This window comes from Malania oleifera, chromosome 2 (genome assembly GCF_029873635.1).
Source record: "Malania oleifera isolate guangnan ecotype guangnan chromosome 2, ASM2987363v1, whole genome shotgun sequence".
Classification (NCBI taxonomy): Eukaryota; Viridiplantae; Streptophyta; class Magnoliopsida; order Santalales; family Ximeniaceae; genus Malania; species Malania oleifera.
In genome coordinates, this window is record NC_080418.1 from 49,661,739 (window position 1) to 49,805,917 (window position 144,179).

At 35.9% G+C, this 144,179-nt stretch overlaps 4 protein-coding genes across 9 annotated transcripts in view; 3 read left to right on the top strand and 1 right to left on the bottom strand.

Annotated features, from left to right (window-relative positions):
- Nucleotides 1–36,125: 36,125 nt before the first annotated feature.
- On the top strand, nucleotides 36,126–38,366 carry LOC131149580 (uncharacterized). Its single transcript, XM_058100160.1, has 2 exons — nucleotides 36,126–37,548; nucleotides 37,770–38,366. Exons 1-2 carry the CDS (start codon nucleotides 36,931–36,933, stop codon nucleotides 38,025–38,027), a joined length of 876 nt encoding a protein of 291 aa, XP_057956143.1. The 5' UTR covers nucleotides 36,126–36,930; the 3' UTR covers nucleotides 38,028–38,366.
- Nucleotides 38,367–50,804: 12,438 nt separating this feature from the next.
- On the bottom strand, nucleotides 50,805–79,071 carry LOC131149474 (frataxin, mitochondrial). 2 transcript variants are annotated; one of them, XM_058099930.1, is made up of 5 exons: nucleotides 78,582–79,071; nucleotides 77,821–77,893; nucleotides 77,214–77,261; nucleotides 77,033–77,127; nucleotides 50,805–51,135 (listed from the first exon to the last, which is right to left on the bottom strand). In XM_058099930.1, exons 1-5 carry the CDS (start codon nucleotides 78,848–78,850, stop codon nucleotides 51,006–51,008), a joined length of 615 nt encoding a protein of 204 aa, XP_057955913.1. In that variant the 5' UTR covers nucleotides 78,851–79,071; the 3' UTR covers nucleotides 50,805–51,005. The 2 variants fall into 2 exon arrangements, with proteins under 2 accessions (XP_057955913.1, XP_057955912.1); XM_058099929.1 differs by having other exon boundaries at nucleotides 50,805–51,554; nucleotides 78,582–79,057.
- Nucleotides 79,072–115,716: 36,645 nt separating this feature from the next.
- On the top strand, nucleotides 115,717–122,112 carry LOC131148873 (uncharacterized). Of its 4 annotated transcripts, none has more exons than XM_058098822.1 (7): nucleotides 115,815–115,977; nucleotides 117,790–117,854; nucleotides 118,187–118,487; nucleotides 118,617–119,065; nucleotides 119,167–120,439; nucleotides 120,587–120,733; nucleotides 121,352–122,112. In XM_058098822.1, exons 4-7 carry the CDS (start codon nucleotides 119,015–119,017, stop codon nucleotides 121,969–121,971), a joined length of 2,091 nt encoding a protein of 696 aa, XP_057954805.1. In that variant the 5' UTR covers nucleotides 115,815–115,977; nucleotides 117,790–117,854; nucleotides 118,187–118,487; nucleotides 118,617–119,014; the 3' UTR covers nucleotides 121,972–122,112. The 4 variants fall into 4 exon arrangements, with proteins under 4 accessions (XP_057954807.1, XP_057954805.1, XP_057954806.1 ...); XM_058098823.1 differs by having other exon boundaries at nucleotides 118,401–118,487; XM_058098821.1 differs by lacking the exon at nucleotides 117,790–117,854 and having other exon boundaries at nucleotides 118,401–118,487.
- A 13,253-nt stretch (nucleotides 122,113–135,365) lies between these two features.
- The window catches only part of LOC131148737 (uncharacterized), a 10,604-nt gene continuing 1,790 nt past the window's right edge, over nucleotides 135,366–144,179 (top strand). The window contains exons 1-2 of one of the 2 annotated variants that reach the window (XM_058098642.1): nucleotides 135,366–135,860; nucleotides 136,830–137,038. In XM_058098642.1, coding sequence (XP_057954625.1) covers nucleotides 135,569–135,860; nucleotides 136,830–137,038 — 501 coding nt within the window. In that variant the 5' untranslated portion in view covers nucleotides 135,366–135,568. Of the gene's footprint in view, nucleotides 135,861–136,811; nucleotides 137,039–144,179 lie in introns of both variants that reach the window. The other variant, XM_058098641.1, reaches the window with a different exon arrangement.

Genomic DNA, 144,179 nt, shown 5'->3' on the forward strand with positions numbered 1-144,179 from the left:
CATGTAGTGTATTATTAATATTATTTTAAACCATTTTAATCCAATTAACTCTGTTTTATTATTTTAACCGCGGTAAAAATATTTGGGCAACTCAAGAGCACCGGTCGACCGAAGAAAATTCGATTGATGGAGTTTGTGCAAGTTCGGTCGACCAGGTAAGAAATGAACTAGAAGTTTAGTCGACCCGTCAAATAGGTTCTAGGGCGATTATCCTTTTTAGCGCAGTTCGGTCGACCGGGAACCTTTTGAACTAACTACTTCGGTCAACCAGAGTGTTGAGTTCTCACATATGGGAACTCGGTCGATAGGGCATTGGCATGCAATTTGGGCACGGTCGACCATAAGGTCAATTTGTTGACTCTTGGGGAGTTCGGTTGACAGGGTGGAATATACTGAGCCGGGCTCAGTTGATCAAGCAGTGGTCAAAGTGTTGACCCGGTCCCAATTCGGTCGACCAAGTGAGAATAAACTGGCAAGTTCGATCGACCAGGCAATGGTCAAACTGTTGACCCAGCACCGGTTTGGTCGACCGGGTGATATTGTACTTGAGTAGTGCGGTTAACCGAACATGCAACTTAAGTGCATTTCGGTTCAATTTAATTATCCAATCACTCTTTCAATTTGACCATATATATATATGTGCACGTATGAGTGTCCTAGGGTCATTCTAGGCCTTTTTGAAGACACTGAAAAAATCTGGCTTCGGTCAACTGAACCCTAAGGTCATGATTTTGTGTAGGGACCTAGAGTCATTCTATGGTCTTTGAACTTGTAGTTCCTACATGCATGATATGCATTAAGTATTATAGACCTTTCCTACTTAAATATTACAGACCCGAATTAAATAATAATAAAATGCAATAAAAATGATCTTCAGGGTCTTCAAGCTTTACTTCATGTGTAATTAGTGTATCTGCTAATATAAACCTAAACATGAACTAGATAGCCATTAAATACTTGAGTATTTTTCATTATCAAAATCAAGATATGACCCGTAGGGTCAACAGCTGCTATGCTAGTTGGACCCCCACACCCGAGAAGCCCATTCCTCCTCCTGCTGGTCACTCCTCCACCTGCTGAAGCCACAACCACGGCCAGCATCTCTCAACTTTCTCTCCCTTCTTTCTCTTTCTTTTTTTCTTTCTTTTTTTCTTTCTCTTTCTTTTTTTTAATTGTTTCTTTTTATTATTATTGTTTTTAAAGAATTGAGTTATTGTTATTTACTTTTTTTTTTTTGGCAAAGTCTTTATTTTAAAGTTTTGATTTTTGAAGCTTGTTGGGTGTTATTATTAAGTTATTTAAATTATGTCTTCTCTTAATTAATACTAGTATTAGATTAAAGTGTTGCTTGAGTTATTCTTCTTTGTTGCTTAAAGTTCAATTTGGCTTCTTGAAGAAAAAAAATAAAAGAAATAAAATACAAAAAGAAAAAAAAATTCTTTGTTAGGATTTAAATTGTTGACGTCCGTTTAGTTTAACTTTGGTTTAATTAGAGCTGGAATTTTTTGTGTGTTTAGCATATTGCCTAGTTGTTAAAATCGTAATTTTGATCCGAGTTCTTGATTGCAAATTGTAATTTTGGTTTTTCATGGTTGAGTTTGTGTTCGATTTAGTTCTTAATTGCATGTTTAAGTTGTGCGTGAAGTCATTGTCTTTAGTTTTCATTCCGAAGTTCAACACGTATTTCAATTCTTGCCTGATTAGATGTAGGATTTCCATTTCTTGTTATTTAATTTAGCGCATGTTAGGAATTAGGGCTTAATTTGCATGTTCATTTAATTTGTCAAAAGCAATCTCAAACAATCCTAAAAATCCTAAATCTGAACTGAGTTCAGTGACTTTTTATTTTCGATTAGAAATACATAAAATTTGAGATTAAATCACATTCCCTAAGGAGACGATCTGGCCTTTGGGCTAAATATTACACGATAGAACTCCTATACTTGGGATAGCTTTCGAGCTACTTATTTTTTGAGTGAGTCAAGTTTTTGGCGCTGTTGTCGGGTAATGTCGGTCTTAATCTCAAATTAGTGTTTTTCCAGTCATTTTAATTAGTCTCACGAAAAAGAAAAAGAAAAAAAAAAGAAGAAAAAAAAAGAATTAAGCTTTGAAAAAATTATAGCTACAACTGCACCACACATGCTTATGGATTTTTTGCAGCTTCAATACACCACTACACCATTTTACACTACTTTACCTAATAACGAGCTTAATTTCATGATGCAACACTAGAGGAAGTCGTTGTTAGCTCAGTTCTACGGGACAAAATCTGAGTGCCCTTATTAGCACCTAACGGAGTTCGAGTTGACTTACAATATTTTTTTTTCTCGTGCTAGAACTGATGAATCTATTAGACTACGTTTATTTCTTGTCTCTTTGAAGGATAGGGCGCAAATGTGGTTTAATTCTTTAAGACCTCACTCTATCTCTAATTAGGCTAATATGGAGTGTGAATTTCTGCATAGGTTTTGTCCCTCACAGAGAACTCAATTTTTGTAAAAACAGATCTTTTAGTTTTTGTAACAGGGTGACGAGACTTTTCAGGCTTGCTGGGAGAGATTCAAGGATCTGCTAAGTACTTGTCCACATTACGAGTTTGAATCATGGAGGTTAGTTAATTGTTTCTATACAACTCTTACTCCTAATTGCAAGTACTTTGTCCAAACCATGTGCAATGGAGAACTCTTCAGCAAGGAACCAGATCAGGCACTACCATTCTTTGATTACCTAACTAAAAGTGTCCCACAATGGAATACACGATACAATCAGGCACCCATGATAGTACACCCTATCAGCACAATCAGTGGTGGTGTAAAATATGAGCCAACATATTACTTAGACACTCTTCCGCCTCAGTATCAACTACAACAGATTCCTTAGAGTTGTGCACCGTCAAGATTTCAATCTAATGCAGCACTTGCGTCACAAGAGAAGTCTCTTAAGGATGCTTTCCAGTAGTCCATGCAGATTCAAATCACAACTAACAATCAGTATACTCAGACCATAAATGAATTGCGGGACGCCGCTAATGCGATAAGCATGCAATTGGACATCTTAGAAAAAAGGGAAATTTCCCATGGAACCTCAACCTAGTCCTCAAGAATACCAACAATAACAACAAATACATAATGTTTCTCTTGAGACAGCGGAGGCTGCCATTACTTTGAGAAGCAGGAAAGAAGTTTCCCAACCTGAGATACTCATTGCCAGACAAACAGTTGTCCTGGCACCTGAAGTTACAGCCGAGATAGATGAAGTCAAAGAAAAACCGAAGGAAGCAAACCTAGAAGTGAAGCAGTTAGTTAATGAGGAGGCTGATACTAATAAAGAGTACCAACCTATGGTACCTTATCCTTAGAGCTTGGCAGTCGTGGAACCATCACTCTCGACTGAAATAACTGTCAAGGAGTCCAATACTGAAGCAAATCCCTACAGTGGTAAGATGATTGGTACACCTTATAAAGAGGGTGAACAGAATGGTGAATGCTTAACTTTCAAGGAATCAAGCAAAAGTTTTAATGCTAATGCTTTTGGAGAACTAAAGGTAACTGTTCCAAAAATTTTTCCTCAAACACCGGTTCGTAAAGAAGTAAATTTCTAAGAAAATATGCTGAGTAAAGATCCCCCCTTGTTAAAACAAGAAAGTCAATTTGCACACGTAATGTCTAATATTTCGAAGAGTATTAATTCATTTGACACTGACTTTCGTGCAGGTATGAAGACTAATTCATTGTGGTGGCTTAAATTTGGAGACCCACTAGTTCAATTTATAGACCTGCACCCATCAGACAAAATTCCTCCGGAGCCTCCGCCAGACAACTGTGATGTTTTTCTTTCCCTTCTTTTCATTTTTTTTACCTTATTTTATTTTTAGTTAATTTTTAGGTCATTTTCTTGTAGTTCAGTTTTTCTTTTCCATCACTTCTCCACCCAAGTACGCCCTACTTCTCTCATGCACAGTTTTTCTATTTCCCCTATGCTTTCACGTTGAGGACAATGTTCCACTTTAGTTAGGGGGTGAGCATTTGCATGTGACACTGTGCATGTATACTTTCTGGATTTTATAAAAATAAAATAAAATAAATAATTAAATAATTAAAATTTTAAAAAAAATCAAAAAACATAAAAAAAAAAAATTGAAAATTTTGAAAAAACTGATCATGCTTGTTTGCTGCTGAGTTAGTGAATAAACGATTATGTCATGATTAACACTGACTTATACCCTTCATATACTTGCATATAACCTAAGAATAACACACTTAAGTCATTTATATATAGTTTCTCTTTATATGACTTTGTAACTCCATGAAGAATTGATTGGTAGTAAACTCGTGTTAATTTGGCTATATAATCTCTTGTATTTACATGACATCTTGTAATGACCTGCTACTTTGATTACATTTTTTTCTTCATCTATATACATATAACATAAATACCATCTGTATGAAATACTACTGATAATCTTTAAACTCAAAGGAGCACTAAGGGAACTCTGTACATCACACAATCCTAAGCAATGGTATACAAGAAACTGTAAACTGTCATAAACATGATACCAAAAAACTATAATATTCTGAAGTATATTTACAACACAAAACACCTAGTGACAACATCAAAACCTGGGATCCACCCCAAATCACTAGCACCAAATATACTTCTACCCTACCAGTAAGGGCAACTTAAGACAACCTCTACCCGCGAGCCTGATCTGCTCACCTAGCTAGATCTCCTGAAAAATAGTAAGTCACTGGGATGAGAAAATGCTTAGTAAGAGGAAATATGTTATCACTAGTGTGTGGTGACTAAGTTACACACTTAATGTACTGATATAATACTGATACTGTAAAATGAGTAAACTGATATACTATATGTAACACACATGTAATGTAATTTAAAACACAACTGTGTATCTGAGTTTGCTATCTATACATACTGCTAATAAGATAATAAAAACTGTTGTTGTATGGTATATCTGTACATAGGAACTTCTACTATACCCTGGGATCTGTATATCATGATATAACCCCTCATGATAGGGTTGTGCGGCCCGTAGGCTAGACTTACTCTAGTTGGCCTACTAGGAAAGTCAATCTATATCTATAACATCCATCAATCTTGCCCACGGCAATCTCTTCGAGCAATCTCCATCTCTGTCTTGTCTAACCAGCCACCTCAACCCAGCTAGCTGGGGAGACTAGTATCTCTCCTGACTCGGTTAGACGGAATCCACATACTATCTGAGTTATGTGGTTGCACCCTATCTGAAATAGCAATGGTACCATGCTCTACTGTATATATCTGTCTATAATTTCCACAGAGATCTGATACCGTGTAATACCATATATATAAATATATATTTATCTTGCTATTTTAACATGATTTCAAAACAATTATAACACTATAAATTTGAGCTGTAATATCTGAAATATGTGTCTGTAATATCTGTAATATCTATCTGTTATATCTGTCTATAATATCTATAATATCTATCTAAAATATTTGTAATATTTTTCTGTAATATCTGTAATATATGTCTGTAATATCTATAATATCTATATGAAATATCTATAATATCGGTCTGTAATCTCTATAATATCTATCTGAGTGTTATGGTTTAGAAAGCATGTTATTATGAGAAATGCTATAAATTTTACTTTCTGCTATTAAACTGTATAACTGGATATCTGTAAGATTTCATAATCAGCATATTAAGCTATAATAAACTCGGGCCACACAACTTTGTAATTAAAATCTCATGCTTCATTTCTGTAATTTCCCTAATATAATAATTCTCATGATATTCTAGAAAAATAAACTGATCAACATGCTTGTATATATACATACATAATCTTTTGTTATACATTCTAAAACTCCTTAATATAGCATATTTCTCTTACCTAATTTCTGAAAAGCCCCTACTATTTTCTGGCCTTGCACCCACAGGGTTCCCCACTCAACACCCTGAAAATAACATCTCATAGAACAAAATATTAGTATTTCTTCGTATAAAACATTTCTTATAACTGTGGGAAAAGCAAATACTGAATAAAATGTCTTACACTGAGATTAGGATGAAATTCAAACCAGCCCTACCAATGATTTGCTTCGACAAACTTGAAGAAAACTTTCCTAGGAGCGTCGTGTTAGCCTTGGATCGTCGAACCGGCGAGAATTCGGCTCGAAAACTTAGAGAGAAGGGGAAGGGAACAAAGGAGAGAGAGAGAGAGAGAGAGAGAGAGAGAGAGAGAGAGAGAGAGAGAGAGAGAGAGAGAGAGGGAGGGAGGGTTTTGAGTGTGATTTACAACTGAAATTTCAAGTTTAGGCTATTTATACACTGGCCTTCGTCAACAAGCCACGTCACTTCGTCGACGATGTCGACGACATCAAGAAGGAAGTTCATCGACGAATGCCCTTTCCTCGTCGACAAAATTCAGAACTTGAAAAACAACCTCTTAGTATCTTCTCATTGATGAGATCCTCATGTGTGCTCATCGACGAATCCCCTGTGTTCGTCGACGAGACCCTATTTTTATTTTCTTCTTTTCTCTCCTTCTCCTGTTAATTAAATTATGAAATTATCCGGGTCTCTACATTCTCCCCGCCTAATAAAATTTCGTCCTCGAAATTTACTATATGTGTTGAACACCATCCACTATTCTCTAAAGAAAATTGTTTACTTATTTTATTACTTACCCTCACTTATGGCGGAGGAATACCGTGGTTACATTCTAAGTTCTAGGACATTACACATATAAAACTAAAAGACTACTTACTAACTAAGTTAATACATGTACCTGCAAAAGAAACATTACCTAACTATTTACATTTTACCTAGTTATAACTAATCCTTTTGGAATAATTGCGGGTATTTCTACTTAATTTCTTTTTCAAGCTCCCATGAGGCTTATTCCATAGCATGGTTTCTCCACAAAACTTTTACTAGCTGAATTTATTTGGTACGTAATTCTTGTGTCTTTCCGTTCAAGATCTGTGCTAGTGCTTATGAAATGAATCTTTAAGTTCCATTTCTACATAGCTGATTATGTGGGATGGATCTAGGATGTAATTCCTCAGCATAGCTATATGAAATATTGTTAGCTTTACAAGGCTTAACATCCTATTTTGATACTAACAAACAAGTGGACCTTAACATATTTAATTGAGTGATGATATTTCACATCTCACATATGTGAAAGCAAGGTCAAGTACTCACAAGGATCAATTGAAGCTTATATTTCAAAGGAACATGATCATATGAAGCTTAAAGAATACTTAAAGGAATGGATGATATATTAAATCTTGACAACTATTAGAGGATGAACTTGATATGAAGGCTTGAAGAAATGATGGACTCAAAGAATGGACATGCATGAAGACTTTAAGAGATGAAGGATTTAGAATCTTAAGGAAATTTCATGTAAGTACTTCAAGTAAATTCAATATGGATGCATGAAACTCTTAGGATTAATTACTTTGACCTAAATACCTTGTAACATACTTGGAAAATATTTTTATAAGGTCAGAAGTTGTTTCAAAAAGGTTAAATTTTTTTTGGAATGAAAAGCACTAAAATGGGATTTTTCCAAATTCTGTTAATTTTTCAACATCCGTATTGATGAGCATTTTTCTCTATCAAAAACTCATTAATTTAAAAAGTGTTCAACATAAAAGTTTTATGATTTTCTCTTATATTTTTTTTTGCACCAAGAACATTAAATTTGGAGCTATATAAAAAAATCTATGGCCAAAATACAAAAGGGGGTCAAAGTTGTCAGCAACACAGTAAAGTTGTCTGGTCAATCAACTGACCAGAATGAACTGAGTTCAATCAATCGACTGACCAGTTAACAGGACTGATTTTTGGGAGATAGAAAGCACCCAGTCTCCTGTCCAGTTGGCTGACCCTATATAAACAACCTCCCAATCACCTGGTCAGCCAATTGACCCTATGAAAATTTAAATTTTGACCTCGAACGGGAAAATTCTAAAATTTAGTTTTTTAAATCTAAATGTTATGAAAACTTGGGGAATACTCCAAGTCACTTGGGGATCAAGTAACATACTTTTTCAAGTCTATAAATAAGCCTCAAAGATCATTGAATGAACTAAGAACCAAGAACAAAATCAGCACTCAATTGTTCTCATCATTCAAAGGCTCTCAAGCTCACATATTGTGCACGAATTCAACTGAGTTTTTGTTGATCTTCTTCCACCGAAATTGTGCTACAAATTCTAAATCTTTCAATCATGGAAAGAATTAATTGGTGATATACTCCCTTAAGCTTCAAGTTAAAATTTCATATTGTTATTTACCTTGAAGTATACTAGTTTGTAAATTGTACTAATCAGCTATTTATGTGAGCACTGTTTGTACACATCTATTGGCTGTATCTTTTGTAGTTCTTGGATGGTTCGAGGTGTTCAGATCATTGGCTAAGCAAGGGGATATTGCGTAGAGAGGCGGGCTCTAGCTAATTAAGGAGTGACCGAACGAGGGGACATCGTTTGGAGAGGCGGGCTCTAGCCTACTGAAGGAGTGTGTAAAGGTTTTGGTCCGCCTGGTAAAGGAACTACGATAGTGGAAACCTTTGGTGGTTTTCCAAGGGTGAGGACGTAGGCTGTGTTGAAGCCGAACCTCGTAAAATCTTGTGTTCCTCTCTCTTTCCCTTACTCTTTACTTTCAGTTCATATACAATTGTGTGGATGGTTTAATTGATAAACATACAAACTACGTAATTTGGAAGTTAAATAAACTTAAGGTTCAATTTTGATTTGGGATTGCGGAAACCGAAAGGGAGTACGTTGGTTAAACCTTACTTTGCAGAAACCATATGGGAGTTCATTACTTGGTTAAACACCCAAAGATAAATTTACCAAGAGTTTATTTGAATTCTAAATATTTGGAAAGAGTGATTGGATTTTATATTGAACATCATATTGAAGAAGCAAATTCATTAATACAGGGTTTGATTCAAATTCACTACAGGGCTGCAAACCAAACAAAAACTGAAAGTTAAATTGTTTAAAGTTTGATATTGATTGGAGTGTGTTTATATTCCAAGAGTACTGAATCTTGAATTCTTTCATCAATCTAAATAGTGATGCAATTATCTTAATCTTGACTTGGTTGTTTTGCTTTCCAATTGTGTTTGATTGGTTTGGATAGTGTGGTTGAAGATTGGATATTTAATTAGTTGTGTTGTTGATTGTATAAAAGAAACCTGGTTATTTTGTGTTTGACAAATTAAACAAACAAGTCAAAGAATTGGTTAAACAATAAAAGAAGTTAAGTATTCTTAAAAGGAATTAAAAGAAAATTTTTAAAATCCCAATTCACCCCCCTCTTAGGAAGCTATTCTAATTTCAAATACGTCATGTATTCTAGATAAAGTTGGTGGCAAAGCTAGCTTGTAGGCAACTGAACCCATTCTCTTTAGTATCTCAAAAGGACCAATATAATTAAGGCTCAACTTGCCCTTCTTCCCAAACCTCATAACCCCTCTCAGAGGAGCTACCTTCAGAAATACCCGATCTCCTACATCAAACTCTAATTCTCGGTGACGAGTATCTGCGTAGCTTTTCTGCTGACTCTGAGCGGTAGTAATTCTTTCTTTAATTAGTCGGACCTTGTCATATGCCTACTGTATTATCTTTGGACCCAAAACTCGTCTCTCACCTACTTCATCTTAGAAAAGAGGAGAACAGTGTCTCATAAGGTATCATACCGATACTAGCCTGATAGCTGTTATTATAAGAAAATTCAACTAGCGGCATAAATTGAGTCCAGCTACCCTCGAAATCTAGCACGCATGCACAAAGCATATCTTCTAATGTCTGGATCGTCCTCTCAGTCGGACCATGTGTCTGGGGATGGAAAACAGTGCTGAATGCTATATAGCCTCCTGAATGCTTTTCTAAAATCGTGAGGTAAACCGAGGATCTCGGTCTAAAACTATGGATACCGGTATACCATGGACGTGAACTATTTCTTGAACGTATATTTCTGCAATTTTGTCCATGGAATAGACGACTTTAATAGGGATGAAATGGGCATTCTTCATCAAACGACTAATAATCACTCAAATTGCGTTTAATCCCTGTCGCACGGATGGTAACCCAGTAACAAAATCCATAGAGACGTGATCCCACTTCCACTCTGGAATAAAGAGTGGATGCAACTGTCCTGCTGGTCTCTGGTGCTCAGCCTTAACCTGCTGGCACATCAAACACTACTGTACAAATTCGGCAATTTCTCTTTTCATCCCACTCCACCATAAATACTCTTACAGATCCCTATACATTTTAGTATTACCAGGATGGACTATGTATAGTGATCTGTGAGCCTCTTCCAAAATCATCCTTCTAATATAATCATCTGCCGGCACACACAACTTGGTGCGAAACCTCATAGCTCCGTCATCAGAGATACTAAACTCCTCTCCTTAACCATCCCGTACTCTGGCTATCACCTCCACTAATTCTGTATCATCACCCTGAGCAGCCTTAATCTTCTCATATAGGGTAGGTTGTACAATCAAGCTAGCAACAAATGTCTGAGGACTATCCTCTACTAACTCTTTACCAAGTCTCTCCAAATCCATCAGGATCGGGTGCTGAATCTCTATAGCTATCAGTACTGGACCCGCTAACTTCCTGCTCAAAGCACTGCCACCATATTCACTTTCCCTGGACGGTAACTAATAAAACAATCATAATATTTTATAAGCTCTAGTCACCTTCTTTGCCTCATATTCAGCTCTTTCTAGGTAAAGAAATATTTTAAATTTTTATGATCTGTGAAAATTTCGCACTTCCCACCATACAGATAATGTCTCCAGATCTTAAGAGTGTACACTATTGCAGCTAACTCCAAATCATGCACATGATAGTTTTTTTCATATTCTTTAAGCTGTCTAAAAACATAAAAATATAAATAAAATAAAATAAGAAATAAATAAAAATATAAAAATGAAATTCTAAATTAAAACCAAGATTACTTTGTATCGATATTGGCAAAAATAAGAAAAACTCAATCCTCGGTAATGGCGCCAAAAATTTGACCGGTGCAAACTGCAAGTGCACAGTATCGTAATTTTATAATATAATGATGTGTAAACTATCGTCCTCAATGATTGATATCTTAATTTTACCAAGTACCGAATTTATAATAACCTTGATTTTATTTAGAAAAATTAATAATTTTAGACTGCAAAACTTAAATAAAGCTACTTTAAATAAACTGTTCAAGAGAATTTAAAACTGAATGTCGCGTATCAAATTACTGACGGTGAAAACTTTTAGGAAACCGATTTCACCTAATTTCTCACTATGTTTTACTCATTTAGCTAATTTGACTTCGTTTTCTCTATTTGTTAGCAAATCGCCAATTTTTTTAAAAACTTCTTTTGATAGTCAATCAGAACCTATTCTTATTTATTATTTAACATAAGAGTATGCAAATTAATAACGCAGAATGCAATAAGACCCTCGTTTTTTTAATGTTACGTAGGTTGATACAAGTCTTTCGATCTCTATAGTTACCTACGCTAAATTATCCAAAATTTATCCTATAATCCCCCCTTCCGGTAGCAAATCATAAGACTAATATCATTTAATTAATGGTCAGTTAATTAAAAGCATTAAGTGCAGAATAACTCAAATAAACATAAATGAAAACTACTTCAGATTAGCATCAAAGAACAAGCATAATTCGAGACTGATTACATCGTTTTCCTAGAATACAAAAATTTAATTCATTCCAAAAATTAAATTCAACATAACAGATTTCACCGTATTTTCTTCTATTTTGAGCGTATGAGAAAAGTCAACACTTGCAGCACTGCCGTTGCTCGCTGCGAACACCCCGAGCACCGCTGTTGTTCGCCGCCTTTCGATTCCGAAAAGATTTTATTTTTCTATGCCGCCTGCCCTCCTTTTACCGCTGTTCGTGTTGTTTTTCAATGCAGCGCAGCACCTCTAAACGACTCCAAGAAAGAAGATCTACCAGGACGGATGCCTCCACGGCCTCCCCCAGCTAAGAAAAATTCGTCCTCCAAAGACGTCTTCTTGCGCACGGCCTCCCCCCAATGTGCCTCACGCCTCCAGCGTTTTTTTCTTTAAAAACCTTGGTGCTGCCCTCTTTTCCAACCTTCTGCCCTAGCCTCCTTCAGCGCCTCACACACACTCTCACTTTGCAAGGCCGAGACCCTCAAGACACAGCCCACTCTCCATTTCATTTACTTTCCGGTTTTTATTTCTTATTTTTTTAATAAATGGCAGCCCATTCTCATCCCTCTCACACACGGCCACAACCCAAGAAGCCCAGCTGCCTCCTTTTTTTTTTTAACTTTTCCAAATTCTTCCTTTCTTTCCTTTCTTTTCTCTTTTCTTTCTTTTTCTTTGTCTCACCCAAAAAATAAGAATGCAGCCCTCTCTGCCCCTTTAATTCAACTCAGCGCACACCAAGAGGAAGCTCAGTTGACCCGGCTGCATGGCCGGGTCACATCATCCTTAATATATACTTTTTCTTTTCTTTTCTTTCTCTTTTTTCAAAAGCATACGGTTGTCCTCTACTTCAAGCCCACTTTCTACCCTCGTACAGCTCGTAACTCTCAAAGATCAAAAGAGGAAGGTTGTAGATCTTTTTCTCAGATTTTCCCAGAATTTTGAATCGTCTCGATCGGAACTCAGATGAGAAAGTTATACCCGGATTACGGAAAATTGTCGAAATAGTCCACAAAACAGCGTATGGTAACTTCATGTCTGATTTCGACCTTGATCCAGTCATTATTTCGTAAAACTCAAAACATAAAAATTGTAAAGCGTTTTCTTATCTTTCTATGGCATCCTGAATCATTTGAATCGGAAGTCGGATGATGGAGTTACACACTGATTAAAAAGTATCATTGGTTTTTAGCTTCCCATAGTTGCCCTGTAATAAAAAATACCAAAATTTCATAAATTATTCAATAAAACTCAAATATTATAAATAGAACACAATGTTAGAATATTGAAAGTAATTAGGCATTTAAAAAATAAAAAAATATAATTCGTAATGCATGAATTAAAGCACCTAATTACGCAATTTAAGCGTGTAATCACATACGCGATAACTCTGTCGTGCTGCATCAATACGCACCAAAGTCCCTTCAATGACGCATCACTGTATACTACAAAATCGTCCTCTCCTAATGGAATAACCAATACTAGAGTAGTAACCAACCTCTGTTTCAACTCTTGGAAGCTCTGCTCACAGTCATCGGTCCAATCAAATTTCAAATTTTTCCTCGTGAATCACGTCAGCGGACCAAATAAACTAGAGAAACCGTCAACAAAGCGCCGATAATAGCCTGCCAAACCCAGAAAACTTCCAACCTCTTGAACATTTCCTGGACTTAGCCAATTCACTATTACATCTATCTTACTCAAGTCAACAAATACACCTGCCTCAGAGATCACATGGTTAAGAAAAGAAACCTGTCTCAGCCAGAATTCACATTTCTTGAACTTCGCGTATAGCTTTCTCTCTCTCAATATTTGCAATACCAACCTCAAATGATGCTCGTACTTCTCAAAACTCCTCGAGTAGACCAATATATCATCAATGAATACTGTAAGAACCCGAACCGTGATAAATGGGTTTAAATAAATAAGAGAGGGGCAAATTGGGAATTTGGCATATTTCATCGACGAAGCTTTTGTTCTTCTCGTCAACGAAATTCAAAGACTCATCAATGAGGAGAAGCTGAGGAGTTTCAGAAATCAGGAATATCAGGGCTTGTCGACGAGGCCATCGATTCGTCGACAAAGTCAGTGAAAGATTCGTTGACGAGAACACCATTTCGTCGACGAAATTGCTCGAGTCAAATGACTATAAATAAAAATTCCTTTACTTTCTCACTAAGAAAACTTAAATATATATATATCTCTCTCTCTCTCTCTCTAAAACTCTCCCTACTCTCTTTCTCTCTCTCTCTCTAGATTTCTTCGTAGATTGTTACTGGAATTGTAAATCTGAAGTTACCACAAGGATCGTGGAAGAATTCTTTACAAGTTCTATGGATCGGAATCTCGTTTCGGAGATTTTCTGGTTTTGACGAAAAATCGAGGTAAGGCTCGGTTTTCAATTTTGATCCGGTAGTTTTATAGGTAACTATCTTGTGAGCATATTATGTACTGTGATTTTTAGGTTTTGGAACTTGGTTCACTGTTTAGGGACCTTGGAGTTTGGGATTGGCTATTTGAGAAAAAGGTAAGGGGAACTATGTTTATATTGGTTATTTTTGAAATCGGACTTGATGGAACAGTGGTTTATGGTCCTGTGTGTGCTTTGACTACTCATTTGGGGGGGATCTAATGGGAAAAACTATGGGTTTTTCATTATTACAATTTTGGGAAAAAGGGGCGACGGGCTGCATCCCTAGTTTTGTTGAAAACCGAGGGTATATGTTGATTTATATTGTGTTATTGGGATGGTCGTGCCTTGACTTATTTAAACTATATTTTTTTGGAAAACCATGATTTAGATTACCAAATGGGTGTGATTTGTTTGGTTATATGAGCATGCATGTGTGTGTGATATGTTGAAATGCTAGTAGGAACGCGGCTCCGAAATTGTTCCAGGTACTGAGAGTATCCAGGTCTATATCCAAGGGCGTGTTTTTATCGCCTGCCGCGTAGGCAAGAGTGTCTGGCTCTATATCCAAGGGCGTGAGCCTATTTCGGCAGATCAGGCCAAAGGGTGTGGATCCACCCGTTAGCGCCGATACGATGTCATGGGAGTCAGGGACTAGCCATGTGCTAGTGGCGCCATGTTTGCAAGTTGGATCTGGGCCAACGCCGTATGTCACGGGCCGGCTTCGGGCCGACGGGTGTGACAACACCGAGATTGCTGATCATGTGTATGTGTGCGTGTATGCACTGTGTAAACTAGTATTAGATTGCATTTAACTGTGTGTATGTTGCATCATGATAACACTTAAATGCCACACACCAATATAACCTGTGTTCTTCCTTACTGAGAGGTGTCTAACCCTTGCTGTACATACATTTTTACAGATCCTTCAAGTAACCAGAACTAGCGTCCTAGTGTAGGAAGCGCTTGGGTAAGTGCAAGGACTATATTTTTGTGGGTTGCCATTTTGGGATGTATTTGGGCACCCATTTGTACATTTTGATAGAGTCATGTTCTGCTCTTGTATAGACTCTGGTATGGTACTGTATATGTTGTTATAGAATGACCTTTTTCCGCTGCGTATATGTTTGTGATTGGATGTGTTTAGGGTGCCTAGGAACCCCACAAGGTCAGACCCTCATCCAGTGTACTATATATTTGGATGTTTGATCTGATACAGGGACAGGTCAGATTATATTCTCACCCCCGGGTCCCATTTCCGGGTTTGGGGCATGATAGCTTAGTATCAGAGCTAACCAGGTTACTAGATCTTGTAGACTTGGTTAGGCTTAGTTATAAGTACATACCAGAGTATAGGATGTGGATATGGGTAGAGTTGGTTGAGGGTTGTTCGGTTGCTAGACCGGGATTTGTCTATTTTATTCCGTGTTTTTCCTAGGATGACGATTCGAGTAAAAGTAGGGCAAATCGTTGATGACTTTCGTGCTGGTATGATTGGACAGACCTAGACTAGGTAGGAAATAATTAACACGATTAGTGTAGATCATTGTGTTAACTGTACATGTCGTAGGGAATACTGATAGATTCTTATTGTGCTGCAGAATGGAGTCCAAGGATAATGACCTGAGAAATGGCTCTAAGGAGACTGCGAGTAATGAGTCTCCTTCTGTGCCTCGAGGTTTGACAAGGTAGGTATTACAAAAGATCAGGCGGAGTGTGAGGAGATGCGAGCACTCTCCTACTACTTCGGGGTGCACCATTGAGAGGTTCACACGCATGCATCCTCCGATGTTCTCTGGGAGACCTGACCCAACGATAGTGGAGGATTGGATGGAGAAGACTGAGAGGATCTTGAAGGTCCTGTACTGCATGGATAGGCAGTGAGTTTTTTATGCCACCTTCCAACTGTCTGGGGAGGCAGGTCGATGGTGGACTGCGATGAGTCTGCTAGAGAAGCAGAGAGCCGGTCCTGAGAAGATGATAAAGATGTTCATAACTCTGCGGTGAGTTGATTTTATGTCATACTAAAGATGCCAAATTTTCATCACTGTGCTAGCTAAGATAATAATGGTAGTGAACATCCAGAAAATTCTTCATAACTTCACTTCTTGAAGAATTCAACCTTACTTGTGCTGCTCACAAATGGAGGAAATTATCATCAAATGGCAGGCTAATTTTCTCAAAGTTTCTCACAAGAATTATGAATCGATATCTCGAGCTTACACTATGGTATTTGAAAAGGCCATTACGATAAATTTGATGTGCAGAACAAGGTTCCAATGGCTTAAAGAATATGTATTTAAATAAGGCTCAAGTAGAGGAGAAGCATCTAATGAACCATCACTAATGACTGCAATGAACCTCATCGAGCTTGAAATGAACAAATAAATAAATCTCATAGTTACACATATTCTTTCACACAACAATCATTTTGATTAAAATTACATATGCTAGTAGGGCTTGAGGATATATACCTTATAGTAAGTAGCTCCATTCAGTCTGATCGCCATCTTGATAAGAAAGAGGATTGTCACTACAAAATGCAAGCTTTGCTATAGATACATATAAGATTCCCATGACTGGACCTGCTGATGTTGACAAGTAACATGCTTATGACTTCTGAAGTAGCTCCTCCGAAACAATCTCAAAAGTTTGAAGAAAGATCTTCTCATAACTGCCTTCAGCTAAAACCTTAGTTCCTTGTGCAATTCTTCCCATGGCAGCATCAGCAAAACTAGGGCCCCTTTTCACTAATTTAAAAAACAAAATCAAGTCAATATAGCAATTTCATGTATCACAAATGACCTGATGTTGAAAAATCTGTCATAGTATATGACCATCAAAATTCAATTTGGGTTTGGAAATTGTGAAAATAAATTAGGTCCAAATATGATATACTTAATGATTTTTAAATATACAGAGGAATGGAAAGAATGAAAGGTAGATTGAAAATGTGCACGACACTAGTGAATCTCTTAGAATTTTTTCCCAGTAAAATCTCTGGACAAAAATAAAATAAAATCTTAGATTTTGAATGACAACATGTGGGAATTAACGCAAATTGAATCTCATGGTTAGAAAAGCAGAAAAACTTTCTCATTTTTTCGGGGGGCAGAAACCAAAAAACAAAACTAGGACTGAAATCGAAGTCCTCTGTTTCAATCAAGTTTTTCCAACCACAAAATTGAAATGATCCAAGCAAAGGGATATTAGGAACTGCGAAACTCAACAAGGATAAAAAAGATAAAATGAATATAAAATGATTCAAATAGAAACCAGCGAAACAAAAACTAATATGAGCAGAGCACTGAGAAACCATCAAAGACGAAATCGAAGAGATCCAACTCCAAATCCAAAACCCAGAAACGATCTTCACTGTAAGAGAGTGGGTTATTATTGCATGGATGAAACGATCGATCCTCTTAAAGAGTGAGTAGAAAACTTAATAAGTTTAGTTTAAAACTTAATATAGCAGTTAGATGATTACGCGTCAAAACTGCATAATTTGGCACTTTAACCCAGTCTTTACAGCTTGTATTTTTAATTAAATGTCCAAATTTGTCCAATATTTTAATAAAGTATCATATTGATCATTCTTGAATTTTATTGTACCATTTATGAATTTTTGGTAATTTTTTATCGCAGGAAAATTCCCAAGAACCAAAATCAACACCTATTCGTATTTCATGCATAACTTTTTCGTCTGAGTTCCGATCAAAAAGATTCAAATTTCTAGAGAAAGAGGAAAGGATTAGCTACAATGTTTGTGTTTTTAGTCTCACGAGAAACAGGCTCCAAGAAGGTCAAAAGTGGCAGTGATCACAGAGAGCAAAAATAAAGGAAAAAAAAATTTTAATTTTAGCTTTGATGTGACCCGGCCATGTAGCCGGGTCGGGTCAAGCAGGTCGGGTTAACTCTCGTGGGTATAGGGCAAGCCTCTTCCTCTTATTTAAATCATTCTTTTCTTCCCCTGCTTCTTGTGCCCCGCACCACTCTTCTTCCCTTTTCCTTTACTCTCTTTCACTCTCCTTCTCTTCTCCTTCCCTAAACTCCTCTCTACTCTATCCCCTATTCCTTCCCGCTCTTCTCCCTTCTCATCATCTATTCTCTCATCTCCTTTTTCTTCCCCTCCCTGCTCTTCTCTTTCAGCCTCTGTTCTACTAGCCCTCCACTTCCTCCTTCAGTCCTGCAACTCAGCCACACAGCCAAGCTTCTCCGCAGCAATCCACACACCAGTTGGAACCCAAGCAGCAACCAGTGTGCCAAGCCACGAACCATCCGAGCCAGTGCCTTCATTTGCTCACCACCAGTAGCCACCGCCACACCAGGTTGCAGCAAAGCAGGACCCGAGCACCAGCAACTCCAGAGCTCTTCCTCTCTACCAGTAGACCCTGCAGCAGAAGCATCTGATCAGCAGTTCCATGCCAACCACCAGCAGCCCAGGCCTCACTGCTGCTGTTCCAGCACTCTCTCTCTCTCTCTCTCTCTCTCTCTCTCTCTCTCTCTCTGTCCTCTCTCTCTCTCTCTCTCTCTCTCTCCTCTCTCTCTCTCTCTCTCTCTCTCTCTCTCTCTCTCTCTTTATTGCTATTGAATAATGTTTTTTTTATTTATTTATTTATTCATTACAGTTTATTGAAAATTTAGAGTTTGAATACTTGTTAAGTGATTTTAATTTTTTTAAGTTTAATTCTTATTTACTTATCTTGTATTTAATTCAAGTTATTATTAGATTTAATTTAGTAGTTTTTATTTATCGTTCTTTTAATTTAAATCCCGTTTTAATTTAGTTGATCTTTTCAAATTTAAATTTCTTGTCAAAACTTGATTTAGTTTAGGGTTAGTCTTACTAAAGTTTTCATTTTTATTGTGTTCCGTTACTATTTGTGTATCTTAAATTGTTATGTTGGTTCGTAATTTTTGGTCCATGTTAAAGATTTGGTTTTTATTGCATTTGGTTGAGTTTCCATTACATATTTTTAATTCCAGGTTCAAAGTTGTCATTTTTAATTAGTGCGTGTTTTGATGTTCCTTAGGTAGATTAGAGTTTCCATTCTTACTCTTTAATTCGAAGCATGTTAGTTTTAGGACTTTAATTTATGTTTTTGTTAAGTCTCCACAATTCTGAAACACTCTGAATCTGAACCGAGTTCAGTATCTTTTGTTTTCGATTGGAATGACGTAAAATTTGAGATTAAAATGCATTCCCTGAGGAGACGATCTAACCCTTGGGCTTAATATTACGCGACGTAACTCCTATACTTTGGATAGCTTCTGAGCTGCTCATTTTTCGAGTGAGTCAAGTTTTTGACGCCATTGTCGAGGATTGCCAGTTTTAATTTCAAATTTTGTGTTTTCCCAATTATTTTCTGATTTTTTTCTTCAATTAAATAGAAAAACAAAAAAAAATGAAAATTGAAAATTGAAAAAAAAAAAAAATTCAGTTGCAGTGTTAGTGGATTTCTGCTGCCTACCTTGATGTTTAATGCCTTGGGTTCAAGATAATTCGAATCGACTGTGTAGACTGTCACCTAGCACTAGTTGACATACACAAAGCATGGAATCTGACTGTTCACCTGTTAGTTTTAAGAGTGATTCTAAATTTGATTTGAATAATCTGTTTGACCAATATTTCAAGGAAGCTATGGCTGCACATGCACCACATACATTTGAGGATTTTCTATAGCCCACACGCACATCTACACCTTCATGCATTGTGTTGCCACAAGATGCACCGAATTTTAATCTTAAGCATGGCATGTTATCTATGATAGCCCAGTTTCACGGGATGGACTCTGAGAGTCCATACCAACACTTGACAGATTTTGAGATGGTTTGCACCACTTTCATTAATAGGGCTGGGATTGATGAATACATTAAACTGCGTTTGTTTCCCTTTTCTCTGAAAGACAAGGCAAAAATCTGGTTTAATTATTTGTGCCCTAACTCTATTACTAGCTAGGTTGAAATGCAGCATGAGTTCTTACATAAGTTCTTTTCTTTTCAGAGAACTTAGTACCTGCAGGAGCAGATTAGTTAATTCATGCAAAAAGATGGCAAGACATTCCAAGTATGTTGGCAGAGATTCAAGGATCTGATGAACATATCTTCGCATCACTGATTCGAATCTTGGAGGTTAGTGAACTATTTTTTTACTGCTTTAACCCCTGTGTGCAAACAATTTGTCCAGACTATGTGCAATGGGATGTTCTTCTGTAAGAAACCAGATGAGGGCTTATCATTTTTAGACTATCTAGCTGAGAGTGCCCAGCAATGGAACACGCGTCCTGAATGGGCACCGATAGCAGCACAACCTCTTCGAGCGATCAGTGGTGGAGGCCGATATGAGCTCAAGGAGGAGACTAGCTTACAAGCTCTGGTTGCTGCATTGTCTAAGAAACTGAAAGTTATGGAATCAGAGAAAGAAAAATCTAAGGTTTGCACTATCTATGAGACTTCAAACCACAAGCCTCGGGACTGTCAATTCCTACCAATATGGCATGAGAGTAGACCTGTTCGGGTACCATCGGCAAATTGGGTTAACACAACGTAGAATCAGCCGCTCTCGAACACTTATAACCCAGGATGGAGGAATTATCTAAACCTCCCATGGAAAAATGATCAGCCAGGTCCATCATCCTCGCAGTATCAGCAAGTTCCTCAATCGTATGCACCGCCTCTGCAACAGACATATCAACCAGTTGCCGCTCCTCCACATTATCAGTCGCAACATATTTCTCAAAGTTACGCACCACCGGGATCTCAACCAACTCTGTTTCCTATCCCAGTGAAGAAGTCTCTTGATGATAGCATGGCGCAAATGGCAAACATGTTTCAGCAATTCATGCAGATTCACGTCACAACCAGCAATCAGAGTAGTAAATCATTCAATGAATTGAAAGATGCCATGAATAAGATAAGTACACAGTTGAACACCATGGAAAAATGGAAATTCCCTGCACAGCCTCAGCCAAATCCCCAGGTATACAGACAGCAACAGCAACCGGTGCACCATGTTTCAGGGGATACGTTTGAGTCAGTAAGGGTAGTTATTACCTTGCGAAGCGAAAAAGAAGTTGCCTGTCCTGAAATGCCCACTGACCAACAAACAGCCGCGCCGGCACCTGAGGTGACAGATGAGACAAATAAAGGAAAAGAAAAATCAGATGAGGCCAACTCAAGTTTAACAAAGTCAGATAATAAAGAGGATGAGCCAGTTAAGGAATATCAACTTGTGATACCGTACCCTCAGCGGTTGACATCTGATCAAAAGAATAAGTATCATACGGAGATCCAGGAGATATTCAAACAGGTGAAGATCAATATTCCACTTCTAGAGGTCATGCAGCAAATCCCTGCATATGCAAAATTTTTGAAAGACCTATGCATAGTAAAAAGGAAATTAAACGTGAAGAAAAATTCTACTACCCAGAGGATTCTATTGTTCTGAAAATGCAGCAGCCTGTGTCCACCATCTATCAGGCCCATCTTATCCTTGGCCCGACCATTCCTTACAACTTCTAACGCTTTAATCAACTGGAGAAGTGGAGTATTCAAGCTTACGTTCGGGAACATAACACAGGAAATGAACGTGTTTAATAAAATGCCAACTGGGCATGAGGAATCAGAGGTACACGCAGTAGACATGGTGGATGACTTGGATGCATTGGAGTTGTTTTCAGCAATTGGTCTAGATGGTACATGTGAAAATGAAGTTCCTGGACAACTTAAGGTAATTGATGAGCTGTCCACAGGGGACAGATGAAATAACGATCCGTGATGAGCAATGGAGACCGCCGAAATGACTATGTTAAACATCACCTATGCAATCACCGACATGTCATACGGCCCTCGAGTTGATGATATTGTGAACCACTTTGCTACCAATCGAACATTACTACAGGACAAGCAACAGTTCTTTTTAGAAGTTAAGATTATATTTTAGAAGATAGGTTGTCCTAAACGCAAAGCATGGCTCGAGGAATTGGATGATGCGCGCTGGGCTTACAGAGCTGCAATCAAGAGAATTTCAAGAATGACTCCATACAGGTCGATTTACGGTAAGGCATGTGATGTACCTGTTAAAATTCAGCATTATATATTTTGGATCATAAAACAGATTAACTTTTTACTTGATAATGCCATAGGGTTGAGAAAATTGCAGGTGCATGCGTCCACAAAATCTAAAAGGAAAGCCTATGACAAGGACCATTTAGAGAAGAGGCAGATGAAGGTGCTACATAAACTCAAGGAAAAACAACCCTTCCCAAGTCAGCAAGACTCTCTCTGCAACTCTAAATACCATCTCTTTTCGTGGAAGCTGAGACCCCACTGTGGTTCGTATATCATTGAACATGCTCATTCCCACAGCACAGTAGAACTGGTGGGTCCAATGAATGATAATAATGTCAAGGTCAAGGAGCAGCAGCCCAAGCCTCCCACAATTCCATTCGATCCAACAAGAAGGTCTTACTTCTGCAAGACCCTAGGGGAGTCCTCTGACCTTCCTATGTTACTACTTTCTTTTTCATTTTTTTTATTTTCATTTTATTTGTTTTATTTTTGTTTGTATCTTTCTTTTTCTTCTATCGCATTAGTTGGTAGTAATTTCCCTTTAGCTATTCACCATGCACAATTTTTAATTCCCCTATGCTTTCACATTGAGGACAATATTCCACTTTAGTTTTGGGGGGGGGGAGGATGAGCATTCGCTTATGAAACTATGCACGTATACGTACTGGGTCTTATTAAAAAAATTAAAAAAACAAAAAAAATCAAAAAGAAAGAGAAAGAAGGGAAGAGCACTGAGGAACTATACTACATTATGCCATGCTTAACACTGCATATATCCTTCACATACTTGCATATAACTTAAGAATGACACACTTGAGTCAATCATGCATAGTTTCTCTTTATATGATCTTATGACTCCATGAAGAATTGATTGGTAGTACATTCGTGTTAATATGGTTATATAATTTCCTGTATTTACACGGAACCTCACGAGGCTGAATAAACACTTTCATGTGATTCATTGTACTTAGGGTTTCCTGTGAGCACTGAGAGAACACCCGTGATGACTATGACACCTTGTGAGGTATTGTTGAACCAATTATCGTTCTTTTGAGTTTTTGATGTCATTTTAGAGTTCATGAAACTCAACTTTCCTTCTTTTTTTTTTTCTAGATATCCTTTGTACACTAGTCTATGTTTTGATTTGCTAGCCTAGAGGTGACACCTAGTGGGGAGATAGAAACTTAGGTCTTGTAACCTACTCAAGATGTGAAGGCTGAGCCACCCCTAGAGATAGACTTAGTTCATGGACCACTATTCGAGCTCAATTCCCATTGATTATTTAAAGATTACAAAAGAAGTGTTAAGATTGTCCTAACTGATCAAGAAAAAACAAAAAATGAAGAATGAGTAGAAGAAAGAACAAGAAATACATATGCACATGAGATGAAATGCCAATGCTTGATCCACATACATATCACAAAGAATCAAGGACACGACACATGTTTTCCACGTATGAAGATTCTTCAACCGGTTAATGCCTCAGATGTATTCACGACAAGTTTGTGAATAAGTTGATCTAGGGTGGTCTCAGTGAATATGGCGAATAGGTGAGAAGATGCTAGGGTAAAGGACCCGACACCTCACAGATAGGTTAGATCCTTTCCAAACTAGTCCACTCCATATACTTAGCATTTGTTCCTTTCAATATATGGGATGTTTGATCGCGACACTCCTCCACACATATGATGAGTGAACCCATCTTCTTTGAGTGTTTTTGAGGGTATACCAGTTAGGCCGAGTCTAAGCGACCGTTCTGTAGGTGTCCATTGGTATCCTAGGTGTACTGAGTCACACACATCATACAAACCTCGAGAGTTTACCTGTTTATACTCGGACTTATATAACTGCATTAACTTTGAATGTGCCACTGATCATGTGAGTATACTGCTCTTAAATGATATATAAATTATGAAACTTGAATGAGTGACGTGTTTCCAAGTTGTGTGCATTGAATATGAACGAGCCTGTGTGAAATTCAGTGGTATTCTTGTATGTGAAATGGTATACTTGTGTCACATGTGCATTGATTTCATGATCACTAGAGTTTGTAGTTGTAGATACCGCCCTGAGATTCATTCACATCATTTACTAGAGACTAGCATAACGTTATTTGGGAGGTGTGATTACGCGTCAAAACTGCGTAATTTGGCACTTTAACCCGGTCTTTACGGCTTATATTTTTTATTAAATGTCCAAATTTGTCCAATATTTTAATAATGTGTCATATTTATCATTCTTGAACTTTATTGCACCATTTATGAATTTTTGGTAATTTTTTATCGCAAGAAAATTCCCGGGAACCAAAACCAATACCTGTTCGTATTTCATGCATAACTTTTCCGGCCAAGCTCCGATCAAGACAATTCAAATTTTTGGAGAAAGAGGAAAGGATTATCTACAATGTTTGAGTTTTGAGTCTCACGAGAAACAGGCTCCAAGAAGGTAAAAAGTGGCAGTGATCACAGAGAGCAAAAATAAAGAAAAAAAAATTTTAATTTTAGCTTTGATGTGACCCGGCCATGCAGCTGGGTCGGGTTAACTCTCGTGGGTCTAGGGCAAGCCTCTTCCTCTTATTTAAATCATTATTTTCTTCCCCTGCTTCTTGTCCCTCGCACCACTCTTCTTCCCTTTTCCTTTACTCTCTTTCACTCTCCTTCTCTTCTCCTTACCTAGACTCCTCTCTACTCTATCCCCTGTTCCTTCCCTCTCTTCTCCCTTCTCATTATTTATTCTCTCATCTCCTTTTTCTTCCTCTCCCTGCTCTTCTCTTTCAGCCTCTGTTCTGCTAGCCCTCTGCTTCCTCCTTCAGTCCTGCAACTCAGCCACACAGCCAAGCTTCCCCGCAGCAATCCACACACCAGCTGGAACCTGAGCAGCAACCAGTGTGCCAAGCCATGAACCATCCAAGCCAACGCCTCCATCTACTCACCCCCGGCAGCCACTGCCACACCAGGTTGCAGCAAAGCAAAGCCCGAGCACCAACAACTCCAAAGCTCCTCCTCTCTGCCAGTAGACCCTGCAGTAGAAGCATCCGATCAGCAATTCCATGCCAACCACCAACAGCCCAGGCCTCACTGCTGCTGTTCCAGCACTCTCTCTCTCTCTCTCTCACTCTCTCTCTCTCTCTCTCTCTCTCTCTCTCTCTCTCTCTCTCTCTCTCTCTCTCTCTCTCTCTCTCTCTCTCTCTCTCTCTCTCTCTCTCTATTGCCATTGAATAATGTTTTTTTTTTATTTATTCATTATAGTTTATTGAAAATTTAGAGTTTGAATACTTGTTAAGTGATTTTAATTTTTTTACGTTTAATTCTTATTTACTTATCTTGTATTTAATTCAAGTTATTATTAGATTTAATTTAGTAGTTTTTATTTATCGTTCTTTTAATTTAAATCCCATTTTAATTTAGTTGATCTTTTCAAATTTAAATTTCTTGTCAAAACTTGATTTAGTTTAGGGTTAGTCTTACTAAAGTTTTCATTTTTATTGTGTTCCGTTACTGTTTGCGTATCTTAAATTATGACGTTGGTTCGTAATTTTTGGTCTATGTTAAACATTTGGTTTTTATTGCATGCGTGTGTGTTTGGTTGAGTTTCCATTACGTAATTTTAATTCTGAGTTCAAAGTTGTCATTTTTAATTAGTGCGTGTTTTGATGTTCCTTAGGTAGATTAGAGTTTCCATTCTTACTCTTTAATTCGAAGCATGTTAGTTTTAGGACTTTAATTTATGTTTTTGTTAAGTCTCCACAATTCTGAAACACTCCAAATTTGAACCGAGTTCAGTATCTTTTGTTTTCGATTGGAAGGACGTAAAATTTGAGATTAAAATGCATTCCCTGAGGAGACGATCTAGCCCTTGGGCTTAATATTACACAACGTAACTTCTATATTTGAGATAGCTTCCGAGCTGCTCATTTTTCGAGTAAGTCATTAGACACACCGTTTTTTTCGCCGCCGCTGCTGTACGGGTCGTAGGATCTTCCAAAGGCCAAGATTCCGACTTCGATTTCATCGACTATGGGTCGTGACTCGGAGACGGCTCCGACTCCAATTTCTTGGTGCTAGGCTGGTCATCAACAAGTTGTTCCATCACTGGTGGCGGCATTTCGGATCCTGCGGAGAATCAAAAGTTGCGATTGGAAGTGAAAAATCTAATAATGCTTGTTGAAATTAGCAAGGGGAATGGGTGAGGAAGACACAGGCAGGAAGGATCACGACCTACGAAGCTATGGCGATTGGCAAGAACAAAGATGTTGATGTCTTTGACCGGCACCGATTGGCACCTCTGTAAAACATTTCTCCCTCCCTCTCTCTCTCTCTCTCTCTACTTTCTACGTGGTGGAGACTCTGATGTTTTAGGAGACAAGATTCATGGAGACAACGAAGGTAAGAAGGCTAGGGTTTGGTCATTAGGGTCATTTCTGGGGTTTTAGGAGGAGAGCTTGAGGAACGGGCTGGGTATGGACGAGTGGCTACTTCTGAATAAGGCTGGAGAGGACCCGCACAGGCCAGAAGGAGGGAGGAGGGAAAGGAGGGAGATCGAGGTAATCGCACGCGGAGACGAATTTAGTTTAGGTTGAAGTATTAGTGACGGTTTTTAACCGTTACTAATTACTTATTATTAGTGACGAATTTGTCAAATGGTCATTAATACTCTAAATTAATTTTTTTATAAATATATATATATATATATATATATATTAGTGACGTTTCTCAAATCTGTCATTAATAAGGGACTAATAGTGGCGAATTTGTAATTCGTTACTAATACTTTGAAGTCAAATTTTTTTTATTTTTTTAAAAAGAAGTGAAGTATTAGTGACGGTTCTCAAATCCGTCACTAATAAGAGATCAATAGTGACGAATTTATAAATTCGTCACTAATACTCTGAATTTCAATTTTTTTATTTTTCTTAAAAAAGGAAAGTATTAGTGACGGTTTTCAAATCTGTCACTAATAAGGAAACAATAGTGACGAATTTGTAAATTCGTCACTAATACTCTGAATTTAAAGTTTTTTATTTTTTATTTTTAAAAATAGAAGTATTAATAACGGTTCTCAAATTCGTCACTAATATGGAACCAATATTGACAAATTTGTAAATTCATCACTAATGCTCTAAACTTAAAATTTTTATTTTTTTTTTTTTTAAAAAGGAAAGTATTAGTGACGGTTCTCAAATCCGTCACTAATAAGGGAACAATAGTGACAAATTTGTAAATTCGTCACTAATACTCTCAATTTAAAGTTTTTTATTTTAAAAAAAAAAAAGAAGTATTAGTGACGGTTCTCAAATCTGTCACTAATAAGGGATTAATAGTGACGAATTTACAAATTCATCATTAATACTCTGAACTAAAATTTTTTATTTATTTAAAAAAAGGAAAGTATTAGTGACGGTTCTCAAATTTGTCACTATTATCACTAATAAGGGACCAATAGTGGTGAATTTGTAAATTCGTCACTAATACTCTAAACTTAAAGTTTTTTATTTTTTTAAAAAAAATAAAAATATTAGTGACGGTTCTCATATCCGTTACTAATAAGGGACTAATAGTGACGAATTTGTAAATTCGTTACTAATACTCTGAACTAAATTTTTTTTATTTTTTTAAAATAATAGTAGTGATGGATATTTAATCGTCACTAATGTTTATCTTTTAGTGACGGATTTAATTCGTCACTAGACCTAGCAAAGCGGATCGGGTCGATTTATCCGTGACGGATAAGGCGGACTATCGGGTGAAAAAATTATAATTCATATTCGACTCGTTTAAGTGGCAGATTAGGCGGTTTCGGGTCGGATAATTCATAGCGGATGGGCGGATAATCCGCCATTCTCAAATATAATTTTATTAATAATTTATTTTTGTCATAATAATTTAAATTGTATATCAGTATATGATAACTTGCAATTAGTTTGTGTATTAACTTTTTTAGTAATTATATCAATCATTCAATCATTTATACTAATTAACAACTCCTAATTCATGCAAGTAAAACTATAAGCAATAAAACATAATAAATTAATCTTAATCCAACTCAAAATAAAAACTCAAACTGTGTGACTCGTGTGAGTCTAAAATTTAAACATTATAATTGTTCTTACAGCATGTGAGTTTCTTTAATACAACTATTTTCAAATCGTGTGAATCTCCCAAAATAAAACAATCAACAAACTAAAAAAAAATCTCAATCCATCCTTCAAATAACTTCAAAATCATTTGAATGCCTTGAATTAATTGAAATGCTTTCATTTGTGACATCAAAGTTTTCATCTTCTTCTCCTCGTGTGCCTATCATGAAAGAATTCAAAATATAATTTAAGTTATGAATCGAATAACATAAATTGAACTCATTAATTAGCATCTCAAAAGTTACAAGTTATCAAACTGGGAAAAAAATTTACAAATAATTTATTCAACACTACAAGTTAAAACAACAAACAAACAATAATTTATTGACTACATAATTTTCAAAGATAAATAGAAGCACTAGCTGCACAGCCTATGCTAGTGTAGTAATATTCAAATAAAGTCAAACAGAGTAAGATGATACACTAGGTGAGGTACGACCTACTCTTTCAGCTTGAGCAATATCTTCAGCAAGTTCTTCCTTATCTACAAAATCTTCAACTGCATTCAAAATTCAAAATATAAATAAATAAATAAATATTGCATAATACATAGTAATTATAATATAATTAAATAAGCATACCTCCTCAACTATACAGCCAATCACGAGTTAAAATGATAGTTTCAGCATTATCAGGCGTAAGAGAACTACGTGACATATTTATCACTTTTCCTCCAATACTAAATGTTGATTCTGATGCAACAGTTGATATTGGAATTGATAAGATATCTCTTGCCATTTGAGAAAGAATTGGATACCTATATTCATGACTCCTCCAAAAGTCCAAAATATCCAATTCTTTATCACAATCTACCATCCTCTCTCTAAAAAACATTTCTAGTTTTGACATTGGAGCTTCTTCATCTTCTTTAGCAAAAGCTTTAAAACCCTAAAAACAAGTATATAACAATAGAAATATAAAAATTCTATAGATGTATAATAAAAGTAAAATAAAATTTGTACTAAAAAAAAATCTTACTTTTAGTGTCATATCAACTGATGTTGCAATAGGTGTCATATGACCACGATCATGACTAATAGTTGCTTCAAATGAAGGCATTTTCTTAGAAGTTGAAGGGGAGTGGTGCTTCACATACTCATCAAAAAGTGAATACATCTCACACTGGATGCCGTTTACTTGATCTTTCCAAGACATTGGTTGCACTTCTTTTAAACAAAAAGATACAAATTGTATCTTGAAACGAGGATCCAAAATAACAGTCGTTGCCAAAATTTTACTATAATCTGACCAGTATTTGTCAAATTTCCCTTGCATTTGAGTAGCCACATTCCTTAAAAAGACATTATCACCCAATGCCGCATTAAGTAAAGTTACTTGTACCTTCCATACTCCTTGAAAGTATAAATTTATAGTTGGATAAGATGTCCCAGAAAAAAGATTTGTCAAGTCATAAAAAACCTCAAGAAACTAGCAATTTTCTCAATTTCCTTCCATTCATCATCGTTTGGGCAAAACTTGAAATTCTCCTCACTAAACCTGAATTGGCAAATAGCATCTCTATAGTATAAAGCACTTTCAAGCATCATATAAGTAGAATTCCACCTAGTAGGACAATCTTGGCGAAATCCTCTCACACGTGGCACTCTCACCTTTTCACAACATTCATGAAATCTAAACTTTCGATGTCGTGAATGCTTCATATATTTGACATAATCTCGTATTTTGTCCACAGCGAAATGAGATAATTTTAGGCCATCTTGGACAATGAGATTCAATATGTGAGTGCAACAGCGAACATGAAAAAATTTTCCTTCCCTTACCAAAGCATTTTTCAAGTTCAGATTAGACTTCAAATACTCTACAGAACAATCATTGGATGTAGCATTGTCCAATGTTATGGAAAATAGCTTCTTGTCTATACCCCAATTCACCAATAAGTCCATGACTTTGTTACTAAGTGCTAGACCAGTGTGTGGAAGAGGCATGCTTGAAAACCTCAATACTTTCTTCTGAAGCTTCCAATTTTTATCCACAAAATGTGCAGTTAAACATAAATAGCCATCAGTATTTAACGAAGTCCATAAGTCCGAAGTAAGAGAAATTCTACTAGAATTATTCAATAAAAGCTCATGAATGTGCTCTTTTTCCTTGAAAAAAACCCTCATAACATCAACTTTTGCAGTATTTCGTATCACAAATTTTGTCTCTAGATTTAATTCTAAAGCCCATTCATGAATTCCTTCATACTCAACAAAAGAAAATGGAAAATTGTGTCTCACATTTGCCATTGCCAACTTCCTACGTTGTACAACTTGATCAAGTTTTCGTGTATGCAGAGACAACTTTCCATCACCATGACTCATTAGCATTTGTTTCAGATCATTATTTTTCTTTCCCATGCATTTTTTTGTATAACAATGTAAGTTTGATGTCCCAGAGTTCTTACTATGGTAGAAATATTTCTTAGGACAATACTTACCTTGGGCATATTGTTTATCTCCACTTTCAATCAACTCAAAATCTGTCCAAATACTAGATGTTTTTTTCCTAGTTCTTTTTACCTATGGAGTTGTTTCTTTTGTAGGTTCTGTGTTTGATGAATCTGGCAACTGAACTTCTTCTTCACTCATTTCATCATTTTGATCAATTGAATTCGCTATTGACTGAGACATTTTTTTCCCGAATCCTTATAATGCACTGCAAAAAATTATGAAATGGGATTAAATGTTTTCATTGCCCAGCGAAGGATTAAATTCATGATTCATCTTGAAGTAGAAAATTATAAAATTAATTAATTTTTTTAATTTATTTTATATTTTTGCACTACAAGAAATTATTTTTATGTGTAAATTTGTTATTCTAATATTGTATTTTTTATTGTTTAAAAAATATTTATAGAAGAGTGTTTTAATAAATAAAAACTATTTGATGTTTTACGTATTACATTATAACTAACTAGCCATGGACAGTGTTCTTAGTAATACTACACTGGTTAACTCAATACTGCAGATCCATTGGTTATGGAAAATCCAGAGGCAAAGGAAATCATCAAATTTAAATTTCAAACAATGAAAAAAATGAAAAATTGTACATATGCAATATTAAGAACCTGCAAGCCGCAAAGGGGATGACTGGGCGAGGCCTGCAAGTGCAAAGGAAGACTGGGCGAGGGGCAGGGCCGAGGCTGAGTGGCTGGCGAGAGACGAAGATGACTGGGTGAAACTGCAAGCCGCAAAGGAAGACTAGGCGTCGGTGAGGCCGCAAGGGAATGGTGGCTCGTGAGTCGTGGTCGTGGCTGTGGGTGGCAGTCAACAACGGCAATGGGAATCACCCTCGACTCGACGTCGTGGGATCACCGATCACTGGGATGTGGCTGCGTAGCTGGAAAGGATGAAAATGAAACCCTAATCAGGTGAGGATTTGAGAGGGGGGCAGGGGCTGCTTGTGGCTGTGTGGTGTGGGCTTCTGCCGCTTCTCCGTGCATGTCAATATGTGGTGAGCGTGGGCCGTGTGGGCTGGGCAGTGGGCAGTGGGCACTACTTTTATGGGCTGCAGGGCTTGAGGCCTTAAGCTTTTATGGGTTAATTAGTTATGAAATTTTAAACAGTTTGGCGAATATCCGCAGGATAAAACCGACCCGACCCGCTAAGGCGGATATGAAAATTAAAAACTATATTCGACTCATTTAGCAAGCGATTGATGATAAGTCGGTTAAAACGGATCGGATGCGGGTCGGATTAACAGATTTTTATCCATTTTGCCAAATCTATTCGTCACTAATACCACAAAAATCGTCGCTAATATTTTTCCGGGATAATTTATGCGTGAAAAATATTTTCACACGATATTTTTCAATTTTTAGTAACGAAACTATTAGTGATGAATTCAATTTCGTCACTAATAGTGTCGTATTAGTAACGATTACTAAAATCGTCACTAATACCGTACTATTAGTAACGAATTTGAATCCTTTATTAATAATTTCCTCACTAAAAACCAGTTTTTTTGTATTGTTAGGATTTAAATTATGTTGACGTCCGTTTACCTTAACTTTGGTTTAATTAGAGCTAGAAATTTTAGCATGTTTAGCTTATTGTCTAGTTGTTAAAATTGTAATTTTGATCTAAGTTCTTGATTGCAAATCGTAATTTTGGTTTTTCTTGGTTGAGTTTGTGTTCGATTTAGTTCTTAATTGCTTGTTTAAGTTGTGCGTTAAGTCATCATCTTTAGTTTTCATTCCAAAGTTCAATGCATATTTCAATTCCTGTCTGATTAGACATAGGATTTCCGTTTCTTGTTATTTAATTCAGCACATCTTAGGAATTAGGGTTTAATTTGCATGTTCGTTTAATTTGTCAAAACAATCTTAAACAATCCTGAAAGCCCTGAATCTAAATTGAGTTAAGTGACTTTTTATTTTCAATTGAAAATACATAAAATTTGATATTAAACCGCATTCCTTGATGAGACGATCTGGCCTTTGGGTTGAATATTATAGGACAGAACTCCTATACTTGGGATAGCTTCTGAGCTGCTTATTTTTTGAGTGAGTTAGTTAGTCCTGACACATCCGTCACATTGACTTGGATGTGTTGGAGCTAACAGTGCCCAAAAACTTTTCCCCGGGAGCCTTTTGCGCAAGCAAAGTTCGAATACAAACTTAGCATACTTAGTGGATTTTAGCACTCAGGTGTTCAAGTCGAGAATACGAAGTCCAAACCGAGTGAGGTTAGTCTCACATGTCCATGACGTTGACCCAGATGTGCTGAAGCTGACGATGCCCAAAAATTCCTCCCTGGGAACCTTTTGCGCAATTAGAAGCAACGTTTGGATACAAACTTAGCAAACTTAGTGGATTTTAGCACTCAAGTGTCTAAGTTAGGCATACGAGGTCCAAACTGGGTTGGGTTAGTCTCGATATATCCGTGACATTAAGCTTGATGTGCCGGAGCTGACATGCCCAAAAATTCCTCACCAATTGAAAATTATGTGTTTATAGGCAAACTTAGTAAACTTAATTTATTTTAAGCACTTAGGTGTCCAATTCAAGCATACGAGGTCTAAACTTAGTGGGGTCAGTCCTTACACGTCCTTCACATCGACCTGTACGTGTTGAAGCTGACAATTCCCAAAAATTCCTCCCCAGGAACATTTTGTGCACTTATAAGCAAAATTAGAATATAAATAAACTTAGCAAACTTAGTGGATTTTAGTACTCAGGTATCCAAGTCAGGCATACAAGGTCCAAACCGAGTAGGGTTAGTCCCAACACGTCTGTGACATTGAGCTTGACGTGTCGAAGTTGACGGTCCCTGAAAATTCCTCCCCAATTGAAAATTATGCACTTATATGCGAACTTAGTAACTTAATTAATTTTAAACATTCAGGTGTCCAATTCAGGCATGCGAGGTCCAAACTAAGTGGGGTCAGTCTCGACACATCTGTCACATTGACCTAGATGTGCGAAGCTGACAGTGCCCAAAAAGGCCTCCCTGGGAGCTTGTTGCGCACTTAGAAGTAAAGTTAGAATACAAACAAACGTAGCATACTTAGTGGATTTTAGCACTCAAGTGTCCAATTCAGGCATACAAGGTCCAAATCGAGTGGGGTCAGTCATGACACGTCCATGACATTGAGCTTTATGTGTTGGAGCTGATGATGCCTAAAAATTCCTCGTCGATTGAAAATTATGCGCTTAGAGGTCAACTTAGTAAACTTAGTTCATTTTAAGCACTTGGGTATCCAATTCGAGCATATGAGGTCCAAACTGAATGAGGTCAATCTCGACACGACCATCACATTGACTTGGATGTGTTGGAACTAACGGTGCCCAAAAGCTCCTCCCTGGGAGCGTTTTTCTCAAATAGAAGTAAAGTTAGAATACAAACAAACTTAACAACTTTAGTGTACTTTTTGCACTCAAGTGTCCAAGTTGAACATACGAGGTCCAAAGAGAGTGAGGTCAATCCCACACATCCGTGACATTGAGCTTGAAGTGCCAGTGCTGACGATGCCCAAAATTACCTCCCTAATTGAAAATTATGCACTTAGAGGTGAACTTAATAAACTTAGTTGATTTTAAACACGCAGGTATCCAATTTGGGCATACAAGGTCCAAACTGAATGGGGTTAGTCCCAACATATCTGTCAAATTGAACTGGATGTGATAGACCTGACGGTGCCCAATGACTTCTCCCCGAGAGCTTTTTACCCACTTAGAATTAAAGTTAGAATACACACTGACTTAGCAAACTTAGTGGATTTTCGCAATTAGGTGTCCAAGTTAGGAATATGAGGTCCAAACCGAATGGGGTGAATTCTGACTGATCAAACTTAATTATTTAAAATTATATCATTTTTTTTTAACTATGTTTGAATGTCCGATCATTTTTCTATCAAATCATTTTTACTTATAGTACGTATACATATATGTTCAAAAATTGTATACTATTTTTTTTGTATAAATATTATTACTTTGTATGATTTACAGCTGTCACAACATCAAGGCGATGTCAGACACTACATTCGGATGCAACTTTTGACCTTTTCTGTATTTTTTTGTTATTTGAACAGAATGAATTTTTGTATTTTAATTTGAAATACAAATTGAATTAACATGAACTTGAAATATTCTCATAAAATTCTAAAAAGAGACTAAAAGTTCTCAATTAAATACCATTGACTCGCGTTTTTGACCAATTAATAATAGCCCAATTAACTCATACTTGTCCAAAAACATTTCCACAAAAAAAATGCCAAAAGACCCCTATAATTAGGGATATTTTTAGTAATTTTACCACTCAAAGATCAAAAGGCCTTGTACTTGCAAAACTTGTACCTAAAACCCATGATTAGAAAAACAAAGGATGGGACTCCATGGGTAAGTCATGTCAAAATGGCTATGGACATACCATTTGAAATAGCCAAATGATTAGCTATGTGCAAAACAAATATCACAAACAAAGAAATTCTTAGCAAAACATCAAGGTGGCAAACAAAACTCAAGAATACAATAGTAAGGGAAAAGAAATTAATGAATGAAACCAATAATACTTTATAGTTTCTACATCCAAGGAACCTCTTCCTAAGGTTAGTATCAATCCAGATGTTCTAACTGAAACTATATCACCACCACAAATTATTATGACTCCATATGAAAAGGTGCTCCCATAGTTTGAACTAGGCATTTCTTCTTGAGTTAGGGTTTCACTCTCAAAGTTCGAATATTGTTATGGTTAAAAAATTTATTCCTTCACTTGTTAAATTAGTGTCCGAACATAATTAAAGTTCTAATAGCATGGTTCTTTAAAATGAAGTTCACAGTTTAAATCAAGTAAACAAAAAAGTAAATTTCTTGTCAAATGTGAGTGGGTTGCTTACTAAAATGTTTGATGCTATAGTAGTAGGGTTTCTCTAAAATAAAGTTCAAAGTTTAAGTCAAACAAAGAGAATAGTGAGTTTCTTGTCAAATGTGAATTGATTGTTTACTAGGATGATATCAAACTTTAACTTTTTAATAAGATTGAATCAATGACATAATTAAAATACATGAATAGAAACGTATAAATTAATGAACTAACATTGTTGCCACTATAAGAATTATATTTTTAAAATTCACAATAATATAAGTAGTACATATATGTTTTGAGTTATCATTATATATCTTTCATTGTTATAACAAATAAAGGCGTAAGTGTGATGATAAATATTCATTAAAACATTATTAAACATGTATTAGATTATTTCACAACTTAAATAATTTATTTACAAAAAAATATATAATTTTTTGCACTTAATAACTTTCATTAAACGACACCATTTCTCCAGAAATAAAATTATTTTGTTACTGAATTTTTTATCCATTGAAAATAAAATAAAATAAAAACCGTAAATCTCGTGTAGGCGCGGATCAGAACAGAACGATCTGAGATCTCAGACCATGACTCGCCTTGCCGACGTGGTCGCTATCTAACAATTTCTATTCACATTGGGGTTCGCCCTTTTATTTCCCTCGAAGCACGCGGGGCTGCATTTGATGTGTCCCTGCCAAACGCCACGGCGATTTATTAAAGGCGCCGAAATTAAGAGGACCAAATTCCACGTCATACGATCCAAAGCAGGCGCTCATCACGTGGCCCAGCCCACCAAAGTGGACCAGGTTGTCCCACGTAAGCAAATTCGAATCCCTTCATCCCACCCATTCCGCTCGGACGACACGTCACCATCAAACAATATTTAAAAAACAAATTCTGCAGGGACCCAGGGAAGCTCGGAGGGTACATATGCACCACAGAAGCTGCTGCTCCCTCACCTCCCAACACCTGGCAGTACGGCCTACCACACCCTATGATAACCCAACCGGACCCTCTGCGCCTCTGCGGCTCCACCCCTCTGGAAAATTCCCATTCTGTTTCTCAAATGACTCTTCTGTCCCTCGCCCCTTCCACTGGCCACGGCAATTTCGTGGTTTAAAGGAAAATCCAGGGGCGTTTTCGCACCAGAATGCAAGTTGCCCCTTCGGCTTCTTCTTCTTCTTCCGTTCTGCTATCTTCGCCCTTCCCATATGATCTTAGTTTGCAGAGAGAGAAAATAGGGTGAGAGAGAGAGAGAGAGAGACAGAGATAGAGAGATGAAAGGGTGTGAACTGTGTGGTTTTATGGCGAGGGCGTACTGCGAGTCGGATCAGGCGAGCTTGTGTTGGAACTGCGACGCGAAGGTCCACGGCGCGAACTTTCTGGTGGCCAGGCACTCGAGGACTCTTCTTTGCCAGGTCTGCCAGTCACTGACGGCCTGGAGCGCGTCCGGTCCGAAGCTCGGATCAGCGGTTTCGATGTGCGAGCGTTGCGTTGGTTGCTGCGGTGGAGCGAAGCATAGGGCTGGAGAGGAGAATGGAGGAGGTAATGATGATGAAATTAATACAGAAGACGAGTGCGGTCAAGACGGTGATGATGAGGAAGAAGAAGTGGATAGCGATGACGGGGATGATGAGCTTGATGTCGATGTCGATGTCGATGTTGATGGTGATGATGGTGATGAAGCGGATAATCAGGTGGTCCCGTGGACCTGCACGCCGCCTCCGCCCGTTGCGAGCTCTTCGGGCAGTGAAGAGTCCTCAAGTAGGTTCTTCAGTTGCGATAGAAAGGTGTTCGAACCAGCTACAGAATTTTCTCTGGAACGAATCCGTGAAAATGCTTCAAATCTCTCTTTTCAACGGATCCGTGAAAATGCTTCAAATCCTTCTCTTCAGGTACGCACTGCTTCTCCATTGATGTTTACTGATCCGACTAGCTAATATCTTAAACTTTTGTATTAGATTTGTGAATTGTCATCATACTTCTCTAAATCAATTAAGCATAATTGCTTTATCTTTTATTCCATTTTTTCTGTTCTTCGCATTCGAGCTAGACAGAACCACTGTTTTTTTATTCATAACAAATTCATGATCTAGATTACATTTCATCATCGCAGGATGACCTAGAATGTGCGCCGTGTCGGCGGAACCATTCGGCGGGCTCGCCGGCGGAGGTAGAACCAGAAGCCGATGCGGTTGACTCGTCGAGGCCTTCGAGAGACCGTCGAAGTAGACCAGACCGGCCGGTTAGAGTTCAGTCCGGTTCAAGATCCGTGACGGTCTTCGACTCGCTGAAGAAGTCCCATGATCAAGAATTCAAAAGGTTGAAGACGTCGATGGCGTCCGGTGAAAGAGTGTCAAAAGCGGACGGTTGACGTTCAAAGAAAAGGCCCAGTAATGAATGTGCAACCGTCGATATTGATTTCTGGGAGCATCCCATCCGTCCGATGTGAGTTGGGTCCATTTCTAGTTAACCCTAACCAACCACAGGCCCCCATTTGATATCGTTTAACATTAGGTAATCTGTATGCATTATATGATATCCAGGTAATTAGGGCATGGATTGTTTATTCTAATTCATTCAAAGCTGAAAATATGGGCATTACCTATTACTTAGTTTTGGTAATTTCAAATTTCCTTTTTCCTATTTTGTATTTTGTGGGTTTATATTTGGTAATTCTTCTAAGGCGGTTTATATTGAAGTTTTTTGGATTGAAGAATATAGCCTACATGCTCTAAATGGTAATTGAGCTAAGAATCCGTTGCTGTTGTAAAATAGTCATGTGCTAACAAAGGCATGGTCAATTTTGAGGCACGACTCTGTAATTCAAAGGCTTTTGGCCACCAAGCCTCCATGTGTGGATCTGATCTTATTAGCTCAGTCATGATAGGACAAAAAAAAAAAAAAAAAAAAACTATATGTAAAGATAGAGGAGACATTTTTTTAATTATTTATTATTATTATTTTATTATAATAATAATAATAATAATTGAAGTTTTCAGATGGTGAGGATGGAGAAAATAAATTATTCTTTGTGCGTCTGAAGACACACCTGAGCCTCAAATTCTGGAAGACCATTGAAAAAAGAAGAGAGAAAGAAGAAAAAATATAATGGCTTTACCCATGTTTGCGTAGAATGGGAGAATTGAGGTATGGATTTGGACAGCGTTTTCAAGGGACGATGATGTGTTTGTCCAGCCAATAGAAAAAAGAGAAACTGGTGGAGTGGGGTGCTTTTATATTTCTCCCATTTCTTTAGTCGGTTGGTCTATGGGCAGGGGCATGGGTTTGGGTTTGGGTTTGGGTTTGGGTTTGGGAGAGATATTTGTAGTAGCTAGTTTATGGGGTTTATTGCATTCATTCGATCACCCACCTCTTATTATAATAATAAAAAAAAAATTAGCATCTTCTCGGTTAGCCTTTTTTTTTTTAATTAATATTATATTACATTCCTCATTGAGGAGATTGTGGTTGAGAGAATTGAAAGAGAAGAATCCCCCCGATACCATACACATAATATAGCAAATTGGGATGGGGTGAGTTGAGGGAGGATAAGATATTATATAAGCGGAGGAGTCCTCTAATGGTTTTGTGGATTCTGCTGACAGTGATCTCAGCATTCTATGACAGTGGCCCCCCCTCTTCTACATTTCCATGATAAAATTTTGGTTAAAAATTTGACCTTTCTCAGATTTGAAATTTATTTATTTTTATTTTATTTTGAACTTCAAATTTTTCTTATTCTCTCAATTAAATTTTAGTTTTGGAGCACTCATTTGTCAAATCATTGCCCAGTAGTTAAAATAGTTTTTTTTCAATAAAAAAATTTAACTATACCTCTTGCACTAATTTAATTTTGGGGAGTTGACCCAACAAGCTAACATCCAAATTAAAATTTATTTTTTAACACTTTAACTTTTGTGTTGCATTTAAGTACATCGCTTTTAAACCTTTAAATTTGAATTTGGGTGAATTTATAATCTTTGAAAGTAATATCAAACTATCTCTTAAGTTTTCCATGGACACGTGCTAGTACAATACTATCACATAAAACTCTTGTATCGTGGTTCTTCAATGTTGTGAAAAACGAATCCACATCGGAATAAATTAATCTTACAACACAACACTCAACGATGAAATATACAAAACAACAATCACGCAGATTATAATGAAAACAATAACAATGGCACAAGGAATTACATGGTTCTACAATACCTACATTCACACTAACAATCAACAATATTTTCCTTACTATCTTGTGTCCTAAAACATGAACATCTTAGATACAACATATGCAATGTATATATAGAATTTCTGGAGGTTTTCCCTCCAAAACCCAACTAATCTAATGTTCCAATTCAAAATTTAAAAATTTTTGCTGGGTTATCGAGCAAAATCATTGACGGTTTCAAAAATATCGTCAACAATTTCAGACATACTGCCAACGATTTAATACCGAGAACAAACAGTCGCAATAACGGACTCAGAACGGTCGACTATTTCATTGTTCTTGCACCAAACCATTGACGGTTACAAGGAAACCGTCAACAGTTTCAAACATACCATTGACAGTCTAATATCGAGAGCAAACAGTCGCAAAAATAGAATCAGAACAGTTGACTATTTCACTACTCCTAGGTCAAACCGTCGACCGTTTCCTCATGCAAACCAGCATTCTAATTTCCACCATATTTTCTCTTTGTACATGTGTTCTACTCATTATATGAGCCACATACATATCACAACGATCTCCATCTTGGCGAATATACGTCCCTTAGGAGAAAACTAAAAACATAAACCTGCTGCTCCACCTTGGGACATAGGTTGAGACTGTCTCCCATCTAGTAACTGGAGACAAAAACCAAGTCCAACCAATGCTTGAAGTTGTCTGTGGCAGCTTCAAATTCTGCCATAAACCCGAACTCAGTTGTAGATGTTACAACCAGAGATTGCACCTTGGACTTCCAACAAGGGCTTCCCAAAATAGTAAACACATATCTCGTTGTAGACCTCCTGTCATCAAAGCCCCTTACATAATCTGCATAAAAAAAAAATCCCACAACTGACAAATCACTATATTACCTGCTGAAACACCCTATTGCACCAGCATAGGGGACCTTTGACATATCCTAAACACCACCGTTCGTCCTTGGGTACTGAACGGTAGACAATTTACATTGATTCTCCACAAAACCACCCTGAGATGACAAACAAAATCTCCTTGAAGTTCTGTCCACAAAGCAACCCTCAGATAACTCCAATCTCCCTGTAGCTTTGTCTTTGAAAATCTCCAAACCAAGATTCTCCTTGATCGTACCCAAAATATCATGTCAAATTTTTTTCTCAATAGAGTTCTCAACTGATTAGCCTTAGTCAAATCGTTCCCAACTGTTGTATAAAACCCTCAAATATGCACAACGGAAATATATATTTTGTGTAAAGAATCAAATACACACTACAACAATCTAATGGTGAATATACAAAACAATACACAACCACAGCAAGTAAGTTAAAGCAATAACAATCACAAAGACACAGAGAATTACGTGGTTCGACAATGTCTACATCCACGGGAGCAAATGACAAGGATTCATCTTTTTGTGTAAATTACAAGAGTAATACAAGAATCCTCTCAATTCTCTCTACAACCACCAACCAACACACTTGGCTTACTATGTACAACGTATTCTACGTATATATAAGCCTCCTCAGAGGTTCCCCCCCCCCCCCAAACCCAACTGTATTAACGTCCATTTATTCAAAATTTGAAATCTGCGTTAGGCATCATAAGCCAAATCGTCGACTGATTGAGCCAAACCATTGACTATTTCAAAAAGAGTGTAAATTGTCTGAATTATGGAGCCAAATAGTTGACTATTTCAGCCAAATAGTTGACTGTTTCCCTATTGATCCTCAGCACATGTAATTTTCCACTATGTCTTCTTCTTTGTTTATGCAATCCATCAAGTATATGAGCCACAAAAACACAATAATCTCTGCCTTGGCGAGTATAAGCCCCTTAGGAGAAATCGAAAACATGAACTCGCTGCTCCAACTTGAACTTGGGATGTTAGGTTGGGACTGTCTCCCGTTTAGAAACTAGAGAGAAACACCAAATCCAAGCAACATCGCTTGAATTTGCCGATGGCAGCTTTAGCTTCTACCATCAACCTCGATGTAGTTATAGATGCAATACCCTGAGATTGCACCCTAGGCTTCCAACAAGGTCTTCTCACAATAGTAAACAAAAACACTGCTACAGGCCTTCTATTACCAAAATCCTCTGCATAGTCTTCAATAAATTTCACAACTAACGGTCCACTCTGTTGCTTGTCGAAACACTCAATCACACCATCATAAGGGACCTTTGACATATCCCGTACATCACAGCCCGTCCTTGGGTACCGAGTGTAGACATTCAATATTGATTCTCCAAAGAAACCCCCTAAGATGTCCTTGGGTACCGAGCGGTAGACATTCAATATTTGATTATACTCTTAGAAATCTTTGAAACCTCATTTAATTTTGGTTGATATATTTATATATATTGTTTCAAAGAATCTTTGCTAACTCACTCTCACACTTTTATTGCACATTGACATTATATTGAGAGTAGTTTCATATATCTTCATCAAGCTTATATTTCCCATCATATTGAAGTGCATTGGTTATTACTTGTGCGTATCGATACAAATCTACTTGTGTTAGAAGCATTTTATTTGTATGCAAAAATTTATATTGATCTATTGTACTGCAGGCATGGCCTGAGGGGGTTTTGATCTAACTCATAAGGATCAAGTTGTAAAGGTTGAAGTCAACCCTGGTAATTTGACCTCAGGTTGTAACCGGTGCCGCTCCACCCGTTAAGTGAGCATTAATGGAATCCTTGGACTTGCTAGCTGAGGTGGGGACGTAGGCAATATTGGCCGAACCCTGATAACATATCATCTGTCTACTTTAATTTCCAACACTTTATATTCCTACACATGTATGTTATATTTAATATATTGTGAATGTTGCGCATGATTTAATTTCCGCATATCATTATCTGCGCAATGGATTTATGATTATATAGAAATACCCTAGGCTTGTGTGATACTGTTTTTGGAATTTGAATTGACCTAGGAGAAAAGTTTTAAATACCCAATTCATCCTCCCCCTCTTGGGAATACACCAATTCCAACATGTAGCACAAGCTCCATGAGCTCAATTGGAAAATAACATGATGATTAAATAAATTGTAGCATTAATGTAAGAACCCAACTCTTGATAATGGTTTTTAAATATTTAAAGAGAGGGGCATTTTGGTAAAAGAGCAGGCCTCGTCGACAAAGCCAGATTTCGTTGATAAAGTCTTAGTTCTTCTCATCAACGAAATTCAGAGGCTCGTCGACGAGGAAATGCCGAGAGTTCTAAAGAAATTGAAATATTAGCCTCGTCGACGAGGCCATCGTCTCATCGACGAAGCCAATGGTGGACTCATCAACGAGGATGCCAATTCGTCGACGAGTTTACCAGGGTCAAAGGAGCTATAAATAGAATTCTCTTTACTTCTCAATTAAGAAAACTTAAATATCTCTCTCTCTCTCTCTAGAACTCTCCTTACTCTCTATCTCTTTAGATTTCTTCACCGATCGTTTGCTGGAATCGGGAATTTGAAGTTACCACGAGGATCGTGAAAGGATCCTCTACAAGTTCTACGAATCGAAATCCCGTTTCAGAGATTTTCGGGTTTCGATGTAAAATCGAGGTAAGGCTCAGTTTTCAATTCTGATTCGGTAATTTTATAGGAAATTATCTTGTGAGCATATTCTGTACTGTTGATTGTAGGTTTTGAAACTCAGTTCGCTGTTTAGGGGCTTTGGAGTTTGGGATTTTTCCTTTTCAGGGAAAAGGTAAGGGAAACTGTGTTTATATTGGTTATTTTTTAAATCGGATTCAATGGAACTATGGTTCACGGTCCTGTGTGTGTTTTGACTACTCATTTGGGGGGATCTAACGAGGAAAACTATGGGTTTTTCATTATTATAGTTTTGGGAAAAAGGGGGCGACGGGCTGCATCCTTGGTTTTGTTGAAAACCAAGCGTATGTGGTGATTTATACCGTGTTATTGGGATGTTCATGCCTTGACTTGTTTAAACTGTATTTTTTTGGAAAACCATGATTTACATTGCCAAATGGGTGTGGTTTGTTTGGTTATATAAGCATACATGTGTGTGTGACTATTGAAATGCTAGTAGGAACGGGGTTCCGAATTGTTCTAGGTACTGAGAGTGTCTGGCTCTATATCCGAGGGCGCGTGTTTATCGCCTGCCACGTAGGCAAGAGTGTCCAGCTCTATATTTGAGGGTGTGAGCCTATACCAGCAAATCAAGCCAAAGGGTGTAGATTCACTAGTTAGCACCGGTACGATACCATGGGAGTAGGGGACTAGCTATGTGCCGGTGGCACCGTGTTCGCGAGTTGGCTACGGGCCAACGCCGTATGTCACAGGCCGGCTTCGGGTCGAAGGGTATGATGACACCAGGATTACTAATCATGTGTATGTGTGCGTGTATGCACTGTGTAAACTAGTACTGGACTACATTTAACTGCGTGTATGTTACATCATGATAACACTCAAATGCCACACATCGATATAACATGTGTTCTTCTTTACTAAGAGGTGTCTCACCCCTCCTGTACGTACATTTTTACAGGTCTTTCGAGTAACTGGAACTAGCGTCCTAGTGTAGGGAGCGTAGTGGTTGGCGTACTGCGTTTAGCGCTTGGGTAAGTGTTAGGAATGTATTTTTGGTGGGTTTCCATTTGGAGATATATTTGGACACCCATTTGTACATTTTTTATAGAGCCGTGTTCTGCTCTTGTATAGACTCTGGTAAGGTACTGTATATATATAAAATGACCTTTTTCCGCTGCATATATTCTGTTGTGTTGGATATATTTAGGGTGCCTGAGAACCCCACGAGGTCAAACCCTCATCCTTTGTACTGTATCTTTGGATGTTTTAACGAATACAAGGACAGGTTAGATTATATTTTCACCCCCCGAGTCCCATTTTTGGGTTCGGGGCGTGACAACTTGGTATCAAAGCCAACACCCAGTCGGAAGTATGATGAGATTCACATCGCATGGGGTTTGGAAATGTGAGTTCGCAACGAGGACGTTGCGTTCTATAAGTGGAGGAGAATGTGATACCCCATGGATGAAAGATTTAAAAAGATTAGATGTTACTACCCATATCAATAAGGTGCACCTTTCTTTTCGGGAGCTTTCCCATAAGAACTTTATAATTAAGCATGCTTGGCTTGGAGCAATCTTGGGATGAGTGACCACCTAGAAAGTTTTCTCAAGAAGTGTGTGAGTAAGGACAAAACACACTAAAAAAGACACGTGTTGGTTTGTGGGGCCAGTCATTAGTCCGATAAGGCCCGCCCCTTGTTGTCTGGTCCAGGTGGAGAAGAAGAGACGCAGTGCTCCCTGGCAGACTGAGGTTGGGGCGTTACACTTAACAAGATGAATACCATCTCAGGAAGTGGCGTAGAGAATTAAGGACTTAATTTAAATGAACAACTCCACACTTAGATCACGAATTGAACTCATTTGACTCAGGACTCTCACTTATTCAAAATAGGTGATTTGATCTCGTGTATTTCAACAATTAGAGAGACCTAGTAAAAATTAGGGTGTCTGTAACATTCTTTCTTAAACCATCGCGGTTTGACTCGGGACACCCAGCACAGATTTCAAATTTTGAAAAGGTAATATTAAAATGGTTTGGGATTGGAGGTAAAGTGTCCGAGAACTCTATATATGTGTCATATATGATATATTTAGTGTGTTGGTTGATAGTTGTTGAGAGAATTGTATTGTTCTTGTAATTTTCTCATGAGGATAGTTATTCCTTGTCGTTTGCTCCCATGGATGTAGACATTATTGAACCATGTAATTCCTTATGTCTATGTAATTGTTATTGCTTCATTTTAGTTGCTGTGGTTGTGGATTGTTCTGTATTTTCATCATTAGAGTGTTGCATTGTGTGTTTGATCCTTTTTGTATAAATATATATTCCTCTATGCATATTTAGGGGGTTTACCCAACACTTTGCCTCATGTATAGCTCCGTTAATACCTCCAAATATCACATAGATGGCTAATGCTACTAGAATTTCTTACCTTTCCTTTTTTTGAGTCCGACTTGTGATCTACACAACGTGCTAAAAACTCATCCTAAATGAAAGATTCAATGGTCACATCCCTCAAATGTTGGTAGTCCATGGTGTCATACTTGTAGTCTCAATGAAACTTGTAGTACCTATCGTGTACCTTCTCTACACTTAGCCTCACTGGGCCAACCTAGTGTAACCTCATATCATTCCAAGTCCACAAGAATCTACTCTCAACAAGTGTTAATAGGTGTGAAGTGCTCAAACCTTTTCTTTGGAGTTTGGTCTCTATTATATGAATGATTTATATCTTTTTGTTTCTCCTTCTAGGTTGGCTTTTGGGGGTCTCTAGCCCTTTCTTTCCTCCTTTTCTCTTCCTCAGTCAATATCTCACAAAGTTTGCTCAACCTCCTCAACATTGTTTTAAAACTCAAATCTGTAACCAGCCCAGTCAAGCCACCAAGTCAATCGAATTGATCGAACAAATGGGCCAAATTGGTGATCAAACCAATAATATTAACATTATATATATATATATATATATATATATATAACACAATAATAAATTATGATAATGTTGTAAATGTTTGATCATAAAATAATAATTATCTATTAGGTAATTATAATGAAAAACAATTACTAAGCATAATTTAGATAAAACTTATAATTTTCTATTTTATGAATATTTTTTTAAATTTATTAATTATTATATTATAATAAGAGTCAAATATATAATCAAATTACATTATAATCAAATTATTAAATTATATTATATATATTGAGACAAGTATCACAAGTGCACTGTTGGCTCCTTGGCAAGACATTTCTTTCCCAATGAGGTTCTTGAACTCCTTACTCCAAATTTGGCACTTTTAGTGCCTTCAAAATTGAAGCATTCAAAGTATTCCCTTCATGGTCATCACAAAGTCGCGCATAATAGCATAACACGCCCCATGCAACACCATCAAAGCCCAAAAGGTCGCCAAATGACCTATAGGATTTCTTTTATCTCCTTCTCAAACTCTATGTTAGTTTGAAGCATTCAAATTGCATTCTTTCATTTGTTATCTTCTTCTAGGAAGCAGTTTCTTTTACCTTCTTCTTAAACCACATGCTAGCTAGTTTGAAGCATTCAAATTGCATTCTTTCATCTCTATTTTTTCTCCTCTCTCCCTGTAATGGCAAAATTCTTGCATTAAGATTAAGGACAAGAAATTTTTGTACAAATATTTAGTTTTTGTATTGAAGGAAGAATGGGTATAATCTCTCTATATTTTTATAACAAAGTACAAGTATTATCTGATTTGATATCCTTAAAAGTGGATATGTCGATTCGAGCGTGTTCTTGAATGAGCGTGTTCAAGTTTGACGAAATTCGTAATGAATTCTCTCAAGGTTGAAGAGCCAGCTAGCCATTTCAAATAACATTTTAAGATTGTAAGAATAAGATAGGAAAATACTGTAAATTAGAAAATGCTTCAAGGCATGTTATAATGTCGTTTTCCTTAAAATGTTATTTGCTCCCACCAAATTGGTGTGTATTGATTCAGCAAATACGTTTCCAAGATACAATGAAACTCAGAATATAATCTAATATCAGTTTGCGTTATACACAAACGAAAACTGATTACAAACACCCTTAGAATAATCCGAACAAATTTTTTGAAATTCTATCTCTACAGAAAATAGAATCCAGATTTGAATAAGATATAATTTGTGGAAGTTTTATGTAAGAAAGAGAATGAGAGAATGATGATTTTTCTATATATCTCATGGAATTAATTCTGTCTTTAAATAGACAAAATTATGTCTTTTCTGAAAGGTTGCATCAATTTAATCGCAAAGCAGATTCAACCTGATCGCACCAGGTGTCGACCTAGTCGCACCAGGCATTGACTTGGTTATGCCCCTGGTCGAGACTCTTAGATTTTCATATTCATTTGATGGTACCATCAACCAGGTCGCACTTGGTCTCCTAATCGTGCCCCTTGGTCGCGCCACTTGATCTTAAAAAATATAAGATTAAGTTTAAATCATCCGATCATGATCAATGGTCACGATCTCACAACGATGCAAGCATACAAAGTGTTAAGTGCTTGTGCGCCAACTAAATGCGCCACTACTGCCCTATAACCCACGCCACGTGCGTGAGTGCGTGTGTGTGTGTGTATGGTGCAAATGTGCACTAGAGTATACTAGCACTAGCTCTTAACCAACTTTAAGAGATTATTCCACCTTATCATTTATTAATGATCTTTCCTTTTCCACTTTTTTCCAATGTGAAACAAACCCACATAACAATAAATAACTCTCATGAATGCTTTAAAAAATTCATAAATGGAAGACTTTGAAAACCCATAAAATCATAAATTTTAGAAAATATTTCAACAGTACACAGATTCAAAGTTCACGAAGTTGTATAAGCAGCATAGGATTAAGAGACACTTCACATTACGCAAGACACCATAACCAAATGATGTAACGAAAAGGATGAACAAAATAATAGCTGAAAGAATTTGGTATCTCAGGTTGAATGCGGGGCTTGCAAAGAACTTTTGGGCAAAAATAGTATATATGGCATGTTTCTTGATTAACAGGTCACCTAGTGCAGCACTAGATTGGAAAGTAGCAGAGGAGGTGTGGACAGGCAGCGTGATAAACTATTCTAATTTGAGAGTGTTTGGATGTCCAGCCTAAGTGCATGTTTTTAGTGAGGAGAGATCGAAACTTGATGCGAAATTTAGATAGTGTATCTTTCTAGCGTATCAGAAAGGGGTGAAAGGCTTCAAGCTCTGGGATCCGAAGGAAAACAAGGTGGTGACTAGTAAAGATGTGGTTTTTGATAAGAAAGTCATTTTGCAGCATACTAAGGAATAAGATAAACAAGTTCTAGAAAATTGTAGCAATGATGAGCATGTGGTGCAGGTGGAACTAGAGACCCATGGTAGAGAAGACAATGTTAAGAATGCAAGGAGTTCTAGCTTAGGAGATCAACAACATCACAGTATAACAATAGACAGGCCCAGATGCATTATCAAGCTACCTTCCATGTATGGGTTTAAAGATTTTATGCACTCATTACTAGTAGCGGGAATCCTACTACTTTTCAAAAGGCAATGCACAACCAAGAGAAAAGTAGATGGATGGGTGTTATGGTGGAGAAGATGGAGTCTCTGCATAAAAATCAGACATGGGAGTTGATGGAGCTTTCAGAGGGGAAGAAAGCGATAAGATGCAAATGGGTGTATAAGAAAAAAGAACTAGCATTAGAAAAAGAGAGAAAAATTCAAGACTCGTCTAGTAGCAAAGGGTTACTCACAGAGACTATGATGAGATCTTCTCTCTTATGGTCAAACACACTTCCATCAGGGCAGTATTGGGTTTGGTAGCGCATTTTGATATGCATTTGGAGCAGATGGATGTAAATACAACTTTTCTTTATGGTGATTTGGAGTAACTAACTTACATGGTACAGCCAGAAGGGTTCAATCAGCGTGGACAAGAACACTTGGTCTGTAAATTGAAATAATCACTTTATGAGCTAAAGCAGTCTCTGAGACAGTAGTACAAGCGATTTGACTACTACATGATCCAAATTGGCTACAGGAGATGTGAGTATGATTATTGTGTTTATGTGAAAAGCCTTGATGATGATTCATTTATTTTTCTGTTACTTTTTATGGATGATATGTTGATTGCTGCGAAGAGTATGAGTGAGGTCAACAAGTTGAAAACTTTGTTGAGCAAATAATTTGACATGAAAGATTTGGGTGCGGCCAAGAAGATTTTTGAGATGGAGATTCGCAAAGACAGAGCTTCTAAGAGATTATGGTTATCTCAGCATGACTATGTTACGAGGGTGTTGGAGAGCTTCAGCATGGAAAATGCAAAACCAGTGAGTACACCTTTGGCAAATCATTTTAGATTGTCTATCGGCTCAATGTCTGAAGACAGATGATGAAGTTCAAGACATGTCAAAGGTTTCATATGTCAGTGCAGTAGGATACTGATGTATGTTATGGTTTATACAAGACCAAATTTAGCACAAGCTATTAGTATGGTGAACAAGTTTCAATCAAATTCGAGACGACGGCATTGGTATGTAGTAAAATGAATTTTTAGATACTTGAAGGGTAGTACAGACTATGGTGTCATGTTTGGCAGACAAGAAGGGCGATCCTACATTTGATCTTATTATTATTTATTTTTTGAATAAATATTTTATTCATTTAGTATCAAATCAATTAAACTACATACTTATATAAATAAATAAATATATATGTATATATATATATATATATATATATGTTTGTATTTGTGTGTTTACAATATTTTTCCTTTGATAATATATATTATTGATATATATATTTATTTTAAAATATTTCAAAAAAAATGTGCAGAATTAAATTTTTTTTTAAATACATTTTTAAATTTTTCTTACAGCGTTGACACCGTGTCAAAAAATTTCAATGGTTTGTTTACTGTATGTACTTGTTTATTTATTTAGCATGCAAGAATTATAGAATGGAAGACAATGCAATAAATATTATTAGGAATTTCAGTTTTGAAAAACAGTTTTATTACTCTAATAATTTTCTGAAAATAAAAGAAATCCCACCTTATTTTTGAGTTTCCCGACATCCATGCAGAAAATTAGAAAAGGGCATTTTATTTTATTTTTTTATTTTTTTATTTCCCAACATTTAAATAGAAAATTTTGAAAAGGTCATTTTATTTATTAATTTACTTTTACCCGTCCAATACAACTACTGGAAAATTGAAAAGCAAGATGATATTTGGAAAAGGGTTCCTGCACATGCAAAGTCCATGTCACCTTATCTTATATTTTTGTAAAACACTATTCTCCTATGACTTGCATATCACACTGCCACAACTTTATCATTATGCGTAAACTCTCTTTGATGATATTTTTGTAACTAATAAAAATTAAAAATTATTTTCACAATGGAGTAGGAATTCGTAAGCTTTGCTCCACAAATTCTAATCATCATTTCCAAGCTCATGCGCAAACAATATACTAGAACAATTACATGATATAATATAAAATTCGGAGCACAGATACATAGACATCACTCACTTCGGAAGCAAACATAAAAGACAAGGTACTGGCAACATAAAATCAATTGAAGAAACACTTGATGGTATGTGGACAAAATTTGCAGCAGCTTAGGAAAGGCTGATTGGTTTCCCGCAGAGTTCCTCCACCTCCTTTTCTAAAACTTCCAATAACTTTGCTTTATTCCTCCTATAGATCCAGGCTTGAGAGTTCCAATCCCAATCATACCTGGACGGACCACTGCATGAGAAACATAATTTTCAGACGAGGCAGCGAAGGCAAATATGAGAACAAGATTCAACCTCTCAAAAATTATTAGAGTTTCACAAACACAGTAATTCTAGGTCTTGGGAATTCCTAAATAGTGCAAATGGCCTTGATACAACAACAAAACCAAGCGTTAGTCCCACTAAGTGGGGTCGGCTATATGAATCATTTTCTGTCAATTTATTGATAGGAATCCAAAATAGATCACGGAAGGATGACCCGGCGGCCAAGCCCCATGGTCTAACATAGCGTTTCATATGCGCATGATGAGGCAGCTACACTTCAGGGAGGCAAAATGCACATGGAGTTGAATAGCGTTCACATATAATGTCACATGGCGGTTGCAGGTGTAACGTAATGAGAAGCAGAAGTAGAAGACCTTACAACCATGCCTATATTGAAGAATTAGCGTATTATCTACAAACACCATTTTGTTGGGAAAAATAAATTTTAGCACACCGTTTGGAAGAAAAAAAAAATCAAATATTTAGAAGTACAATTAAAATTGAGAAGTGTTTAATCATGGACATGAATCTAGCAGATTATAATATATTAAAGTGTAAAAATTACAGAGCATATATAACGTTTAAGCACACTAGTAAAATTCAAATGTAAAAGAAGAAGAAGAAGAAGATATATATCAATTGCTGCTTAATAAATACATTATATATCATTTAATTATTTAAGTATGAATATACGAAAATAGTACAGAGGTATAAATATTTTAGTCTTTTGCTCCATATTAAGTTATAACAAAATAATAATAATAAATGTATAGACAAAAGTAATTTTCAACAAAAAGGAAAAAAAAAATAAGTGCTTCTCCAAATTTCATGGAAGTCTAAAAGTGAGACTTTTTTCCCTCAACAATCACAACCACACAGAGACCCACACAACTCTTCCAGCAAGCCATGACACAGATAAGGCATCTCTGTTGTTTGGTTACACTAGCAATGATGAAGTGATGATTATAAGAGCCATGACCCATCTCTATCTTCTTACACGTAAGTCCGTCTCTCCATTGTTGGACAATCCCTCTTAATCTTCTTTGCAGTTGAAAACCGAAGCATGTTATAGATTAAAAATTGAGAGAACTGTCAGCATAGCGGGCCATTACAGCCCATAATGAAACTTTAATGGCATTACAGCCTGTTATGGTGACAAAGCCACCATTACAGCCATAATTTCTACTCACTGCTAAAGGGATCTAAGATGTAATGGGAGGGGCAATTTTCCAATAGCTAAAATTACAGCCACTATTTAAAACCTGGACTCCCATAGGCTACAACTACCGAAGTATTTATAGCCTACAATTAACTAAATGCATGATTACAAATTAATCCCAAGACAACAAAATATTACACAACACAATCAAAAGATCTAAAACATACGTATTGGCCCAAATCTAGGCTGTGAAAGTATTGCTATTTGGCAGCCCACTCCGTAACACTCCTCCAACTGGAAGGGACTAGGCTCCATGAGAGTACTATGAGCTTAGGAGCACTCTCACGAACAGCAGCCTCATTAAGTCATGTTGCATCCGAAGCAGGGCAATCATCTCTCCATTAACTCATCATCCAAATAGACCCCACTATATCCGGTGGCTGGGAAATGGAAGGAACCTAAGGAACTAACCTTACATGAGTACTAGATGACAAAACAGGCTCAAGGGTGTCTTGGTAAGTGCCAAATTCTCCAAATTAAAAACCAGAGCAATGGTCATATGAACTGTGACACCATCATCCACGTTAAATTCTCTAGCCCAGTGCCATGCACATACTCAACAATCTTATAATCCAAATTACTCATGAAAGTTTTTGCTGAACCTCAACATGTAACTCATCGATGTAACATACAAATGAGACAATAATATCTGAAATACAGGTATTTGGTGGCAAAGGAACAGGCTTAATGGGTAAATGGAATTGTAATAGAGTACATACTCAAAGGGAACGTGTCCACAAAATTATCATAAGAAAATTCAACATTAGGTAGTTTTTTCTCCTACTACATACCTAAGTAGAACATCCAGACTATGATTAAAAACCTCAATCTGATTGACAGTTCAGCTATGGAAAACAAAAAGACACTTTGAGTCCCATGTATTTTCCAAAATGTTCCAAAAGTAACTGGCAAACCTGATATCCCTATCAGACACCATGAAAGTGTTAGCAAACAATGCAACTTGACTATCTTCATTAAGAACAACTTAGTTACGTAAAAGGCAACAGACATCTGATCTTACTATATGGTATGCAATGTGCCATCTTGGAGAAGCTATCAACTACAAATATGGTATCATGTCCCAGAGCTATTTTCGAGAATCCAAGAACAAAATCCATACTCTCTCTCCAAGCTTAGTGTGGTAATCAAAGATGGGTGTAAAGACCCATGTTGTCTCCTAGATTTGGCTAACAAACAAGTGCAACATTGAAATACCATCTTGGAAACATCCCTATTCAAAGAAAGCAATAAAACATGCCCTCAACTAGAGAAATGGTTTTATCCCTCACCAAATGACAAGCTAACCAGCCAACATGTCACTTCCAAACTAGGAAACCTCCAAAAGAAGTGCATAAAATGCATAAGTTCACGCCCTTAAATAGATAACATCATGGATGAAGAAGCCTACGAACCCTTTATGTTGGACCTTACTCATCACCTGAAAAATAAGCTCAAAATCAGGAAAAGTAGAATACTTGTCCCCCAAATGATCAAATCCAAAGACCTTGGCACTCATGACGTGGAGAAGTGCAAAATTGAGGCTATCAACTACCTTATTCTCAATATAAGAGTAATGTTTAAGAACAAGATATATTCATAAAAGAACTCTATCCAACCAGCATACTTAGCACTCAAGTTCCTTTGTCAACTCATGTGAACTCAAATATCGGAAAGCAAGGTGCTCAAAAATTAGTACAAACTCCTACAATAACAAATAATATCTTCAACATTAAGGATAGATCTCATCATAGCATAAAACTCAGCCATATGTGTTGCATTTCTATTTCTTGAGAATTCTTCACAGAACAAAAGCCAGAAGGCATCCCTCATACCTCAAAACTCCACATATACCTACCCTAGAGGCATCACAAGCAACCTCCAAATACCAAAGTACAAATGCTTGAATCACCTCCTACTTTATCTCCCTAGGAGCTCTAGCAACTAATGACATCTAATGAAACTTCCTTCTCTTAATTCAATTTGTGATTGGTGCCATGCAAAATGTCAAATGATTTGCCCATAGAAAGTAGATAATTCATCAAAATATACAAACCTCAAAAATATTCCTTAATGACTCTCGTGGTAACTCCTTATTGGCTCTAATATTATCAGGATCAATTTATATCCCTTCCGCAAACACCACAAACAAATAAAGAGCATACTAGACTTTATAGAACTGCACTACTTTAGATTAGCATACATAAGCGTCAAAAACCTTACAAACATGTAACTACTATAGACCAATATGAATGGACCACTAGAAATTTTCCAATAAATGGTCACAAGACATGCCACAACCCTCACAAAGGGGGGCTAAGGGTGCGTTTAGTGCAGTGGCTAAAGTTCATAGAACTGAGTAAACCGGACCGAAAGTCACTGACAATGATTGTTATGCTATCCCATGTTTGGATTGGAAAAACCATTAGATATGCTAATTTTTGAAAAAAAAAAAGGAAAGAGGACCAAAATACACTTTAGTTTCTGAACTAGAATGAATCTCGCAGGAAAGGCAATCAAAAAATCTTCACTCTCTCTTGACCAAGCAGTGTCAATCCAGAAACCAAAGCACAGCTCGTGTCATGACCTGCCAAAAAACTCTTGTTTGCTGACCAGTTGCTTTAATCAAAAGAGAAAATCAAAGGGAGAAGGAAGTAGCAAGGGAGATGGAAAAGTTAATAGTGGAAATTACAACAGTTGACAAACAGATATAGAGGAAGGAGTATCATACCGTGCACAAGGGCCATTTGCATTGCAAGCCATGAAAAAACAGATTTATAAAAACAAATATGGAGGGGCAGCCCTATCCCACATAAACGGGCTAAACCCCCTTCTTAGCCAGTCCTGTCCTACTATAGTGTTGCACTGAAAATTGGCCAAGGGTCCTTAGCGTAGCTTAGCCAAGCCTAGCCACTAAACCAAACACACCCTGAAACATTAGAAAGTCCAACAGGCATGCCCAACCAGTCAAATAAACCATCCTGGGTCTTCAATGTAGTTTTCCACTCATCTCCTACTCTATTTCTATTATAGTGATATCCACTACTCAATTCAATCTTGGAGTACCAACTAGCTCAAGCTAGCATATCCTCAAATCTAGGGATACTGAACACATACTTGGTGATCTTATTAATGGCTCTACCAGCCACAGACATCCTCCAAGATCCATCTTTCTTCAGGGTAAAAAGAACTAGACTGCAAATAGACTAAGATTATCACACAAAGTGCTTAAGGAGCTCTCCTACCTGCCTATTCAATTCAGCATGCTCCTTTAGATTCATCCTATACTGAGGCAAGTTAGCCAACCATGAACATGAAACCAAATATATAGTATGTTGAGTCTCCCGCATTGGTGTAGCTCACTAGGAAGCTAATCAGGAACTACATCAAAGAACTCAACCACAACTCCCCTGCTTCCAATCGAAACTTACATGGTAACTCACTGACGTCAAAAGGACCTTCCCAAGCTATGACCGCTAAGAAGCACATCTTTTCTAAGCTATCTTGCAACAAAGCCCAAAAATATCTAAAATTAGATACTTTTCTCAATAGGAAAAACATGGGGCTACCTTGTTCTAAACTTAGGATCCTAAATTGTGGGCTTAATGAGGGTCAAAGGATTATTCTTGTCTTTGTACCTAGAAGCATAAGTGTTTTCCCTACCGTGGTTGGTCATCAACCTCATATAATTAAAGCCATATCCGTACAAAATACAACATAATAACTCCTATCTTTATAATCTCCTATCTGGATGGGTGCAAGGCAACTCCAATGACAGGTAGATTTGTCTTGTTTACCATTTTCAGTGCAAGAATGTGAAAATCACACTCGAAGTGATTGTTGGTATAAAAACCAAAAAAAAAAAAAAAAACCAACTACTCAAAAGAAAATGAAGAATAAAGGCAAGTATTTTTTTTACATGAATGCTCAAGAAGAATTTAAAAATGTTTGGCATGTGGACAGTTCTTGCAGCAATTATATGACAAACAATAAAGGTTTATTTGTGAAGCTTGATGATAAATTCTTCTTTGAAATAAAACGTGGACATGGCAAGCTACACAAAACTGTCAGGAAAGGAGAAATACCAGTCCATACAAAGAGAGGTAACACTAAACATATATGATGTCCTCTATGTTCCTAATTTCGCTCAGAAAAGTGTTGGGCGACTGATACGAAAGGAGGATAGAAGCTGCATTTTGATAATGGAGAATGCATCATCATTGATAAGAAGAAAAATCTCAGTGGCTAGAGTAAAAATGAACATGATCAAAGTTTTTCCTTTGTGTATGCCACAACATGAGAAAATTGCTTTCCAAAGACCTAGTCACAATCATTCTTATTTATGGCATCTGAGATACAAGCATCTAAACTTCAAGTGCCAAAAATTATAGAAGGATGAACACATGGTTATTGGATTGCCTAACATCTATAAGTGAAACAAATTTTTTGAAGAATGTATTCATGGAAAAATGCATTGGTCACCATTCCCAATGACAACTTGGAGGGCCAGAGCTCCATAGAATTAGTGCATGCATGTACTTGCGGACCCACAAGGACACCATCCCTCAATAGCAATAGATATTTTATTCTATCTGTTGATGATTATACCATAATAATATGGGTTTATTTTTCTAAAAACAAAAATTAGAAGCCTTCTCCACTTTCATTCAGTTCAAAGCATTTGCCGAGAAACAAAGTGGCATGAAATCAAAAATTCTAAGAACAAGTCATAGTGGAGGATTCTTATCTATAGCATTTAATGATTATTGCAAAAAGGAAGGCAAAAAAGGCAATTAATAGTGCAACAAACTCAACAAAATGGACCAACAAAATGAAGGAGTCACATGGTGGTTGAAATGTCTTGGAGCATGTTAAGGTAAAGAATTTCCAAATAGTTTCTATGAAGAAGCAGTTAATACTGATGTTTAATTCTTGAATAGATCTCTTAAAAGGCAGTCCAAAACAACACTCCATATACAGCATGGCATAGATGTAAGCCACAGGTAAATCTTCTGAGAATTTATTTGTTGCAGAGCTCGCTCACACATTCCCTCACAGTATCAGGAAAAGTTTGATGACAAAGGAGAGAAGTACATCTTTGTTGGGTATAGTAACGAATCCAAAGGATATCGTTTACTAAACCCAAAGACTAATGGTCTTATAATCTCCCAAAATGTTATCTTTGATGTAATGGCATCATGGAGTTGGGAAGAAAAATTCAAGCAAAGTTCAATAGTATTGAATGATCCTAGTCCATCCTCAGCATTCAACAATCAAAATCTTCAACCAAGCAGAAGCCCAAACTCGCGGTTCACCAGGAACTTCAAGCTCACAGGCCAGAGCCAAGTGCTTGAAGGGAAATTAATTCTAAGTCAGAAACTCTACCTAGAAGTGCATGTTTTTGAAGAGAAATCTATGAAACTTGTGATGTTGCATTTTTTTTCCGATGAACCGCAATTCTTTGATGAAGCAACAAAAAGAGAAATTTGGGTAAATGCCATGAATGAAGAAATTGCAAACATTGAAAAGAACAACAAATGGTAGCTCATAGGTTTGCCAAAAGGTTAAGAAGTGATTGGAGAGAAATGGAGGATAAAGAGGATCGCACAATACATAAGCACAAAGCCTGTTTAGCTGAAAAAGGCTATACACAGCAGTGTGGAATGAGCCCAGTGTGAGCTATAGCCCCCACTCAATTGCCAAAAACCTCCCTATATTATAGATCTATGAGGCTTATTAAAGTAGTAGGTCATTTTGGGATTGCACCCACTCCACTTGCTATTGCACAAGGCCTAAGTACAAATAAATAAAATTTGGGAGGCCATTTCGAAATTAAAACAAAATAGAAAATCAAGAAGGAAACCCAATATAGTGAAAGTTTTTTAATTTTCTGTTTTGATTAGAGCTCTAATGCTATGTCTAAATTGAAATGATAATTTATGATTATAAATGATTCATTATAAAAAATAAATCTTATAAAATTAAATAAGAAATTAAAAATACATTATACATGAGTTTCAACCTCTACTGAATGCAGGTACTAGATCGAACATTGCCGGAATAAACTTCAATGAAACTTTTGCACCAGTAACTTGTGTGGAGTCCACAAGAACAGTTCTTGCCTTGGCAGCTTAACTGGAGTTGCCACTCTTCCAACTTAATGTTAAGTCAGCATTTTTCAACGGAGAATTAGAAGAAGACAATAACGTGAAGCAACCTAAGGGCTATTATGTATCAAGTCAAGACGGTAAAGTATATAGGCTACAAAAATCCTTGTATGGATTAAAGCAAGCTTCATTAGAAGAAGATGTTTATGTGGAGCAACTAGAGGGTTATTATGCATTAAGTCATAGGCTACAAAGGGCCTTGTCCAGATTAAAGCAAGCTCTGTGAGCCTAGAATAGCAAGATTGATTCCTATTTTTACCAAAAAGGGTTCCAAAGAAAAATTTGCCAAATCAGCTACAACAGAAAAATTCGAGCAATTTAGATATAATGCCAAAATTACAAATTAAGAGGGGATGTTAAAAATGTAATTTGTAATTTTTTATTATTATAAAAAAGGCTGTAGAAATTTGTAGAAGATTGCCAAATTCTTCAAGGGTTAAGGCAAGCAAGCATGAGCTGGTTTTGAGCTGGCATGCCACAAATACCAAAAGTCAGCAGCCCATGGGAAAGGAAAGAACACAAAAGTTTAAAATTAAGATCTTCATTTAAAAAAAAAACTTTTAAAGATTTGATTTGGGTAAAAATAAATAAATAAAAAATATCCTAACTTTAAATTCAAAATGGGGAAAGAAAGAAGTCAAATTTTAACATTAAGATTTTCTTAAAAAAAGAATTTTTCTTTTGCAGATTTGATTTGGCCAAAGATCTCTACATTTTAAAATTCAAAATGGAAGGAAAGGGTTTGAATTTACAAGTACGAACATGATTAAGCAAAAATGATGGGGTTTAAAATAAATAAATAAATAAATCTAAAGATTTCATCATCAGCCAAAAAAGAAAGAAAAATCAATGGGAAATGCAAAGAAATTGCCTGATTTGCCCATAAGATGCATTCAAAACCCTAAAGGAGGTCCCTACGCACTCTTCTTTGATCTTTTTTTTTTTTTTTTTTTCGAGGATTTTTCTATATTTTTCTGCATCTTTTGAATTTTTATGCATATATGGGAATTTTTTGGATTTTTAGGAACTTCTTTGCCAAAATAAAATAAAATAAATAAACTAAATAAAGCACACAAAAGAGCCTAAAATACTAATAAATAAAATAAGTAACAAGGGGAAATAATAATAATAATAAGAATAATAATATAGTATTAAAAAACATACTAATAGCAATAGTTATATAAATAAATAAAGATTTAAAACACCCTTGAAAAATATTTAAAAAAAATTAAGAAAAAACTTTTTTATTAATTCTAACTAGAACTCACTACTTTCTTGCTTTCTCTCTCTAGGATATTTCTTTCTCTATCTAACTCTCTCAACACTTGCAGTCATGGATGCTGCCACTTCTAAATTCAAGAAAGAAATCACCCAAAACCCTAGGCTTGAAGTAAAACACATTGAAAATATGGGATTTAATGGAATAATGAATTCTTTGGGTGAAAAGATACAAATTTTTTGCAAGAAAACACATTCAAACCTAGACTCTCATCCTTCTAACAAGCGAATATTGAATCAAATATCACAAATCAATCAAAAACCAAGTATGAACAAGACTAAAACATGCTTATTTGATAGACTAGAATAAACTTTTCCACAACCATCCATAGACATGTTCATCACATCACCAAGAAAAAAGGCCTATCTTGGGCCTGGCATAACCATAGAACTCCTATTAAAGTACTAACACATGTTTCAAGTATGAAAGGGTGTGGAACATACCTTCCTGTGAAGATCCTTTCAAACTTCAGCTGAAAATTCAAATAGGAAAACCCATTTTGCTTAGTATAACATCCTTCCTCAAAGAGAAAGGGTGAGTTCCAAACTCACCCAAGTCTTCCTCCCTCTCAATAAGTGTAAAATTTCTCTCACTTGTTCCTCCTTTAACGTGAGTTTCCTCTCAGTCTTGCTTGCCCCCTTTGAACGTACACTCCAACTATCGATGGCCAATTTGACCGAGCTTAGTCTTAGGTCTTTAAGGAAATTACCGGATTACCACTAGCCTCAAGCGATTCTTGGCTCAGTAATTGGGCTTTCCTTCCATTCCCCCTATCCTAGATTTTTCACCAACACATCTTGGGTTCAGGATAAAATTTCACTCCAATTTTTATCGTTTGAGCCCTCTATTATTGAAATAGAGGGCTATCCCTAACTCAGATAGCGTTGTCCTTGTAGGATTTAGTGTAAGGTGTTGCTTAAACACCCTACAGGATAAGGTGGCAATACTTTTTACCACTAAAGGTACTCTTAGAAGAGGGAATTTGGGGCAAACCCTAATATTTTTTATAAATAAAAGATAAGTGCATGTTCAAAAATGGCAAGCAAGAGCGAAAGAACGCTCACATTAAAAGAAGGAAGAGGTGAGAGAAAACTTACGCCCATTGAGAGGGAGGGAGACTACCTTGAGTTTGGAACTCGCCTTTCTCTTGGAGGAAGGAAGTTATATTGCACAAAGGGGGCTTTCTTATTTGGGTTTCTTGTTGAAGTTTGAAAGGAATCTCCATTGCAAGGTATGTTCCACACCCCTTCACTAGCTTTGTTTATCTTGTTTGTGCTTGAAACATGTATTACTAGGAGTTTTATGATTATGCTAGGCCCAATATAGTTTTTTTTGTAATATGATGAACATCTATATGCATGGTTGTGGTTTTGTTAATTCTAGTACATCAAATAAGCATGTTATAATCTCATTCATACTTGGTTTTTGATTGAGTTGGGATATTAGATTCAATATTTGTTAGAAGGATGAGTCTATGTTTCAATGTGTTTTTTTGCCAATAATTGAATATTTTCCTTCAAACAAGCCTCTAATTATTCCATTAAATCCCTTTTTTTTTATAGAAAAAGATATTCATTGGAAATAGAAAGAATGCATAATCAGGAGAGAAGACATATACTTAACGAAATCTGGGAATCCCCAGAAAAACCAAAAAAAAAAAAAAAGTAATTAAAAAAAACAAAGCAGCAAACTAAAATCAGCATGCCCTTAGAAGAGACTGTCCATCATGCTGAATATCTGAAATACACATCCCCCTGAAATCTCTGTTGCCCACACCACTCAGAAGCCATAAAAGCACTTTTTTTCCAGACCAACCAATATGGAATCTTTTTCCCTAAAAAAATATGTAAGTTACGCTCCTTCCACAAGCCCCAATATCAAGACACTGCAAATAAAGCAAAATTCCATAAAACAATTCCTTCCTTTTCCTCCCAAACTCCACAAAAGATATTACCAGGAACTCCTCCACTGTTCTAGGACAAACCCAGTTTTCGCCAAAATAATCGAATAGCTTGTCCTAAACCTTCCATGAAAAACCGCAATGCAAGAAAAGATGAAAAATAGATTATGAACAATCAAAACAAAGCATAGATATATCAAGAGAGGGTGCCTTTAAAAGTCTCCTCATCAACAGCAAGTCCCAGCCAACCAAAGAAACACTTCAATTTTAGGGGGGGTGGATTTTGCCCTTCCAGATTACTTCGTAGAGTGGAAGGGAGAAATTGGTACAAACTAAGAAATCACAAAAAGATTTACAAGAAAAAACACTTGAGAAATCCAACAACCAATATCAACTATAATCCTCAGAAGATACCCTACAATTGTTCAACATAACCAACAAAGAAGATAGTTCAATAGTTTCCCTATCATTCAAGGCTCTCCTAAAATGAAAATCCCAAGGTAGAGTACTGCCCGAATCTACACTAAACGAAGAAATGGGATCATTTTGCCTTGAGCTCAAATGAAATTGGCAAGGAAAAGAGGTGACCAAAGCAGTATTCCCCAACCAAAGGTCTTTCCAAAAAATGGATATTCCAGCCCTTGCGCAAAAAAAAATTGGTATGGGGAATAAAGAGAGGGTAAATTTGGGAAATAGCTTTCCATGGGCTTTCCAAAGAACATCAAGAACCCAAATTAGTGTTGCACCCATCCCATCAAGTGCAAACTTACTTTTGATAAATTTATGCCACAAGGAAGAACCTCTAACAGGAACTGCAAAAGCCATTTAGCCAAACCAAAGAAAATCTCTCATAATTCTCTCAATCTTACTAGTGACTCCCGTTGGAATTTTAAAAATAGACAGAAAATACAATGAAATACTAGAAAGACAAGCCTGAATTAGAGTACTCCTCCCTCACAAAGAAAAAGGGCTCCCTTCCACCCATCTAAACACTTGGACACTCTCTCCCCCACCAGATCCCAAAAACTAGCTACTCTAGATTGCACCCCCAATGGAACCCCTAGATAGGACATTGGCCACCCCAACTCAGCACACCCAACTTCCAAGGCCAATTCGCTAACACCCTTTGCAGGTATGTTAATAACCGCAATACCACTCTTTTCCATATTAATCTTAACTCAAGATCCTTCCCAAAATTTGAGCAAGCCCAATATATTTAGGAAAAAAGGCTTATGATCCTCCAAGAAAAAGATAGTTCATCCTCAAAATAAAGGTGTGACACCATGATCTCCTCCCTGCCCACTTTAAGACCTTTCACAAAACCTCCATCCACCGCCCTATCAACCACAACCCACTCAAAACATCAGCCACTGACACAAACAAAAACATAGAAAGAGGATCCACTTGTCTAATCCCCCTCGAGGCCCTAAACCAAGATTTAGGCTCAACATTCACTATGACTGCAAAATTCACATTAGACATACAACCTTTCATCTATCTACACCATCTTTCTCCAAACCCCTTCCTCACTAAAATCTTATCCAAAAAGTTATAGCTCACTCTATCACACGCTTTTTCAAAATCCAACTTAAAAACACGCTCCTTCTTCCTCCTCCTCCTAATATCCTCAACAGCCTCTTTAAATCCCATGTTTCAATGTGCTTTACTCCACGCCTAGGGTTTTCAGTGATTTCTTAACTGAATTAAGAAGTGGCAGCGTCCATGGCTCCAAGTGTTGAGAGAGTTAGAGAAAAAGATATCTAGGAGAGTGGAGAGAGAAAGCAAGAAAGAGGTGAGTTCTAATTAGATGGAAAATGCAATAAAATATCATAAACATCTCTCAAATTTCCAAAAAAAAAAATCAAAAAAAATAAAATTAATAAAAAAAAAATTCTTATTTTTTCTAGGGTGTTTTAACTGTTTATTTATTTTTATAACTATTGCTAATAGTATATTTTTTTATTATTATTATTATTACTACTACTACTACTGCTACTACTACTACTACTTTTTGTGTGCTTTATTTAGTTGGTTTATTTTATTTTATTTTGGTAGAGAAGTTCCTAAAAATCCCAAAATATTCCCATAAATGCATGAAAGTTCAAAAACAAAATGCAGAAAATTATAGAAAAAATCCCCAAAAAAAATATGAAAAAAGAAAGAGATCAAAGAAAGAGTGCTTAGGGACCCCCTTTAGGGTTTTGAATTCATCTTATGGGCAAATTAGGCCTTTTTTTTTTTGCATTTCCTCAGTTGATTTCTCTTTCTTTTTTGGCTGATAATGAAATCCTTAGGATTCCTTTTTTTCAACCAGTCCCGGAGCTGTTTGCATCCTCAGATCTGGGTAATCAGCATTCAGCACCAAATTTTTCTTTCCAAGCTTGATGCCATTTGGGCCTTCAAATCTTCCGCCGACATGTTCGACGACTCCAACTCCATGAACTCCGGCGAGAGAGCCTCGCCAAACAATGACTTCCACAGCATCCCTCACTAACTGCCCATGTGCTCCGTCACCAAATTGTCGAGGACAAAGGCACCGTCACCGAATAGAAGAACTCTCTCCTAATAGGCGAAGCTTCCATGGCGTCAAAATTAATTAATATATTTCTACTGAACTTTCATTGTTGTGGTGTTTTTAAATTATAAGAAAAGAAAACAGAACATGGAAGAAGAAGGAAGTGAATGGATGATTCTGGGTGACATTCACCATGACATTCATCCTCAAACCCAACAGCTTCAATTCGTGTGATGTCAAATTTACAGGGACATGAAATCTGGAGAATCTAAGTGGAGATTAATATTATTCCATAATCTGGTATTCACAATGCCCATCAGCCTCAGGTATATATGTAAATCTGGAGAATCTAAGTGGAGATCATAATATTAATTTATTCCACAATCTAGCCTGCAGCCCTTCCCAGTAGGCGGCGGCCTTCTCATGCAGAAAACCAGAGAGAAGAATATACGATGCAGGAACCACAAGATGCTGGCCGTCCCACATCGGTTGGAAATGGGAAGAAAACAAGTATCCCCACCTTATATATTTTATTTGGATCCTCCTTTCAACATGTCTCATGTTTTAGGCTTTGCAATTAAAGCCTTGGCCCAGGAGTTATATAATGGGCTGTGGCCTATTGATGCAGCCCAACTTGGGCTCAAGTAATGTTTTTGTTGCTTGATAGTTTAAAATTCGGAAAAACTGAAAATAACCAAACCAAACCTCAAAGTTCACGGTTTGGTTTGTTCATAAACCAACGGTATACGGTTTAGTTTCGGTTCAGTCATTTTGAAACCGAGGAGTTCGGTTCAGTTGGCGGTTTTGGCAAAAACCAAACTGAACCGTGTACACCCCTATTCTGTGCACAAATCAAATCTTCAAAGCTTCCCTTTTCTAATAAGATCTTAATTTAAAATTTTGAATTCTTTCCTTCCCCATTTTGGATTTGGAACTTAAAATATTCTTTGCTAAATCAAATCTCTGAACTTCCCTTTCTTAAGAAAATCTTTATCTTAAATTTGAAACCTTTCCTTCATCATTTTTAACTAGCTAAGATGTTGTTTGTCAAATAAAATCTTCAAACTTCTTTTTTCAAGAAGATCTTGATTTTAATATTCAAATTCTTTCCTTCCCCCATTTTGAATTTTGAAGTTAAGATATTCTTTGCCAAATCAAATCTTCACAAACTTCCCTTATTTAAGATCTTAATTTTAAAGTTCGAATTCTTTCCTTCCCCATTTTGGATTTTGGAAGTCAAGATATCTCTGCCAAACCAAGGAATCAAAGACTTTTTTTTTCTAAACATCTTGATTTGAAATCAAATTCTTTCCCCCCATTCATTTCAAATTTTGAAGCTAGGATTCTGAGAAGAAATTATACAGGGGACCTGCCCCTCCATGCGTCCGTGTACCTATATTTTAAATGATAAACATGAATCAAATTGGCCATACATTCATTAATATTAGACACACAAAAAGAGGACCCATTTCCAACATATTTAGAATTTAGGAAACAGGCAAACGAACACATGGAAGAGAAGATCCCCCTGTATAATTTCCCGATTATGAGACACCTTTCCTCTTTTATTTTTCAAAACCTTAGGGCTACATAATAAAAATCATGGGCCATCCCTTCCATCCCAAACCACACCATTCTTGGTGTTTGGTTTTGGTGCACAAGGGAAATATTCGCACTTTCCTTCCTCACTTTTTGAGCCATGTGGCTTAACTTAACAATACAGACCATGGTCCACCCCTTCCATCGCAAAATTTCACCATCTATGATGTTTGATTTTGCCGCACAAGGATAACATCCATTTCTTCTAAGACTTTCCTTAGACGTAACAAGACTCCCAAATCCATCTCTTTTTTTTCATAGATCATCAAGTTTGTCTTCATTTTCTCCTTTCCCCAAAAGATGAAGTGGCCATTTCACGTTGTCACTTTCTTATCCCTCCACCCAATCTCGCCATGTCACACAGGGGCAGAAATCAGCATCGAGACATATAACTAGTATAATCCAAGCTATCCCACACCAGTCCAACCATTCAATGCCTCATAAGGCTCCAATCTCCGTTTTATCAAAACCTCCCATATTTGTTTCCTGCAAGCAAACTAAATCCACCTTTCATTCCTCCAAAAATGCTATTCAAGGCTGCTCCCTTCTACCAGCCATTCAGGCCCCTTGCATTCCGAGATATAATTTTAAACTTCATCTTCCAACAGATCTAAAAATCACTTACTGCATTAATAATGTTCCTAGCATAATTGATGGAACACCATAATCTTCTCAATCCTCTCCTCTTTTTCTCCTCTCCTCAACCTTCTAACCACCTTTCAAAATTCCTTTTCCTCCTTTTTTTTCTTGACATTTGTAAACAACGTGAAAGCCTCATCTTCACACCCACCACTTCGCAAATTTGTGTCATTTTCTTCAAAACTTCTGCTCCCCATTGCTTTCCTCCCAGGATTCTGCAGCTAGAACCTCCAATGATCTGCATTCCAAGACAAGATCTGCACCTACCTCCTTTCTTCCTTTGTTCAATTCCTTCAGATCTTTATTTACCAGCATAGGTAGTCCATGGTCACAGCTTTCAAGCCTTAATTTTGACTCAAACTCAACTTGATTCTCTGTCTCTTCATATCCTTTATTCTTAATTGACAAGATACTGTCCTCCCCCTTAATTCCACGCATACCCAACAATCCCCATCTAAAGACTTCCATCTCCTCATTTGAAAGGGTAATTAAGGATGGAGTGTAATACGCCTGCTCGTGTCCTTTCTCCCACTTCCAATTCTCATAATAAGAAGCCCCAAACATAAGTATGTTGAGCCACCCTAGTGAGATAAGTCTTTTTATTCTCTAAGTCCTTCAAACAGGCATCTCTTTCCTGAAGCTCCCCTTCCCTCCCCAGATCCTTCAGTTCTTTTGAATAAGATCAGCCCAGTGTATCAACCTAGTCTTCATTAGCCTCCTCAATTTGTTTACTTTTGTTGGGCCAAATTACCCTCCCTCTGGTAGCATTCCCAGCCTCACCTGCCTCTCTAGTCTTCATATTTGAATTAGCATCCTATTTCTGTAAATGGATTCCATCTGTCTTAGAATATAATCTCGATCCTATAAGCTTACCCATCCTGCATGTAAAGGCCTCCACCCCATACTTACTCCATCCCTTTAAAAATCCAGTACAGATTCTGACAAAACATGGATTGCTTAGTACCAGCTTCTCCATCCAACCTCCACCATCATGGATCTGCCATCAAACTTGATCTTCACTTTGGGCCCACCTGGACTGTACAATGCCTAGCTGCTTACTCAATATCCAGGAAGCCCCACCAAAGATCTCCAAGCACACTAAAGATTTTTTCACCCCACAAATGCATGAGCCCCTCTCTATGAATAATTGCCACTAGATTCCACCAATCAAGAAAAAGTTGCTCCCTTCAAACGTCTACCATTTCTGCAGAACCTTCTTCACATCCTTCTTCCTATTAAATGCAAATAGGAAGAGAGTGCAATTCATATCATACACCCTAAGCCCAACTCTCCCACTCCTGAACCCCAATTTTTCACCACTCACCTTTGCATTTCATTTCTGCTGCGGATCAAATCTTCACCTGTAAAGCTTCACACTAACGCTGACCACAGAATGATCCGAAATTTCCACCTCGTACCTTCTCTCATCCTGTGGCAACTCCTAATGGTAGTCCTAGGACTAAACAACTTCAGTTGGAAGGATCCCATTCAAAAATTTTTTTTGGCAAATTTTTCTGCCTCATCTGCTACCAACATCTTCCCCACATATTTTTCTTTTCTTTTTTGGCAGTGTTTCAACTCTGCAAAAATGTACCTCCTCTGCATCTCTGCAGCATCATGGACCCTTATTCTGAGAGGTCTCGCCACTGTCCTCACAATTCAGCACTCCCTTCTGAATTGCGAGGGCAGATGCGACCATTCATCCTTGATGGTATTTCTCTGTAGCAATCTACTCAAATGTTCCTTTCCCAAAATGATCTGCCACCCAATGCTCTTGATTCTTAATCAATCTTAGAATATTCATTCTCCCTGTCCCTCTCACCATGATCCAAATCTCATCAGCAGTTGCATTTGCACATACGTCAAAGGTCGTGTTGGACTCATTGCAGAAATCTCCCCATGCAAGAAACGAGAGAGGTAGAGAAGAACTTTTGGCCTGCTGGAATCTATATGATAGAGATAAGATCTCTTTTCATCAGTTCTGGCAAGCATTATTTTAAGGCTGTGTACTCTCTGCAGACGCCCAAATTTTAACTGGACCTCTCTTTTGAGTTTTTTCCCGGTTTATCTTTTTTTCAAAAAAATATATTAAATAATACCTTTTTTCGAAAAATAATTCCTAAAATGACTCTGACGTAATCTCGCTACTTAGTCCAGCGAGATTTAAACAAATCTCGGTGGACCAAGTAGCAAGATTTGTCATGTGTCACGCCCAAGATAAACATAGGCAAATCTTGCCATTTGGTCTGGCGAGACTTACTCGCCACAGATTGAGCTGCCATTTAAATCTCACTACTTGGTGCAGCAAATTTAAAAAAATCTCGCTGGACCAAGTAGCGAGATTTGTTATGCATATGGAATTTTTTGTGTTCTCCTTTTTTATTTATTTATTATAATAATGATTAATTAAATTATTGGAGGGAAGAATCATTTATTAATTTAAATTTTCACATAGAATAAATTACATTTTGTAATTTAGTTAAAAATATTATTTTTATCATAAATTAATATAACAGTCATAAATAAATAGACGATTTCTATTATTTTATTGAGTAAAAAATATTTAAATATTAATTAAAAATAATTATTATTGAAATTATTAACTAAGAATCTTAATAATTCTAATTTGTTTTCTTTTTTTTACTTCTTCTGGCTTCCTTCCCTTCCACAAAATCTTGGATGCAAATAGAGCCTAACAGTTTTGTCCATTCTACAAATCTACAAAATTATCCAAGAAATGACCCTCATCTGAGAGTTTTTTTGAAGGCTTTAGTTTTAGATCCCAGTGCCTATTTATTTGCATGGTTAAGAGGAACTTATCATCATCCCCTTTCTTTGTAACACCTTGCACCATGCAAGACAACCCCCCACTAGGCAAAAGGAACTAGCAAACAACATCGATACTACCTTACTCTACCTTAAGAATACCATTCCAACTATCACTTGGAAATCATCCATCGACACTATGAAATTTGAATGTCCCACCCACTGTCCAAGCTTCATAGTCACTTGCTTGGCTACTTGTAGAGTACGCTGAGCCGCGGAACTGACCACTTCTACACGTCCGAAGTCCTCCAAGTTCAAGTTGAGTCTATATGCTTCTAGCTTTGAGACAAAGTTATGTGTAGCCCTAGTTTCCACCATTGCAGAGGTCCTCTTCCCGTTGATTCGCAGATCCAGAAACATAAACTCATATATTGGGGTAACTTTTGTTCCTTCTTCCTACCTCTCCAACACGTAGACTAACTGCATTGCACACATTCTCGGGGTCATCGTCATCATCTCCATCTACCCCCTCTACAATGGAAGCTTGCAAGACATTGAGCGATGACTTGTGATAGCAATCAACAACTTTGTGAGGGCCTCAACATAGTTAGTCAAGGCCCAATCTCATCTAGTGGCGGTAAACTAGGCGAAGGCCCAATCTCATCCAATGCTACACGCAGAAACTCCTTGGACATTTTCCCATTTCGATCATTTGGTACCGTTTTCGAAGCTACCTCCAGTGACTGCATTGAAAAGACTGAAAAACATATTTCAAACCCAACTACAACTAGAAAAGATTGGCTTATGGCTTTTTTAAAAAAAATAAATCTTAACTTTTGTTATTAGTATTCATAGTTGGGAACAAGCTCAAACACAAAATTGAAAGGCTCAGCACATCTTGGTGTTATCACGACTAACAATGTGTTTATGGGTTTTTTTGTTATTACTATACCTATTCTTATCAATTTAGTATTTAAGATAGCATAAAATCTTACTTCGGTTTCCTACAAGACAATCTAATGTTAATACAAAAGTAAAACAAGAAAAGCTTAGATATAAGAAATTTTGTAAGCTTAGATATCGGAGACTTCATTTTGACTTTTGTATTAACATTAGGTTGTCTTGTAGGTAACCGAAGTAAGATTTTATGCTATCTTAAATACTGAATTGATAAGAATAGGTATAGTAATAACAAAAAAACCCATAAACACATTGTTAGTCGTGATAACACCAAGATGTGCTGAGCCTTTCAATTCTGTGTTTGAGCTTGTTCCCAACTATGAATACTAATAACAAAAGTTAAGATCTATTTTTTTTTTTTAAACCATAAGCCAATCTTTTCTAGTTGTAGTTGGGTTTGAAATATGTTTTTCAGTCTTTTCAATGCAGTCACTGGAGGTAGCTTCGAAAACGGTACCAAATGATCGAAATGGGAAAATGTCCAAGGAGTTTCTGCGTGTAACACTAGATGAGATTGTGCCTTCACCTAGTTTACCGGATGAGATTGGGCCTTGACTAACTATGTTAAGGCCCTCACAAAGTTGTTGATTGCTATCACAAGTCATCGCTCAATGTCTTGCAAGCTTCCATTGTAGAGGGGGTAGATGGAGATGATGATGATGACCCCAAGAATGTGTGCAATGCAGTTAGTCTACGTGTTGGAGAGGTAGGAAGAAGGAACAAAAGTTACCCCAATATATGAGTTTATGTTTCTGGATCTGCGAATCAACGGGAAGAGGACCTCTGCAATGGTGGAAACTAGGGCTACACATAACTTTGTCTCAAAGCTAGAAGCATATAGACTCAACTTGAACTTGGAGGACTTCGGACGTGTAGAAGTGGTCAGTTCCGCGGCTCAGCGTACTCTACAAGTAGCCAAGCAAGTGACTATGAAGCTTGGACAGTGGGTGGGACATTCAAATTTCATAGTGTCGATGGATGATTTCCAAGTGATAGTTGGAATGGTATTCTTAAGGTAGAGTAAGGTAGTATCGATGTTGTTTGCTAGTTCCTTTTGCCTAGTGGGGGGTTGTCTTGCATGGTGCAAGGTGTTACAAAGAAAGGGGATGATGATAAGTTCCTCTTAACCATGCAAATAAATAGGCACTGGGATCTAAAACTAAAGCCTTCAAAAAAACTCTCAGATGAGGGTCATTTCTTGGATAATTTTGTAGATTTGTAGAATGGACAAAACTGTTAGGCTCTATTTGCATCCAAGATTTTGTGGAAGGGAAGGAAGCCAGAAGAAGTAAAAAAAAGATAACAAATTAGAATAATTAAGATTCTTTGTTAATAATTTCAATAATAATTATTTTTAATTAATATTTAAATATTTTCTATTCAATAAAATAATAGAAATCTTCAATTTTAAATAAATAGAAAATTTCTATTATTTTATTTTTATAATATATGATTGTTATATTAATTTATGATAAAAATACTTTTTTTAACTAAATTCAAAATGTAATTTATTTTATGTGAAAATTTAAATTAATAAATGATTCTTCTCTCCAATAATTTAATTAATCATTATTATAATAAATAAATAAATAAAAAGAACATAAAAAATTCCATATGCACAGCAAATCTCGCTACTTGGTCCAGCGAGATTTAAATGGCAGTTCAATCTGATCTAGACGCGTAGCAAGCAAATCAAGCTAGAGCAAGTAGTAAGATTTGCTTATGTTTATCTTGGGCGTGACACGTGGCAAATCTCGCTACTTAGTCCAACAAGATTACGTCAGAGTCATTCTGGAAATTATTTTCCCAAAAAAGGTATTAGTTAATATTTTTTTTTTTTTTTTTTAAAAGATAAACTGAGAAAAAACTCCCTCTCTTTTCCTCTCAGTGTATGGGCCCTTTACTGTTCATTTCCTTACATTGTGGAGAGTCTGTGGGGACCCTTCGTAACAACGTGGTAATTTACATAAAGAGGGGTCAATTTTATATTTTGGAAATTTGAGGGTCCTTTTTGAAAAAAAAAAAAAAAAAGTCTTATTGAGTCCTGTTATTATTAAGAGTCCTTGCTATTTTGAAATTGAACCCTTTTTATTAAGTCTTTTTTTATTGAGCCCTTGTGAGTTGAAATTGAGTCCTTTTGTTACCGAGTCCTTTAAGTTCCTGTTTTTATTAAGTCCCTATTATTTTGATATTGAGCCCTTTTTATTTTAAAATTTAAGTCATTTTTAAAATTAGGACCTTTTTTGTGTTAAAGTCCTTTTCTGTCGAGTCCCTTTTGTTTTAAAATTGAGTCTTTTTGTTTCCTAGAATTAATTAAACCCCTTTTGCAACCAAGTCCCCTAAAAGCAATTATTGAAAAATCAATTCCTCGTATTTATTGCATCAATTGGAATAAAGATACAAGGGAATACATTGTACATGGGAATAAAAATACAAAAGGGAATATGTCAGAATATTCAGCTTGGTCCGGCTGGTGCTTGAACACACGCACTGATTAGAGGAAAATAAAGCAATAAAGAAGAAATTTATTTCCTAAAAATTTATTGATCTACAATTAAATCGAATGATTTTCAATAAAGAACAACATTTTGTTTCCTAATTCAATTAATTTGCTTGATATTTGCATGGAAACAAATAATCTAATGGAGCCTATAATAGAAACTCTCTGCGAATGGAAAGACTACGCATGGAAAGAAAAAATTTTGCCCTAGATGGTCTAATTTTCTTTAATGATGGATGAAGCTTTAGCCCTATAAAAAGAAGGCATCCACAATGGGAGAGCACAGCCACACAAAGGGGACCACGGCCTCCCAAGGAGAGAAAGAGAGAGGATTGGAGGTGCCTTCACAGTCGGCTTGATGTAGACAATTGGATGGAGATTTCTTATTCGATGGAGCTGAAATTTTAACAGGTTGTTCACGACTCATTCTTCTTAATTCTGATCAGTCGGATTATTATTTGGAGCTTACAACTTTAGGTTTGTGCCTTGGACAGCAGCCTCATTGCAACAGCAGCTTCAGGATCGGAGGTGCCCGCGTAGTCGGCTTGATGTAGACGATCGGATAATGATTTCTTGTTCAATGGAGTTGAAATTTTAACAGGTTGTTCATGACTCATTCTTCTTAATTCTGACCGATCGGATTATTATTTGGAGCTTTGCAACATTGTTTTTGTGCCTTGGACAGCAGCCTCATTGCAGCAGCAGCTTCAGGATCAGAGGTGCCAGCGCAGTCAGCTTGATGTAGACGATCGGATGGTGATTTCTTGTCCAATAGAGCTGAAATTTTAACAAGTTGTTCATGACTCATTCTTCTTAATTTTGATCGGTAGGATAATTATTTGGAACTTTGCAACTTTGATTTTGTGCCTCCAACAGCAGCCTCATTGCAGCAGCAGCTTCAAGAGTAGGGGCTGCCCGACACTTGGGTTCTCAAAAGTAATCCCTTTTCTATTATTATCATGCTAACTTATGCTTTGTTTTCGCGATTAGGGGGAGACCCAAAAAAAAAAGCGCACAAAAAGGAGTACATCTTCAAAAGGTATGAGTTCCATGCAAAATAACATTTTTTATACTTTGAGGATTGTTTGCTTCATGTTTGATATCTCTTATGTATTTTTGTTCTTTGAAGGTATGAGTTCCATGCAAAAAAGCATTTTTATGTTTATACTTTGATGATTGCTTGCTTCATGTTTGATTTCTCTTGTGTATTTGTTTTTAAAGGAGTCAGCTTTGAAGATATAAGTTCCATGCAAAATAGCATTTTTATGTTTATACTTTGATGATTGCTTGCTTCATGTTTGATTTCTCTTGTGTATTTATGTTTAAAAGGAGTAAGCTTTGAAGGTACGAGTTCCATGCAAAATAGCATTTTTATGTTTATACTTTGATGATTGTTTGCTTCTTGTTTGATTTATCTTGTGTATTTGTGTTTAAAGGAATGAGCTTTGAAGGGAGTTAGGGAGTTTGGCAACTTCGCATGGCAGTCTTGGTGGCTGGGTGGTGCTACTAGGGTCTTACTATATTTGCTTTGCTTTTTATTTTGATCCATGGGCAGCAGTTAATAGGGCTGCTATTTGTATATGTTGGGGCTGCTTAGTTTGGGAGCTGCTGTGTGCTTGTCATTTAGGGTTTCGTTAGGTTGTTTTTTTTTAGTTGGCTATCTTCAGGGTCATTTTAGTGGCAGCTAGGGTTAAGGAGAGATGCTTGGGGGCAGCGGCTAGGGTTTTCCAATGAAAACCTAGTCATAATTGAAGCTAAAAACCTTGGGCTGCCCACACAGTTTATGGTAAGCTAAATCCTCTTTCCCTTTCTTCTTTGTTTCCCTTTTATTCTTGTTTCCATATATGTTACCCCAACGGTTGTTGAGTTCTTTGAAATGTCTTATTGTTTATGAAACACCTTATTGCTTAATATCCTCTGCATATTAGATGTTCGAAAGTTAAACTTGGTTATCTTGATATGATTTTTTTCCAAAATAAAAAATAAAAAATAAAATCTTTAAAAAATCCCGGAAGTTTTTGTTAGTGTCAAAAATGTTCAAAAAAATTCTACAAAGATTTTGAAAAATCCAGGAACGTTTTAAAAAGATACTTTTTGATGATTTTCTTGATTTTTTTGTGGGGGTGTCCATATGATTATAAAAAAGGCAATGAAATATTTTTAGACCTCACCTGTATCAGCTCTGAGAAGGGTTTTTCTAACAAGATCCCCTCTTTTAGAGGTCTTATTAGACATCCCTAAAACACACCAGGGTTTTCAAATTTCCTGTTAATTATGTACACTTATTTGTTTTGTTTAAATTTTATTTAAAGGAGTAAATTAAAGGTTATTAAATTTAATTTGGGGATAATTCTTAATTAATTAGGTACCGTTTGTAGAACGGGTGTGTAGGGGATGCTAATACCTTCCTCTCGCATAACCAAACTCCCAATCGCAATTCTGGTATACGCAGACTGAGACTAATTTTAAATGAGTAGTAATTAGGTGTTCTAACCGCACCAAAGAAAAATATGTTAGTGGCGACTCCAAATTCCAAAAATCACATATTTTATTCCCTCACCTCCCTCGGGGCACATCCGCTCCCAAGACATCGCAACACTCTCAACTTCATTTAAAATATTTTCATTAAACAAAGAGTATTATTAGGAGAGAGGAAAAAATACAACCAAGGAAAAACACTGCTGAACAACCTTAAGTAGAAAAGCAGCCCAATCTCTCCGCAGATCTTCTAAAGAAACATTTCTAAGAAGGACATAAGCAGAAAACCATAACGGCAAGTGTCATCTCAGTTCTGCATGTCATCCTCTGGCTCTGACAGATGGGCAAATGAAGAGGCTTAATCAATGCTTAGAAAATTGGTTTCAGTGGAACAGAATGGACTGGGAATTGAAGGGATAATATTTGAATGGAGAATATGATGAAATTAAGCGATAAATTTGATTCCGTTCCATTCATAGGTACCAAAGGTGTAGTAAGTGGTAAGCTTTAGTGGAATGGTGGTAAAATTCCAACCATCACACAGCACCGAAGATAACCCCTTTTAAGACCTTGTATAGTTAAATGCCAATACAGAGGTTTCTTGGGCCACTTTCTCCTACTTACTGCAGTTGCTAGAGTAGACAAATTATGTCATCAATGAAGGCATATGCCTAACCAAAAAGGATGAAACAAGTGGTCTTATTAAAAGACAACTTAACAGCTGTTTCAGGTAGGGGACTACGTATACCTGAAGCTCCAACCGTGCCAGCAGCAATCAGTTGCCATCAGGCAGCAACTGAAGCTTGTGTCCTAATAACTACAAGACTTTTGTCTCATAGAAAATGTGGGAGTTGCTACCTACCAATAGAGTTCGCCACACTGCTCTCTGTTTAAATGCAGAGCTATGGGGTTTGTGGAAGGAACATAATCAAAGTATTTTTTCAGGGAAGAAGATTCCATATTGGTTGGTGTGGAAGAAAATAATTTACACGGCTTCTTTGTGGAGTGAGGGCAATGGAAATTGTAAGGGGATATGTTTGACAGATGTTCAGTGAGATTGGAAGTCCCTTCTAAGGATGTGCTGATTTGAGTTTGCTGTACTGATTTGAGTTTGCTGTATTTTTTGTGTTTTCCATTTTTTGTTTAGTTTTTTTCTCAAATTTCATTAAGGAGATGTCTTCTCTCCTGATTGTACATTCGTTCTTTATCTAATGAATGTATTTTCTATCAAAAAAATTTAAATGCAAAGTTGTTTAGGCCCTTTTCCTTGCTCTACATAGCCACTGGTTGATGCAGATAGACATTCAAGATAGAACCTGTTGGTATTTTACAGTATTGCATGGTTTTGCCAGAACAATAGAGCTGTTTTTCTGTTATTCTCAGGTGCTGGTTCCCTGGTCCAGCTTCTGTAGTAATTTTCGTCCCTAATTTTTTTTTTCATTTTTCTTTTTGGAGGATACCTCATCCTCTTTGTGCCCCCTTTTCTTCCATTCTCAATAAAGTTCATTTTTCATATATTTTAAAAAAAGAAAAAGGAAGAAAAGAAGGAAATCCTCCAAAGAAAAAGTTTTAAAAGGAGGAAAAGTTAGAAAGAGAGAGAGAGAATACAGGATCTAAAACACATCACAGGCCCACAAAATGTGCTACAATGTTTTAATATAAATGGCAAAGATTATTAACATGGAACTGAGAAAAGGTAAAGTACAAAAGCAATCTTATAAACAAGCAAGACGACAAAAACAACGCATATCCTAACGTGGTGTGTGACAGTTATGTGTAGTTCTAAATCTACAAAATAGCATGTTAAATTTGTAAAGAGTAATCAAGAATGATGGGCAGCTAATACCTCACTGGGGAAGAGAGCCAAATTTGTCTGTTCGGTGTTTGTTTGTTTACCACATACGTGCCCAAAGTGCCGAGTTTCAGGGTTAGAACCTGGTTCTGCAAAACACATACAAAGTTTATGGTAAAACAAATACAAGACCTTTAAGAAGAATCAAAAAACTTTTTACACTAATGATCCTGACCCCGTAGTCAATGTCAAAGCCATCAATTTGGATGCAATCAGCATATTCCTGTCCAACACCAAGAAAATATATCAATTAAAATGAACTGCCAATGCCCATCATGCTTAGAAAATATATGTGAACACATGATCCATAGAAATCAAAGCAGTGTAAAGTTTTGAAGGGATTATGAATCAGTAGGAGCTGCATGCTAGCCCCGTTTACATCAGAAACATGAAACTTGCATTAAGTATTTCATTAAATACAGTCTAACAATTAGATCATACTATCATAGAACTTTAAAATACTCCAAAACCATAAACCAATTAAAAAAAATATATAAACACAAGCAATCCAGAGAATAATTGCACCTAACATTAGCCTAATTTGTGTCAGAAACATGTTAAAATTGCACTAGTCTTGATATAAAGAATTGCTAGATATCAAATAAATTGTAGAATTGTCGAAAACCCAAGAATAGTCCACGCCAATAATTGGTATACCTAGTTCTTTAGTCTCAACTCTAATGCTAAAATGGAAATCTGCTACACCATATGTAAAAGTCAAACCAACATAAAAATAAAATAAAACTAAATAAAAATTTGAACAAGTCCATAAAATCACTCGCCTCAAATCTCTCTTGTAGATTATTTAGTGTGGAATCAGCTAGCCTGTGGAACTCATCCTCCTGCAGCAAAGAACTGTATGTCACATTAATCATTAGCAAAATCATTGTATCTCATGACTACCAAATTAACAATAAAAATATAAATGATTCTAAAAAGGAGATTTTATCATCCTTCTATGCGTGTAAAAAAAATGTTTTTAATGGATATGTCGACAATATTTTATAACTGTAGAGTAGCCGTTAAAAAGAGGAGGAGAAAGAATATATATATATATATATATATATATATATATATATATATATAATATTTCTTCGGTCGGAGGTGATTCCATCATTGGACAGTATGAATAACCGAAAATGAAAAAATTGCAAATTGAAAATCCTAAATCATCTTTTTCTTTTCCAACATTTTATCACCAACCTATATATGTCACATTAAAGCTTCGTTTTACTGATAATCACAAAATTTCTAATTTTTTATCATACAGCATAAGTCGAATTATTTCACTTCACTAATAAGCCCTATAATTTCTAATTAGTTTCACAAAAGTACTAATGAATCACGTACATCCCAGCTGATTAAACAAAGACCTCCACTCAACTAAAGCTAACGCAACAATTTTTAGCTTCGGCCGGAGCGAGTTTTTTCTTATCTGGTAAACCACTCGGATACAAACAAAAAACCCACATCCTTTTGCATTAGCTATTTTATTTTCGTTAAGTTTCTCAGAAACCAAACAAGGCAGACAGAAATTACGCACCGATAGTCAATGGCGGCGGGGCCTTGAGACTCGTCGTCATGATTCAAAGGGCGGGAGCATAAACTTTTGGAAGCTATTGACAAAGGAGATTTGTAAATCGAATTTTCGAGAAAATTCAAGAAAGGAGTAGATGATTGGTTCAATCTATGGGACAAAAATGAAACCAAAGAAGAAGAAGAACGAGAAGAAGGAGGCGGCTTCAGAGCTCTTGAGAGTCTTCCCAGCGGAAGCAACTTCTTAAGAGAAGAAGAAGAAGAGGCAGCAGCCATTTTGGGCCTCGGGAAAATTGCCCAGCGAAGCGACGAAGCGACAGAAGCGAGGAACTGGGGGCAAATCTTGAGAAAGCCGAGGAGTTTCGTCTGCAGATCCACACCTAGGTTTGGCAGAGTGCAGGTGGATTCGCGGCGTTTCTTCAGTTCCCCTTCGAATTGTTTGCCGACTAGCCCATCACCAAAGGGGGGATTTGATATGAAAAACGGTGGATTGATCAATTCATACTAGACTCGCTTATCTTCGCTAAAAGTAAATGCACGTGCAACTCACGTGCCAGCACTGTCAGATTTGATTAATAAACCATATTTAATTTTAAAAGTAATTGATTTGGGTTAAGAGAAATGTAGATGTCACTCCCATCTTCCATCACTTTCGTTTCCGTCCCAATAAATGCATTGGTATCCATATTATCTTATAAAAGAATACCCTACCCCTCACATTTGTAACACATATTTTTATATGCTTATATAAACATTGCATGCTTGAATACTCATTTACATGCAAGTAGGGCATATAAAAAGAAGAAAAGAGATAAAGAGAAGATAGAAATATATGATACAAGCCGGTTTCATATCATATTGTAATTCCTTCCATGATAGTGAAGTTTTGATCTCATTCGTCCGTAGAGTAGGCATAATCGAACCATATAAATTTCTGTCACGTCTCTATTTATTTATTTTTTACATTTTTTATAACAATTTGAAACATTATTCTAATTTTCAAAAGTATTTTTACTTTAAAAAATTATAATTGAATGGAAAAAAATATAATATATTTCGTTAATCTTGTGTTTCACCAAAATCAAATATTTTACACAACACACATAAATTTTTTTAGAAATCACACATGTTCAATAAATAAATAAAATATGCATTGTTATAATTTGAGCTGAAAATGAATAATACTCCTTATCCATGAAATCAGGCTCAAAATATGGCGCACACAGTTGTGAAATTAATTAAAGCTACCTCTTGATTGCATAATATTATGATCCTCACATATCTAAATTCTAATTTCAACGAAGTCTATAAAAAATAAATAAATAAATAACATATCGCACACAAATATTTAGTACATAACAATATACTTAAAAAATTATCTTGCCTCTAATTGCACAACACCAAAAATGACATCAAGAAGTCTTGTTTCCTAATCCTTAGCCCCAAGTTCACGTCAATGACCATTGAGAGTGTACTTGGGATCTAACATTTTACTTCTTTGGACTCGATGAGACAAACAACTTGATATTTGTGTTAGGTTTTTCGCGAATGACTTCTAGTATGCTTAGTACCTTCAAAAATAACTTAGTTCTAGTACATTTTTACATTTTTTCTTTTTATTTTATAAAATAACGGTAAAAATAATTATAAGATGAAAATTTGTATTTTAGTGGTCAATGCTAAATCTTTCTCATGCATTTCACATAGAGAAAAACAAAGACTCAAAGACTCTTTCTCATGCATTTTATTTTATTTTATTTTGTTTTCACTTTTAAACTAACTTCAAAGAGAATTAAAAAATTAACAATAAGACCTACGGAAGTTACCCGATGTCAATTATCAAAACATGAATTATTTTTATCGGGGAAAGAGAAGAATTTTGAGAATAGAATTTACAAACAAATACTAGCATTATCCTCCATTGTATACATATTTGTACATATTTATAAGTACATGTAACCACTTACATTCATTTCCATAAGTCCTACATAAAATTTTCACTTTATTTGAGTGAAGACCTTGAATTCGCATCAACAATGAAAAATTCCTAGTCTATATCATTCCTTCAAATTTTTTTCTCGCCTAGTACATCAAATATCTCTTTGTGGTTCCCATAACAAAGCTTACTCCCTTTCAACTAGCTTATATTATGCTTGTAAGTGAACCATACATAGCAAGCCAAAAACAAATAAATAAATAAATAAAAGCATATAAATAAAATATTTGTACTTCTTAGATTCGAAAAATACACTTAGACAACCCTATTTAAGCAAAAAATTATATTTGATAAAAATATCCTAAAATGATTAATTTTTTTTTAATTTAACTTTGGCTAACCTTTTATTTGAGTTTTGGCATATTAGATGGTGGTGCAAACAATAGAACTTGATTCTATATAACTAATTGGGCATCGTTGGTTAAACTCAACTTTAAATTTTGTATTTTTTTCTTAACATTGTTTTGAATTCTGAAATTTTATATTAAATATAGTCTTGAAGTAAACACATGAAAATAAATAAGAGAAAGTTTTGAGAAACAAAATTTGTTAAGAATTTTTTTTTTTTTTTTAAAGCATATTGTCATCAATAAAAATTATAAAAATTTTCTTCCCAAATTTGAAGTATTTATAGGAAAATAAAAGAATAAATGATACTGTTATGGAATAAAAATGTCGATGACTTCCGAAGAGCCTTCTTATTTTCGATCACCTGAAAATGATGAAAAGAATAGTGGATTGGAGGACCCAGGGTGTTCTCTGGGGGATCACTCTGATGCCTAAGTAAGGGACTGCTTTAGAGAGGTTGTATGCAACAGTAAAGTATGGTTTTGAATGAGATACCTTTGCCTCTTAGCATTACCCTCTTTTATAGTGGCGAGATTTGACCCGTTGGAGATTTTCTATTATGGCGCCCGGTGTGAATCACTTTGGTCATTACAACATCAGCGTGAATCGCTCCGGTTATTATAGTGTAGGCGTCAATTGCTCTAACCAGGCGATTGACATGGGCGATAACTGCCCTTGTTAATGCTGCGCTCTGATTTCCTCTTGACCTATGGTAGCTAATATATTTGGGTATATCAGTCCCCCCCCCTCTCTCAGTTTCAAATTTTTGGAGCTGGTTTTGAAAGTTCGAAAGTTGTCATGTCTCTTTTGCCCCTTTTTTTTTTTAGGTGCTGCTTCATCTGGCTCATCTGAGCTGAGTTTTGTGTGCACAAGGCTTGATCGAGTTGAGTTTTTTGGCACGGTGGCTTGATCCGAGCCGATTTCCTTTGTCCACGGCTTTACCGAGCCAACTTTCAAAGAGAGTTAGCTTATCCGAGCTGTTTTTACATGTGCTCAGCCTTACCGAGCTAAGGTCATCAAGATGTTGCTGATCTGAGCCGGGTTCCTACGTCCATGACTTTGTCAAGACAAACTCTGCAAACATCTCTTTAGGCTGTATTTATGGAAAGGCACTTGTCGTGGGACATTCTTGCCAACCTGCCCTTCGTGGGGCGTTAGCCCTAGTGGCTAAGGGTTCTCATTCTAGCTTGTTTTGATGACAACAACCCATTAGTGGTTCTTAGGTCTACTAATATTTTTCCTCAAGTTCAGTTTAGATAAACAAGATAATTCCAAAACAAGCATAAGGATTAGACGTATATCGAAGAAGCAACGAGCAAATGATCATTGCCAAAGTTCAACACATGGAACATTCGAAGCACAACCAACTAAAGCGTATATGAAAACTTACATTGCTTGTATATTCGTTGGGTTGTGTGAGAGGTAGGATTTTTTATGTAACCCCTGTGCATGTGATGTATACTAGAATATCTTGTAAGAGCTGAGCAAATGCATATGCATGTAGTTCACATAATATAGCACATCTACATTAGGTTCACACTTGCATACCGAATCATTCTTTGTGGTTGAGATGTCAAACGTGCTATCAAACTGGTTTCCTAAACAAGAAATCCTCAAACACAGTTTGGACAAGCCCTTAGCATCATTAGATCATGTAGGTTTCATTAGCACTTGTCCTTACACTAGTTTGATCACTTAAAGGCTCATTAGTATGAATGACCATTTGTATGGTCGACCACTATAGGGGAATGGTCGACCATACATTCCAGTAGCTAGAATTTTTCACAGACCATGGGAATGGTCAACCACTACAGAGGAATAGTTGACCATAATTTCCAGTAACTTAAAATCTTTCATGGATCAGGTAAATGGTCGACCGTTGCAGGGGAATGGTCGACTATTGAAGGTGTATGGTCGACCATTGGTCTCGAGCAGAAAGCATTAAATGTGCAATAACGGCTAGTTTTTACCTTGTCTCTTCTCCATTAATGCCCAACGACTATCCAGTGTATTGCTCGTCCTCTTGGCCATAATTATGAGCCTTTAACATTGATTTGCATTATTGATTGAGCATTTTGGTAGTTGGAAAAATTAGTTAAAGCATTCATACTTGTTCACTTGCTCAAAGCTCTCTTGCTATCTTCTTCTTAGTTACACATCAGTTGCAAAAGAGAGTAGAGTGAGGTTTATGCTGTATCATGAGCTTAAGAATGAGCTTCATCTTGTATACTTTCTATCTATTGTGGTTTTTAAATCTTGAAGGTTCTTGGTGAGCTTTCGTGGAGGTAGTTCTTGGTGGAAGCCTAGGGTTGAGGCTCTTTGTGAGCAGCTGGGGTATTGTACCTTGTTGTAAAGGCTTCTCTAGCTTGAAAGGAGATTGTTTAATGGATTTGGGAATCCTTGAGTTGGTCTCAAGGCATGGACGTAAGCTTGGTGTCGAACCATGTAAATATCGTTGTGTTAAGCTCTTCTCACCCTATCTCATATATATTACTTACTTATTATTATTTGATTTGAATATAAAATGTGATATAATACTCTTGTGCTTCTTGCCAAGATATATTTGTGATTGTAGAAAATTTTCATATCCATAAAAAGTGCGAAGAACGTCTATTCACCCCCCTCTAGACGCACACTCGAGCCAACAATTGGTATTAGAACCATGGTTCAACATTCTCTTCAGGATGCCGAGAACATGGGGCCACCGATTTGGAACCCGATGTGTGAGGGGGATTGTGGCCTAACAAGACTTACAAATCTTATTTTGATGATAACAAATAAAGGGAATTTAACATGTTTTGGTTAAAGTGATGATGTTTCAAGAATCAAGCATTAGAGTTCAAGATCAAGTGATCACAAGTGTTGTGAAGGCCTACATTCCAAAGACAAGTGATCAAAAGAAAGCTCAAATGATCAAAGAAAACCAAATCTTATGAAAGCTTAAAGAATATTGAAGCTCAAGTCAAGATGGACTCAAATAAAAACATACATAAAGACTCTATGTTTAGAAAGTTTATTATGTCTTTAGAAAGTCTTATGTAAGTACTTCAATTAAAAGTTAATATGGATGCTTTGAAACTCATTAGAATTAATTATTGACTTAGACACCAAATTTTGAAAACCCCGAAAAATATTTTCAAAAGTCTCAAAGCAATTTGGCAAAAGTTTTTGGAAACAAAATTAAAAGCATGAACTTTTAACTGTCTGGGCGACTGACCCATTATGGTCAGGCGACTAACATTTATGTTAAAGCAATTTTTTGGAAGACAAAATAGGCCCAGTCGACTGACCCCTATGAGTCCAGGCAACTGACCCCTTTCTGACTTTGATTTTTTGCTAATTTTCAAAGTCCAAGCGACTGACCCCGATAAGTCCAGTCAATTGAACTTCGTAACGACAATTTTTAAATAGCAAATAAAAGTTTCTAAATTAGATTTCTTGGACCCCAATATTTGTAAAAACTTGGGATACACTCCAAGCAACTTGGGGAACAAGAAATATAAGCTTTTTAACTCTATAAATACATGAAAAACCAAAAGATTTCATATACCAAGAATTACAATCAGCAAATCAAAGTTATATTGCTCTCATTCTTCAAAAGCTCTCTTGCTTTCACATTCTTTTTAAAGTATTATTGAGCTTTTGCTGATACAATCACACGGTTCTTGGGCTCTTACTGAGATTTTTTCAATCTAAAGAAGAACCCAATGATTAATTTCTTGAGCTTCAAATACATTCATTATTGATATTTAAATTGAAGTATATTAGTTGTGCTTAATCTTGTACTAATCAGTTCTATTTTGAGAGTGTCTTTGTATACAAGAATTGTTCTTGTTCTTGTTGTTTTGACAATTCAGGATTGTTGAATCGTTGGATTACCGAGCGTGGGGTATCGCTTGGAGAGGAGGGCTCCATCCTACTTGAAGGAGTGTGTAAAAGGTTTGCTCCGCCCGATTAAAGGAGTGGTATAGTGTAATCCTTTGGTGGTGTACTTATTAGGGTTTGCTACAACCAATGCTCTAATACCAATTGCAAGTACAGTGTAATCCCAAGAGGAGGTGAATTGGATATTTAAAATTTTATTATACGGAAACTTGATTTATTTTAAACATTTTTAACAATTTCAATCAAAATATTAATCACCACACAAATACTAACCAGTGAACAGCTATACCAATAAGTAATCCTATATATATGCAATTTAAAAACACAATATGAACTTTACCTTCGGCAAGTTCAACTATCAACTCTGAATTCCAACAATGAACAAGTATATTCTTAAAGCAAGATTCAATAATATTAATCAAGTGAGTATTCTTCTTATACTTAAAAAATAAAACAAGTACAATAATTTTACTTGAGCCAACCAAATTAAATTCAGAGTTTCAGCAATTAACTGATTTCCGATCAGATACTTAAACCATACAAAACATTCACAATCCGATGTAATTAATCAAAGTGATCCAAATCCAAACTCAGCCTTCAATATATTTTCCCAATAAATTTAAAACATACATAGCAGTTAATAAGTGCATAAATTAAATAGAGATAGGGAAAGAAGATTGTACACACAAATTTTTTACAAGATTCGGCTTCCCGCCTACATCATTGCCCCAAGCAACTTGTTGTGTGGATTTTCCTTTCCCACTCCGTTCAATAAGTGGAGTAGCCTCTCTTCGTTGGAAGGTGGAGACCCCTCTCTAGCAAGAACACCCTCTCGCTAGGCAACAACTCTATCTCTGAGTTGTCAGATTGCAAAACAGCAAATCAATTGTTTGTACAAGTAGATTACTCTTACAGTGAAGCAGATTTTGTACAAAGATAAATGCACTATATATTTTAAACAACAATTTGCAATGAAGCTCACTAAGAAATTGAAGGTTATGATAATTTCAGTAGTATGAATCAGATTTCAAATTTTGGGCTCAAAGAATAAGAATAGTAGCTTTTCGAGGATCAATCAAAGAGTATTGAATGTATTTCAAAAGGATTCATTTGTATTAGTTGCCCTAATGCGCATATAATAACACTTACATAGTTTAGAAAGAAATCTTACTGTTTTTCCCAAGTTTGGAAACCATATCTTGTAATTTTGGAAAGAAATCAGCGCAATTCATAAATTTAAAATATAGACTTCAGTCACCAGAACCATACGTTTAGTCACCTGAACCACTTAAAGTAAGCGCTCCAGAACTAACAACAGCATATCAGTCGCCTGAACTCGTGAATTCAGCCGCCTGACCCTGCTCGGGTGACCTGAATTTACTTCAGTCGCCTATACCAATATAGTTCTATTTTCTTCACACTGGCAGTAACACTTCAGTCGACTGAAAAGTTTTCCTCGGGCATCTAAACACTATGTAACTCAGTGTTTTTCCATATTTTGATTCCAAAACTTGTTTGTATTTACTTTAAAAAGAATTTTTGACTTTATAAAAATATTTTCCAAGTTAATGAACAGGTCTCTAAGTCCAATATTTATTCCTAAGAGTTTCAGTCACAAATTTGAAGTTTAAGAGTACTTACATAAAACTCTAAGAATATTGAAAAACATGTAAATCCTAAGTTTTCATGTAGTATCGCTTTAACGTCGTCCAAGCTTGATCAATACTTCAATGAGCTTGTATTCTTCATGACTTTTGAATTTAAGTTGAGTCTTTGTCAATCTTTACCAGGTTTATCCTTTGTGCTTGTGAGTAATATAATACCCGAATTTAATCTTGAAAGCACAATTAATATCCTTAGTTTGTTATCATCAAAACGAGATTAAGCCTTGTTAGGCCAACAAAGGTTAGGTAAAGAAAATCGTTAACATTTAATAAATTCAATAAATAATTAATCCTCATGGGGATCGTTAGGGGTTGTGTCTTCACACGCCTTTCGGGATCCTAAGGCAAAAGTAGCTTCTGTTTTTCGCAGAGTTATACAATATATTATGGATTGGTAATTGAAATAAAAAAGAAGAATCAGAATCTTGATCGATTCATTTCAAAGGTAATCCTATGCTAATTAGATACCGTCCTTTGGACAGATATAAAGAAGTGTTAATACCTTCCCTTCACATAAGTATACCCCCAAATCGATCTGACTTGGTAACACAGACTTTTTCCTATCGATTTTCTTGGACCTATGCATAGCTTTAAGACCAACGAATTGGTAGTATACTAAATAGGTATTTTAACCTCACTTAGAGTAAAAGTAAGTTAGTGGCGACTCTATTGGACTACATTTTGACCAATTTCTCACCATATATATTATCTCATTTTCATGTGATCTCAAGATTGCCATTCGGTCGTGACGATTCAGAAATTCAACCCTTTTTCGAGAGTTGATCTTTCGTAAAAATTATCATAAATTGTATTTATTACTTATATAAAAAAATATTCGTCCATGCGCATCACCCGTGCTTTTACTAGTAATAATAAAATTAACAAATATTTTTTTAATTTAATAATAAAAAATGCATGCAACGCACAGAGATAATGATAACAGTAATTAGTACATATTATTCAATTAGGCTGTCTTTGGAGACTTTTAATTACACCAGTTGAGCAATGTTGACTTTTGGGGGTTCAAATCTTCAAAATTTGAATGTAAATGGGAAAACGACAGCACCAACCCCGTCCACTGGCTGTGTTGGGTTGGTGCCGGCAGGCCATGCGTTACGTACTGGCCAGGTGTTGGCTTCCCTTGATGCGACCATGAGATTTGCCCACAACTTTTCTAAATTTCCCCGGCGAGGAGCCAAATGGCTAGCTACAACCTACATCCTTTGAAATAACAAAAGATAATGATTTTTTTTATAAAAGGCTTCATGTGTACGCAGTTTTGCTTAAGAAAAAATAAAAAATATTTTTTTTTCTGCATTTTCTCTAATCAAATTTTATAAAAAAAATATTTTAATATGATTAAATATTAAAAAAACGAATACTAATATTTGTTGATTTAGTATATATTTTATTTTTATTACTTTTCTTAGTTAGCAAATGTGAAAATAATTGACTCTTTTGTTTTTTATTTTCCTTATTTTTTTAAAAAAACATTTTTCAAGATCTAAATGAAAATTAAAAATAACAGGATAAAATGTGTTGAATAAACCTTTCCATGAATCTTTTTTACACATTAACCGACAATTACAGCACTGTGAAATCATTTGCATTAGTTTATTTAAAATAAGTTAATCTTGAATATTTAATAAAATAATATAAAATATTTTAACATATTTAATGATAGAATTCCGTGTATTTATTATTATTTTCTACAAAATATTTATTTATTTTATAAGTGTTGAAGTTTTTAGTATCTATACTACTATGAAGGGGATTCTCGTGTTTGGTGTTATCTTTCTAAAACCCAAAATTAATCTCATATAAATTTTTTTTTTCATTTGTTAAAAAAATAAACACTTACGGGTATAAGTGCAAATAATACATTACAATCTGCGTCTAATCATTTAAATAATATAAAAAGATTCATACTCATTAAATATTTGCAAATAATCATCTAAATAATGTCATATTTTTAACATTAAAAAAACATTATATAATAAATATTAATCATGCATGCATAAATTTATGCCAACGAGAAGTAGTTTTAAGTCAATAATTAAATGTAGGAATTTTTACAATCTAAAATATTCCTAGTAAATATATATTTATATAATATAAAATGCAATATCACTATAAAATAACATCATTAAATTATAAAATTACAAATAATATGAAATCCCAATTTTGTACACTAAATCACAAAATTTAATCATATAATTAGGTATAAGTTTTAGAATTTAGATAACATTCTTATATAATTAAATACTTAAACCCAAATTTGGTAGAAAAAAAATCCCATAAAGTGTTGAGATATTTTCTTTTAATGTTTTTAAATAATTTAAATATATCTTTTAACTTTATAGCTTAATAATTTTATTAAAGTTCGAAACTCATCCATAAACAAAATTATTCATCTTTTGAAGTTTACCATGAATTTTAATTTTACTTCTATGATGACTAATAATAATTGGACTAAGGTTTCATATAACTATTTATCATATTTAAATTAAAAATTATTATTATTGACAGTTATAAATTTATTAATTTGATTATTAGTTGTGATTACGAAAAAATTACTCTGAGTACTTTGAACAATTAAACAAATATAAAATTTCAAAATCATAGGGGACATAAAATAGTAATAAATTTCTTAGTGAGATGATTTTAACATATTAATTATTTTAGTTATTATTTCATAAAGTAATTAATCATTATATTATTAATGATAAGGGAATTAATTAATTCAATTAGTGATAATGAAGAGATTGAATCAATTATTATTGTTGGTTACAATAATTAAATTATAAATCTATGAGGATTTTCAAACTACTAATCATTTTGTTTATGTGGGTTTTTAAAATATTAATTATTTTACTTACAATTTCATAAATTAATTCATTTATAATAGCAGTTCTAAAAAGTATTGATTCAACTATTATTATATTATTAATTTAATTATTAATAATAGTTAAAAATAAATTTAAATTTTAAATTACTAATAAAAAAAATTGAATTATTTGTGGTTACTGAAATAATAATATATGTTGACCAAGCAAGTAGGTAAATATATATTCCTCAATAATCATAATTAGTTAAATTATTGAAATTTTGATATGATTTCAAGATTAAGATCAATTAAATTGCTTGGTTTTTAAGATCCCAATTATTTTTTGAGCTTAAGATTTTTTTTTTCTTTTTGAAAAAACAAATTAAATCCAAATTGTACATCTTGAACTTTTGAATTGATGGATTTAGTTTAAATAACATTTGTTATGAAAGTCATTTTGATTTTAAAATTGTTTGATTTTTACAAATTTTTAAAATTCTTTTGAGCTTTGGATTGATTATATTAAGTAAGAATCATAGGTTCATGGTTAAAATGATTAATTTTAACATGCATAGATATTTTTAATTAAAATTTGATTCCTTTCAAATCTTGTTAATTTAAATGGAAATTTATTCAAACTCAAACATAAACTCGATCTAACTTATACCAAGGTCTAGTCGAAAACCAAGTTTACAAAAAATTAAGTATTGGTTTTTAGAATGAAATAAAATAAATAAGTAAATGAGCCAATAACGTCATGGAACTAAATAAATTAGTCAATAAAAAATTAAGATTACAATTTAAAAACACAAAAATTTGAGAAAGCTATATTTCGCCATTCAATTTCAGGTAGATACACTTACGGAGCTAGCGGTACCTGTGGATGATGAGAATTTATTCCGTGAGCTAACAGGGACCGTGAATGGTGAGAGTTTGCTCTGTGAGCTAGTAGGGCCGTGGATGGTGAGAGTTTTATGTGAGCCAGCGGAGATCGTGGATGGTAATGGAGATGCGTTCCGGGAATCGAGTTAGCCAAATATCTAACTGATGCACAGAAGTCGTGTCTGCATTCCGGACTTTACCTAATCAGCGAGACCTAGGGGGGAAGACGCTGATCCGTAAGTTTGGTGTCACACCAGGGGGTCCGAAGGACTTGTTGGTGGTTAGAGTTCCTATGTAATAAAAAAAAAAAAAGTTCAATTTCTTTTCCACTAAATAACTTTATAGTCATTTAACTTAACCCATTATCCACATATAGACATTAATGTATTATTCAAATATTGTATCACCATTACAAAAGCACATGAGTCCTATTCAAGAATTTGCTAGATTTTGTAGTATATAAAATTTCTAAATTGTGTAGGTTAGGATTATCAATTATTATTCTTTTAGATTTGTAATCTAAATATTGTGAAATGAAATCTTATTATTGAACAATGAAGAAAATTTTGTAATTAATGTGTTGTCAAATGACCTACTAGTTTTATAAAACAATCATGCCAAGAGCAGTAATTTTATTCTTTCAAAAGTGTTTTTGAGATCATACCAAAAAGTTTCCTAAAATTTCCAAAACTTCCCTATTGAATTGGATAGTAGATTTAGTAATTTATTTTCTATGATTTGGCTAACCATTTAAAATAGATATAGGGCAAACAATTTTGTAAAGTCAAAAATTGTAAACCAATTAGTGAAAAAAAAATTCTAATAGTAGATTTAGTGATTTATTTTCTATGATTTGGCCAATCAATTTAAAATAGATATAGAGCAAACAATTTTGTAAAGTCAAAAATTGTAAACAAATTAGTGAAAAAAAAAATTTCTAATATCTGTAGTCTGGCTATTTACTTGACTCAAGTAGGTTTGTATAGACCTAACAAAGCAGATCGGGTCAGTTTATCTATGACGGATAAGGCGGATTATCAGGTGAAAAAATCATAATCCATATTCGACTCGTTTAAGTGGCAGATTAGGCTGTTTCAGGTCGGATAATTCATTGCGAATGGGCGGATAATCCGCCATTCTCAAATATAATTTTATTCATAATTTAATTTTTATCATAATAATTTAAATTGTATACGATAACTTTCGAACAAAGGGCTTTAGTATCATCAAGCACTGCACTCAACCTATTAGCTAAGACTTTAGTAATAATCTTATACACACTAGAGACAAGACTAATAGGACCAATAGGTCTAAAATCCCCCACTTTAATAGAATTAAATTTCTTCGGTACCAAGGCTATAAAGGAGGAATTAATGCTTTTACTAAGAACTCCATTATCAAAGAACTGCACTCAACCTATTAGCTAAGACTTTAGTAATAATCTCAAGGTTGATAGATGCATTAAGAGAACCTTATTTTTGTAAGCCTATATATACATGATTTTATCCCTTTATTCTTTGAGTTTGAGTAATAATGCCATTGACTCTTCTCCAATGAACAAAAGTTGTCAAAAGAATGTGTACATGCATCATACATGTGTGTGTTTATACATGGTAAATCATTCAAAAATAAGTATATAATGTTTATAAATTGCATTAACTGTTTTATAAATCATTACTGAAGTAATTATGTTTTACTAGTGAAGAATCAAATATAAATATTAAGTTAATCTGTTAATGTCTGTATTAGCAAATACCAAGTCTTCTTCAAAGAATTTGCAAGGAATCAATATTTAATATATTTAAAATTAAATAAAAATAGAAGCATGAGGAAGAGAAGTAGAAAAATAAAATAAAAATACAATACACAGTGGAAGTGTGGAACAGACGAACAGTGGTGGAAGGCATAAGCCATAAAGAGTGGAGCTCGGAGGGACTACCAGACTACCTTATGAGTTCTGAAGCCCCCTCGGATAGAGGAGATGAAGAACAATGGAACACCCGCTGCTTCTGATTTTGAAGCCCCCTCTTGCTGGTTCAAAGGATCGAAGCTCTTGCTGGTTCGAATCCTGGCACCTGCTGGTTCGAAGTTCGAAGCTCCTAGCACCTGCTGTGGCGATCGCGTATCCAAAGACTGGTTCGAAGGATCGAAGAGACTCGCAAGTCGCAAAAGGTCAGAGACTCGGAGGGCCGAGGGCTTCGAAGGGTCGAAGAAGAAGGGTCTCGTGCGGCTGCCGACTGGTTTCCACTTCCCCACTTCTCCTTCTCTGAGTCTCTATGGCTAGGGCTCGAATGGCGCTGACCTGGGGGTTAGGAGCCTGGGACTCTAGGAGTGGGAGGGCCGAGGGGCCGAGACTCAATAGGGGCACGCATGCGGGCCATGTGGGCACTTGGGCATTGGGCCTTTGAGCTTTGGGCAATGCCTCAGTGGGCTGGAGCCGCTGGACCGGCTGGCTTAGGGGCAGTGGGCTTTTATGGGTTAATATTTAATAATGTAAGCGGATTGGCGGATATCCACAGGATAAACTCGACCCGGCCCTCTAAGGGGGCGGATATGAAAATGAAAACTCATGTTTGACTCATTTAACAAACGGATGATTATGAGTCGGTTAAAACGGGTCGGATACGGTTCGGATTAATGAATTTTTATCCATTTTACCAGGTCTAGGTTTGTATTTGATTAGTTATACTGTATATGTTTTAAATATTGTTGGTCATTTGAAATAATACATAGGAAGAGGGGGAAAAGTTATTAGTCCAATGTGTATTATATACTTAGCAAAAAAAAATAAAAATGGAGGAAACACTTATTAGACCTTGAGTTGGTTCAATTGCCTTCGTATACCTATACAATTAGCAAACAAGATAAAATTATATAAAAAATTTATTTAACAATTTAAAACTATTTCAAAGCAAGTTATGCAACTGACAAAAAAATTTCAAAATTAATGGCCATAAATCTAACTATAAAAAAAATTGAACAAATCAATATGTAAGTGTAAATATTATTAGTTTGATACTGATTGTTTTTGGAGTTCCAAGAGATGAAAATTGGGAAGTTCAAAGGATGATTTTATAATTAAATGGATTGGTATGTTGATATTGTAGAAGTAAATTTTGAGGATTATTATTAGACCTAGAAAAATGGACATAAATCCTTTAATTCGAACTGAATCTGAACCACTTTAACCGACTTTTAATCAACTCGCTTATTAAATGAATCGAATATGATTTTCCATTTTATATTCGCCCTCTTAGCAAGTCGGTTCAGGTTTATCCAATGGATATCCGCCAACCCTCTTAAAACTCAATTAACTGATTAACCATAAAAACCTAATAGCCCCCAAGCCCCAACCCACCCAGCCCACTACCTAACTCACTACCCAGTGCCTGCGCCCCATGAACACGAGCATGCATGCTACCACACAGGACAATGGGATACAACTCACAGCATCACGGTGTTCACTATTCAGTAATCAGTGCTACAATGCTTATTGGGGATGTGGCTCAAATTTTGAGTGGAACACATGCATCGGGGGAAAGCATCGTGAAGCAAGGAACAAAGAGAGTGTTGACCTTATTGGTCACGCCCAGTTTTGATTATGACAAATACTCATTGTATCTAATGAGTGTTTGAGTTTTTGTGCAAGAATCAAGAATGATAAAGATCAAGATGTGCACAAAGCAAGAAAAGCTTGAAGGCCAAATCATATTCTTTGTAATATATCTATATTGGTCTGTAATAGTAATTAGGGCATTTGGTTTGTAATAAGCTTACACACATCATATGTATGATTTACTACGTAAGCTCAAACCGAACCAAGAATGAGATAGGACCTTAGGGTGCACCTTCGGTCGACCGAAGGTCGACCAATAGACCGACACCGGACTTTTTCGGTGATTTCAAATTGGACCCCAAGTGACCTTAGGACACGCACATATTTCACATATGTTTATTAGGCACTTGAATAAGACTTATTTGGGTCGATACGGGACCGAAATGCACACTTGGTGCACTTTCGGTCGACCGGCCAATTCAGTTCAATTTGGCCCGGTCGACCGAACTGGCCATCGATCAACAATTTGACCAAGGCCCGGTCGACCGAGACCATGTAGTTCATTTGACCCCGGTAGACCGAACCACCTGGAAGTTAACTTTTTGACCTCCCGATCGACCGAGCACTTTTGTACTCCAACTATCTGATCGACCGAAGGGTCTTGGGAGAACTCCCAACGGTCTGGTCGACCGAGCCCTTCAGTTCAAAATAGCCCCGGTCGACCGAACCTCGGAATTTTGGAAAATCGCCTTCCTCGATCGACCGAACACTCAGTTCAAAATAGCCCTGGTAGACCGAGCCATTTGAGTCCTGGTCGACCGAACCACTTCTGGTCGACCGGACCTCTCGGGTTGCTCCCATTTTTACCGTGGTTAATATTTTTCTAAACAGGGTTAAAATGCCTTAAACGTCATTAAACTTTTCTAATAATACCCAATAGGTCCCCAACGGTCATATTTTCTCCCTTGCCTATATATATGAGTTCATTTGAGAAAATTAAGAAGACATTAGCCACTTTGATTAGGAAAAATTCTTTGAAAAACCAAAACCCTATAATACTCATTTTATTACTCAAACCACTCATATTTGCCTTCTATCATTGCCTACATATTTTGTAAGTTGATTGAGTGTTTTGTTTAAAAGGTTTGCTCTCCTTATGCTACTTGTTTGACACGATTTTCTTGAGAGCCAAACCTAAGGATTCTTAGGAGGCTTTTGCTAATAAGCATTTCCTAAGAAAGCCTTGTTAGATCTTCTAAGCTTGCACTTTCATTGCAAGATCTTGAGAAGAGTGTATTTGTTTTTGTTTGCAAAAACTTTTTCAAACACTTCCAAATATCTATTGTACTTTTATATTGCAAAATACTTTGAACAGATATTTGCTTGTGTGATTGTGATATTTGTTGCAATATTCTTTCACTCATATATTATTTACTGAATACAAAGATTACATGTCTTTTGCAAACCAAGCATATACATCGTTTAATACTTACATGCTTGAGATATCTTAATGATTGAAATACATAAGACTTGACATCTTTGTGTGAACCTATTTGTTGAATATCTTGTGATACAAAGATTGTTTGTTTGACACTCTCACGTACTCTTTACACCGATAGAAAATACCTTTGAGAGTTGAATCATCTAGACCACATTGAGCTTACAAATTATTTCATATTTGTGGTGTATATTATTGCGCGAATTTGGGTACATATCTGCTTTACTTGAAAGCACAATCACTGTACCATTTCATTGTAATACACTTTGGTTGTATTTCCAGGCACGGGCCTGAAGAGGGAGACTAGCCCTGGAATAGTCCTGGATTGGCTTAGACCCGGTTAGGAAAGTTAGGTGCGTCTTCCTGTTAAGGTGTGTAGGTTGAGGTCAGCCTCGCTAATTGACCTAGTTAAGGTTGAGGTCAGCCCTGTGTTAATTTGACCTAGTTATAAACGGTGTCGCTCCACCCTTAAGTGAGCTACTAGTGGAATCCTCAAGCTTGCAAGCTTGAGGCGGGGACGTAGGCACAATTGGCTAAACCCCGATAACATATCGTGTGTTTGCTTACATTTCCGCACTTTACATTTACCGCACATGTATGTTATAGGTGAATGATGCGTATGACTTAATTTTCATATTATATTTATCTACGCATTTGGAAATTGCATAGACAGGCCCTAGGTTGTGCATATACTGTTGTTGAATACATTAACCTAGGAGAAAAAGTTTAAAATTCCAATTCACCCCCCCTCTTGGGAATACACAAATTCTAACAGAGTGAAGGATGCAAAAGGTAAACCGTTGACAGTTACACTAGCAGACATCACATATTTTTGCATCTGAGATCACTAGATTGAGAGTTTTTGGAAGATTTTCCTTTGGGGGATCGCTACAGAAGTGTTTTACATATAGTAGGAGTCTTATGTATGCATAGGATTAGTATTTAATCATTATTATGTAACTCTAGTTTGATAAGCTTGGTGTAAGCTTCATTGTGATAGTGAAAGACAACTGCTACTCCTGTGGACGTAGGCAAATTGCTGAACCACATAAATTCTTGTGTCTTTAATTGTTGCTTTTGTTTATCTCATTGTTAAGTGATTGCTTGTTTAGTATAGTTCATCATGTTTTCCTTGCTTATTCCATTGATTGTTTAGAGAGTTTGTGTGAAGTCTTCCATTGTGCACACTCGCTATCAACAATTGGAATCTGAGTGCCAATTGTTATTTCAACCAACAATTGGTATCAGAGCTATTGGTTCACAATGGCTGGGATTTCTTCTATGAGGTTCAAGGTTGGTAAGCTCGATGGAATGGGAAACTTCAGACTTTGGCAGAAGAGGGTGAAGGGCTTGCTAGTGCAGTAAGGTATGGTGAAGGTTCTATATGAAAAGAAGCCGGAAGGCATGGATGACGCAAGTTGTAAGGAGTTGGAAGCGAGAGTTGTGTCCACTATCAGGTTATGTTTGGCTGATGACATGTTGTATCACATCATAGATGAGGAATTTTCGATAGCAGTTTGGCTAAACCTAGAGCGTTGGTACATGTCCAAGTCATTGATGAACAAGTTGTATCTTAAGCAAAAATTATATTGGCTTAAGATGGTGATTGTGAGATGCATTCCATTTCATTAGGTTCAAAATGCCTCACGAATTCTTGGATCCTAGACTCGGGATATTTTTTTCACATGACGCATAACAAAGGCCGGTTCACCACTTACAAATTAGTGAGTTCTAGTTCCGCTATGATGGAAAATAATATGGTTTGCAAAGTTGTCAGAATGGGTGATATCAAGATTAAAATGTATGATGGTGTGGTAAGGACGTTATGTGGTGTAAGGCATGTACCTAATCTATGGAAGAATGTGATATCATTGGGCACTTTGGATTGTAATGGGTATATTTACAAATCTGAAGGTGGAACTATGAAGGTGTGTGAAGGCGTTTTGATGGTGATGAAGGGATAGAGGATAGCAGAGAATCTCTATACACTGTAGGGTAACACAGATTTAGGTGGAGCTGCAGATGAGAGTTTTGAGTTAGATAATACCTTTTTGTGTAAAATAACCGCACACAAAACGAACGGTATTCTTAACTACATTGTTTTGGATGTTTGGAGACCGGTGAGGGTAGCATCACGGCGTTGGACATGGGTACTTCATAAGGATAGCACAAAAGGTCTGGGGGTATCTCATGCGGCACATATTGGATACGTTTGCCAGGTGTAACTTGTGGATGAGGTGGAGTGGCCGACTGGGAGAGAGTTTCGCAGGTTAGATATTGGAATTGGGTACGCTAGTGTTCAAGGATTTTTGTGAGTATGACATGGTGTATGCAGATCTTGCAAGGAACTTCTTGGTAAAGTCAGTGAGTATGGTCAGTTTCTCATTTAATCAATTACCAAAGCTATCACTAGATGAGAGAGTTGTAGGAGAGGATTAGACAAGTTATGCAGTAGACTTTTCTGGTTTAAAAGAATTTGGAGGTCCAGCCATGCATATTTATAATGACGTGGGATCTAAGCTTGGTGTGATTTCCACACGATACATGTGACGCCCTGCGAATAAAATAAAATCTTTTTCCCTAGTTTTGAATCCAACCATTAACCTAAATAGCGGAAGGTCAATCACATAAAATAAATCCACACATAATACAATACCAGAGTGTGAAATCAACCTACGATATACAATCATTACTGTTCTCCCAAGACTACCCTACTGATACCAAGGGTTTACAAAACACGCCACCCAAAAATACTCACTCTCAAAAGGGCAGTACAACAGCTCCTCTACCTACGAGCCTGCTCCGCTCGCCTAGTTGGTTCACCTGAAAAACAATTCAATACTAGGATGAGCCAATGCTCAGTAAGACGAAACATGCTATTACTAGTGTGTGGCTACTGAGTTATATTTCTGTATAAATAATCTGATTTAAAAAATAATATCATGGATAACTGAAATTGTAAATGCTGGTATAAATAACATATATTAAAACTACATAAATTTACTTTTCATAATACTACTACTATTTCTGGAAATCTACTTATACTTATAATATCTGAGAAAATTTCCCTGGATGGCTGTATGTCATGATTTAACCCCTAATGACAGGGTTGTGTGGCCCGAAGGCGGGACCTATCCTCACTGGCCGATCAAGGTAAGTCAACTAAACTCCGACAGTCTAATTGGCCCCCTCAATCCATATCTGATGGAGAGCCTGTCCCGACATGGGCACGATCGACCTCATACCACTTACTGTCTGAGTAAAGTGGTTGCACTCTGAACTAAATATCTGTAGCTATAGTACCGTGCTCTACTGTATGATCCATCAAGGTCTGATACTATATAGGTAATTGATATCTGTAATATACTGCTTTTACTGTGGTTTCTAAAAATAACCACAACCCCATAGAATTTATCTGAAATTATAAATAAACTAACTGAAAATCTAATTTCTGTATAATTGAATTGCTGTCTGAATATCTGTATATTAGGACGTTGTGGTACTGATAAACATGTTATTCTAAAATTACTAAAAATGCATATTTTTAAGTATACTGTACATTGAAAAATTCGTTATTCTATAAACATGCAAATATCATGGTATTTCTATTAATAACTATAAACACAGTATTCATAGTTTGTATAAATATGGTACTGTACTCTAGCCAACTCAAGTCACACTAATAAATATTATTATAATCAGGCTCTGAAAATAGTATGTATAATTTGAATAATAACTTGATAACAACCTATATGTTGTACTGAAATCATACTGAAGTATCCTAGCATAGCATGTTTCCCTTACCTAACTACTGGAAAACACCTACTGAATATCCGTCCTACACTGGCAGGGTTTCCCACTCAACTCCCTGAAAACAACATTCACTAGAACAAAACACCATTATTTCTCTGTCTACTTCATTTCCTACAACTTCCAGAAGGCCAAAAACTGAATAAAAGGCCTTACCCTAATGCTGGGGAGAAATTCGATTCGACCCCACCAACGATCCGCCCCAGCACACTTGAAGAGAACTCCGCTAGGAGGGTCGTGGTGGCCTCAAATCGTCGATTTGGCGAACAACGGGGCCAAAATCAAAGAGAGATGGAGGAGAGACCGTAGGAGAGAGGGAGGGAGAGTTCCTGGTGAGTTTTCTGCGTAAAAATTCAAGGTTTACACTATTTATACTATGGCCTTCGTCGACGAGGTCGACCGCCTCCTTCTGTTACTGTTTCCATTTCCCTCCCTCTTTATTATTTAAATACCATTATTTTTTGGGTTATTACAGTGCGTCTTACTGGGGTATAAGAAATATAGGTTCAACTTGGGTGATCCAATGGCAAATAGGGTGGCGATTGATGAAGACATGATTTTAGGTGTTAAAGCCATGAGATAGGGTACTCAGTTAGATGAAGAGAATAGGTGTCATAAAGCTGTAGCAACAACGAGCATGCTGTGCAGGTGGAGTTGGAGACTCGGGGTAGAAGTGCAAGGAGTTCTAACTTAGGAGACTTGCATTATCAAAGTATAAATTGGAGCAGAAAGAAGTATGTGATGCAAGTGGAATCACAGACTCGAGGCAGAGATGACATTGTTCATAATGTAGGGAGTTTAAGCTCGGGAGACCAGCATGATCACAATGGGCTCAGAGGCACTATCAAGCCATCGCCCAGGTATAAATCTTATGATATGATGTCTTATGCATCCATTACTACTAGGAAGTACCCTACTACCTTTAAAGAGGTAGTGTACGACCAAGAGAAGGGTAGGTGGATAGGTGTCATGGTGGAGGAGATGGAGTTATTGTATAAGGTGGAGGAGATGGAGTTATTGTATAAGAATCATACGTGGAGGTTGGTAGAGCTCCCAATGGGGGAGAGGGAGATAGGATGCAAGTGAGCAAATATTTTGTTGTTTTATGTGAGTGACATGCATATTGTTGGGAAGGTTACGACTTAGGTAAATCGATTAGAGACTCTATTGAGAAAGGAAGTTGACATGAAGGTTTTAGGGGCTGTCAAGAGGATTCTTGGGTTGGAGATTCGCAAGGATAAAGTTGCAGGGAGTTGGGATTATCTCATGGTGGCTGTATGGACAAAACTACCAGGAGATTATGGTTATTTCAAGGTGTTTTTGTGGATCAGGTGTTGGAGAGGTTTAGCATAGTTAATGTTAAACCGGTCACCGATACACTGTTGGCGAATCAAATTAAATAGTCTGCCACTTAGTACTCAAGGATGGACGGTGATGTTCAGTATGTGTAACGACCTGAAGAATAATGGTATTTAAATAATAAAGAGGGAGAAAAAATGGAAACAGTAACAGAGGGAGGTAGCAGACTTCGTCAACGACGTTACACTTTGGGATGTAATGACCCAAGAGAATTTATCATATCCTTATCGACGAACATAGGGTGTTGGCCTTACAAAACTTAAAATCTTATTATCTTATTTTGATGCTAACAAACAAGTGGAATTTAACATATTTGTGTGAGTAATGTTGTTTCAGGGCTCATATATGAGAAAACAAGGTCAAAGTGCCCACAAGGATCAAATATGATGAAAGCAAGGTCAAAGTGCTCACAAGGATCAAATGAAACTTAAATGAGTCAAAGCATGGATTTAAAGATGATATATGAAACCTTGAAGAATATGAGGACATGAATGAGTTGTTGAAAGCCAAGGCATATTAAAGTCTAAAGAGCCAAAGGAAAGCAAAGTGATAAAGCTCAAAGAATATGAAAGATTGAAGAAACAAAACATGAAGACTCAAGAACCTAAAGCTCAAAGATTATGAAAGCTTAAAGAAAAGATGGAAGCTTGAAGAAACAAAACATGAAGACTCAAGAACCTAGAATGAGAAAAGTTTTAGAAGCTTTCATGTAAGTACTTTAAATGTTTAAAATATTGTTGAAATATTTTGAAGCTTTTAGGTTAACTTAGACCTAGATACTTTTTAAAATACCTGTAAAATATTTTTATAAGGTCAAAAATTATTTTAAAAAGGTTAGAGTCATTTTTGGAATGAAAAGCATCAAAAAGAGTTTTTCCATTTGCTGTCAGATTTTATACAGCCGTATTCAGGTGCCTTTTTAACTATCAAAACATCATTATTTTGAAAATTGGTCAACATGAAAGTTTTAGTATTTTCTCTTAGATTTCTTTTGACACCAAGAACATGTAATTTGGAATTATTAAAAAAAAAAAAGTTATGGCCAAAACACTGAAACAGGGTCACTACTAACAGAGAACAAGACAAAATAGGCAGAGAGTTACAGCAGCAAGTTCAAACGACTGAACTTGCAACTTCAGTCAGCTGAACCTGCGACATCAGATGATTGAACCTAACTTCAATTGACTAAACCTATATCTAGTTCTATTTAAAAGGGGCTTCAGGAACTTCAGATGACTGAACTCGAACCTTCAATCATCTGAACATTGTTCAACGGAAAAAAATTTTAAATTCTAATATTTTAAAATATAGCTGTTTGAGCTCCAAACTTTCTAAAATTTTGGGAAACACTTAAAAGAAACTTTTGCAACATGGAAACAAGTTTTAAAGCCTATAAATACATGGTTTTTCAAATCAAAACTCATCCAAGAATTGAAAAATCTGTTTGTAAAGCTGAAAGTACTCTTGTTCTTCCAAAGCTCTCTTGTTCACTCATTGAAAAATTCTTTTGCTAAGAATTCTGAAGTGCTGATCCTTCTTTCTCTGAGTTCCTACTGCTAATCCTCTTCTAAGAAGGATATTGATGAATTCTGCACTTGAGTTTCATTGTATTTCATATTGATATTTTACATTCAAAGTATATAGTGCTGAAATTGTACTAACTTGCTCTTTGAGAGAGTATACTTGTACGCAGATTATATTTTGTTTCTTGTAATTCTTTGACGTTCCAAGGGTTGTTTGGATCTTTGGCTAAGCAAGGAAATATTGCTTAGAGAGGTGGGCTCTAGCCTATGTAAGGAGTGACCGAACGAGGGGATATCGTTTGGAGAAGGCGGGCTCTAGCCTTAACCAAGGAGTGTTGTAATCGGTATTGTTCCACCTGTTAATGGAACTGAACTAGTGAATCCTTTGGTAGTTTGCCAAATGCGAGGACGTAGGCTGGGTATAAGCCGAACCTCGTAAAAATCTCCGTCTTATTCTCTTTTTCCCTTACTCTTTATTTTCAGCATATTTAAATTGCGTGGATGGTTTAAAATTTGAAAATCATATAAACTACATATATTTGGAAATCAAACAAACTTAAGGTTTAATTTTTATTTGGGTTGCAAAAATCGAAGGGGAGTACGTTGGTTACACCATATCTTACAAAAACCTTACGGAAGTACGTTACTTGGTTTACATCCCAAAGATAAATTTACCAAGAGTTTATTTGAGTTCTAAATATTTGGAAAGAGTGATTTGATTCATCTATACATGACTTTACATCAGCAAGCATAAATTTTCATTCCCTACAAGGTTTGGTTCAAATTTGGCAAATATAAACAAACAACCATCTTGAGTTGTTATATTACCAAAGTGCTAAATACTTTATATCTTGGTTTGGTTGTTTGTTGTTTAACTTGTACTTGGAAAATAAATTGATTGTTTGGCTTGAAAATATTGTTTAATTAATTGGTTGCTTAATTGTGTTATTGATTGGATAAAAGAACTAAGTTCTTGATTGATTAAAGAATTAAACAAACAAGTCAAGAATTGGTTAAAAGAGATAAAGGAAGTTTAAGGTATTTTAAAAGGAATCAAAAGAAATTTTTTAGAATCCAATTCACCCCCCTCTTAGGAAGCTATTCCTAATTTCACAGGGGATTCGTCGATGAGGGTACAAGAGGGCCTCGTTGACGAAGACAAGTTACGTCGACAAGAAGATACCGAGAAAGGATTTTTAGAAGTCTGAAATTCATCGACGAGGGTGCATGTTCATCGACGAACTTTCTACAGGACTCGTCGACGAGGTGTGATGTGTCTCGTCGACAAATACGACTCTATAAATAGCTGAAACTTGGATTTTTACGCAGACAATTCATCAAAATTCACTCCCTCTCTCTCATACGGCTCCACCTCCATCTCTCTTCGATTTTGGCTTCGTTGTTCATCGGATCGACAATCTGAGGCCACCACAATGCTCTTGGGAAAGTTCTCTCCAAATCTGCCAAAGCGGATCGTTGGTGGGACGAAGTTGGATTTCATCCCAGATTCGGGATAAGACCTTTTTGTTGAAATTTGACTTTCTAGCAATTGTGGAAAATGATGTAGATGTAGAAATAGTGATATTTTGTTCTGAGATATATGATTTTCAAGGTATTGAGTGGAGAACCTTGTGGGTGTAAGACCCGTCACAGTAGAAGGATTTTAGTAGAAATCTGGTAAGGGAAATATGCTATACTAGGCAATACTAGTATAATTTCAGTATAAATTATATGTTTTTACCAGATTATTATTCACAGCAGAAATTTATACAATTTATCCATTATGTATAATATGTTTTAAATTACTGTGTGGCTTGAGAATATAGATATAGTACAAAGACATGCTTTACAGTATTTTTCAAAACTGTGTTCTACAGAATATACAGACCATGAATATATTTTATAATAATTATAGAATACCATGATTATACAGTTGATACAGATACAGTTTACAGTACCATGACTTACAGTTTTACAGTTCATTTCAGAAATACAGTTGGTACAGATACAGTTTATCACAGTGTCATGGTTTATACAGTTATTATAGAATCATGGTAAAACAGATAGTTGTATATAGAACTGTACTATATAGTATCAGACCCTGTTGGACCATACAGTTTACTGAGTACGGTACTGTTGCTACATACAGTATAGAGTGCAACCACCCATTCAGATAATACGTGGTATGAAAGTCGATCGTATAGAGCCCACGAGTGGACAGACTCCCCATCAAATATAGGTTGAGGAGGGCTGATCAGACTGATGGAGTATAGTGGTTCATCCTGGTCGACCAGCCAGGGTAGATCCCGCCTACGGGCCCCACAATCCTGTCATGAGGGGTTAAATCATGACATACATTTATCGACAGGGAAGTTTTCAGTTATTAGATGTATATACAGTTTTCCAGTAACAGTGGGGGTACTTATGTATAGTAGAAGTATTATGAATGGAAAACCTATAAAAACATATATGTTAAGCAACATGGGTACAGGTGGTGGTTGTATATGTTATTTGTACTTGTATTCTCATATTTATTTATACATGATTATTTAAAAACATATATTTAAAGTATTGTAACTCATTTGCCACACACTAGCAATAGCATATTTCGTCTTACTGAGCGTCGTCTCATCCCATTACTTTATATTTTTTAGGTGATCCAGGTAGGCGAGCAGATCAGGATCGCAGATAGAGGGCCTTATCCTTATCAGTAGAGTAAGTATTTTTGAGAGTATTTATGTATAGCCCTAGCCCAGTTGAGGGTATTTTGGGAAACAGTCATATATGTATATATTTTGGAGACATATTTTAGCACTCTGGTATTGTATATTTTCTTGATTGTGTTTATATGAATTTCGCTTCTCACTGCTTAGGTTGATGGTTTGGTTTAGCTTAGTAGGTATCAGAGCATTGTAAATTTTACAGTATATATATATATAACCCAATTAAATAGCAAGTCGTTATAGTATGTGTCAAAGGTTTCCTACACTAGTGTAGTAGGGTACTTCGGTGGGCAATAGAGTGATCCATCAGTTGTGAGGTTCGTGGATGCAGACTACATAAGGGACTTGGATGAAGGCCTATAACAGGGTATGTTGTGGGAAAGCCTAATTGTTGGAAGTCCAAGGTACAGACTCAGGTTGCACTAGTTACAATTGGATCGGAGTTCTTAGCAGTGGCTGAGGTTGCCAAGGTAGCATTGTGGTTTAAATAATCGTTTAAGGAGCTGGGTGTTCAGTTAGGTGGAGTTCCTGTTACCACGAACAAGTTTAAGCATCGCTTGGACTTGGTTTATGTCTCTAGGTGTTAGACGGGAGGCGGTCCCAATCTACTGGTTCGGGTGGAATAGCGTGGTTAATCTTTCATATTTCTCCTGAGTGATGAATATTCGCCAAGGTGGAGATTGTTGGGGATGTGGTTCATATTTTGAGTGGAACGCATCCACCGGGGGAAAGTATCGTGAAATGAGGAACAAAGAGAGAAGGATGCAAGAGGTAAACTGTCAACGATTTGGGTGTAACCATTGACAACTTTAGGCAGTGCTTTAGGGAATTCTTCTCGAATTTAAACCGTTGATGGTTTGGCCTAAACTGTCGACGGTTACGCTCATAGACATCACGAATTTTCAATTCGAAGATCAATAAATTAGGAGTTTTTGAAGGATTTTCCTCCAGGTGATCTTTACAGAAGTGTTTTGGATATAGTAGAAGGCTTCTATACGCATAAGATTAGTATTTAATCATTATTATGTAACCTTAGTTTGCTCAGCTTGGTGTAAGATTCATTGTGATAGTGGAAAACAGCCGCTGCTCCCGTGGATGTAGGCAAATTGCCGAACCACGTAAACTCTTATGTCTTTGATTGTTGCTTTTGTTTATTTTCTTTATTGAGTGATTACTTGTTTAGTATAGTTCATCAATGAGTGATTGTCTTTCTTGTTCCATTGATTGTTTAGAGAGTTTGTGTGACGTCTTCCATTGCGCACACTCGACATCTACAATTGGTATCAGAGCGCCGATTGTTGTTTCAACCAACAGTGTTACTGCTCACTCACAGTGTTAACAATAAGTATTTATTTATATTAATATTTATATTGATAAAAAAATCTTGTATTGAATAAATATTGAAGCTACTGCTCACAACCTCACAATGTTAACAATAAATATTTGTTTTAATTTATATTGATATTGATAAAAAAATCTTGTATTGAATAAATATTGAAGCAATTTTTTTTTTTGTTGCGTCAAAAAATATATATTAGTTTTATGTACAATTAAAATTGATGTTTTAAATAAAGTTCAAATTTTCAGTTTATAACATTGTTGTACTAACTTAGAATTAGTTAATACACAAACTAATTGCAAGTTGTCATATACAACTTCAATTATTATGATACAAAATAAATTATTAATAAAATAATAATAAAATTATATTTGAGAATGGCGGATTATCCACCATCCACCATGAATTATTTGACCTGAATCCGCCTAATCTGCCACTTAAAAGAGTCAAATATGGATTATGATTTCTTCACCTAATAATCCGCTTAATTCGCCACGGATTATCCGACCTGGTCCCCTTTGCCAGGTCTAATTATTATTAGAGAATTCATTACAAATTTTATTATTAAGGAAGCGATTGATGAATTTGTTATAAAGGGGAAGTTTGACAAAATTACAAACTAAAAAAGAGATAAAAATTGAAGGATTGTGTCCACCGATGTATGGAAATTAATAGAGGAAGGGAGATTTTGTAAATGATTTGAAATGGGGTAATTAGGAGAGGTGCAGGCAAGATGGTGAGTGTGTTAACCCTATGGGTCATACCCTGTTTTGATTATTAACAAATACTCAGGTATTTAATGTCTGCCGAGTTGATGTGCAGGTTTATCTTGGCAGTATCATATGATGGCACTTGGAGACCTGAAGGCAAATGAATACCCTGAAGACCCTAGTTGTAATTTATTTGTTGTAATTTCTATTTGGGTCTGTAATAGTAATTAGGAGAACAAAGTTTGTAATATTTAATACATATCATGCATGTAGGAACTACAAGCTCAAAGACCTTAGAATGACTCTAGGTCCCTACACATCACTTGAAAATCAAATGACCATAGACTGACCATAGAGAACCGAATGCTATTAGGGCACCCTTCTGTCGACCTTCGGTTGATCGACGCCAAATTTTTTCGGTGTCCTCAAAAAGGGCCTAGAATGACCCTAGGACACCCACACATGCATATATATATATTTGGTTAAATGAAATTGGGTGACCACATAAGTAAAAAGGACCGAAATGCACTAAATATGCATGCTCGGTAAAGTACAAAAAACCTCCCGGTCGATCGAATCAAAATCGGGTCAACAGCTTGACCACAGCCCGGTCGACCGAGCCACGGCCAATATATTCCTCTCAGTCGACCGAACTCCATCTAAGTCAACACTTTGACCACCCGATCAACCAAGCCCAAATTGCATGCCAACGTCTTGGTCGACCGAGTTCCCACGTGTGAGAACTCAATTGTCCGGTCGACCGAACTACTCAGTTCAAAAGCTCTCGGTCGACCCAACCACGCTAAAAAAGGAAAATCACCTTTGGACACCATGTCCGGTCGACCGAACTTCTAGTTCATTTCTTACCCGGTCGACCGAACTTGCATAGCTCATTCAACCAAACCTGCTTTCGGTCGATCGGTACTCTCAGGTTGTCTCAATATTTTTACCATGGTTAAAAAAATAAAGCATGGTTAATTTGGTTAAAAAATTTTAAAACAATTATAATAATTTCCTATGTGTCATGGACGGCTATAATCATGGGGTAGTCTATATATACCCCCTCATTTGCAAGGATTAGCTATAGATTAGCAAAAGTAATTAGGAAAATTTCTCTCAAATATTTTATACCCCTTTTGCTATATACTCAACATTCCAAGCAAATTTTTATACACTCTCTTTGATTCTTCTTAGCAAAACCATCTTTGATAAAGAGAGCGTTTATTGTATTCTCTTCATTTGCATTATTATTACAACTTGAAAAGTGAATACATTTGTGTGTTTTCATACATTATTTTAAAGCTAATGTACTCTCTCATTTATTATTGTTGAAATTATTTTTAGAGAGTTAGCTTGAGTTTATCTCAGATTATTTCATTGATAAATACTATCTTGGGATAACTCGTTTAAGCTTGTGAATCTTGTATTATTGTTGCAAGTATTCAAAAGCTTGTTCTTGTGCTTTATGAAATATTTTTCAAACAAACTTGATTTCAAATATCTCTTGTGTTAGAATCTTGAGAAAATCATCTTAGAGATATTTTGATTACATTCTTTGAAAATCTTTGAAACCCTATTTGTAGTTGATATATATCTATATACAGTTTCAAAGATAGATTGCAAACACAGTTTCACACTTTGATTGCCTAGTGACATTATCTTGAGAGTTGTTGTATAATCTGCACTGAGCTTATAGTTCTTATCATATTGATGTGCATTGATTATTGTTTGTGCTTAACGGTACATATCAACTTATGTAAGAAGCATTTCTTTGTACGCAAAATTGTATTTCAAATTTATTGTATTCCAGGCACGGGCTTGAAGAGAGAGACTAACCCTGTTGAATAGTCCCAGACTGGCTTAGACTCGGTTATGAAAGTTAGGTGTGTCATCCTGTTAAGGCGTGTTGGTTGAGGTCAGCATTTTGAATTTACCTGGTTGTAATTGGTGTTATTCCACCCGTTAAGTGAGCCATTAGTGGAATCCTCGGGCTTGCGAGCTAGAGGCGAGAACGTAGGCACAATTGGTTGAACCACGATAACATATTGTGTGTGCTCTGTTTATATTTTTTGCAATTTATATTTCTACACGTGTATGTTATATTGTAAATGTTTCGCATGATTTAATTTACATAAGTTATATTTATCTGCGCATATTGGAACTGCATAGACAGACCCTAAGTTTGTGTAATACTGGTTGTTGGATTAGTTGAACTTAGCAAGAAATTTTAAAATTTCAATTCACCCCCTCTTGGAAATACACCAAAGTTAACAGAGTGAACAAAAATGGGAGGATTAATTCAATCACAAAATGATATAAATTATAATTGTTAATTCTCTTAAATTGGATAAATTATTCTATTAATTCCTGTCTTGAATTTTTAGAAATTAAAATTTTAATGAACAATATTTAAATTTCATTGGTAATATTTAACAAGTTAGTTTTGTAACAGTTAAAAGCATAAGTCCAAAAAAGAATGAAATATTTATATAGACACACATAAATATCACCTCTTTGACTTTAATTTAACTTAAAAGAGAATTAAAAAATGAAGGGCGTGGGTTTAAAGAAAATTAATGGTAAATTAAAGAAAAGTGAATGTGCTAATAAACATATATAATTTTGTATATAATATGATACTAGTCGGGCATGCGCAATATATGTGCTATGCTATTAATTTTCATGCACAATATATATGCTCTAATTGATTGACTGTGATTTTTTTGGGTATGATTTAATCGCACTCACTTCTAAAAAAAGAAAGAATTATTCATAAATAATTAAAAAATAAATTTTTTTATAGAATTGCAAATAAAAATAATATAAAAAGTGTTGATACCATTCCAAAAAAATTAAAACATTTTAAGAAAAATGCATAACATTTTAAAATTTTTACTTCTTAATTTTTATATACTCCTTCGTCACCTTAAGGACAATATCAAACTTGACTAACTTTTCTCTTCCTACAATTTAAATCCCCAAAATTAATTCAGCACCAAGAAACCGCTACATGTCTAAATATACCTAGTTATCATATTTTATCACTTAGTGCTTTTATTATCTTACTAATTATATAATTGATTTTTATAACATAATGAAAAAAAAAAAAACTTATATATGTTACTAAGTACATTTTAATAAACACTTTTACCTATTAAGAAATTATATTTGAGAAAAAGGAAATTTTTTAATTTCTTTCGACGATTTTCTAAAGAATACATACTTAGAAGAATATTTTTTATATATGTTCAACACTTCTTCAATTGTTCATAAATTAACAAACTATTCCAAAGTTATTTTAATGAAGCAAATTTGATACTGAATAATCAGCTCAAATTGAGTGAGATGACCATTAATTAACTCCTAAACAATCCAATGAATATTTAAATTTCAACATAAAATGCAAAATCATATGTGATTTTGGAATGTCTAATAAGAACTCCAAATGAGAGAGTCTTACTAGATAAACCCCCCCCCCTCCCATAATTGTTATAGGTGAGATAAAAAATACCTATTTACTCTTTGTTTTATCATTGAGATGCATGCATGACACAAACATAAAACCCGATGCATACAAACATTAAACATATAATGATCATGATAATACATTAAATTTAAGTAAAAATGATATCCAAAACATCCCCAAACTTCTAAAAATGTTTCTAGATTTTTTTTTTGGAATTTTTCAAGATTTCTCTATAATTTTTTAAGATTTTTAAGGAATTTATTTTAATTTTATTTATTTTTGGTATTTTTATTTTCTTAAAATTTTTTCTTGGTCCCTTGAGTCAACAATGACTCAAAGAATTTTTATTTATTTATTTTAATTTTTCTGATTTTTTCTATTTTTTTGAATTAAAAATGAATTAAGAAAAATCAATATTAAATAAAAAAAAATCAGAACGATTTAAGAAGTCAAATCGATTCAATTGGTTTGAATTAGATCATCGTCATCCTTAGGTTGACTTAGGTCAAATTGGGTTGGTCCGATGTAGGGAATAGAGGTAGAGGCGGGAAAACACATGTGATCACCACGGGTCGCCCATCTGTGGTGACACATGGTAGCCAACAGGTGGCTCAATTTTTATTTTTTTAAAACTCCGAAGAGGTGACACGTGGCACATCCCACATGGTAGATGGCGATTGGTGTGGGGGGTTTAGTTGGTGGATGAACTTATGTTTAGGTTGTGGGAGTTTGAGCTTATGGCAAAGGGGTTTGGTTTAATTAAATTAAACTATGAGTTTTTGGGCTTTTAATTTTATTTTTATTTTTAAGTTTGGGTTAGTTCAGGTTTAATGTGGGCTCAGGTTAGGTCTAAGTGGATTGAGTTAGACTTGTTAAATCAGGTACAATCGGATCAAATCTAGGATTAGGCTAAAAGATTGGACTTAGTATTTTTTGCTAAATTTTAAGATGTGGGTTGAGTCAATTGAGTTCCCAATTAGGGTAAATTGAGCTTGGGATTTTTGGGTCTTAGATGAGTCAATTGACCCAGGTGAAAGTTGACTTAGCCTCGGGTTGTTGGGTAGGACTCAATTCTTTGGATATGTTGACTTGGACCCAAGTTAAGGCAAGTTTGGATTTTTGGATTCGAGTTTGTGACTTGGATTTAGGTAGTTTGACCCAGGCTTTTCGTGTTTGATTTTTTGAATTCAAGTAAAAAATTTGGGACTGTCTTGAGATTTTGCGGGGGTTCTTTTAGGGATTTGTTTCGAGGATTTTTGGGAGTAATTTTGGGAATCTTGGGGAATTTTGCTTGTTCTATTTTTGGGTTTTGATTTAAACAATTAGGCCTATGCTAGCACAAACTAAGGATATTCCAAAATTACAAAATTATTTTTTGTCAAATCCAATTTCAATTTTCAAAATGCTATTTTTTTTTCAAAAAACCTGTCATTTAATTTAATCTTGAATTCAACAAGTTCTAATTTTTAAATACTCTATAACAATCATCCCAATCATAGCCAAATCGACACATGCTTTAGTTAAGATGAGACAGAGAGCATTTGGGTACTTATCTTTTAGGTTCTCATTTGCTTCTGCCTAAATTTCTTTCTGCTGCCTTTACACTTTCCTTTAATAATCTTCTTCTGTCAAAGTCTTTTCCAATTTTCTATCGTTCGATCTTCTATGAGCAACCACTATTTTGTTCCAATCTCTCTAACCTCTTTTGTCTTACTCTATTTTTTTTTTTTCCTCTCTTCCCTTAGCAATTCTCAATATTACTTTTTGTCTCTTCTTTTCTCAATATAAGAAATCATTCATCACAATTTCTCTTTGAGAAGCTCTATTTATAGACAAGAGGGGAAAAAATAACCAATCAATTTTGATTAATCAATTAATTTTAAAACAAATGATATTGATTGCTCTAAATTGATTGATTGATTTTTATATTTGGTTTTATTTGCATTCATTAATCTATTATTAACTAAAAACTCTTTTTTTTTTTTTTTTCGCCTGGTGTCTTGAGTTTACACACCATGCTAATCTCACGCCTACGCTAGTTGTGCCCTCGACTAACACGTAGGAGGTAAATTGCAGATGTGCGCTATAGGCGGCAGGGTTCGAACCCTAGACTTCACCTTTGTCCAAGACCGTCTGATGCAAGTCCTTACCACCCAAGCTTATGCCCAAGGGCCTAAAAACTCTCTCTTTTGATGTGTGTGTAGGTATAACATTGGGAAGCTAGCCCACTAAAATGGAGCTATTTTTTAATTTTTTTTAAAAGTTTCATGTATTTATCATTATAATATTGTTTCTGATTTTTTTTATTGTACTAATGAATATTACAAAATAATCTACTTTATACATGTTTGAATCGGGTGGTGAGAATGAGCGAAATGAGAGATCGTGCCTAGGTGAAGACCCTAGAGGACATAAAAATTAAAACATACCTAATTGAATAAAAATAAAATCTAAGGTTTTGCTAGATGAAACTCCAAATGTTGGCTTTTTGAGTCCAATCATCATTTTTTATTCTGACAAACTACAACATCTCATGTTTGTGCTTAGCGAATGAACAGGTTAAACCTTAGATAGCACAAGTGATGATGAAGTGTGGAAGTCAAGACAGAACTTAAAAATCACATTATATTGGGCATTTCATGGACTTACAACGAGTAAGGACCAAAAACTTTATTATGTTTAAGTTGTAATAGTAAAATAGGTTTATTTGTGCATGCATTACATTTGATTTACATTGAAACTTATCAAGACCTAAGCTGACCATAGGAATCCCTTAACTGAACAAAAACCTCTCATACTTAAAGTTAAACATTCTCTCAAAAGGTTTGAAATATTTTTAAACACAAGATAAGGCCAAAACTAAAATTTATGAAGGCCTCGCCGACTGACCTTCCACAGTTTATCTGGCTCGGTCGACCAACACGGGTATAGGGACTCATCTAATAAAGGCTCGGCAGGCTGACCCTCACACAACATTTTTAGCTCGGCAGACCGAAGGACACAAATGTCTTTTACATGGGCTCGGTAGACCAATCCTTTTCTAACGTGCTAAGCCCAGCCGGCCGACCTCCTAGCCCGGTTGACCGATTCGTCATGGTCGGCTTGCCGAACTAACGAAGGTTTGTGAAATCGCCTTAGGTCGGCCAACTGAACCTCGGGCCAGCAAACCGAACCTCTCGGGTAGTTCAAATTTTGAGCCTATAACAGCTAGAAAATTTAAATTTTAATATTTATTTATTGCCCAATGGTCACCTAATAGCCATATTGGAAGTTTGACTATAAATACAAGTCCAAACCACTTTGCAAATGTTAGAGACATATACCAAAAACTCAATTCATTATTCTTTGATTGTTTCTCCCATTTTACACTCCACTTTCAAAGATCAATCTCACTCTTCCCATATTTCTCCCTTTGAAAAATATTTTTGAGAAATCTTAGAGTTTATGCAAGTTGGCCTTGAGTATTTATTCACTCAATATATTTTGCTTGAGAGGTCTCTTGTTCTTTAAGATTTCAAAGATCAAATCATTTTCTCCAAAACACTCCAAAACATTCCTTATTTTGAAAAATATACTTTCTTGGAGAAAATTTATTTTGAGTTATATTGGAAGGGACTTGAGCTAGTATTCAACTTCATATATTTGGCTCGAAAGTCCTAATTGATTTTTGCTACTAATCTCAAAGATTAGATTCTCCTATACGATTCATCAATTGAAAATTATTTGTGGAGAATTTCTTTGAGCACATCAAGAGTGCTTTGAGCAATATAGTCATTTATATATCCTTTGCTTGAAGAGCCTTTTGTAATTTGATTTTATACAAGGTCAGTCCTAAAAAGTATTTTTCCAAAATTCTCAGACTAAATTTGAAAAACATTTTTGAGAGAAAATTTCATACTCTATAGAGCTTCATTTGTAAATCATTTGAGAGTGCACTGTGCTTATCATTGTACATCATCTGCTTGTTGTAGAAACATTCTATTTGTACACAAAATTTTATTATTGTTGTATTCCTGGCGTATGGTCGGAAGAGGATTGTACTGTCTTGTAAAGTGCACTGGATTGGTTCAGACTCGGTTAGGAGAACTAGGAGCACCGTCCTATAAGGTGTGGTTGTAGGTTGTGGCTCAGTCCCGAAATTTGAGTTGGAGAGTCTTCGCCTTGTAAGGAGAGGTTGTAATTGACATCACTATTTTCGTATCCTTTTTACATTCCATATTTGCATGCTTACACTTATCTGTTGATATTACTGTTTTAGTGCTTAAATATTATATTGTGATTTATTGGGAGATACTGAAACTGTGATACTTGCATAATTTATTTAAACGTTAATATATTTGCTAGATTAATATTTGATTATACCGACCCAAGGTTTTGATATACTGTTGTAATAGATAGCTTGACCTATAATTCTTTTTTTTAAAATATCCAATTCACCCCCCTCTTGGGATTACACCAAAAACCAAACCAAACAAAATGGAGTGTCTACAACTAGCAAAATGTAAAATATTATTGGGTCTGTCAATATAAAGCCAAAATTAATTAACCTTATGTTTGGGAAATTCTTAGATTTGGATCTGTATTAGATTCACATAAGATGTAAAATAAAATTTTATTGAATTTTGTTCAAATTCATCCAAATTTAAAATTCAAAATCTATGCTTTCAAATGCAGCGTTAGTATATTATAAATATGTCAGTGAGTTTTTATAACTTTAAGACTTTCTTTAAATATTTGTGTATTTTATGTTTGGTTAAAACATTAACAGCAAATAACTAATCATTTTTGGCTTAGTTCTCCGCCTTTCGGTGACTTTTTAAAATGACCTTCTAAAAAATCAATAAAAAAGAATTGATTGATATTGTTGTAAAAATTATTTGGCGATAATGTAAAAAATAAGTTATTATACAAAAAAAAGTTAATTTTAAATGTTAATTAAAATTTTTTAAAGTGTCGAAAAGCATTTAAAACAACTACAATGACATATAGTTTTTGAAAATGTAACTAATGCATCTATAATTTTGTAACATTTAAAAATTTCAAATTCATACCTTATAAAAAATGTATAATTATATTGCATTTAACAAGATGATTTTTTAATTTTAAATTTAAATTTATGAAATTTAATATAATTCTATATTATATTTTATTAAATCCACACAAATTCAATTCAAGGCATCTCTCCAACATAGGGTTAATGTATTAATAGTTTTGTAAAATTTTAAAAAATTAAAGACATCTTAAAAAAAAATTGTTGAGAAAAAATGGATTTTAATTGTATAAAAATTTTCAAATTTATAAGATTTTATTAACAAACGCATTGTCATCTCTGAGCCGCGAAAGCACAGGTCTGTGACAATAACATTCCTCCCTACAAACATTCGTCCCGAAAACCACTGATTTCGCGGTAATGTACACGACGCCATGCTACAATTGGCAGAGGAGGGGATAAGATAGAGGCAACCACACCGTTGTGATTCTCTATTCCGCACTCTCTCCCAATAAAAACCTCTATCTTTCCCAAAGTCAGAATATGTTCCCTCCATTATTACCCTGAAAAATGTAGCAAACTCCCATATTGACATTCACTTTTGTGAATATATAATTAATTAATCATTGAAGGGAGAATTTACTGGGGCAGCTAGAAAATCAGGGCCGTCGATTTTCTTATAAATCGGAGCCAACCACCTCTAGGGTTAAGCGCTGGGTTGAGCTTCCTTCTGTGCCGTTCATTATACCGAAATAAATCTGGTCTGGTCTTATTTTTCTTTGCTTTTTGGAAGCAGAAGGCTTTCGTCGCAATCTGGCTAGAAAGAGGTCAGATCTCAATCTCTCCATGGCATTTCTCTCATGCTCGTTGCTTCCGTCTTGTTTTTGTTAAAGATTTCTGTTTTCCTGGCTCCAAAACATTTCTTTCTTGTTTCTGAAATCTTTTTTTGGGATTTATAGGATTCTTCTTCTTCTTCTTCTTCTTCACTTTTTTTTAAAAAAAATTTTTTAAAATAATTTTCTCTTGATTTGAGTTGGCCTTCAATCAGGTTTTTGGGGCAGTGGGTCTATACGCATGCACACATACATCAACCACCTCTTTTATTTATATTTTGTGTAGAAATTTATGTTAATCGATTTAATTATCCTTATAATGTTTATGTGACTCTCTAAAATAATTGCTCGATTGGTATGTTGTGGAAGACAATTACTTGGGTGTATTGTGATGAACAAATTTTAAATTTTTTTCATATTGTGTAGCTCAAATGAATGCTATAAAATTTCATTCGATAGATGAATAGGTCTAGGGAGCTATCTTATATTATTTTTGTTCTCTCCTTGCTATAGTTAAATGCTCTATGCAGAATGTGGAGAAATATATGGAGCCTTGATTCACTGAATTCTTATTTCTATTATTCCATATGATTACCATTTTTTTTAAGGCTTGACATCACTTTCTATCCGCTTGCAAAATGTTTGGTTATGAGAAGTTCAGCAGAAGCAAATCAAAATTTGGATCTTAAGACATATTGGGGTTGTAGTGGTTGTCGTTTGACTTGAAGTATTTTTGTTTCTTTTTATTTTCTTATCAATGTTTTTTAAAGTTGCATCAGTCTTGAATGGTTGGTCAGTCCGGTCATTCAACTTGTTCTTGTTCGACCACTAACTCATCTTTGATGAGTTTTCTATATTATCTATACCCTTAATTCAGTAAAATATGTCATTTTTTCATTCTGCGATTTTTGTCCATTATGTTCCAAAAATGTCAGTCCTATTTTTACAAATTTCAGTTGAAAATGAAAAATTTACTTAAGGATACCTTAGTAAACATAAATCCTACCCTTGACTACAATAACCACTCGTGATTAAAAATAACCACACGTCTCTCCTCAGCATTTGTACATGCACTGCACATACTATTCATGACTACCAAAATCTTGAAGCATGTACATTGTGTGTGCCCATGACTAATCTATAATGTTAAAATGCACACATAACGCATATACCACGTAGAATTTGAATTAAAATGATAATTTAATTTTTAAATGCAAATTGTATGCAAACCAGTCAAACTGGTTTAGTTTTAAATGGTTTAACTGTGTCTTGATTGGTGTTTATCAAATCTGGTTTTAGAGCTGAAGCGGACTGATCGGATTCACAGACTGTCCAGTCCATTCCAGTTTCTAGAGCACCATTTCTTGTGGTTTTGCTGCAGTTAAACAAAGTATTAATTTTTTTCTCTCCCTAAAATGGGGCTAATTGTTCAATTCATATGTTTTGGTAGACAATAAATTGGGTGTAATCGTGATAAACCAATTTCTAATTTTTTTTAATATTGTGTACCAATTCAATGTTGTTGGAATGATATATTGATAGGATTAGAGCCATCTGGTATTATTTTTGTGATGTTGAATGGTTCTTCACTTGATAGGGTTGATGTTCTATGCAGAACTCAGAAATATATGGAGCTTTGATTCATCGAATCCTTATTTCTATGTGATTTGCATTCTGTGTTTTAGACTTGATTGGGTTTTATATCCATCTGGATCTTATGGTAGATTAGGATTGAAGTGGCTGTTGTATGACTTGAAGTATTGTCGCTTCTTTTATTTTCTTATCTATGTTTTTAAAATGGACCAGTTGGTGAATGGGTAGGCTAGTTCAATGGATCCAATCACACTGGTTCAACCATTGAATCATCTTTGGTGAGTTTTCTATATTGTTTATAATAATAAAATACACATATAACATATATTTGTCATAAAAATAATTTTCAAATGCAAATTATATGCAAACCAGACTAACTGGTCTAATTTTTAACTGGGTTTTGACAGGTTTTTATTCCAGTTTTGAAGGTTAAATTAGACTGTTTTGATTCCTAGTCAGTCCAGTCCAGTCCAGCTTTTAAGAACACTGTTATGCGTGATTTTTTTGCAATTAAACAAAGTGTTCACCTTTTTCTCTCCCCAAATTGTTTTGCTGCAGCTGCAATTAAACAAATTGTTAAACTCTCTCTCCCTAAAATGTTTTTCTGCAGCGTTTTTTGTAGGTTTTCTATTGAACATGGGCAAATCTTGCATTTAGTGCATGTGTTTAGAAGAGATTTGATTAATTGGTGGGTGGTTGGAATATGAAAGTGCGACCCCCGACCTCCCTTTTTTTTTTTCTCCTTAATCATATGCATTGGTTGCTAGAAGTTTCAATTGTTTTGAGCATGTTTGCTGAAACTTTGTGGCGGTTGTCCTCATCAGTGGGTGAGAGTAATCCCTCAAGCATGAGCAGATGGCCCACGCACCCATGTACCCTGGGGAATTCATCCAGGGGCGAATCAAACTTAGGTCTGCTTCTTGACGCATGGTCCTCTTCTGACCTTGCTACACCCAGGGGTGCAGTTATGTGTTTGTCATTTGACTTGAAGTATCTGCTTCTTATGTAATTCTAATCTCATTATTTTGCTCTATTTTCAGGCAATTGTCTCTTATACATGTTTTGGTTTGGCTTTTATTAGTCGACAAAGATTTTCTTTCACTCTGGCCGCTGCAACAAAGTTAAGCTCTTCTCGCACCTCAACGTGGGTGTGGGCTAATAATGATAGTGCGATTTTACTCTGTGTTCTGAGGCGTTCAAGATCATCACACATTTGGAGATTGTGTCGTGTTTCAGAGGGCTTGTTTGTGGATTATGGCTAAGGTCAACATTAGCTAGAGTCCCAATACGCTTCATAGTAGCTGTCTGCATATCTTAGCAAAACTAGGTCTTTATTTCAGGCTTCTGGCGCACATGAGCAGAATAGTTGGAGATTATTTGTTTTTTCCTGTATCAAGATCGACTCTGTTTGAATGACACACTGCTTCATATAATCACGATGGTTAGGTTTTCATGCTTCAATGCTCACGTTCATTCCCACAAACCAAAGGTAAGTGGTTGAATCAGTTGAGGCTCTCGATGTTAACTTTATGTCATTAGGTGAATTGGCTGTGGGTTTCTTCTGACTCTGCATTTACCTCGTTTAACCAGAGATCATTTCAACCACCTGCTGAAGCAATGCAGAAGACATTGGAAGATTGTCCTCAAAATCAAGTCCTCAAGGATTTAACTAACCCTGCCAGCTTAAATAAGAGCACTCAAAAAGAAAGTCATTTGAGTAACACCAGCACGCTTGTTGCATGCTCCTCTTCTGTTGAGCGTCGTTGGAAATCTGAAGAAATTAACAGCAAACATGATATTGAAAGTGATGTAGAGGTCCATCAGACATGCAATCTTAAGAAAAGTATTTCTCTAGGAAGTGAACTGGACCGGGAAGGCAGGGTCTCTTGCAGCAACATCACTGAGAATGAGATGGACCAAGGATATTTTTGTGATGATGCCCTTGAGCACAATGGGTTAGTGGTGCCAGTTGGCAGCAAGGACCCAGGGACAAGCCTGCTCAATCAGTCTCAAGAAGTTCTTCCTTCAGAGTCTCCTCAAGTGAGTTCTGATATGGTGAATAATGAGTCAATTTTCTCTATTGGAGATGCACAAAATCTTGAAAAAGAAGGCTACAAAAATACTGATCCCCTGTTATCTCACGAGTGTAACGGTGATTCCAGCGAACATATGTCTTGTACCCGACCTGTGATCATAAAATCATCTTCAATGCCCAATATTGGTACTCATGCACCAACTTCTGGAGATTGTTCTCCTTTTAAATACTCCGGGCCTTACTGTAGGTCTTTTGAAGACCTAAATGTTCTGGAAATGAGACACAGAGAGGATGTATTCCACGAGGTTGGATCACAAGGGATACAAGACCGAGGAAGGGAGATCGTCTCCTGTAAGATTGACAAGAATAATTTTGAAATTCCTATCGAGGATGGGGTTGAATCTTATAATTATGTTGGTTCAGCAAGAGACTGGATAGTGCCGGTAATGGAAGAGGTAAACATGATGAAAAGCTTTAAAGGCGGACTTTTGGAGAATCAATGGGATGGGTTGCCAAGCAGGGAATTTAAAATCAAGCGAATTGAGGAATGGGTAATGGATCTTCAGCACTGTAGTCCCTTGGAAGAAACAAATGAATCAATACATGACAACGATCAAGTGAAGAGAGTTTCTAGTGCTGTGAATAGTTTTACAGCTGCAAAGTTGGACTCCAAGGATACTCCTGGCATGGAAGCAGCAAAGCAATATATTTCTTCCTTGAGTGCAGCAGCCACCACAGCTCAGTTGGCAAATAATGGGTTGGTTGTTGTTCCATTTCTTAGTGCTTTTGTAAGCCTAAGAGTGCTTAATTTATCAGGGAATGCCATAGGTTTGCATCTTTGACATCCTAGCCTCTGTAGTTTTATTTATTTATTTAATTATAATTTTTGCTTGATTAATATAACCTTGCATTCGTGGAACCTGAGTCAACTATTTCATTGTCCTGTTCGGTCATCTGTCTGCAAACTCATTGCAGTGAGGATAACAGCTGGCGTTCTTCCCCGAGGACTCCACATGTTGAATTTGTCTAAAAACAATATCTCCACCATTGAAGGATTACGTGAACTTAATCGCCTTCGTGTATTGGACCTCAGCTACAACCGGATATTCAGGATTGGACATGGTATGGAAATTTCTGGAATGCATATTATAATTGTTACTTTTCCCATTTCCATCTCTTTCTGACTTCTGAGAGCATTTTCCTTCACCATAATGTTTTTGTTGCACTAGCTTCTTGACTGCTTGTCCTCGTATGTATTCCCATATATTGCAGAATAATGAAGTTGTCATTGAGCATAAATTATGATTGATTTCTTTCACAGCCTTCATGAATTTGATGCTGTACACTGTGTTTACTACAATTGACTGGAAAAAGTAAATGTGAATAATTTTATTTTTATAAATTGTTCTTTGCATTGTTTAGTATAAATTTATGGTTCAAGTTCGCCAGGATTGTGTTTTAATATACTCAAGAGAAGTATCTGTGAGCTGCATGTGCAGAAACTTTTCATGAAGTGAATTTAGTTGGAATCCCTAACAAGTTAATAGTATCATTGAACTACGCAGCTTATGAATATATATATATATATGTATGTTAAAGCACCATTGCACCACTAAACCTGGACTTGGAGATTGGGGTTAGTCTACGTGAAATTTCAATGTGATACCCTTTCCTTTTTATTTTAGTGTAATTTATTAAATCCCATGATTGATCTGCTATTGTTGGCTTGATTGTTTGAAGGCCTTGCCTCTTGCTCCTCTTTAAAGGAGTTATATTTAGCCGGAAACAAAATCAGTGAGGTTGAAGGTCTTCACCGTCTTCTGAAACTGAATGTCTTGGACTTGCGTTTCAACAAGATCTCCACAGCAAAGTGCCTTGGCCAGCTTGCAGCAAATTACAATTCTTTGCAAGCAATCAGCTTGGAAGGAAACCCAGCACAGAAGAATGTGGGAGATGAACAATTGAAGAAACAATTGCAGAGCCTTCTTCCCCATCTTGTTTATTACAATAGGCAGCCTATCAAAGTTGGCACTTTCAAGGATAATGCTGATCGATCAACTCGCTTGGGCATTAATGCCCATGATCGCAGCCTTAGATCGGAGCACAAGCCCACGAGGAAGGGTACCCATGGTTCAGCTCCTTACAAGGTATCTTCTTTATCAACTCATGGTCGTAAAAGTCAAGCAGTAGATTCCCCAAAACAGACCAAGCGAAGACATGGACGCCTGCCCCCAAGTGGAACCGGAGCTACTATGCATCACCAGCATCATTTATTTGATTTTGGCAGCAAACTTTTAAGTATGAGACCAGATTTCTCAATTCATAGAAGTCGAAGTGAGGGAACTCTAGGAGCTTTGTGAAGCATCACGTTCTCTATTCATAGCTGTTTGAACAAGCAATTATATATGAACTCTTTGTTTGAGCTTCTTTTGTATGTTTTTCTGATTCTGAAGGCGGCACAAATGTCTGTTCAAATAAAATTCTGGGTAAATTTCTAAGCAGCATTTTTTTATTGCTATTGACAATTGAGTACTATTGCTATTGACAATTGAGTCGGCATTATACAATTAAAATTTCTGCACGGCGGCAGGATAAAAAAGACCTCAACTGTTTTCTTTCCCACACAATGATCTAGAATACAGCACCCAGGTTTCTCTCAAATACAACCTCAACTGCGATTGATAAAAAAAAGTCTCAGCTCTTGTTGCTAGGCGAGAGAAATGTAATGAACAAGTCTCGACGACCCAGGCCCCAAATGAACTGTTTGAACTTTACCGTAGTCAAGCTTATTAATTAAATTTTTGATTGAGCTTGAACTCAAGCTGATTTAAATATATACTTAAACCTTATGTATGCAAAAGAATGAGCTGACGAGTTCCTATTGAGTTGAGCTATTGAGATGTACTCATGATTGCGAATATTTTAGTGAGCATAAATCTGAGTCTACTAAAAGAGTTTGACCAAGCTTGTAATTGAGTAATTTATGAACTGAAATGGGTCAAATTCGTTCATGTTTAGGTTTGAATCATTTACTAAACAAGTTTCAAAGTTGAGATTTATTTAATGAACAAGATTAGATGAGTTCTTATTGAGCCTAATGCGTGAATCAGTCGTTAACAACTCAGTTTTGTTTACAGTCAAGTTGCCTGGAGTACACATGGAAAAGAATGGACCTGGGGTAGTTCTAAGCTCTTCTAAAAGCCCAAACTTCAACGCCTTTAACCCCAAACGGGAAGAAGACTTGAAATGGAATCAAATCACAGGAATGAAATTGCATTCTTATGTATAGTTTGAGGAATTAATAATCCCGCGAATGGCGAATCACGATTCTAGTCCAGATAGGCTGTAATCGATCTTCATTCCATAGAATTAGAGTCATTTTATAATAAAAAAAAATCTAAAGACAACAACAAATGCTAATAATACTAATTATTATTACTATTATAGTAAAAATATTAACAACTAATGGTAATTGCAATAACAAAAAATAATATTTATTATTTTAAAGTAATAATAACAACAAGAAGAATGTTAATAATAAAAAAAGACCAAAATAATTATTATTATTTTAAGGATAGTAATTATTATAAAAATAATAACAACTAATAATAAATACAATAAAAATAATATTTATTATTGTAAAACAATAATAACAACAAGACAAATAAAAATAAAAGAAAGGAAAAAATAATAATAATTATTGTAAGGATAATAATTATTATAAAATTAATAAAATAGTAATAACCACAATAAACAATAATAATTACTATTATGAAAATAATAAAAAATAATCAAAGAAAAACAACAATAAATAATAATACGAATTGTTATTATTAATATGAAAACAATAACAACTAATATTAATTACAATAACAATAATAATAATTACTAATAATAATATTTATTACTATTAAAATAATAATTAAAATAATAATAACAACAAGAACATTATAATTAATAAAAAGGGCGAAAATAAAAATAATTATTATTTTAAGGATAATAACAATAATAAAAATAATAAAAAATAATATCAACTAATAATAACTATGATAAAAGAATAATATTTATTATTGTAAAATAATAATAACAACAAGAACAATAATTTTGAAAAAAGGAAAAAAATAATATAATAATTTTATGGATAATAATTATTATAAAAAGCTAAAAATGGTAATAACAAAAATAAATAATAATAAAAAATAATAATCAAACAAAAACAACAACAACAACAACAATAGTTATAAAATATGTAGAAAAATAAATAAATAGAGATGAGACATAAATTTACCTGGTTCGGCTATGCCTACTCTATGGGCGGATGAAATCAAAACTTTACTATCACGGGAGAAATTACTATATGATATAGATATGACCTTATATAAAATATCTCTCCTTATTTCTTTTATATCTCTCATCTTTCTTTCTACTCCTATCTTTCTCTCTTCTTCTTTTCCTACTCCATTGGTTATGTTGGAGGATGTATTTATAGCCTTCACAAGTTAGCTAATGCTAACTTTATTAATGCAAACATATGTGACAAGTTCATAGGGATATGAATTAGTGCAAACATATAGGCATGTTCATAGGGATATGAATTAGTGCAGACATATAGGCATGTTCATAGGGATATGAATTAGTGTAGACATATAGGGCAGGTTCATAGGGATATGAATTAGTGTAGACATATAGGGTAGGTTCATAAGGATATGAAAAGGTGGACAAGATATGGATGGATGATAGTCACACTCATCCATTCATAACACTTCCCCTTGGTTGTCACTTATACATTAACTCCTTATGCTAAGATCTTTAAGATGCCTCATTCCGATAAGATGAACCAATTTATTGAATGTTGTAGGAGACAAAACTTTGGTGAACAAATATGCTAGATTATCTCTTGATTGGATCTGCTGAACATCTATATCACCATTCTTCTGGAATTCATGTGTATAGAAGAATTTTGGAGAGATATATTTTGTTCTGTCACCCTTTATGTAATTTTATATGAAGATAACGCTGCATGTATAATTCAAAATTCTTAGATATGAGAGATCATTAATATGAGCCACATGCATTCTCTACTAGCTTCATAGGTACCTAGTATTTCAGAATGATTGGAGGATATTGTTGTAATCGTTTGCTTTATTCTCAAATAGCATTGAATGTGTTTAATTTCATTCTAGTGTCGTCGAGTAGGAGTAGAGTTATATCTTATTAGTAGATTTACAACAAATGCAATGTCGGGTCTTGTACACTTTTCCAAATACATCAAAAAGCCTACAACACTTAAATGTGCTACTTCAGGACCAAATAACTCCTCCTCCTCATCATGAGGTAGAAATGGACTTGCACCATCATTGGAGATTCCAAATGATGAACTTTGTCCATATAGAATCGCCTTAATACCTTTTCGGTATATATAGATTGATGAACAAAATTTTCGCCATTTACATGTTCAATCTCAAGACACAATTTTGTCTTTCCTAAATCTTTCATCTCAAATTCTGCCATTAAATAATTAGCAGTTTCAGTGAACTCTTCAGGAGTCCCAACTAAATTCAAATCATCAGCATAAATAAAAATTATAACAAATTTGGATTTTGATATTTTAATAAAAACGCATGGGCAAATTGGATTATTTATGAATCACTCTTTCACGAGGTACTCACTTAATCAATTGTACCATATGCGTCCAGATTACTTTAGTCTATATAAAGAACATTGGAGTTTAATTGAATATAAATTTCTAAGTTTTTCTTCAGGCAATTTAAATCCTTCAAGGATTTTCATACAAATTTTATTATCCAACGATTCATATAGGTATGTTGTTATTATGTCTATAAGGCGCATGCTCAATTGTTTAGCGATTGCTAGCCCAATTAAAAATCTGAAAGTGATTTCGTCTATTACGAGAGAATATGTCTCCTCATAATTAATTTCAGGTTTTTGGAAGAAACCTTGCGCCACAAGTCTTGCTTTATATCAAGTAATTTCATTATTTTCATTCTACTTGCGCACAAATACCCATTTGTATCCAACAAGTTGGACATCTTCTGGTATCTGGACTACAGGTCCAAAAACTTCTATTTTTGATAAAGTTTAATTCTAATGTGATAGCCTCTTTCCATTTTGGCCAATCACTTCTATATTGACATTCATTAACAGATTTAGATTCAGGATCCTCATTACTTTTGATAATGTTAGTAGTTACCGCATATGCAAATGTGTTGTTGACAACAACTTTATTTTAATCCCACATTTCTCTCGTATAATGAATTGAGATCTCATTATTATTTCCAAGTACTTGTCCCTTTTTAAGGGATGTATCTTTAGGAGTTTTCTTTTTAGGAGATTCCTCTTCAAGAGGTTTTATAATAGGGATTTCATTTTCAGGAGAAATGAGTTTGTGAATGTCGAATGGATTATCGACCTCTGTAACCTCTTCTAGAGTGTTTACAAATTTTAATCTTCTCCTTTTGGGAGTTTTATCTTTTGTATCAACAGGCCTTCCACACTTAACTTGCGATTTAGGTTTATTAGCTGACTGTTGTCCTTTAGCAACATCAATACACGTTGGAATATTTGCAGTAGGTATATGAGATTTTAATATAGCCTTAATATCTGTAAAAGATTCTAGTAATTGATTTGCAACCCCTTGCAAATGTATAATCTTCTGAACTTCAAGTTCACTTTGATTTGTGCAAGAATCTAAATGAGATAAACTCATGGCATTCCATGTGATTTCATGTTGTGCTTTAGACACTAATTTTTCTCTCCCTAATGTAGGGAATACTGTTTCATCAAAATGACAATCTTAAAATCGTGCTTTAAACAAATCACTCGTTAAAGGTTCAAGATATCTAATAATAGAAGGGGAATCAAAGCCAACATAGATACCAAACTTACGTTGATAACCATTTTTAGTTTTTTGAGGAGGGGCAATGGGAACATATAATGCACAACCAAAAGTTCTTACATAAAAAATATCATGTTATTGCTCAGAAACTATTGCATGGGTGAAAGATTATTGTAAGTTGTAGGCCTTATACGAACTAAACATGCAACATGAAAAATAACATGTCCCTAAACAAATAAAGGCAATTTGGTTCTCATAATCATAGGTCTAATAATGAGTTGAAGATTCTTAATAAAAGATTCAGTTAAACCATTTTGTGTATGGGTATGAGCAACGGAATGTTCAACATCTATTCTAAGTGACATGCAATAGTTATCAAAAGTTTGGGATGTGAATTCATCAGTATTATCCAAAAGAATTAATTTAATTGGGTAATCGGGAAAATGAGTTCGTAATCTAATCAGTTGAGAAATAAGTCTAGAAAATGCAATATTACGATTAGAAAGTAGAGAAACATGTGACTCTTTAGTAGACGCATCAATTAAATTCATAAAATATCTAAATGGACCAAATGGTGGATGTATTGGTCCGCACATGTCACCATGAATTCTTTGTAAGAAACTGACTGATTCAAGACTTACTTTTGAAACAGATGGTTTGACAATTAATTTCCCTTAAGAGCAAGCAGTACACATGAAATCATTTGATAAAAGAATCTTCTAGTTTTTTAGTGGATGACCATGTGAATTCTCAATGATTCTACGCATCATTACATCTCTAAGATGTCCAAGACGATCATGCCAAAGTGTAAATAACTTTGGGTCATTGCACTTCTGGTGCAAGACATTATATGATTCGATTGCTTTAATTTTTGTATAATATAATCCAGAAGATAAAGTTGGCAATTTTTCTAAAATTTGTTTCTTTCTTGAAACAATAGAAGTAATATAAAAGAATTCTTTACTGCCTTCATTTGTAGTTTCAATGTGATATCCATTGAGTCTTAAGTCTTTAAAGTTTAACAGATTTCCTTTGGATCTATTAAAATATAAAGTTTCATCAATTTGTAATAAAGTACCATTGGGTAACTTTATATTAGCTATTCCGGAGCTTTCAATTAACTTTGTAGAACCAAATATTATATTAACATTTGTTGAAAATATATTCAAATAATGGAAATATTTTCTATTTCAAAGAATTGTATGTGTTGTAGCATTGTCAGCTAAACAAGCTTTTTTCGAAGACATTTTAGAATCGATCAAAGTTTTAAGACAATTCATGCTACGACACATATTTTAAAAACACATTACTATAATTGATCATCGCAGCAATTTATATAATCAAAATACAATATTACTTACTCTATATCCTAAAATATTACATCATTATTTTCATCTTGATTTACAAGGAAATCAGTAAATATCAGGATAAACAGAATTGGATGGTCCAGTATTAAGATCTATTGGAACAACATTATTAGAAAAAAATGTTTCAACCTCCCATCTTTTTCCTTTTTCTTTTATAGTTGCTTGGTATAGATCTAACAAGTTTCTGGGCGTACGACAAGTACGCGACCAATGACCTTTTCCTCCGCATTTGTAACATTCAATTTCATGCTGCCTAGGTCGCTGATTTTGATCATTTACCCGCCTTTGGGGGCTATCCCTATTATGGGGGTTATCCCTCATCTGAGGGATTACAACCTCACGTTGATGCCAGTGATTATTTCGACCGCACCCACAAACATGCCCACGACCATGCCTGCGACCTCGTCCTCAACCACGAGATGTATTTTTATTCACTTCAGGGAATGGGGTTGAACTAATTAGACGAGTTTGGTAATTTTTCATCAAAAGCTCGTTATTTTGCTCAGCAACAAGAAGATATGATATTAGTTCAAAAAATTTAGTAAATTTCCTCTCCCTATATTACTGCTACAGGAGCACATTAGTGATATGGAAAGTAGTAACAGATTTTTCTAGCATGTCTTCATCAGTAATATTTTCATCACATAATTTTAGCTTCGAGCTAATCTTATGCAGGACTGAGTTATATTCACCAACTGTTTTAAACTCTTGCAACCTCAGGTGCAACCATTCATATCAAGTTTTTAGTAAAATCACAGTTTTCTGATGGTCAAATCTATCCTTTAAATGTTTTCATTGGATAAGTGAGTTTTTAACAGTGATGTATTTAGTATTTAATTCTTCATCCAAATGATGACAGAGGAAGAACATGACTTTTGCGCGATCCGGCAGGGATTTAGTATTTCCATATAAAATAGTGTTTCCTAAGTTCATTACATTTAGATGGATATCAATATCAAGAACCCATAATAAATAATTATTGTCTTTGATATCAAGGGGGACAAATTCAACTTTGCTTAGGTTCAACATCTAAATAAATTAACGATAATAAAATAATTTAGAAAACAAAATGTAAAAACTGAAATAAAACTGAGATAATAATATAATATTATTTCTACCATTCTACGGTACTTAAATATGTTTCTTTAGGAATATTATTTTATTTTTCTCAATTTGCACTCTTCAAGAGTATAATTCCAATTTACAATATTAAATTGGTTAATAATCTACCACATCTTCCAGAGGTTTAATATACTACCTCATGTGGAAGATAAATGTTTCACCTCTTTAGGAGGTTGAATTTAACATTTCTTTGGGAGGTTAAAAATATACCCTCTTCAGGAGGTCTATCTCTTTGGGAGATTAAATATGTTGACGAAAAATTTAAATATTTTGCCTTTTTAGGAGGATTATCTCTTCGAGAGATTTAAATGTGTGTGTATATATATATATATATATATATATATATATATATATATATACACACACACACACACACACGAAAGATTTAAATATATAACCTCTTTAGGAGGTGTATCTTTGTTGGGAATTAACAACAAATTCCCGAAACTAGTGAAGAACAAAATAGAGAAAGAATACACGCCAACGAAAAATCAATCACACGCACAAGATAGTATTTACGTGGTTCGGCAATTTTGCCTACGTCCACGGAGTTGCAGGGATTTCACTATTATCAGGAAGAAAAATACAGAGAGTGCGACAGTACAATACTCTCTCTCTCTCTCTCTCACTCTCTCGCGAAGAGTGACTGCTTGACTTAATCCCAAAAACAATCATTTTATATGCTACGCATAGGGTTTTGAAAGGGCTACAAAACGAGCCCAAAAAATTTTCCTTCACTCCATGGACTAAGTCTTATGATAGAAATCTCTCATTAAAGAAAAGTCGGGTCATTATCTAGATTGAATGCAACTACACTCCACAAAAGCCCAACAAATCTCCCACTTGGAGACAGTTCAATCACTAATATCAACCGCAATCCTCCAAATGAACAATCCCTCATCCCTGCAACTCATCCTCCTATCCTCAACATGTCTTCGGGGTTCTTAGATCCACAGATCTTCTCAAGTATTACCAACTTATCTTCAACAAGGTAACAGACAAAGTGGTATTTTGTCTGTATATGCTTTGACTTTGAATGAAAAACCGAATTTTTAGTAAGAAAAATTGCACTCTGACTGTCACTGTGTAGAATGCCCATCTTTCGCTTCTTACCCAATTTGTCTAAGAAACCATGTAGCCAAATCATCTCCTTTCCAGTTTTAGTTGTTTCAACATACTCAACTTCTGTAGTAGACAAAGTAACAATCTTTTGCATATTTGAAGCTCAAGATATAGTTGTACCACCCAGAGTAAATACAAACCCAGTAGTACTCTTTCTACTATTATTATCACCGGCAAAATCAGCGTCTACATAACCCTGCAGTTTCAAAATTGCATCTATGAAGCAAAACATGTATCTGATGAACCCCTCAAATATCTCAGAATCCACTTGACTGCCTCCTAATGCTGCTTTCCTGACCTACTCATGAATCTGCTCACAACTCCCACTGCATGTGCAATGTCTGGCCTTGTACACACCATAACATACATCAAGCTGCCAATAGTTGAGGCATAGGGCACCTTGCTCATATGGTTCCTTTCTTCTTCTGTCTTCGGTGACTGTTCCTTGATTAGTTTGAAATGACTACCCAAGGGTGTACTCACTGGTTTAGCTTTATTCATGTTGAACCTGCAGAGAATTTTCTTCACATACTTTAACTGTGAAAGCTTCAATGTACCATTAGCCTTGTCTCTAATGATTCTTATTCCAAAGATTTGCTTTGCAGCTCCCAAATCATTCATTGGAAACTGTTTTGACAATTGTTTCTTCAGATTATTAATCTCCTCAATGCCAAACCCTGCAATAAGCATATCATCTACATATAACAGTAAAATAATGTAAGAATTGTCAAAGAACTTAACATAACAATAGTGATAAGTTTCACATCTCTTAAACCCAATTTTATGTATAAAACTGTCAAATTTATTATACCACTGTCTTGGAGTTTGTTTTAAACCATACAAGCTCTTTCTCAGTTTGCAGACTAAATTCTTTTGTTCCTGGACAATAAACCCCTCTGGTTGAATCATGTAAATGTTTTCCTCCAAGTCATCATGAAGGAATTCCGTTTTCATATCTAACTCCTTAAGATGTAGATTTTATACAGCCACCATTCCCAATACCAGTTTAATTGTCGACATCTTCACAATTGGAGAAAATATTTCTGTGAAGTCAATGCCCTCCTTTTGCTGGAACCCTTTGAAACTAATCTGGCTTTGTAGCGCTTGCTACCATAATGTTCATTCTTTATTTTGTATACTCACTTGTTGTGCAAAGTCTTCTTCCCTACTGGAAATTCAGTCAGTTCCCATATCTGATTCCTCAACAAGGAATCCATCTCATCCTTCATGGCTAACTCCCACTTGCTTAAACTTTCATCCTGCAAGGCTTCATCATAACACTCTAGCTCACTAACAGGAGATAATTTAGAGCAAGTGAATAACGCTGTGGAGGTCTAATGGTCCTGGAAGATCTACAGACCGCAACTACAGGTGTACTCTAATATACCTATGATTCTACATTCTCCTTATCCTCTTCACTCCTTTCCTAGATAGTACTTTCAATCAACTCATCTAAGTTAACAAACTCAGATTTCTTCTAATCTATATCTGTGACATCTGACACTATAGTTGACCTATCCTTGTACATAACTTGTTCATTAAATATCACATGTCTACTTCTGATGATTTTCCTGTTTTGTTCATCCTAAAACCGATAGCCAAATTTATCATTGCCATAGCCAATGAAATAATATATTTTGGACTTTGCATCAAGTTTACTACGAGCATCAAAATCAATATGAATAGAAGAAACACAACCAAAAACTTTTAAGTAAGAAAACTTTACCTCTTTATCGCTCCAAACCTCTTCAAGAAGTCTGAACTCCATGGGAACTGAAGGTACTCGGTTTATCAGGTAAGCTGCAGTACTAATAGCATCAGCCCAGAAAGTTTTTGGTAGTCCAGCATGCAGCCTCATACTCCTAGCATGCTCATTGAGAGTTCTATTCATGCGCTCAGCCACACCATTTTGCTGCGGTGTCCCAAGAATGGTCTTTTCCATTTTGATTCCATGTGCAGCACAATACTCTCTAAACCCTCCATCTATGTACTCTCCTCCATTGTCCGACCTCAAACACTTTACTTTCAAATCTGTCTCTATCTCAACCATAGCCTTCCACTTCTTAAAAGTTTCAAATACATCATTTTTATTTTTTAGAAAATAAATCCATACCTTTCTGGTTGAGTCATCAATGAAAATAACATAGTACCTTGAACCTCCAAGGGATGCAATGGGAGAAGGCCCCCACAAATTCGTGTGCACTAACTCCAAATTTTCAGCCTTCGGTGTCCTGCCAGTTTTCAAGAAACTTACTCTTTTCTGCTTTCCTAAGATGCAACTTTCACACAAGTCAAAATCAATAGACTTCAATGTTGGTAGTTTCCCTTTCGATAGCAGCATCTTCATCCCTTTCTCCCTCATGTGACCAAGTTTGTGGTGCCATAAGCTTATATCAGTACTTGCTTCAACAACTGCAATTGTGTCTCTTGGACTTGAGGTCATGTATAAAGTACCAAATTTCTTTCCAAGAGCCAATACTCTGGCTCCCTTTGTAACCTTCCAAGTGTCACCAGCAAACAACATTGCATGCCCTTCATCATCAAGTTGTCTGACAAAAATCAGATTCCTTCTTAGGTTAGGAATATGTCGTACCTTCTCTAGTAACCAAACAAACCCATTGGGCAACGACATTCGGACGTTTCCTATACCCACAACATCCAAGGTTGTACCATCAACCAAATACACCTTACCAAAATCTCTTGCTTCATAGTTCTGTATGATTTCATGATGTGAAGTGGTATGAAACAAAGCTCTTGAGTCCAAAACCCTATCATCAAGTGGACTGTCTACTGCAAGAAGTAATGCATCATGTACCTCTTCTGTTACAGTATTAGCAGAACAATCCTTATTCTTCTTCTTAAGACTTTGGCATTGTCTCCTAAAGTGACCCATTTTCCTACAGTTCCGGCATTGTCTTTTTTTGCCAGATCTAGATTTACTTCTGTTCCTATTATAATTTATGGATTTTGATATGCACCGATCTGAATTTCGGTCATTACCTCTGCTTCTTGTCTCAAAGTTCAGGGCAGAACCAGATCCTGAGATTTCACCCACATCTCTTCTGCGAATCTCCTCAGCCAGAATTAAATCTCGTATATCATTGTACTTCAGTTTTTCTTTTCCAGTAAAGTTGCTTACTGCCATCCTCATTGCCTCCCAACTGTTTGGCAACGAAGAAAAAACGATTAGTGCATAAATCTCATCATCAAAATAAATTTCTATAGACGATAATTGATTTGTGATAGTATTAAACGCATTCAGATGTTGAACTACTGATGCATTCTCTGCCATCTTCAAATTAAATAATTTCTTCATCAGATATACCTTGTTATTTGCTGATGGTTTTTCATACATACAATACAAAGCCTTCATCAGATCTGTTGTAGTCTTCTCCTTCACAACGTTGTGTGCAACGGACCTAAACAGAGTTAATCTTATAACTCCCAGTACCTGTTTGTCAAGGAGAGTCCATTCCTTGTCCTTCATAGTAGTAGGTTTTTCTCTTAGAAGCAACAAATGTAACTTCTTCCCATAGAGATAATCCTTGATCTGCATCCTCTAGAATCCAAAGTCTATGCCATCAAACATTTCTATTCTAGACGCCTTTCTTGCTTCCTCTATCATTGCTCCCACTCGAACCTAACCATAGGCTCAGATACCAGTTGTTGGGAATTAACAACAAATTCCTGAAACCTGTGAGAAACAAAATAGAGAAACAATACACGCCAAATAAAAATCAATCACACGCACAAGACAGTATTTACATGGTTCGACAATTTTTCCTACGTTCATGGAATTGCAGGGATTTCACTATTATCATGAAGAAAAATACATAAAGTGCGGCGGTACAATACTCTCTCTCTTGTTCTCTCGCGAAGTCACCGCTTGACTTAATCACTAAAAAATAATCATTTTATATGCTACGCACAGGATTCCGAATGGGCTACAAAATGAGCCCAAAAAATTTCCCTTCGCTCCATAGACTAAGGCTTAGGATAGAAATCTCTTATTAAAGAAAAGTTAGGTCATCATCCAGATTGAACGCAACTAGGCTCCACAAAAGCCCAACAATCTAATCATCTCTTCTAGAGATTAAATATATATAGCCTCTTTAGGAGGACTATTTTTCCATCTTTTCTAGAGATTGATACTATATATATAGGCGGTACAAAAATAAAACTGACCATTAAGACGGTATTAATAAATAGAAATAAAACCATTCACTAAGACAGTATAAATATATATAAATATGTCAGTTTGTTAGAGTCTAGTTATAAAAGATGTAGAAAAATAAATAGGAAAATAAATAAATAGAGTCGAGATAGAAATTTACGTGGTTCGACTATGCCTACTTCACGAGCGGATGGGATCAAAACTTCACTATAATGGGAAAAATTATAATATGATATAGACATGACCTTATACAAAATATCTTTCCTTATTTCTTTTATATCTCTCATGTTTCTTTCTACTTCTATCTTTCTCTCTTTTTCTTTTCCTACTCCACTAGTTATGTGGGAGGAGGTATTTATAGCCTTCACAAACTAGCTAATGTTAACTTTGTTAGTGCAAACATATGAGTAGATTCATATAGATATGAATTAGTGCAAACATATAGGGCATGTTTATAGGAATATGAATTAGTGCAAGCATATAGGGCATGCTCATAGGAATATGAATTAATGTAGACATATATGGTAGGTTCATAGGGATATGAAAAGGGGGACAAGATATTAATGAATGACAGTCACACTCATCCGTTCATAACAACAACAACAACAATAATAATAATACAAATTGTTAATATTATTATTATAAAAAAAATAAAAATTAATAATAATTACAAGGACAATAAAAAACTAATAATAATATTTATTACTATAAAATAGCAATAACAATGAGGAAAATAATAATAGAAAGTGCAAAAATAACAATTATTACTATTTTAAGGACAATAATTATTATATAAATAATAAAAAATAATGATAACAACTAATAAGAAGTAATAATTATTACTATAAATTAATAATAAAAAAATATAATAATAAAAGGAAAAACAATAACAATGACTATTTTAAGGATAATAATTAGTATAAAAATAAAAATTAATAATGAAAATATTAAAACTAATAAAAATCACTATTATAAAAAAATAATAATACAAAATTAAATAATTATGTAGAGATTTTTAATAAAATAAAATTTATTTTTCATTCTATTATAAAAGTTATGGAAGAATAATAAATGTTAAAAATAAATTGAAACTGAATTTGTACAATTGATTTCATATTATTAACCAAAAGTAGCAATTTTCGATTCATCCGTGATTCAATTCGCGCTTCAATTTCATTCCGCCAAACCAAATGAGGGTAAAAGTTCAAAAGTCGAAATAACGGCAGCCCGCCAAAGCATCCCCCCTCCATTTGAGAGACAAACGCCGAGCTCTGCTCAGAAGCAGGAAACCGCCTCAGAGGCGGTACGTTTCGAGGATGGAGAGCGGCTTGATCGCCGTCGACCGTTGGGCCGCCGGCTGCCAGGCATACTTCCTAACCCACTTGCACGCTGATCACACGGTGGGATTGTCGTCCTCGTGGGCGCGGGGCCTGCTTTTCTGCTCCCGCATCACCGCCAAGCTCTTCCCCTTCAAGTTCCCGAAATTCCGCCTCTCCTTGCTCCGAATCCTCGACGTCGGCTCCTGGAATTCCCTTTCTCTCCGTTCCCCTTCCTCCGCTTCCGAAACCACCGTCCAGGTCATGGCCATTGATGCTCATCACTGCCCTGGTATCTCCTCTTCAAGCCTTTATTTTTTGTTCTCAGGTTGTTGCGATGTGCTTCTTGTTCGTAAGTTGTTTTCCTTTTGATCCAAACGATGAACGACGTCTACAGCATATGTGTAATTGTTCCTGTACGGCATAGCATTTTGAGTAATGGATAAAATTGCTATTTTTACTCCGTTAGGTTATAGGGCAAATAATTGCTGTTGTTGTTCTTGATGTTTAGTCTTTATTTGAATTAATTTGCTTTCATTGAGGTTCATAATTGGTTTTCAAAAGATAAAAATTATATTGACATAAAAATGGCCATGCTAAAGCCCTGGAATTTTGGGAGCTTGGTTGAAGCTTATATTTGGATTGACGTGAATTTGGATCAAATGTATTACAAAACTATACTGAATTTTGTCTAAATTCAGTTCATGAAATCCAAGGCTTCATGCTCCGAACACAACCTCAGAGCACTTGTTAAGGTCTACTGTCTTGAGAAACATCCATCCAATGCAGGCAAAATCACCATATTCAAAGTCTATGGCTACATTAAGGCCATGATATTTTCCTAAAATATCTACTCAAAAAGTGTCCTCGAGCACTCATTAGCAAAATACCCGCACACAAATTACAATGATTTTGAATTTCATACTGTAGACACAGGATTTGTGCACAAATATAGCACTTTATACATAAAAATGTGGTGATGGGCTTATGGAACGCAATTATACAATTATTGTAATGAGTCCACTGACATAACATTTTATCTAAGAGGAATAATTCTTTTTTTTTAATTATAAATTTAGGGGTGCCTTTTAGTCCTTTTTTTTTTTTTTGGATTACGCACCGGGTATCCACGTGTCCGTTTTACGGTCCTTTTAGTCCTTGTTAATATGCTTGGTGGTTTATTTTGTTTGTAATATCATGTTGAAATGGTGCATCTGTCCAGTTGTTTTATTACTTTTTTTAGTTTTTGATAATTTTCTAGGCGCGGTTATGTATTTGTTTCGTGGTGAGTTTGGCTGTATGCTGTACACTGGTGATTTTCGTTGGGAAACAACTAATGGGAGGGCAAAGACGGGAAGGACTATGCTCCTGAATGCTCTTGAGGGTGATGCAGTTGACACCCTATATTTGGATAACACCTTCTGCAATCCATCATTTTCTTTTCCATCTCGAGAAGTTGCTGCCCAGCAGGTAAGACCTTTGTATTCTTTCCAAGCTCCTGTATTTTCCTATAGTAATGTAGGCTATAAATTTTGCACTTCTATTGTTATTGATCAGCATTCTTCCAACCATTATGTTAGTAAAAGCTCATGAACAACCTTATTTTACTAGTTGTTCGTTGCAGCCAATGCTAAACCTTAGAAGTGGCTTTGTACCATTAAATAAAGTAATTGGACCTGAACTGGATGAATGGTTTACTTATTTGGATACTATTCTCTTCCTCACTAATAACATGCGTTGCTTTTCTAATTTTCTTACCATCCTTCAGGTTTTTGAGAAATCTTTTGGTTTGAAGATTAACTTCTCCAAGAGTGGTTTGATGGGCCTTGGCATTAATGTTGACCCTTTCGTTAGGTTTATGGGTTGTGAGGTTTTGAATTGACCAATTATCTGTTTAGGTAATCCCTTAGGTGGTAATCCTAATGCTAATTTGTTGTGATATGGATCGAATAATTAAGATGCACAGCGGAATAAATACAACAAGTAAATGAAACACAACTAGAAAGGGATAAATAACAAGAACAACAGCAAAATTTACGTGGTTTGGCAAAGCCTACATCCATGGAAGCAATGTCACAAGAATTTCACTAAGGAAATCATAAAGTACATAATACACTTATGAAATGATCGCTCTCATCTCAATACATGCCCAGAATGACATATATAACACTCTTTCGGAGGTTTCCCTTCGTTTACCCAACCATCCCAATGTTCAAATTCAAAATCAAAAAACTGCTCGCAGCCCATAACTTCTCGTCGATGAGAACAGGGGATTTGTTGACGAGACTAAAAAGAACACTCGTCGACGAATCATTCCACTCGTCGACGATCCCATTTTTTTGCTCTTGGTATCTTAGAAACTCTGAACTTTTGGGCCTCTTGGGATCTTCTCGTCGACAAGCACAGGACACTCGTTGACGAGTCCTTTCTGTCTCCTCGTTGACGATCACAGGGCACTCGTTGACAAGCCCCTGCTGTGCTGCCCCTTCATGTTTTTTTTTCTTCTTTGTTTATGAAATCCAAAGTATAAGAGCCACACCACAAACAACAATCTCCACCTTGGTGATTATACGCCCCTTAGGAGAATCCTGAAAAACATGTCTAACTGCTCCACCTTGAACTTGAAATGCTTGATTAGGTATGTCTCCCTTCTATCATTTGGAGACATGGAGTAAGTCCAAGCAATGCTTGAACTTCTCAAAAGTAACTGATTTTGTCAGAATATCCACTGCATTTTTAGACGTGTGAACTTTCTCCAACACAAGCTCACCCGAAGCAATCAATTCCCAAACTCTGTGGAACCTCACATCAATGTGCTTGGTTCTAACATGATATATTTGATTCTTTGCCACGTAAATGACACTTGACTATCACAATGTAGCACCACTCCATCTTGCTGTAACCCCAACTCTCAGACTAAACCAGTAAGCCATAAGGCTTACTTTGCAGCTTCGGCAACTGCCATATATTCCGCCTTAGTCGTGGATAATGCTACCAGAGACTATACCATGGATCTCCAACACATTGGTCCTCCTACAAGGGTAAACACATATCTCGTCATAGACCTTCTATCATCCATATCTCCAGCATAATTAGCATCAACAAACCCCATAACTGAAGGACAACCCTGTTGCTTGCTGAATATGATGCCATATCTCGATGTACCCCGTAAAAATCTAAGTATCCATTTGACGGCTTCCCAATACTGCCTTTTTGGATTAGAAAGAAATTTACTTACCACGCTCACTGCATGAGCCAAATCTGGCCTCGTACACACCATGACATACATTAAACTCCCACAACACTAGCATAGGGGACCTTTGACATGTCCCGGATTTCCTCATCCGTACTTGGGCAATCTGCAGTATACAACTTGAAATGATTCGCTAGAGGTGTACACACCGGTCTTGCATCAGCCATGCTAAACCTCTCCAACACCGTCTGTGCATAACCACCTTGAGATAACATAACCTCCCTGCAGTTTTGCTATGGTGAATCTCCATCCCAAGTATTTTCTTGGCTGAGCCAAGATCCTTCATGTCAAATTCCTTATACAACAGGTCCTTTAATTGATTCACCTAAGTTAAATCTTTTGCAGCTATCACATGTTATCGACGTATAATAACAAGAAAATAAGATAACCATCCTCAAGCTTGTTTAAATATATGTAGCAGTCATACTCACACCTCTTGTAGCCAATCTTGATCATGTAAGAATCAAACCATTTATACCATTGCCTTGGAGACTGTTTCAGCCCATAAAGAGATTTCTTCAACTTGCAAACAAAATTTTCTTTTCCCGGTTCAATGAATCCCTTCGGCTGTACCATATAAATTTGTTCCTCCAAGTCACCGTGAAGAAACGCCGTCTTCACGTCTATTTGTTCTAAATGAAGATCATAATGGGCTACTAACCCCTACACAATTCTGATAGAAGTATGTCGGACGACTGGAGAAAAGATCTCATCATAATTTATTCCCTTTTTCTGTGAGCATCCTTTTGCCACTAACCGTGCCTTGAACTTTTCTCCTTCATTTATTGAAATTGCTTCCTTCTTCTTATATACCCATTTGCAACCTATCGGTCTCTTCCCATCTGGAAGTTCCACCAAATCCCAAGTTTGGTTCTTATGTAGTGATTCCATCTCCTCAATCATCGCACTCATCCACTTATCTTTCTCCTAGCCGTGCACTGCCTCTTGAAATGTAGTTGGATCGTTGCAACTAGTAAGGAAAGCATAAGATACTAACTCTTCAAATTCATACCTTGGTGGAGACCTAATAGTGCGTCTGGATCTCCGTATAGGAATATCGTCGACTTGCTGGTTTCTCGAGCTAGAACTCCCTGCAACCAAAGGCCCATGATCATTTCCGTTGCCCTGAGCTTCCAACTCCACCGACACAACATGTTCATCATTGCCCCAACTTTCTGGCTTCTGTTTCTATTCATCATACTCTTGAGTACGCTTCACCATAGCCTTTTCATCAAAAATTACATCCTTACTGATTACCACCTTGTTTGCCATTGTGTCCCATAGTTTGTACCTCTTCACACCCTCTGGATATTTTCATAAAGATGCAACGACGAGACTTTGGGTCAAGTTTAGACCTCTCCTGACTAGATACGTAAACATAGGTTGGACACCCGAATACCTTTAATCCGGAGTATTTTATTGCATTTTCTGTCCAAATTTGCTGAGGTGTCCGGTGAATGTAAAGTGTCTTTTGATGCCCTGCTCCGTACAAAACTCCATAAACCGAGAATCAGCATACTTGGTCCCATTATTTGACCTTAAGTATTTGATTCTCCTCCTTGTCAGGTTTTCCACTTCAGCCTTCCAAATCTTAAACTTGGCAAACGTACTTGATTTGTGAAATATGAAGTAAACCCAACCTTTTGTCCATATTCCTTGGGATGAAAGGACCAAACTTGATGCAAAGATAAAAAGTGCGTTTTCGTCGGGTATGGTATTGATGAGTTCAGTTATAGACTATAGGATCCAAAGAACAGGAAAGTCATCCGAAGCAGAGATATGGTGTTCTTTGAAGATCAAAGTATTGATGATTGTTAGAAAGCCGATAATCCAAAGCATCTCCTCAGGAATCCAATCGAGCTGATTCCAGATTCACCGCCACAGCCACAAAAAGAGCATGACGATAATGGAGAAGTTGATGAACCAATAGTTGAAGGTGATCAAGAAGCTCTAGCAGTAGAACCCTAAATAAGAAGATCCACCAAGGAGCGTCAACCTTCTAGCAAATACTCACCAGATGAGTATGTGTTGCTAACTAACGAGAGAGAACCAGAATGTTATGAGGATGCCATATCACATGAGCACAAGAATGAGTGGTTGACCATGCAAGAAGAGATGAAATCCTTGCATGAGAACCACATTTATGATTTTCTAGAACTACCAAAGGGAATGAAAGCACTCAACAACAAATGAGTGTTTAAATTGAAAAATGAAGAAGGAAACTCACAACCAAGGTACAAGGTGCAACTAGTTGTCAAAGGCTTTGGTCAAAGAAAAGGCATTGACTTTGAAGAGATTTCTCGCCTGTGGTAAAGATGTCATCTGTTCGAGTTGTTCTCAGTTTGGTTGCCAGCCTGAACTTGGAGACTGAGCAGTTTGATGTAAAAACTGCATTTCTCCATGGTGATTTGAAAGAAGAAATCTATGTGAAACAAATTGAAGGATACGAGGCCAAAGGAAAAGAACAGTTGGTGTGCAAACTGAGAAAGAGTTTGGATGGTCTTAAGCAGGCATTGAGACAGTGGTACAAGAAGTTTGATTCCTTCATGATGGAGCACGGGTATAATAGGTTCACAACTGACCACTGTGTTTTTATTAAGAAATTTTCTAGTGATGATTTCACTATCCTCATGCTTTGTGGATGATATGCTGATTGTTGGTCGTGATACTAAGAATATAGGAAAGTTAAAGAAAGAACTAAGAAAATCCTTTGCAATGAAGGATTTGAGTCCAACAAAACAAATTCTTGGAATGAAGATCTTTCGAGACAGGGAAAAATAAAAAGTTGTGGTTATCTCAAGAAAAGTATATTGAAAAGGTGTTAGAAATATTTAATATGAGCGAGCAAAGCAAAACTAGTCAGTTGCTCACTTGTAGGACACTTCAAGCTTACTTCCAAGCAATATCCTATAAGTGAAAATGACAAAGAAGAAATGAAGAAAGTGCCTTACTCTTCAGCCGTGGGTAGCTTGATGTACACCATGGTATGTACAAGACCTAATATCGCTTATGCAGTCAGAGTAATCAGTCGATTCCTTTCTAATCCTGGCAAAAAACATTGGGAAGCCGTCAAGTTGATTCTCAGGTATCCAAGAGGTACTTCTCATTTATGTTTATGTTTTGGTCATGACAAACCTGTGTTGGAAGGTTACAGATGCAGACATGGCTGGGGATGTTGATTCCAGAAAGTCTACTTCGGGATACCTGATGACATTTTTAGGGGGAGCAGTGTTGTGGCAATCAAAGTTACAAAATGTGTTGTATTGTCCACTACTGAGGCAAAGTACATCGCCATCACTGAAGCAAGCAAAGAGCTTCTATGGATGAAGATGTTTCTAGAGGAACTTGGCCTCAAGTAAGAGAATTATGTTCTCTATTGTGACAGTCAAAGCACTATTCATCTCAGCAAGAATCCAAATTTTCATTCAAAGTCGAAGCATATTGATATTCGATATCATTGGATTCATGAGACGTTGGAGTCAAAGCAGCTAAGTATAGAGAAGATCCATACTGATGACAATGCATCGGACATAATGACTAAGACAACGTCCAAGTCAAAGCTCGAAGCTTGTAGAACCGCAACAGGTTTGGTGGAACTCTCCGCATGAGTTGGGCGGGGGAGATTTGTTGGGGCCTGCCTCATCTAGAAGGCAAGAATATTATTGCTGCAATTCGGTGGCCTCACATGGAAGATGACTACAATTTGTTTTGTCAAAAGTGGCTACTGTTTGTTGTAACAACTCCACCTACCTTTTGACGAAGAAGGAAAATTGATTTTTGAAAGGAATTGGGATGCGGTGATCTCCTCCTATAAAAGGAGTGCTTCCCCTCCATTGTATGTACACAGATAGAGAGTGAGAGTGAAGATATAATTATTAGTACACTGTGAGTGAGTTGAGTGTGTTGTAATCCTCCTCCTCCTTCATTGTATACCCATATATATATATATATAGTGAAGTTACTCCTCTCCCGTGGACGTAGGAAAAATTGGCCGAACCATGTCAATATTGTGTGTTATTTGTGTGTGTGGTATTTGATCTTGGGCGGGATTCATATCCCAACAACCCTATCACCAGATGTTTGTGTCATTTGTTTGGGTAGTGAGTCGACTTGCTCATACTTGTTTCTTCGTTGCCCCTGTACTTGGGCTGTCTAGAATAAATTATTTGGTATATATGGTGAAGATTGGATTTGTCCCTTCATTTTGAAGGCTTTTTGCTCTATCACATTTAGAGGTTTTGGAAAAGGAAAGGATAGGAAAGCCTTGTGGCATTGCGGTATTATGGGTGTTATTTGGTGTGTTTGGTTGGAGAGAAAGGCTAGAATTTTCAAAGGGGTGGCCATAGCTAATAATTTGGCAGAGTAGAGTGTTTTATCTTGTCTTTGTGTGTGTCAGTAAACGACTGTTTTCGTCATGTTTCTCTCAGAGACCTGCAGCGGGACTGGTTGGCTCTGCTTTATTGACTTGACTTTCAGACTAGGATGATCTCTTGACGTAATTTTTTTTTTTTTGGATTAGCATGAAAACTCCAGTCACCGACGTGGCCTTTGGACCCCCCGGAGCAGCACCAAACCCATGGGTAGCGACCTTCCCCCCTGATGCGCCCTCTGATAAATCCGGATGCGGACACAACTTAATCACACTTGGGACAGACTTTCAGGATGCGGCTCTCCTCCTGGTGGACCCCCCATAGGTGCGGACGGGACCCTCAAAGAGGCAACAAAGTGCACCATGACTTTGCCTCCACCAAGAATCGAACCTCTGATGCTCCTATTTTCTCCCTGCCTGTTTTCCACTGCGCCATGCCTGCGGGGACCTTGGTGTAATTTTATTTTATAGTTGTAAAGGGAGGATTTCTTATGCTCCTGGTTTTCCTTTCCTTTCCACTTTTTCTTTTGTTGTACATTCTTATCTCTTCTAATAAACTTCTTTGTTTATAAAAAAAAAATGAGCGCTCAATATGAAAGCATGATTGAAACTGTGACTTGTGGGCAGGATGGATTTAGTAAGAAAATGGAACATTCCTGTAAAAGGGAAAGATAAAAGAATGAAAAGGGAAGAGATACAACTGAAGCATTACGTAGTATATTTGCTAGTAAATATATGTCGTATGTTGAGTCTATTGACATAACTGGAAAAAATTATGAACTCTTTTACGTCTAAATGAAATGCAGTATCAAGCAACAGAACTGTGCAAGTGCATATAAACATTCATAGGCACGCATGGGGACCGCGGGGGGGGGGGGGGGGGCCCCCCCAAGATATCTGACTTAACAATATTTCATGGAAACAAGGTAAAAACTCTTAATGGAGATGAGTTGAAATCTTTCCATATGCTGGTAAAAAAATTTAAATTA

Coding starts and splice junctions, on each gene's coding strand:
- LOC131149580 (XM_058100160.1), top strand. CDS start 36,931: ATGAAAGGGTGTGAACTGTGTGGTTTTATGGCGAGGGCGTACTGCGAG. Junction 37,549..37,769: donor CTTCAAATCCTTCTCTTCAG/GTACGCACTGCT, acceptor TCATCATCGCAG/GATGACCTAGAATGTGCGCC.
- LOC131149474 (XM_058099929.1), bottom strand. CDS start 78,850: ATGGCTGCTGCCTCTTCTTCTTCTTCTCTTAAGAAGTTGCTTCCGCTG. Junction 77,262..77,820: donor ATCTACAAGAGAGATTTGAG/GCGAGTGATTTT, acceptor GGTGTTGGACAG/GAATATGCTGATTGCATCCA. Junction 77,128..77,213: donor GCTTTGACATTGACTACGGG/GTCAGGATCATT, acceptor TGTGTTTTGCAG/AACCAGGTTCTAACCCTGAA.
- LOC131148873 (XM_058098824.1), top strand. CDS start 119,015: ATGGTTAGGTTTTCATGCTTCAATGCTCACGTTCATTCCCACAAACCA. Junction 119,066..119,166: donor TTCATTCCCACAAACCAAAG/GTAAGTGGTTGA, acceptor TCGTTTAACCAG/AGATCATTTCAACCACCTGC. Junction 120,440..120,586: donor TTTATCAGGGAATGCCATAG/GTTTGCATCTTT, acceptor AACTCATTGCAG/TGAGGATAACAGCTGGCGTT.